The 144,179-nt window shown below is 42.2% G+C and overlaps 1 protein-coding gene and 1 pseudogene across 1 annotated transcript; one reads left to right on the top strand and one right to left on the bottom strand.

Annotated features, from left to right (window-relative positions):
• The first annotated feature begins 34,402 nt into the window (after nt 1–34,402).
• Nucleotides 34,403–115,799, top strand: LOC124619864. Its single transcript, XM_047146483.1, has 4 exons — nt 34,403–34,526; nt 83,975–84,091; nt 104,474–104,580; nt 115,597–115,799. Exons 1-3 carry the CDS (start codon nt 34,403–34,405, stop codon nt 104,569–104,571), a joined length of 339 nt encoding a protein of 112 aa, XP_047002439.1. The 3' UTR covers nt 104,572–104,580; nt 115,597–115,799.
• LOC124620444 lies at nt 44,097–44,214 on the bottom strand (annotated as a pseudogene).
• Nucleotides 115,800–144,179: the final 28,380 nt, after the last annotated feature.

Below are 144,179 nucleotides of genomic sequence, written 5' to 3' on the forward strand. Positions count from 1 at the left end.
GCCTGAAAAGAACTTGAAAGGACTGCCAAAAACTATGTGAAACTGGAAAGACGACAAATTCCGTACAATATTTCTAATAACATTTTTACTCTTTTACGATTCAAAACAAGAGCGGAGCATTTTCGATGGCTTGCGATCGATGAGCAAAGTACTCAGAAAAAATATAAAGAAAACGATTTCCTGTTAACCTTATATTATGCGTACTTATTTTTTTATATGTTTCAAAGTACATAAAATTTGTCGAGGTACATAAATAAATTGCCAAAACTTTACTGATCTATAGAATTCGTTCTATATAAACTGTACACCCTGCTGTAGCCGGGAAAAGAAGGGAACCAGGGAAAAATGCTCTTGTTGGTGCACAAAAAAGACTATGTTCCTCATTAAAAGACTCTAACAGCTGCCTCAGCCATCATTTCTTGATTTGAAGAATTTTAGCATGCGAACACATTCGCTTTATTTGTGCTGAAAGAGAGTAGCAGAGAGACAGTGAAGGTGGAAAAGGGAGGACAGAGTTCCTGTGGGAGAGACAGAGAGAGGAGACATTGATGCAGAGTGGAAGTGGCAGTCAAAGAGAAAGAGAGATGGAAGAAATAATAACAGTGGGAGCCGAAGAGAGAAGAGATATTGTCAGGGAGAGACCTGGCAGTAAAAGAGAAAGGGAGACGGATGGAGAGAGAAGCAGAGAGAGTAAAAAAGAGAGGGGAGACAGTGGAACTGAAAAATAGAGATGAGTTGAGACCATATATAGTCATAGGGGGGTGTGGACCTTCCCAGACAGGCACATTTTCGACCGACATTTTAAATGAGTAGGGGGGAAAAAGTAAGTTGGACAGCAGAATTTTGGAGCTGTTGAGGTGTGATGGAGACAATGGCAGTGGGAAAGAAAAACAAAAGGCGACAGTGCAAGTGAGAGAGGAGACGCTGTTAGCGGGAAAGAAAGACAAAAGGAGACAGTGGGTGAGAGAGAGATGCTGAGTATCACGGCTTAATTAGAGCTTAACATGGAAGAAATGAGGCCCTGGTAGGCCGCTGGAGGGAGTTGGCACCACATCTGCACACTCAAGTCACCTAATACCCGTAAATTCCGGGGAGGTTCAAATGGTTCAAATGGTTCAAATGGCTCTGAGCACTATGGGCTTAACAGCTGTCGTCATCAGTCCCCTAGAACTTAGAACTTCCTAAACCTAACTAACCTAAGGACATCACACACATCCATGCCCGACGCGGGATTCGAACCTGCGACCGTAGCAGTCGCGCGGTTCCGGACTGCGCGCCTAGAACCGCGAGACCACCACCGCCGGCTTCAAATGGTTCAAATGGCTCTGAGCACTATGGGACTTAACATCTGTGGTCATCAGTCCCCTAGAACTTAGAACTACTTAAACCTAACTAACCTAAGGACATCACACACATCCATGCCCGAGGCAGGATTCGAACCTGCGACCGTAGCAGTCGCGCGGTTCCAGACTGAGCGCCTAGAACCGCTAGACCACCGCGGCCGGCTCTTCCGTTAGGAGTGCGGCTTATATACGATGACGGCTTTCTGTTGGGCTAATACAACATGTCGGTTATTGTTAAGTATTCTCGGGCACCAGCTCCACAATGGAGGTAGACATGTTCGACAGAACCAAACACGTCCGAAAAATTCTTGGGGAGCAATGAAAACACCTCTGTTAACGTCTGGAATAGCTAGCAATAGAACAGTTTTACATCTTGATACACGGCCGTTAAGTTGGGCATTGTTCTTGTGTTGTAGAGTGGCGGCGTCTAAACCTTTTTTTACTGTTCCAATGTGTATCTCACCGACGTGACTTACTGGAGGTTGCGGCATGAGGCCTCACTGGTTGGACAATGACTACTCACCCATGTCGCAGGACGATGAATTCGACTGAATTATCAAAAGCGTCCTTCATGGCTATAGTTTCGCCTCAAATAATGTAAGGTTCGGAAGAATACATAGTATCTGCAGCTATGTGTTAACTCCTTCCACACGGTGTGTTGTGTGTGTTTGCGTGCGTGTGTGTGTGTGTGTGTGTGTGTGTGTGTGTGTGCTATCGACGCCGAAAATCCAAATGATTAGACGAAGATATCTCTTGCACTTACGTTCGGTCCTATCAGGGACGTTACAAGAGAAGAGGCTTTCGGCCCTGACTCACGGACGAAACAGCGGGTGATGCAGACAATAGAAATCCACCTCCGCATTCTTCCCGAGTTATTTGTGTGAGAGGCTATTGATCTTCGCTTTCAACACCTTCTGTTATCGAAGACACTTCGACACAACCGCAGAACCACCGCCTCCTTAAGATTGACGAAACCAAACGGAGAGATTACCAAAACTGAAATGCCAGCACGTCATTTACAGCTGATCTGAGTAACAGAAGAACGAAACCAAGAGGCGCCGTACTTCCGGAAAACACGCATTAACCCTCTGACTACCAAAGGGGCATATGTGTCCCGTGATAGGAACACCAGTTTGAGTGGGAGCGTGCAAGGGATTAGTCCCTGCAGGCGCACTATCCTCTACGCCCTCGGTGGCTCAGATGGATAGAGCGTCTGCCATGTAAGCAAGAGATCCCGGGGTTGAGTCCCGGTCGGGGCACACATTTTAAACATGTCCTCAGTGATGTATATCAACGCCTGTTTGCAGCTAGGGTGTCGATTTAATTATCATTTCATACAGATTTGAGTTGGCTGCATGTTATTGCTCTGTACCAATGTTAAAGGAAAGCTTACTATTGCTTAGCATAATTCTTATAATTACAGATTGTGCTGTCCTCAAATTTCGTTGTTAACCCTCTTCTCCGTATTGTCACATCGAATTAGTTCCCACCTGCAGATAGGTAACTCAATTACCAGATGCACAAAACGGGCAGCTTCGAGACCTCCTGGACACATTGCGTCAACGTCTTGGACCTACGAACTGACACTTGCCACGTCACAAACGAAGTTCATATTTAGAATCTCTAGTGTGAATTACAAACCTGAATAGATGCCTGATCCACTGACGTATGACTGTTTTCAGTGTGTCTGGTACGTTTTGCGCAGACTTTTTCTGAAACGCTGGAGGTACTTATGAATTATTCTGCATGTCCCAATCCCCTTGGAAAACCAAACAGCGAGAAATATTCTTTTCGTATTGTTACTTCTGATTAAGACGTTAATTAAAATAACCACTCATTAATGCCTTTGAAATTGTAACAAAAGCATGTGACTTAGATAGAACACCAACAGACTTTGATCTAGTGCTGCCTCACACCTAGGCACACAATAATTATTGTCAGCATTGTCTCCAAGTACTTTTCAGGAGAGCCGCTCGTGTTAGCGCACCGCTTCTGGGATGTGAGGGGCGCATCAACCTCGGATCGAATCCGTCCGGCCGGCCGGTGTGGCCATGCGGTTCTAGGCACTTCAGTCTTGAACCGCGTGACCGCTACGGTCGCAGGTTCGAATCCTCCCTCGGGCATGGATGTGTGTGATGTCCTTAGGTTAGTTAGGTTTAAGTAGTTCTAAGTTCTAGGGGACTGATGACCTTAGATGTTAAGTTCCATAGTGCTCAGAGCCATTTGAACCACGACACGACACACAGCACCTTCGGCTTGGTTTTGCGCTCTCAGCACTATCCAGCGGCAGATGTTGGATTTATTTGGCTCCCAAACCACACAGTTTGTTCACGAAAGTGGACGCGCTTAGAAGTTCCACGTTATCTCTATTGAAAAGCACATTTCCTTTATTTACAATTTGCTAGTCGTCTTGTTCTGTCTATGGTGTACATAAATAAAACCATAAACATCCCGGATCGCGTAATAAGACAAAACTGAAGATACGTGACCATTCAGGAAGGACACCACTTTCAAAAAGTTTACCGAATCGAACAAACTCACCCCTGTCAGAGAGCGCACTTATATTTACGTAACATCAAATATTAAAGAAATTAATTCCGTTAATTTCATAGGAAACTCCCACAACCTCTCAGAAAACGCGAAGCTGGAAAAAAATTAGGATACAGTCGGACGCAAACTCACTACCAGTCCATTGCGCAATTCTAATGATCGGCCTTAATTCTTCTCGGTTCTTACATTACAGTGCTCTAAAAGCTTCAACTGCCTAAATGTTATTGATATTTAATTGTAACAAATCCCGGTGAGAATGAAACGTTTCCATGAAACTTTCTTCAATGATTCGTTGCCTTAAGACGGTTCTCTCTCACTACACGCGAGTTATAACGCGAAAATAAGTAAATACGAAAATTCTTCAACAACCAATGTGACGTTCCTCATTTTTTTTACAAGAAATCATACGGATAACGATTCGTTGTCGAGACATTTCATGGGCTGTTGATTAGAAACATCATATATTCATAGGGTTTAACATATAACATAAAACCCACCGAATGTGGGTTTCTACTGAACACGAAAAATGTAGTTTGGCGCCTTGCTTTCTGCTTGTGACGTAGAGAGGGTTCTCTCTTTCTACTGCTTCTACTTAGGGTGGCACGTTTCCGAAATATCGCAGAACTTATTTTGTGTTTCAGGTGACGAAATGGCTCCTCAACGAAAAATAGTAGGAAGTGACGTCAAAAAACTCGCGAAGCGCCACATCGGCGTTAGCTAACTCGTTCCGTGTGCCGACGGCTTAAGGCCAGCTTTTGGAAAAAGCTGTCTACAAGTCTTCATCCCTCTCTCAACTGTTGGAACCGAATAAAAATTATTTAAAAAAACGGAGTTGTGTCTGTTGTAGTGCCCATCAAGTTTGCTTAGCCACGCGGAGTGGCCGCGCGGTTGAAGGCGCCACGTCACGGATTGCGCGGCCCCTCCCGCCAGAGGTTCGATCCCTCCCTCTTGTTCCTAGCATAAGTTAGTTAAAGTAGTGTGTAAGTATAGAGACCGATGACTTCAGCAGTTTGGCCCCTTAGGAATTCACACTCATTTGAACACTTGGAGAGTGTTGACCCGTAAAACATTGCATTTGTTTGTAGTCAATGTGTAAAGATTATCAGCTTTAAGTTTTCCATGAAGGCTGGTATGCCGACCAGCCTCGGTATGCCTTTTAGGTGGCTTCCCACATCCCATTTAGTGATTAGTGGACTCGTACCCATGCTACAAATCCTTCTTTCGACCAATGCTTGAATATTGCTAATGAGTCTCGGTTTCGTAATGGATAATGTCGATGGAGGAAATATGGAAGACCTTTGAAGTGTGTTTCCTTACAGGTTCATTTAGTAAGCGAAAATGAGTCACGGAGATGCTCAGCCAACGTCACTACCAGACACTGCAAGAGAATCATCTACTCGTTCTCTCAGCGACCACACCGCCGCCGAAACGGAAGATAACAGAGAGAAGGCCGAAATACTGAATTCGGTCTTCCGAAGTTGTATCACCGCGGAAGATTAACACTGCCCCTTCTTCCAATCGTCGTACGAACGTCGAAATGGCAGATATTGAGATAACCGATCGCGGAATTCGAAAGCAGCTACAATCGCTTAGTGTCGAAAGGCGTCAGGACCATCTACTTCTAAATCTAAATGGATACTCTGCAAATCACATTTAAGTGCCTGGCAAAGGGTTCGTCGAACCACTTTCACAATTCTCTATTATTGCAATCTCGTATAGCGCGCGGAAGGAATGAACACCTATATCTTTCCGTACGAGGTCTAATTTCCCTTATTTTATCGTGGTCATCGTTCCTCCGTATGTAGGTCGGTGTCAACAAAATATTTTCGCATTCGGAGGAGAAAGTTGGTGATTGGAATTTCGTGAGAAGATTCCGTCGCAACGAAAAACGCCTTTCTTTAATGATGTCCAGCCCAAATCCTGTATCATTTCTGTGACACTCTCTCCCATATTTCACGATAATACAAAACATGCTGCCCTTCTTTGAACATTTTCGATATACTCCGTCAGTCCTATCTGGTAAGAATCCCACACCGCGCAGCAGTATTCTAAAAGACGATGGACAAGCGTAGTGTAGGCAGTCTCCTTAGTGGGTCTGTTACATTTTTTAAGTGCTTTGCCAATAAAACGCAGTCTTTAGTTAGCCTTCCTCACAACATCTTCTATGCGTTCCTTCCAATTTAAGTTGTTCGTAGTTGTAATACCTAGGCATTTAGTTGAATTTACGTCTTTTAGATTAGACTGATTTATCGTGTAACCGAAGTTTAACGAGTTCCTTTTAGCTCTCATGTGGATCACCTCACACTTTTCGTTATTTAGGGTCAACTGCCACTTTTCTCACCATTCAGATATTTTTTTCTAAATCGTTTTGCAGTTTTGTTTTGTTTTGTATTCTGATGATTTCATTAGTCGATAAACGACAGCGTCATCTGCAAACAACCGAAGACGGCTGCTCAGATTGTCTCCCAAATCGTTTATATAGGTAAGAAACAGCAAAGGGCCTATAACACTACCTTGGGGATCGCCAGAAATCACTTCTGTTTTACTCGATGACTTTCCATCAATTACTACGAACTGTGACCTCTCTGACAGGAAATCAAAAAACAGTCACATAACTGAGACGATATTCCATAAGCACGCAAATTCACTACGAACCGCTTGTGTGGTACAGAGTCAAATGCCTTCTGGAAATCCAGGAATACGGAATCGATCTGAAACCCCTTGTCAATAGCACTCAGCACTTCATATGAATAAAGAGCTGGTTGTGTTTCTCAGGAACGATGTTTTCTAAACCCATGTTGACTGTGTGTCAATAGACCGTTTCCTTCGAGGTAATTCATAAGGTTCGAACACAATATATGTTCTAAAATCCCGCTGCATATCGACGTTAACGATATGGGCCTGTAATTTAGTGGATTACTCCTACTACCTTCCTTTATACCTATAAGATTCTGTAAAGATTATGCGAAAGAACTGGCTCCCCTTCTAGCAGTAGTTTATCGTAGATCGCTTGAGCAACGAAAGGTATCTAACTACTGGAAAAAAGGGCAGGTCATTCCCGTTTTTAAGAAAGGCTGTAACACAGATCCAGACAATTATAAATCAATATCGTTGACGTCAATCTGTTGTAGAATTATGGATTATGTTTTATGCTCAAGAATTATGACGTTTCTATAAAATGAACATCTCCTCTATAAAAATCACCATGGATTCCGCAAACAGAGATGCTGTGAAACTCAGCTCGCTGTGTTCCTCCATGAGATCCACAGCGCAGTGGACAACGGCACTGAGGTTGATGCCGTATTCCTTGACTTCAGTAAGGCATTTGACACCGTCCCGCATTGTCGTTTAATGAAGAAAATACGAGCTCACGGAGTATCGGAGCAGACTTGCGATTGGACTGAAGACTTTCTTGCACGTAGTACTCAACACGTTCCTCTTAACGGAACAAAACCGACAGATGTAAAGGCAATATCCGGAGTACCACAGGGTAGTGTGATAGGACGGTTGGTGTTTACAATATACACTCCTGGAAATGGAAAAAAGAACACATTGACACCGGTGTGTCAGACCCACCATACTTGCTCCGGACACTGCGAGAGGGCTGTACAAGCAATGATCACACGCACGGCACAGCGGACACACCAGGAACCGCGGTGATGGGCGTCGAATGGCGCTAGCTGCGCAGCATTTGTGCACCGCCGCCGTCAGTGTCAGCCAGTTTTCCGTGGCATACGGAGCTCCATCGCAGTCTTTAACACTGGTAGCATGCCGCGACAGCGTGGACGTGAACCGTATGTGCAGTTGACGGACTTTGAGCGAGGGCGTATAGTGGGCATGCGGGAGGCCGGGTGGACGTACCGCCGAATTGCTCAACACGTGGGGCGTGAGGTCTCCACAGTACATCGATGTTGTCGCCAGTGGTCGGCGGAAGGTGCACGTGCCCGTCGACCTGGGACCGGACCGCAGCGACGCACGGATGCACGCCAAGACCGTAGGATCCTACGCAGTGCCGTAGGGGACCGCACCGCCACTTCCCAGCAAATTAGGGACACTGTTGCTCCTGGGGTATCGGCGAGGACCATTCGCAACCGTCTCCATGAATCTGGGCTACGGTCCCGCACACCGTTAGGCCGTCTTCCGCTCACGCCCCAACATCGTGCAGCCCGCCTCCAGTGGTGTCGCGACAGGCGTGAATGGAGGGACGAATGGAGACGTGTCGCCTTCAGCGATGAGAGTCGCTTCTGCCTTGGTGCCAATGATGGTCGTATGCGTGTTTGGCGCCGTGCAGGTGAGCGCCACAATCAGGACTGCATACGACCGAGGCACACAGGGCCAACACCCGGCATCATGGTGTGGGGAGCGATCTCCTACACTGGCCGTACACCACTAGTGATCGTCGAGGGGACACTGAATAATGCACGGTACATCCAAACCGTCATCGAACCCATCGTTCTACCATTCCTAGACCGGCAAGGGAACTTGCTGTTCCAACAGGACAATGCACGTCCGCATGTATCCCGTGCCACCCAACGTGCTCTAGAAGGTGTAAGTCAATTACCCTGGCCAGCAAGATCTCCGGATCTGTCCCCCATTGAGCATGTTTGGGACTGGATGAAGCGTCGTCTCACGCGGTCTGCACGTCCAGCACGAACGCTGGTCCAACTGAGGCGCCAGGTGGAAATGGCATGGCAAGCCGTTCCACAGGACTACATCCAGCATCTCTACGATCGTCTCCATGGGAGAATAGCAGCCTGCATTGCTGCGAAAGGTGGATATACACTGTACTAGTGCCGACATTGTACATGCTCTGTTGCCTGTGTCTATGTGCCTGTGGTTCTGTCAGTGTGATCATGTGATGTATCTGACCCCAGGAATGTGTCAATTAAGTTTCCCCTTCCTGGGACAATGAATTCACGGTGTTCTTATTTCAATTTCCAGGAGTGTATATAAATGATCCAGTAGAAAGCGTCGGATGCTCTTTAAGGCTATTCGCAGATGATTCAGTTGTCTACAACAAAGTAGCAACGCCAGAAGACAGTAAGAATTTGTAGAACAACCTGCACAGAATTGATGAATGGTGCCGGGTCTGGGTGTTGACCCCGAACGTAAATATATGTAACATATTGTGCATACATAGGAAAAGAAATCCACTACTGTACAGCTACGCTATTGATGACAAACAGCTGGAGACAGCATCTGCCGTAAAATATCTACGCGTAACAAAACAGATAGTGGGAAAAACAGACACCAGACTCAGATTCATCGGAAGAATCTTAAGGAAATGTAACTCATCCACGAAAGAAGTGGTTTATAAGGCGCTTGTTCGCCAGATTATTGAGTATTGTTAATCTATCTGGGATCCTTATCAGGTAGGACTATTAGAATAGATAGAGAAGATCCAACGAAGAGCGGCGCGTTTCGTCACGGGATCAGTTAACTGGCGAGAGAGCGTAACAGAGATGCTAAACGAATTCCACTGGCAGACGTTTCAAGAGAGGGGTTGTGCATCGCGGAGAGATTTACTATTGAAATTTCGGGACAGAACTTTTCAGGAGGAGTCTGACAGCATATTATTTAAAAAAAAAATGTGTGTGATATCTTATGGGACTTAACTGCTACGGCCATCAGTCCCTATGCTTACACACTACTTAACGTAAATTATCCTAAGGACAAACACACACACCCATACCCGAGGGAGGACTCGAACCTCCATCTGGACCAACATATTAATTCACCCCACATACATCTCGCGTATCTACCAAGAGAAGAAAATCCGAGAAATTTGAGCCAATACAGAGGCTTACCGACAACCATTCCCTCCACGCACTATTCGCGAGCGGAACAGAGTTGGAGAGATCGGATAGTGGTACCGAAAGTACCCTCCTCCAAACACCATTAGGTGGCTTGCGGAGTATGATTTGGATGTAGATGTAGAAGCATCACTGTGTGGTTTTCTATTAAAATTCCAAGAGAGTATGTTTCTAGAAAAGACAACAAATTTATTGATTGCTTATTCCTACGTATATCTCACGAACAGACCATGAAGGTCTAACCAGAGAGATTCAGGTCCACACGGAAGCTCACCATCAATCGTTCTTCCCGCGAACCATTCGCGACAGGAGTAGGGAAACGGCGAAGAAAAACTGGTACACAAAGTACCCTTCGCCACACACCGTAAGATTGCTTGACGACTTAAGATGTAGATGTACAACACGTATTTTAGAAAGGAGTAGCTAATGGGACATATTTTAAGTTAGTTTTCACTTTCTGAAGATTCCTACTCTGTCTGAGGTCTATCTCTACATACTCTGTGGACCACTTTTGGTGCGTGGTGGCGGGTACGTTGTGTCGCTACAAGTCATTTCCTTTATTGTTCCACTAGCAAACAGAGAGAGGGAGAAACGACTGTCTCTGCGCCTTCCTAAGAGCCCTAACTTCTCGTATCTCATCTGCACGGTCCTTACTCGAAATGTATCTTGGCGGCAGCAGAATCGTTGTAAAGTCAGGTCTGTGGGATATAACACTATACTTTATGATTATTTCCTTTGTAATACTCCGTACGTTTTCAAGGAACGTGGGTAGCGGTAATAACTCATGTAGGCGGTATGGCTTCCTTCATTTCAGTACGCTGGCTAAACGCTCAGATAACAACGGATGGATGTCACGTAGGTGTATCCACTAACAAGCGAGGGGCCCCAACAAGTGTTCCTGCAGCTTATCTCCAAGAAAACACACTCTGAAACACAGACCGCTTGCTTAATTCTCCACATGGGCATATCCAGGATCGCTACAGCAGATTCTTTTGATAGTTTTACTATGCCTAGTGGTTACATAAATACGGTCTCTCACTTCGATTCGCTAATTCAAGGTAGACGCTATGAATTAGATCACCTGTGGAAGTTGCGATAAGAATTCTTGTTCTGAGCACTGATGAAGTGGAAATTGTTACACCATGAAAATCTGGACCAAAGTTCTTTTTTTTTATCAGTCTTCTGACTGGTTTGAAGAGACCCGCCACGAATTCCTCTCCTGCGCCTAGCTCTTCATCTCAGAGTAGCTCTTGCAACTTACTTCCTCAGTTATTTGCTGGATGAATTCCAATCTCGGTCTCCGTTACTTTTTTACGCTCTACAGTTCCCTCTAGTACAATGGACGTTATTGCCAGTTCTATGTACTGACTTGGCAGAAAATCCTAAGAAATTTTGGTCTTATGTCAAAGCGGTAGGTGGATCAAAACAAAATGTCCAGACACTCTGTGACCAAAATGGTACTGAAACAGAGGATGACAAACTAAAGGCCGAAATACTAAATGTCTTTTTCCAAAGCTGTTTCACAGAGGAAGACTGCACTGTAGTTCCTTCTCTAGATTGTCGCACAGATGACAAAATGGTAGATATCTAAATAGACGACAGAGGGATAGACAAACAATTAAAATCGCTCAAAAGAGGAAAGGCCGCTGTACCTGATGGGATACCACTTCGATTTTACACAGAGTACGCGAAGGAACTTGCCCCCCTTCTTGCAGAGGTTTACCGTAGGTATCTAGAAGAGCGTAGCGTTCCAAAGGATTGGAAGAGGGCACAGGTCATTCCCTTTTTTAAGAAGGGACGTCGAACAGATGTGCAGAACTATAGACCTATATCTCTAACGTCGATCAATTGTAGAATTTTGGAACACGTATTATGTTCGAGTATAATGACTTTTCTGGAGACTAGAAATCTACTCTGTAGGAATCAGCATGGGTTTCGAAAAAGACGATCGTGTGAAACCCAGCTCGCGCTATTCGTCCACGAGACTCAGAGTGCCATAGACACGGGTTCCCAGGTAGATGCCGTGTTTCTTGACTTCCGCAAGGCGTTCGATACAGTTCCCCACAGTCGTTTAATGGACAAAGTAAGAGCATACGGACTATCACACCAATTGTGTGATTGGATTGAAGAGTTCCTAGATAACAGAACTCAGTATGTCATTCTGAATGGAGAGAAGTCTTCCGAAGTAAGAGTGATTTCAGGTGTGCCGCAGGGAACTGTTGTAGGACCGTTGCTGATCACAATATACATAAATGACCTTGTGGATGACATCGGAAGTTCACTGAGGCTTTTTGCGGATGATGCTGTGGTATATCGAGAGGTTGTAACAATGGAAAATCGTACTGAAATGCAGGAGGATCTGCAGCGAATTGACGCATGGTGCAGGGAATGGCAATTGAATCTCAATATAGACAAGTGTAATGTGGTGCGAATACATAGAAAGAAAGATCCCTTATCATTTAGCTACAATATAGCAGGTCAGCAACTGGTAGCAATTAATTCCATAAACTATCTGGGAGTACGCATTAGGAGTGATTTAAAATGGAATGATCATATAAAGTTGCTCGTCGGTAGAGCAGATGCCAGACTGAGATTCATTGGAAGAATCCTAAGCAAATGCAATCCGAAAACAAAGGATGTAGGTTACAGTACGCTTGTTCGCCCACTGCTAGAATACTGCTCAGCAGTGTGGGATCCGTAACAGATAGGGTTGATGGAAGAGATAGAGAAGATCCAACGGAGAGCAACGCGCTTCGTTACAGGATCATTTAGTAATCGTGAAAGCGTTACGAAGATGATAGATAAACTCCAGTGGAAGACTCTGCAGGAGAGACGCTCTGTAGCTCGGTACGGGCTTTTGTTGAAGTTTCAAGAACATACCTTCACCGAGGAGTCAAGCAGTATATTGCTCCCTCCTATGTATACCTCGCGAAGAAACCATGAGGATAAAATCAGAGAGATTTGAACCCACACAGAGGCATACCGACAATCCTTCTTTCCACGAACAATACGAGACTGGAATAGAAGAGAGAACCGATAGAGGTACTCAAGGTACCCTCCGCCACACACCGTCAGGTGGCTTGCGGAGTATGGATGTAGATATTGATGTAGATGTAGATGCCGTAACAGATGCCTTTCATCCTGACCCTTCAGTGTTTTCCATACGTTCCCTTCTTGGTCGATTCTGTGGAGACCAATCTCATTCCTTATCAGTCAATGTAACATTTGATATTCTTCCGTAGCACCCCATCTTAAATGCCTCGATTCTCTTCTATTCCGGTCTTCCCACAGTCCATGTTTCACTCCACACAATGCTGTGCTCCAAACGTGTATTCTCAGAAATTTCTTCCTCAAACTAAAACCTATATTTGACACTAGTAGACTTCTCTTGACCAGGAATGTCCTTTTCGCCGGTGCTAGTCTGCTTTTTATGTGCACCTCGCTTCGTCCGTCATTAGTTAATTTGCTTCAAAGGTAGCAGGATTAGTTAATTTTGGCTACGTCATGACTACCAGTTTCGATGTTAAGTTTCTCGCTGTTCTCATTTCTGCTACTTCTCACTACTTCTGTATTTTTCCAGTTTACCTTCAGACCTAATCCTGTAATTAGACTTTTCATCCCAGTCAACAGATCCTGTAATTCTTCTTCATTTTTTGTGAGGACAGCAACGTCATTAGTGAATCTTATCATTGATATCCTTTCACCTTAAATTTGCATCCAACTCTTGAACATTCCTTTTATATCCGCCATTCCTTCTTCGATGTATAGATTGACTAGGACGAGCGACACAAGTGTCTTACCCCCTTTTTAATCAGAACGCATCCTTCTTAATAGTCCAGTCTTCTTTTTCCGTCGTACATACTGTATATAACCCCTATTTTTCCCAGTGTTTCGAACATTTTGCACCATTTTACATCTTCGAATGCTTTTCCTAGGTCGAAAAATCTTATTAGCATGTCCTGATTTTTCTTCAGCCTTTCCTTCATTACCAAGCGCGTCAGAGCTGCCTCTCTGTGCCTTTACGTTTCCTAAAGCCAAATTGATCGTCATCTAACTGATCCTCAGTTTTCTTTTCCATTCTTCCGTGTATCATTCATGTCAGCAGCTTGTCTGCATGAGTTTTTAAGATGAATATGCGGTAGTTACTCGCACTTACTTGCCGTTTCTACGTCCGTAATTGGGTGGACGATATTTTTCGGAACGTCTGAAGGTATGTCAACAGACTCATGGATTCTGCACACCAACTTGAATAATTCTATGGTTGCCACTAGCCCCATTGATTTGGGGATTCCGATGGAATTTTATCCATCCCTTCTGCCTTATTTAACGTCAAGTGTTCCAGAGCTCATTGAAATTCTGACTCCAATACTACACCCAAAGTTACAGAACTGATACTCCAGTATTTGCAGGCCTGTGGCACACGCTAAATAAAATTTCATCCTTATGCTAGCTTATTTTCAGTTAGGAAAAATAATGAATGGTGTGACTGCATGATTGCAAGTGTCTAACGTTAGTGATACTCTTCACGTGAACATCGCGGTACAGTATGTCCAGACGTTCACGTCCAGCTTATCGCCATCTTTTGGACTTCGAGAGAAGTCGAATCGTCAGCATGACGGACGTGGGAGCGTCACACCGAGAGATCACAAAGACAATTCGCTGTAACGCAAGTAGTGGAAAAAATGCTTCTATCGTTTCACAGAAAGGCGAATAGCCTCCTGTTTTAGAGAGTTTGACTGAAAAGTGGGGTTCCAGCTGCCTCAGTCTACCTTCATCAGCACCTTTCAGAACTTTCCCAAATATTTTGGCATGCGAACATAATCGCGCTCCCTTTAACATGAAATTCACTCTCGCTCCCACAAGCTCCCTTAACCGTAACTCGGTCACACCTACTAGTCCATAACTGAAAGTCGCTCATACCCATCCATTCCCACTTGTCCATTCTCACTCATTCTTTCGGCCGAAACCATTATTATCTCCCCCCCCCCCCCGCACCTCCCAGCCCCCTGTCGGAGGTTCGAGTCCTCCCCCGAGCATGGGTGTGTGTGTTGGCCATAGTGTGTAGGCTTAGGGACCGATGACCTCTGCCGTTTGGTACCATAAGACCTTACCACAAATTTTGAATTTCCAAATTATTATCTCTTTGTGTCTATCTAATAGTCACTGTCTTCGTCCAACAGCCACAGTCTCCTTCGTTCTGTCCTGCTAATACTGTCTCCCCTCACTGTGTCTCATTATTTCTCCCTCTTTCTACTATCTCATTCATTCCTTTCCACTGCCATTCTCACTGTCACTATCTCTCTCTTCGTCGTTGTCATTGGCATACATTCTGTCTCTCATTATCACTGACTCTCACTCACTTCCTCTCTCTCCTCTTTATTCCTCTCCCATTGCTACTGCACCCTTCACTCTTCGCCTAGCAGTGTTCTGTCTCTGTCAATTGTGCTCCACTGCCACTACGTTTGTCTCCTTCTGTCACAGTACCATTGCCTCCTTCGCTCTTTCTATACCACAGCCACTGTCTACTTTCCCAGTACATAATACACGACATTTGGTACATAAGACATGCATAACTGAGCGACATGAGAATTAATTTAGAGAGATCCTCTTCAGCTGTACTAGTATTTACTGAAACCACGACCTGTTTCGGAATTTTGAAATCACATTGTCAGGTATATGAAGTTGTTGTATTTAGTAACACATAACATGCAGTCGGGCTGGTCATTGCAAGAGCTCCGACCTCTGCACGTTGGCGAAAACTTTCCATCTCCGGGCAGCCGCGTGTTTGGAGCGCCAACCACTATTGATGCAGGTTGCAGCACTCTCCGAATTGTAAAGTCTAACGTTGTGATTTGTAACGTAACTACACTGCAGCGCCAAAGAAACGGGTATACCAATGCGTATTCAAATACAGAGATCTGTAAACAGTCTGAAGATGGCGCTGCGGTCGGCAACGCCTATATAAGACAACAAGTGTCTGGCTGGGCTGTTAGATCTGTTGCTGCTGCTACAATGGCATGTTTTCAAGATTTAAGTGAGTTCGAACGGGTGTTATAGTCGGCGCACGAGCGATGGGATACAGCATCTCTGAGGTAGCGATGAAGTGGGGATTTTAATGTACGACCATTGTACGAGTGTACCGTGAATGAAGCAGGCAAAAAGGAATACAAACGTCTCAAAAATGAGATCTACAGGAAGTGCAAAATGGCTAAGCAGGGATGGCTAGAGGACAAATGTAAGGATGTAGAGGCTTATCTCACTAGGGGTAAGATAGATACTGCCTACAGGAAAATTAAAGAGACCTTTGGAGATAAGAGAACCACTTATATGAATATCAAGAGCTCAGATGGAAACCCAGTTCTAAGCAAAGAAGGGAAAGCAGAAAGGTGGAAGGGGTATATAGAGGGTCTATACAAGGGCGATGTACTTGAGGACAATATTATGGAAATGGAAGAGGATGTAGATGAAGATGAAGTGGGAGATACGATACTGCGTGAAGAGTTTGACAGAGCACTGAAAGACCTGAGTCGAAACAAGGCCCCCGGAGTAGACAACATTCCATTGGAACTACTGACGGCCTTGGGAGAGCCAGTCCTGACAAAACTCTACCATCTGGTGAGCAAGATGTATGAGACAGGCGAAATACCCTCAGACTTCAAGAAGAATATAATAATTCCAATCCCAAAGAAAGCAGGTGTTGACAGATGTGAAAATTACCGAACAGTCAGTTTAATAAGCCACAGCTGCAAAATGCTAACACGAATTCTTTACATACGAATGGAAAAACTAGTAGAAGCCGACCTCGGGGAAGATCAGTTTGGATTCCGTAGAAATGTTGGAACACGTGAGGCAATACTGACCTTACGACTTATCTTAGAAGAAAGATTAAGGAAAGGCAAACCTATGTTTCTAGCATTTGTAGACTTAGAGAAAGCTTTTGAAAATGTTGACTGGAATACTCTCTTTCAGATTCTGAAGGTGGCAGGGGTAAAATACAGGGAGCGAAAGGCTATTTATAATTTGTACAGAAACCAGATGGCAGTTATAAGATTCGAGGGACATGAAAGGGAAGCAGTTGTTGGGAAGGGAGTAAGACAGGGTAGTAGCCTCTCCCCGATGTTATTCAATCTGTATATTGAGCAAGCAGTAAAGGAAACAAAAGAAAAATTTGGAGTAGGTATTAAAATCCATGGAGGAGAATAAAAACTTTGGGGTTCGCCGATGACATTGTAATTCTGTCAGAGACAGCAAAGGACTTGGAAGAGCAGTTGAACGGAATGGATAGTGTGTTGAAAGGAGGATACAAGATGAACATCAACAAAAGCAAAACGAGGATAATGGAATGTAGTCGAATTAAGTCGGGTGATTCTGAGGGAATTAGATTAGGGAATGAGACACTTAAAGTAGTAAAGGAGTTTTGCTATTTGGGGAGCAAAATAACTGACGATGGTCGAAGTAGAGAGGATATAAACTGTAGACTGGCAATGGCAAGGAAAACGTTTCTGAAGAAGAGAAATTTGTTAACATCGAGTATAGATTTAAGTGTCAGGAAGTATTTTCTGAAAGTATTTGTATGGAGTGCAGCCATGTATGGAAGTGAACATGGACGATAAATAGTTTGGACAAGAAGAGAATAGAAGCTTTCGAAATGTGGTGTTACAGAAGAATGCTGAAGATTAGATGGGTAGACCACATAACTAATGAGGAAGTATTGAATAGAATTGGGGAGAAGAGGAGTTTGTGAAACAACTTGACTAGAAGAAGGGATCGGTTGGTAGGACATGTTCTGAGGCATCAAGGGATCACCAATTTAGTATTGGAGGGCAGCGTGGAGGGTAAAAATCGTAGAGGGAGACCAAGAGATGAATACACTAAGCAGATTCAGAAGGATGTAGGTTGCAGTAGGTACTGGGAGATGAAGAAGCTTGCACAGGATAGAGTAGCATGGAGAGCTGCATCAAACCAGTCTCAGGACTAAAGACCACAACAACAACCGTGAATATCAGGAATCCTGTAAATCATCAAATGTCCGACATTGCTGCGTTCGCAAAAAGGTCCTGCAAGAACGCGACCAACAACGATTGAAGAGAATCGTTCAAAGTGGCACAAGTGCAAACATTTCGAAAATTGCTGCAGATTTCAGTGCTCGGCCATCAACAAATGTCAGCGTGTGAACCGTTTAACGAAACATCATCCATACGGGTTTTCGGAGCCGAAAGTCCAGTCGTGTACCCTTGATGACTGCACGACACAAATACTTACGCCTTACCTTGGTCCGTCAACACTGACATTGGACTGCTGATGACTGGAAACATGTTGTCTGGTCGGAGGAGTCTCGTTTCAAATTGTATCGAGCGGACGGACGTGTACGGGTATGGAAACAACCTCATGAATCCATGGACGCTGCCTATCAGCAGGGGACTGTTCTAGTTGATGGAGGCTCTGTAATGGTGTAGGGCGAGTGCAGTTGGAGTGATATGGGACCCCTGATACGCCTAGATACGACTCTAGGTGACACTTGCAAGCATCCTGCCTGACCATCTGCATCCATTCATGTCCATTGTGCATTCCGACGAACTAGGGCAATTCCAGCAGGACAATGCGACACCCCACACTTCCAGAATTGCTACAGAGCGGCTCCAGGAACACGTTTATGAGTTTAAACATTTCCGCTGCCCACCAAACTTCCCAGATATGAACATTATTGAACATATCTGAGATGCCTTGCTACGTGCTGTTCAGAAGAGAACTCCATTCCCTCTTACTCTTACGGATTTATGGACAGTCCTGCAGGATTCGTGGTGTCAATTCCCTCCAGCACTACTTCAGACATTAGTCGAGTGCATGCCACGTCGTGTTGGGCTACTTTTGCGTGCTCGCGGGGGTCCTACACAATATTATCCAGGTGCATCAGTTTCTTTGGCTCTTCAGTGTACATCGATGTGTGAGAACAAGAGTTCGAAGAGTTCGTCCATACATGGAGCATCATCTCCTTCAACATGGAAATGGCAGACCACACACGAGCGCTGCGACATCTGCAACAATCCGACGTGTTTGCTTAACCGTCATCGATCACCCTCGATACAGTCCCGACGTGGCCCCATCCGATTTTCATCTGTTTCCAAAACTTAAAGAACACCTTCGAGGACTTCACATTCACAGTGAGGAAGCGGTGCAAGCGGAGGTGAGGATTTGGCACCGTCAACTAAGCCAAATATTGTACAGTGACGTTGTCAACAAGCTGCTCTCTCGTTAGCAGAAGCTGTTCGTCGCCAGGGCGATTACGATGAGAAATAAATATGTAGACATGAGGAATAAAGATGTAAAATGTTAATAAAGTTTGTTTTACGCAAAGACCTTTAAGAGTTTTCACATCGGAAATTCGGAGGTATTACTTTTCAGCACGTCCTCGTATCTGTACAAAAATTCAAGCATAATGAAATTCGCAAAGAACCTATGAACAAATAAATCTTATATTACTTTATGTTCAAAGATGAAAAGTGTTAGAACGTAGAGGCCAAAAACGGTACACATGTGAGTAATGGCACAATCTACTGGGTTATTTGGACAAAATAATTGGTGAATGTGATAAACAGGCACTAAGGGTGGGGGTGACAGAGGGGAGGAATGAGGTAATGGAATGTGGGTGGGGAACACTTACACAATTCACAACAAGCACGTAATCTTATGGCGAGAAAAAGTTAACTGGTTGCTGCTGCTTTAGCAAAGGTAAATAATGGAACTGTATTTGATCATTAAGGATTCAGTCAGGACTGTTTGGGTGGTGTTCACTGACAGCCAGAATTTCAACTAGTGTTAGTTTTCTGCCTTTAGTTTCTTTATGATGAACGTCACATTTAATATCACAAGAATGACATTCATTTACAGCATCTTCAGCAAAGATAGAATCTTTCTTTTACCGTCTTCGACTCCTTTCATGTCCAGTCAAGCTGATAGTTATAACCCTACCTGATTGACCTACATTTAATTTGCCACACAAACTGCAAAAAAATCGTATAATTTCCAGTCTGCTCTAAACGTCGAATCTTGTTTTTACTGTTAGACAGAATCTGGACAATAGTATTCCTAGTATAGAGAGCTGATGTATATACCTTGGATTTTAGTTTGCTGTCAAATAACGGTGAAGTCCTTCCTACACACAACGTGAGGATCCATTTATTGTCAATGTGATTTAGTGTCGTCTGAAGAGAGTACAGAAGTACTATTACCCTCTGTTGCTTCTTCCTGCTAAATATATTATCAATTGCCTTTTGAATATAACCCTTACAGTATGGAGTTTCTTTAATCATTTTAATTCATTTTCAAAATCTGATTTGGGTTGTGGTATAGACAGAAGGTGGAGCACTATGGAGTGTAACGCCGCACGTTTGTGTGTTGCAGGATGCTGGGAATTAGCAAGCATTACCGAGTGTATAGAAGTTAGTTTCTTTATACACAAATGAAATGCTTTTGACTGCAAATGTCAATTGAACGGTCTAGTCTAAGAAGTTGAATGAGTTTCCTCTCAGTTCCATTGTAAAGTTAATTTTATTGTAGTGTTAATTAAATTTTGGAAAAATTTATTTAATTGTCTGGTGGTGCGATGTGTTCCGAAACAAATATGCTTGCACAAGCATTGTACTCAGTAGGGATTCATGCAAAATTTTACCAGTTTGCTACAATATTACAAAGATAAACAGATTGTGTTTCACTATGTCATCATGATAGGCAGAACATAACATTGTTGCAATATTGGCCTTACCCAACGCACTGAGATAAATTATGTTGTTATATGTTTATGATTCCTGCTATATGTTTTTTATTACCGCATAATATGTCCATGATCTTCCACTCCTTCTGTATCCTACGCATCACTGTTAATAACAAACATGGAAAAAAAAGTGCATTGCAAAATCACACCTGCAGATCCAACTCTTTTCATACTCTTTCATACTAAAGTTCCTCATATGCTCACTTTTTCTAGCACCACCTATAGCCTTTGACTTACTAGGATAGTAATCGTAACTAAATTGAATGTATTAATGTTATGCGTATAAATTGAACTGCTTAAATAAATTTACATTTTTTAACTGACAGTTTAACAATGAAAAGAACTATGGCAGCAGCAGGAATCGACCCTGAGCTGACGTACTGCCAGTCTCTAAGCTAGCCCAATACTTTATACGCATTTTCAAAGAAAAGGAAATGGGTCGCTTCAGGCTGACTCAGATCGAAAGGAGATATAGCGACCACGTAAAAACGAACATGCCGTTAGAAAAAAATACAAAAAAAAGGTCACGAACTTCGTATGCGTATCTGACCTGCAATACACTCATCTTATTGCCTGTAAAGATATATTCGGTAGGGAGTAGCGGCGCAGTTTGAAAGCAGCTGCTGTGCAGCATTGCAAATACAGTACTGCCCAAACATTGTATCGTGTTTAATACAGATGGAGACTGCAGCTTGTGTAGACAAATTATACAAACCACAAGCAATTCTCACTCATATCCGTTCTTTCTTACAAATCGACGTTCCAGTTCTCATAATTAAAAATGGAACGTAGCTAGAAATTCTAAGGCTGTATGGAAACAACCGAATATGTTTGGAAGGAAAGCGTGGGAATTAGTAATTAGGTGTGCTAGATCAATCTTTTAGATGCTGGACAGCATCGCTCGGGGTCTTAATTCAGCGTTTGTGCTTTCTAATAGAGTAATCGGTAACAGATCTTGTAGCTAGTTTGGCTGAACCTCTTCAACGAAGCGATTTTATGTGAGATATGTCAGAGACATTTAGTAATGCGTCTCCTTCAGTAATGTCATCTGCATCTACGTGATTACTCTGCTATTCACAATAAAGTGCCTGGCAGAGGGTTCAATGAACCACCTTCAAGCCGTCTCTCTACCGTTCCACTCTCGAACGGCGCGCGGGAAAAACGAGCACTTACATTTTCCTGTGCGAGCCCTGATTTCTCTTGTTTTATCATGATGGTCATTTCTCCCTATGTAGGTGGGTGCAAACAGAATGTTTTCGCAATCGTAGGAGAAAACTGGTAATTGAAATTTCATTAGAAGATCCCGTCGCAACGTAAAACGCCTTTGCTTTAGTGATTGCCACTCCAATTCACGTATCATGTCTGTGGCACTATCTTCCCTACTTCGCGATAATACAAAACGAGCTGCCCTTCTTCGTACCTTTTCGATGACATCCGTCATGCCGATCCCACACTGCACAGCAATACTCCAGAATGGGGCGGATAAGCGTGGTGTAAGCAGTCTCTTTAGTAGACCTGTTGCACCTTCTAAGTATTCTGCCAATGAATCGCAGTCTTTGGTTGGCTCTAACCACAACCTAATCTATGTGATCGTTCTAATTTAGGGTATTTGCAATTTTAATCCCAAAGTATTTAGTTGAATTTACAGCCTTAAGATTTGTGTGATTTATCGCGTAATCGAAATATAGCGGATTTCTTTTACTACTCATGTGAATAACCTCACACTTTTCTTTATTCAGAGTCAATTGCCACTTTTCACACTATACAGATATCTTATGTAAATCATTTTGCAATTCGTTTTGGTCATCTGATGACTTTAAAAGACGGTAAATTACAGCATCATCTGCAAACAATCTGAGACGGCTTATGAGATTGTCTCCTATGTCGTCAATATAGATCAGGAACAACAGAGGGCCTATAACACTTCCTTGGGGGACGCCGGATATTATTTCTGTTTTACTCTATGACTTTCGGTCTATTACTACGAACTGTGGCCTTTCTGACAGGAAATCACGAATCCAGTCGGACAACTGAGGCGATATTCCAAAGGCACACAGATTGGTTAGAAGATGCTTGTGAGGAACGGTGTCAAGACCAAAATTTCCTATTCGCTTTTGAAACGTTAACAGAGCTTGAAAAAAAAAATCCGAGTACGAATTACAGAGAAGAACATGGTTTAATCTATAAACTGATTGGAACATTAAAGTAAGATAGAAAAGGAACTTTGTACCCTGGAACGGTCGAACACTTTACCACTATACTAAAATAAATGATTCGACACCACTCCATTTCACCGTGACGACACTTCGAAATGTTCACAGTGCTCATAATACGCATGAAAAATACAATATATTTATTAATAATACCCTCACCTTATTGGAAAACTGTTTTTTTTTATGGAGTTCAGCTTAGGCAGAAAACTTGTTGATCAAGAAATGAAAGTATCTTGCTGGACAAAAATGCGAGTAACAGTTCTAATTTTGATACTACTTACAGGAAATACTAGAGAATACTGAAAAAATAGGTCAGGCTCAGAGTAAAATACATTGAGAGAAGGTAACGGCCGTATTAGTCAACAACGTAGAGACAATGTGAAATTTAGTGAAGGTGATTAAGAGGCGCATACAGCTTTAACAGGGATGTTACTTTGCTAACAGGTGTGTGCAGTCTCACAAAGTTATATAAAAAGCACTCCACGTCGGTAACCGATATAATGGTGTTGTCACGCACAGTAAACGCTACCCTGGCATATCAGAGATCACAATTTCCAAATAAATTCACTGAAATGAATCAGAGCCTCACTACACCAGGAGAAGAAATAGCTACCAAAACACCTTTCAAATAGAAAAATTCCACTACTTACGATAAATTTTTAGCAAAGCTAACTAAAGAGTGTTCTCCTCAGTTTAGTAACATCTTGAGTAATTTGTGTAATCAATTATTTACTTTAACAACATTTCTCAATAAGACGAAAAATGATGAAAAGAAGCCACTGTTATATGTAAAGATGTAAAGGAATAATATCAAACTTAGCCCAATTTCAGTTTAGCTATCATCGCCAAAAATTGCAGAAAAGATAACAAATAAACAACGTATTAGCGATCGGACTGTAAATAACATATTGTCGAAGTCACAGTTGGTTTTTCTAACGAGTTCTGATACTGAGAAGCATACTTACACATTGTTGTTGTTGTTGTTGTTGTTGTTTTGGTCTTCAGTTCGAAGACTGGTTTGATGTTGCGCTCTGTGCTACTCTGTCCTGTGGAAGCTGCTCATCTCCGAATAGCTTCTGGAACCTACCTCCTTCTGAATCTGTTTACCGTATTCAACTCTTAGTCTCCCTCTGTAATTTTTACCCCCCCCCCCCCCCAATACTTCGTTCCAGTACTAAATTGATGATACCTTTATGTCTCGGAATGTCTCCCATCAACCGATCTCTTCTTTCATTCAAGTTATGCCACAAAGTTCCATTCTCCTCAGTTCGATTGGGTATCTGCTTACTAGTTACGTGATCTAACCATCTAATCTTCAGCATTCTTCTGCAACACCACATCTCAAAAACTTATATTCTCTTCTTCTGTGAACTGATTATCGTCCAGTTGTCACTTCTGTCCAAGCTACACTCCAGACAAACGTCTTCAGAAAAGTCTTCCTAACACTTAAGTTTATATTGCATCTTAAAAAATTCTCCTTCTAAGAAATGGTTTGCTTGCCGTTGCCAGTCTACATATTATATCCTCTCCACTTCGTCTGTCGTAAGCTATTTCACTGCCCAAATAGGAAAAGGCATCTACTGCTTTTAGTGTGTCATTTCCATTCTAATTCACTAATTTAATTCTGCTACGTTCCATTATCATTGCTTTGCTTTTGTTGATGTTCCTCTTATAACCTCCTTTCAAGACCGACTGTCCATACCATTCAACTGCATTCCCAAGTCCTTTGCAGTGTGTAACAGAATTACAATGTCATCGGCAAACCTCAAAGTTTTTACTTCTCTTCCATGAAATTTAATTCTCTTTCCAAATTTCTACTTGCTTACTTTCACAGCTTAATCAATATAGATTAAATAACGCTGCGTACAGGCTACAACCCTGTCTCACTCCCTTCTCAACCACTGCTTCCCTTTCATGCCCCTCGACTCTTATAACTGCCGTCAGGCCTCTGTACAGGTTGTAAATAAGCTTTCACTCCCTGTATTTTGCCACTGCTACCTTCATAAATTTAAAGGGTGTATTTCCTGAACATTGTCAAAAACTTACTCCAATCTACAAATTCTATAAACATCGGTAATATTCACACATTTGAAATTGGAAACACTTCGTGGTTCTTGAGGTCGAGGATACCTGCCCTATCTCATAGTCTTGCACATCAAACGGAATCGTTCAGTCATTGCTGCCTCTCCCAACGATGCCTGTAGTACTCAGGGAATGTCGTCTACTTCATAGACCTTGTTTAAGTTTAGGGTTTTTCAGTACATTGTCAAATTCTACTCGCAGTATCATATCGCCCATCTCATCTTCATCTACTTCCTCTTCCCTTTCCATACTTTCGTCTTCAGTTTCGTTTCCCTTGTATAACCCCTAAATACAGTGTGTTAGGGGTATAAGTGCAAATATTTCTATGGATGACTGAAGACGGTTTACTAAACAAAATACGTTAGTATTTACTTCTTTTTCAGTCTAATAATTGTAGCTATTAAGAACAGTATCTTTTTAGATTGGATAGTGCCCGCAAGTACACATGGCACACGCAAGCCAATAATGTTTATTTTCCTCTGGACAGCAGATCACGTATAGACGTGCGGATTAGAGTTGCGCCCTACCAAAACTACGGCTCTGTAATTTTGATAAACTACGTAAATGACGTAGCAAATGGTAGGATTACCGACAATATTGGTAGTACTTGTAGGGAAAGAAACGTGTAAGATAGAAAAATGGGACCCGACGATTTCTCTTTGTTTTTTTGTCTGCTTGGTTGTTTGATTTGCAAGCAATTACGACCGCACTTCAGCGTGTACTGCATCTTACAAGCAATAAAATTAGTTGATTGCGTAACTTCTGCACTTTTATGTAGCCAAAGAAATTACTTTTGATGTAAGTACAGTTTACATCCACAAACATAATTGTTGGTCTTTTGTACTTAATAAACGTTCTTTATCGTGATCAAAGGCAAGAGTTTCATTTATTACTCATAAATGTGAAAGTTGTTTACGAATAATAGAAACATGTTTTATATATGTTCGACGAGGTATTGAAGAGATGTTTGATATATTTTTTTGCTTTTTTTCTTTTTAATTTTGCCTTTTTGTTGAGCAAATTGCGTTTCCTACGGCAATGTGATAAATTTTTGTTTTCTTTATTTTTACTACAACATCCCTCTGTTTCACCATACAAAATCAACAAGTTTCGAATACAACCTGAATGAAATTCGGCAATTTCAGTTGTGTTGTAAATACTATTTGTTCTTACGTAACAGCCAAGATGATAACTATGTATAACAAAAATGATCCGTAAGTTACCCGCCTCTTTATACAGAGTGTTTCACAATTCATGTTACACACTTCTAGAGGTTTTAAGATGGACTTTGTAGCCCCAGTTTTAAACAGGAACCCATGTGCGGAAACATCATCCAACAACGCTACAAAGCATCGAAGTTACAGAGTCCGGGGCTTCAAAAAATATGTATATACAGGGTGATACCGTGATTCTGTTACAAACCTTGGGGACGATGGAGAAGTATAAATGTATCAAATTGAGGTAAGACTCCTTGTGCCGGAAACGAACTAGTCGAAAGTTATAAGTGAAAACTGTTCTGAAAGCTCTGGCTGTGGAATACACGTACTGGAACTGTTGTTGCTAAGAGCGTAGGGAAGGCAACCTTCAGATGTGGTAATATGGATCAAAACATGGAAAAATGTGCAATAAACATCTCCTCTAAAATGCATACTTGAGGGGATATAAGCACTTGTTCATCTTCGCCGTTGTGAAATACACGTGCTCTATTGAACAAGTGGTCATAGCTCTTAAGGTATGCGTCTTAGAGCCCATGTTTACTAGACTGTTTATCTTGTTTTGGAGCGCACCTCTGAAAGTTTCCTACCCTACACTCTTAGCAACAACAGCACCAGCTAATGTCTCCCACTGTCGCAGTGGCCAGAACGGTTTTAGCTTATGACTGTCGACTCTTTCTTTTCCGATACAGGAACCCTCACCTGAAACTCGTGCATTTATCCTTCTCCATCATCCTATAAAGTTTGTAGTATCATCAAGGAGTCACCCTGTATATACACACATTTACAAGCGCCGGCGCTTATAACTTTGATGCTGTGTACCGTCGCTGGATGACGTTTCCGGACGTGGGTTCCTATGTAGAACTTGATCTACTAAGTCTTCTCTGAAACCTCTACAAGTATGTAACATGAATTGCGAAACACCCTGTATATCCCCACACAGTTTCTAGATGGCCCACCGATTCCGTTTTTGAGGGGAATCTAATAAGACAATGATCACATACAAAAGAAAAGATCATTATGAGGTAACGCCCAATATGTATGCAACACTACCAACGTAGAGGTAATGCAGGTATAAACTTAATTGACCAAAGTTACTAGGAAAACTACCCTAGTCTACATCTACATATGGGAGTCTACGGTAGCCTACAGTAGTTATACGACTCTAGTGAGGACGTGCTGACACAAAACAGATAGTCTATACTGACATGCTAGTCCACATTGTGAAGCAGTTACTAACTTGCAGAAAACATCAGGTAGTAAATTATGAGGTGTGCTTGCAGGAGTTAGATCACTAAGGCACTGAAGTAAGTGCATCTTAAGGTACCAATTACTACAATATGTGATCTTACATGTCTAACACCCTATATACTCCTTCCACCTTTCAGCTTTCCCATCTTTCCTTAGTATTGGTTTTCCATCTAAGCTCTTGATATTCATACATCTGCTTCTCTTTCCTCCAAAGCCCTCATTAATTTTCCTGTAGGCAGTACCTATCTTTCCCTTAGCTACACTTGCTTCTATAGACTTACATTTGTCCTCTAGCAACTTCTGTTTAACCATCTTGCACTTACTGTCAATTCCATTTGTAGAAGTCTCTGTTCCCTTATGGCTGCTTTGTTTGATGCATTCTCATATTTTCTCCTTTCATCAATTAAATTTAATACCTCTTGTGATATCCAAGGAATTCTACTAGACCTTGTTTTTTCACCTCTTTGATCTGTTGTTGATTTCACTATTTCATCTCTTGAAGCTATGATTTGTTTTCTACTGTCTTCCTTTTCCCCTGTTTAATTCATTACTTGTCTCATGCTCTCTTTGAAACTCGCAACAACCTCTGGTCCTTTCAAGTCATTCAGGTCCCATCTCCTTAATTTCCAGTCTTTTTCCAATTTCTTCAGTTTTAATCTACAGTTCATAAGCAGTTATTTATGGTTAGAGTCCACGTCTGCCACTGGAAAAGTCTTACAGTTTAAAATCTTGTGCAATCTCTGTCTTGCCATTATATAATCAATCTGAAAACTTCCTGTGTTCCCATATCTCTTCCACGTATACAACCTTCTTTCAGTATTCTTAGACTATCGGTTAACGGTGATTAAATTATGCTCTGTGCAAAATTCTACCAGGCCACTTTCTGTCTCATTCGTTTCCCCTAGTCCATATTCACATGTCATTTTTCGTTCTCTTCTTTTTCCTACTATTTAACTCCACTCCTACATCCTCCCTTAACGATCTCAACAATTTATTTTATCTCCTCATACATTGTTCAATCGCTTCATCATCTGTGGAGCTAGCTGGCACATAAACTTGTACTAGAGTTATCTTTGCTATGATTTTCCTTTGCTACGATAATCCATTCACTACGTGGTTCATTGTAGCATACCCAATCCCTGTTTTCTTATTGATTATTAGAGCTACATCTGCATTACCCCTGTTTGATTTTGTATTTAAAACGTTGTACTCACTTGGCCAAAAGGCTTGCTCATTCTGCCTTCGAACTTCACTAATTCCAACAGTATCTAACTTCAACCTATCCATTTTCCTTTTCAAATTTTCTAACCTATCTGTCCAATTAAGGGATCTAATATTCCACTCTCCAACCTGTAGAATACCAGATGTGTTTCTCCTGATGACGACATCCTCCTGAGTACTTCCACCGCTGAGATCCGAAAGGGGGACTACTTTAATTCCCGAATATTTTACCCAAGAGGATGCCATAATCATTGAACCATACACATACTGTACAATGAGAATATACTGATATCATTAGACAATAAATTACAGGGTATCTGTGTATTCCGTAATCTTTTAAAGGAATTTGAGAGTGTAAACCACATCATCACAGGAAATTCAGTGAAATTATTAAGTATTCTTACAAGACAGGAAAGAAAAAGGATGTCAACAGGAAATAGTCGTACACTGATTTATCAGTCTTCACCTGAATTGGAGCTAATTGCTAGCGGTGATCCACATTGTTTAATCTTTAAAACGTTTCTTTTCCTTGCGTGAATGAATGAGCTTTTCACAGTGATGTTACCAGAAGCTAAATTTCTTTTGTTTGCAGATGACACAGACATTGGGATGCGTAGAAAACCAAATGTAGTTTTAGGAAGAGGTGGTAATAAAAATTTCATGAACATTAATAAACGGTTTTTATCCAGTATTCATAGGCATTAGTAAGTTGTTTTCTAGGCAATTCACTGACGTTAAACCTTGCAAAAGCTCGCTATATGCTGTTCAGAAAATGGAAGAAGTTTCCCTCCAACACATACATAAAATATGACGACTTTCAGAGAGAAGTTGACAATATTAAATTCTGGGCAGCAAAATTTCATAATATTTTGAGGGGGTGGGGAGGAATAATACAATAGAGTAGTTGAAATGTTTAAATAAAATTTTATTTAGATGGAAATGTTGTCAGATATAGAAGTTGAATCCTCGTTAGCCGCTTCTTGTCGTCTCATTGTATCTGTAAAGCTGTACCATGGGAAGCAAGGAGAAGATATTGGTTGGTGGCCTGTATCCTTGTTCTATAACACAAACTGCATGTAATTAATAACTGGGTTCCTTATTCATTAACAAAGAGCTACTTAAGCTTCCATGTGCTGTGGTACAAGTTCTCCTATATAGTCCAGTTTAGCCTCACTGCTGTTGAAGTACAAAGCACGTTATGAACACTATTACGTTCGCTACGTGCTGCCTGATTCTAAACTAGAGGCTGCGACTGCGGCTCCGTCTCAGTGACATGCTGAAACTCACATGGCGTACAGACTCGAACTAACTGAACTAACTCGCCATAACAGGCTCGAACTAACTGAACTAACTAACTGGCCCTCCGGTCCGCAGCGGCGATTCTAAATACTGGCGGCCGAGAGGGCGTTGGCGGCGCGTTTCCGGCGAGTCTGTCATTGGTCTCCATCGATACTCTCGTAACCTCTATGCCGCATGATGAGATGGCACCAGTGTATGACAGGACAATAGATGACTTAGAAAATAAAGTTCCATAATGTATTACAGTATCAAACAGTGGGGGTAACTCATCAAGTTAAGTTTATCAAACCCAAAAGTGTGTAATATGCATTATTTGTGGTGTGAATTCAAGAACGTCTTGCACAACACTATATGATCAAAAGCATCTGGACACCCCATGTACTGTGAAATTGATCAGTAGATCTCACAAGAGATGGAACCGCCAGTATAAAAGGAGGTGGGGGTATTGTGTCGTTGGCAGAGAAACAGTAACAGCTCAATGGGGGCATCAGGAGAGCTCGGTTTCTTAAAACATGGAGTAGTTACTGGATCTGATCTGAGAAACAAACCCACCGGGGCATTTCAGCCATTCTTAAGCTGCCTAAGTCGACTGTTGGTGAGTTGATTGTGAAATGGGGACGTGAATGAATAACCACAGCTGAACAAGACCAGGCAGACCTCATGTACTGATGGACAGGCTGTAACCTCCCCCTCACTTATCGACCTTAATGACAGTGAAAAATTAAACCGTGTGTACCTAATGGAAATTTGGGAAAAGCAATCGTCACCAAAGTTAATCTGTCGGTAAAGAGGGAGGAAAGGGTTACATCTAAATGAAAGGAAAAATGCAAATGAAATTTAATCTGTCGGTAAAGAGGGAGGAAAGGGTTACATCTAAATGAAAGGAAAAATGCAAATGAAATTGGAGGGGTAAAGTTAATGAAGAAAGTAAATGTGCGGTCATTACATTAACAATTAACTGGCGTTAATTGGATATTTGAGATTTGGTGAAAATTATGGTCGCCAGTCCTATGGACAACTACTATAATAACTGAAAAAGAAAGGTTAATGCACATACAATTAGCACTAAAAGCGTGGCAACTGAAAGTTGATACGTGTTGTGTGAAAACTGAATGTTTTTTAGAAGTAATAAATTTCGCTACACTCTGACTTCGTTTAGAAAAAGAATTAATAAAACTGGAAAATTGAAAGTTAATTTAGTGACTGAAGCACTACGAAATTAAATAAAATAAGGTTAGTCTTGGGCTACCTCAACAATTATCTCAAAAGCCACCTGAAGCTAAGCAATTTAGAATAAGAGATTTAAGTCTGAACTTGAATTAAATGATTTGGAGCAATTAACAATAGTAAAATTTAGTATATACCAAGCTAAGCTGCAGCCACAGGTAAGCTAAAATATGGTAACAAAACTCGCACTCTTAATTTGTGCTTTTGTAATCTAAATATTGTAGCCAGCTATGAATACTTCAACTGAACTTTGAAATTAAAGCAGTGAAATGGAATGATATTACTTTAGTGCTGGCGTTTGAATTTCAGCGACACTCGGGTTCATTTCGGAAAAGGAACGGACCCTGCTTGATAATGCAATTGGGACAATGAGCAACAAAAGTTCATGCTAAGTTGCTGTATTTTAGTGATGCAAATGGAACGGTTTGAAAAGCTGAGGTCTGCCATACAGTTCTAAAACTTTACTTGCTTTCAGTCTTCCTTGTTGGTTGATTGAAGGTTTGAAGTCGTCGGTCGAGGAGGCGCCGACATTCACTTATTGTCGGCAATAGCTGTTGCAGAAGCTGGATGTTGGCGCGCCTTTTTCTCGACAGTCACCAGGCGAAACGGCCTCTTGATGTGTGCCAGCTTATGTTTCCCGTCCGCGACACTGTGCCAAAAACTATCATAGCAAGTCGAGCGCAACTGCATGCTGCTAAACCCCGAAAGCGCGGCAACTCGTGGGAGCGTCACTCAGCACACCTGCTCCACTGCCCTACTCCAGCCAGACTCTGCTCTGCCCGCGCTCCACGCGGCAGAACCAACACTACCAAAGATCCTAAATACTTTGGGTCTCCACACGACCTATCGACGTAATCGTTAGATAGCATAGTTTTCCCTAGGCAAGACCCAGCTTATAAATAAAAATAGTATTTACAAAACAAACCAATTATACATCGACATAAATATATAAGCATATATATACAAATTGTAAAACAATTACAATATATAAAGACACAGAAATAACATATCTTCAGGTAACAAAATAAGGAAAAAATTTATAGTACAATAGATGGAAATAGGAGGATATTCATTTACGGCGTTACAAGGTACCATTGAGTATTGTGGAGTATGGTTGTAAGAAATTGGATTAAATGTTTGGAAGGAATCATTCTTGTGTTGCAAAGTGCTACCAGCAGTCCAGGTAGGAAAATGACTGTGTGTAGGGAGTTAAAAACAATGGGGTAAAATGGTCGAGGAACCCCTCATAAGCCACACATTCCTGCTGGCAGGGCTAAGTGTTGCTTGAGATGGTGTAACAATAACGCCAGTGGACAGCGGATGACTGGAAATAGTGATTTGTAGTGATGAATCTCGCTATTTTGTGGCAATGCGATAAAAGGGTTAGGGTTCGGCGAATGCCTGGACAACGTTAGTTACCATCATGGATAGTGCCAACAGTGTACTACAAAAGAGGTGGTGTTGCAGTATTGGGGTGTTACTCGTGGTTTTGGTGTGGTCCCTTATTGAGCGTAATGTGGAAGTATACGAATACATTTTACAGCATTGTGTACTCAGGCACGTAGACAGGATTTTGTCAAAAGCGTAAGGGACGAGGTCCGATTTATTGAAGAGGATGTTGTAAAGGCTTATGTTGCTCACTTTATTCTGGAAACACTTTTATTTAATTATTAATTTTAATTCGCCTTCTGGAAGCTGTTATACAAATACTATTGGGTCCAAAATATTAAGCAAGAAAATGTTCTCCTAAATAACATATATCCTCAATACCAAAAAGCTCAATTAAATATTTCTGTATTTAGCAGTATGATGACGTCACTCTACTGCCAAACGAATTGAAATTTGATTATAATGTATTGCTTCTATGCTAACGAAGCACAACTCAGTCTTCTATTACAAGGTTCACTATCGCAGAGCAGAACAATCTTAACGTTAGGCTGAATAATTTATAAAGTTAAACGGGTTTAAATCTCTTTTGAAAATGGCCATCTTTCTCCTACTTCAATCTTGTATTTAAAATTACGAGTGACTCGAAATCAAATCATAATTTCTGCACAAATCAAAGCGTCCTAAATTCCTCAATTCAGACCCAAATTTTGATAACGTATCTTTCATTTCATTAAAATTCTTCAGTTTCTTTAAGGGGGGTAGGACGTCAAATGGACCGACTTGGAGCAGGAGAGGCACCACAGGACATTTTAAATTCCACTGTCGATACTTTTACAAATAAATTCATAAAACTTTGTCAGCATGACCATGAAGGATTCAGGATTCACACTAGTAGCAGTAAAAGCTCAAAAACATAAGGAAATAATTTTTTTTACGTGTGAAATTTCATAATTTTTTCACTTACTATTGGCTTCATTTGTTGCTATAAGTACACTTTTCTTCATAAGTAAGAGAGATTCTTCGATGAATTTTGCACAGCATACAAATCGTATTTACAGGTGTATGAAACTCTAGAATTTGTTTAATTTATGGAAAAATGAATGAGCTGTTACATTTTAAACTTCATTTTTACGAGAAATTCAAATTTTATAATTATTTATCTCAACTTTTACCACAGATTTTAATAGATTTTGGAAAATTCTAGAGTTTTGCATTAAGGAGTTTGTGTTTAACAAGCAGTGCAAAATCCGTGGAAGAATCTCGTTTACTTATGAAGAAAAGTGTGCCTATAGAAACAAATGAAGCCAATAGTAAGTGAAAAAAGTATGAAATTCCACAGGTAAAAAAAAATTATTTCCTTATGTTTTTGAGCTTTTACTGCTACGAGTATGAATCCTGAATCCTTCCCGGTCATGCTGACAAAATTTTATGAATTTATTTGTGAAAGTATACACAGTGGAAATTAAAATGCCCTGTGGTGCCTCTCCTGCTCCAAGTTGACCCGTTTGACGTCCTGCCCCCGTTAAATGATCAGGAACTTTTTTAAAAAAACATTATTATTGATAGATCGCGCTTCTTCCTCATTCTGCAGTCGGAGAGCACGCTCACTGATAATAGACGCACATTGCGTGTGTCTGACCAGCAGTCATTCCTCGTCAGGTGACGCTGCTATCTCCTGGATCGGACCATATCGATAGTAGATCGATGCCATAATGTTCTGGCCGATCAGTGTATCCTCTAAGGGAAGTACCTTCAGAATACGCTCATACAGTCTCTTTCCCACTCTTAGCCGATCGCTTCCTTCCGAAATCCCGAGGCACAAGTCGCTTCCTCTTCCGTACAGTGAAAATGAGCCACCAGGGTGACATTTGCGTGGCGCGATCTGTCCGCCCGGCGGCGGCGGCGGCGGCGGCAGCTGGCGGGCTCCAGGCGCCGCGGATGTCGCAAGGCGTCGCTGACGGCGGGCCGCCTTATCGCTGCCGGGCCTTATATACCGGCGTCGGAGCGCGCGGGCGCACAGTAGCTCACGATGCTTCGCCCAGCTCGCCTCTGCGCCTGCCTGCTGCCTCTGCTGCTGCTCTGGCCAGCGGGAGCGCAGCCGCCGTCTCCCCAGCCGCCGCAGGACGCCGGCGAGCCAGCCCGCCACGGCAGGTGTCAGTACCACACGGCTCCATTCTAGCTCCTCTTTTAGCTCTCTCCGTCATACAAAAAAATGGTTCAAATGCCTCTGAGCACTATGGGACTTAACTTCTAAGGTCATCAGTCCCCTAGAACTTAGAACTACTTAAACCTAACTAACCGTAGGACATCACACACATCCATACCCGAGGCAGGATTCGAACCTGCGACCATAGCGGTCGCGGGGTTCCAGACCGTAGCGCCTAGAACCGCTCGGCCACCCCGGCCGGTTCCATCATACACCAGGCACACTTCGCTCTACGAGGTGTGATGAAAAAGTAACGGAAATTTTTGTTTTTCTTAAAGATTCTTTAGTTCCCCATCGGTATCAACTTGGCCCCTTTCAGCCACTTCTGCCAGCGCTTTTTCCAATCTTGGAAGCACTTCTAGAACTCGCTTTTCGTTATGATGCTCAGCTCCTTCAGCGATTCTGTTTGCCGGCCGCTGTGGCCGAGCGGTTCTAGGCGCTACAGTCCGGAACCTCACTGCTGTTACGGTCGCAGGTTCGAATCCTGCTTCAGGTGTGGATGTGTGTGATGTCCGTAGGTTAGTTAGGTTTAAGTAGTTCTAAGTCTAGGGGACTGATGACCTCAGATGTTAAGTCCGATAGTGCTTAGAGCCATTTGAACCATTTGATTCTGTTTTTATCTCATCGGTGGTGGCAAAACGACGTCCTTTCGTGGTTCTCTTCAGCCTCGGGAATAGAAAGAAGTAGAAGCGGTCCATGTCCGACGAATACGGAAGCTGAGGCACCGTAACGGTTTTTTTTTTTTTTTTTTTTTTTTTGCCAAAATATCACGAACAAGCATTGAGGTGTGAGCGGGTGCGTCGTCTTGTTGCAATTTCCACGAGTGGTTTTACCTTCTGGTGGATTTCTTCGGATTGCTTGATGTAAACGGCACATAACTTCCAGCTAGTATTCCTTATGCACTGTACGACCACAAGGCAGTAATTCGGGATGCACTACCTTTCCTTTTCTAAAGTAAAAATTCGCCGATCACTCGACACACGTACAAGCTTTTTGACTGTCAACAATAAACAAAATATCCAAAAAAGATAAAAATGCCAACATACATCAGGAACATGTGTACCAACAAGAAAAAGTTGGACAATCGGATCTTTGAAGCTCGCAAAATTGCCGTTACTTTTTTATCATACCTCGTATGTTGTTCTTCTCTCTTTGTTTTCATTATCCCCTGCCCTCATTCTTTCCTACTCATACCAGCGAAAAAATGTTCGTATCGGAGCAGGAAAAAGGCGAATAAGCTCCTGTTTAAAAGACTCTGACTGAAAAGTGGGACTTCAACTGCCTCATATATTATCTTCCTCAGCACCTTTAAAATTTTGGCGTGCGAACATACCCTGAGGTGACCAGACTAATGGGATACTTCATAATGTCACGTCATTCTTTTCTTTTTTTTATTGCCCGGCATAGTGCAGCAGCTCGACGTGGCATGACTCAACAAGTCGTTGGAAGTCCCCTGAAGAAATACTGAACCATTCTGCCTCTATAGGCGTCCACAATTGCCAAAGTGTTGCCGGATTTTGTGCATGAACTGATCTCTCGATTATGTCCCATAAATGAGCGATTTGTCCAAAATATTCTCCAAACCAATCGCGAACAACTGTGGGCTCGTGACTGGTCGCATTGTCATCCATCAAAATTCCATCGGTGTTTTGGAATACGAAGTCCATGAATGGCTACAGATGGTCTCCAAGTAGGCGAACATAACCATTTCCAGTCAATGATCGGTTCAGTTGGAACAAAGAACCCACCCTATTCCATGCAGACAACCCATGCCATTACGGATCCACCACGAGCCTGCACAGTGGCTTGTTGCCAACTTGGGTCCATGGCTTCTTGGGGTCTGCGCCACAGTGAAACATTACCATCAGCTCTTACCGACTGAAATCAGGACTTACCTGATCAGACGAAGGTTTTCCAGGCGTCTAGGGTCCAGCGGTATGGTCACGAGCCCAGGGGAGGTGCTGCAGGCTGCGTCGTGCTGTTAACAAAGGCATTCGCGTCGGTCGTCTGCTACGATAGCCCATTAACGCCAAATTTTGCAGCCCTGTCGTAATGGATACGTTCGTCGTACGCTCTTCGTTGATTTCTGAAGTTATCTCACGAAGTGTTGCTTGCATGTTATCACTGACAATTCAATTCAAACACTTCTGCTCTCGGTCGTTAAGTGAAGGCCGACGGCCACTGTTTTTTCCGTGGTGAGAGATAGTGCCTGAAATTTGGTATTCTCGGCACAGTCTTGACACTATGGTTCTCAGAATATTAAATGCCGTAACGATTTCCGAAATGGAATGCCCCATGCGTCTAGCTGCAACTACCATTCCGCCCTCAATGTCTATTACTTCCTGTCGTGCGACCATAACCACTGCTGTCACCATTTCACACGAATGATCTGAATGCAAAAGGCAGCTCCGCCAATGCGCTTCCCTTTTATATCTCGTGCATGCCATATTATCGCCCTCTATACATGTGCATATCGCTATCCTATGACTTTTGTCACCTCGGTTTACTGGCGTCCTTTTCAAAAAATGGTTCAAATGGCTCTGAGCACTATGGGACTTAACATCTGAGCTCATCAGTCCCCTAGAACTTAGAACTACTTAAACCTAACTAACCTAAGGACATCACACACATCCATGCCCGAGGCAGGATTCGAACGTGCGACCGTAGCGGTCGCGCGGTTCCGAACTGGAGCGCCTAAAACCGCTTGGCCACCGCGGCCGGCGCGTCCTTTTCAACATGCGACTCACCTCTCACTGTCACAAGCTCCTCTAACTGTAACTCACTCACACAGCCTAGTCCACCGCCGTACGTCGCTCATACCCGTCAGCTCCCACTTGTCCATTCTCACTCGCTCATTCAGCCCAGTTCATTATCTCTTTGTATCTCTCTGCCACTGTCTCCTGTCTCCCAGCCACAGTCTCCATCGTTCTGTCCTTCTATTACTGTCTCTTCTCACTGTCACTGTCTTCCTCTTGCTCTCTCTTACTGCTCCTGTCTCATTCATTCCTTCCCAATGCTGCTTTTCCTTCTCAATTCACATCTCTCTCTTCCTCACTGTCATTGTGATAGGCCCTCTTATTATCACTTGCTTCCGCTTTCTTCTTCTCTCTGCCCTTCCTCCCCTTTCACTGTCTCCCTCACTCCTTCCCTAGCAATGTTCTGTCACTCTCAACTGTGTTCCACTCCCACTACGTTCCCCTCTTTCTCTCTCATTTGCAGAATTTACTACTTACCGTCTTTTTGGCACTGTCAGTGTCTTCTTCTCTCTCAGCATAAGAAACTGCGAATACATTTACAAGCCAAAAGTTGTTTAGAAAATTCTGAAAGGTGCCGAGGAACGTAGAATGAGATACCCGTTCCGTGCTCTGACAGGAACATTTTCCGCTGTTCCCTTCTTTCTCCTGCTACGCAAGACATGTCAATCATACGAAAATAACTTTATGGCTCAGTAAAATTTTGGTAGTTTACTTACGTGGAATTGAAATAAGGCAAAAACGATGTAATTTTATATCTCAGACCCGATTTTACGTACACAAAAGTTTTGCATGTGCTTCATTACTACAACATGGGTTTTTCAGAAACCTCCAGATGATAACGCAGACGCTTTACAGCATAATTATTTGTGCTATGTCACTTTATAAACTACATTTTCTCTACAGACTGGATTTTACGTGCGTATTTTAAGTGTACAAATAGGGAACTTTGATCTCTGTATCTCGGAAACGGATAAAGATATCACGAAAATTTTCAAGGTTGTTGAAGATCCGAATCTAAGGAACACATCGTAAAAATTACAGTCATTTGCTGTGCTATTCGTCTGGAATCCACGACTCAATTATGGTACCCAAAAACCATGTTTCTCGATAACGAATAAATATTTTTGCAAACGGGGAGACGACAGTTCTAGATAAATGCCTAGATAACTTACCGTTAAAATTTGAGCAATTTCCTGCAGTTAGTTATTTAGATACTATCCGCTGATGACGCCGAAAAAACGGTGAAAAACGCTTTTTTCGAGTTTTCTCAGGGAGCGCCCAAGAAATAAAATATGTCTTCACAAGCCACTTTAGGAGCACCGTAAATCACGTGTAATGCAAAGAGGACCAACCCATATGCTCCGTTTACCTCAGCTGGAGGAAGTGTGTAGTATTCAAACTTTGTCCCTGTGGTGTAGGATAGTGACAGTAAGACGATCCTCCTTTTGGGTGTACAAATGGCCCCTACGCCAGAGGCTATCTGAAACACTTGACCCTACCAACAACAGAATCGCGGGAAAGGCCCCGAAAAAAATCTGTTTTTATGCGCGTCGTTTTGGAACGTATTTGTGGTGCATGCTGTCCCATGCGTACTGATACACCAACATCTATACTCCGTAAGCCATCTTCCGAAAGGTAATTGTGTACCATTGTCACTATCCCCATCACTGTTCCAGTGGCGAATCGCGCGTGAGAAAAACGATTGCTGGTAAGACTCCGTGTGGGCTCGAATCTCTCTGATTCTGTGTTCATGTACTTTTTCGCGAGATATGCGTAGGAGTTTTGGTTGACTCTTCTAGTACCGCATACCCTCCCTACTTTAACAGTGATGCACAATGCCTCTCTTCCAGCGTCTGCTGCCGGAGTTTACTGAGCATATCCGTGCTTCTTTTTTGCTTACTACACAAATCTGTGATGAAATTTTTTTAAGTATTCTCTGTTTCGTCTACCAGTCCTATCTAGTACGGATCCCACAATGACGAACAGAATTCAAGTAACTGGCGAAGGTTAGTTTTTTGCAGGCTATCTCATTCGTGGGTGGACTACACTTACCGAGGATTCTTCCAATCTTAGTGCGACATCTGTCCTGCCTTACCAGCGATTAATTTATGCGTTCCTTATACGTTAAATCGGTTCTTACACGTATTTCCATACGTTTAATGGAAGTAGATGCTTCCAGTACCATTAGGCCTACTTGCTTTGCTGTCATGTCAAAATAAAATAACAAGTCTTTCCAGTTGATAATGAACAATAAGTTACATTTGTTTATGTTAAGGCTCAGCTGCTTATCCCTGCGCCTCTGCAGGTCTTCCAGCATTTCGCAACAGTTTTCTAGTATCGCGAAGTCTTTGTGTACAACAACATCAATCGCGAAGGACCTTATGCGGCTTCCGGAATTCTCCACTATTTCATTTATACAGGGTGATTGAGCTGCCCTACCGTTTTAAGCTAACCGTAATGCTATACCTAGCCTGCAATCATCTGGGGTGAGATTTTTGCATTCTCTCGCTCGCTAAGCGCTCACTATTACTCCTACAGAAAAAAATGTTCATGATCCTTTTGTAGGAAATTTAATGTAGTTAAATTTTGTTGCGGGATACGTTTTCGCTACAGGCCGTAGTTTTCGTGTTATTCAAGAAAAACCTACAGAAGTGACTTTCGATCGCACCTCCACTCCCACAGTCAGCCCCCAATGGCCAGGTTTCCTAGTAGTTCATGGCACTCTCTCCTACCACAGTACAAAAATTTCCTACTACACGAAGTGTTCCCAATATTCGGCCTTTTTTATCTCTGTTGATTGTGTTATTGCACCACCAGCATAGTCGGCTATTTCGTTAACACTATTAATTTAAACGTGTCGGAGAGGGTAACGAAAGAAAAATGACTTTTCGGAACGTTACGCTAAAGTTAATTACGTTGACAATTCTTAGAAGCGCAGTAGTTTCGTATTTAGAACACCAGACGAATACAGCAATGTAACTGTTTATTTTATGCTCTTAAAATTTACTAAATTGTTACGTAAAAGTTGCGCAAACGTCAAATTTACAATTTGTAAGTGCTCAACGAAACCGGCGGCGTAATAAGGCCAGTCAGTGAAGACGAAAAAAGGTCGAACGTGGGAAATAATCTGTGGAGTCGTAAATTTTTTTACAGTGGTAGGAGGGCGTGACATAAACTAAAGATATCCCAGTACAAAATTTAACTACATTAAGTTTCCTACAAAAAGATCGTGCTCATTTTTTTCATTTTTTCTCTAGGGCAAAGAATCTACGCGTAGAGAATGAGAGTATGAAAATCTCGCCCGTGGTTTTCGAAGGTCAGACGTAACACTGCGGGTTGTATAAAATGACATCCGAAGGGGCAGGTAAGCTACCCTGTAGACAGGGCTTTTACACTAAAGCGCCAAAGAAACTGGTATAGGTATCCGTATTCGAATACAGAGATATGTAAACAGGCAGAATACGGCGCTGCGGGCAGAAACGCCTATGTAACACAACAAGTGTCTGACGCACAGATCGGTTACTGCTGCTACAATGGCGGGTTGTCAACATTTATGTGAGGTTGAAGATGGTGTTACAATCGGCACACGAGCGATGGGACACAGTATCTCCGAAGTAGCGACGAACTGGGGATTTTCCCGTACGACAATTTCACGAGTGTACCGTGAATACCAGGAATCCGGGAAAACATCAAATCTCCGACATCGCTGTGGCCGGAAAAAGATCGTGCAAGAACGGGACCAACGACGCCTGAAGAGGATCGTTCAACGTGAGAGAAGTGCAACCCTTCCGCAAACAGCTGCAGAGTTCAATGCTGGGCTATCAACGAGTGTCAGCGTGCAAACCATTCAGCGAAACGTCATCGATATGGGCTTTCGGAGCCGAAGGCTCACTTGTCTGCCCTTGATGACTGCACGACAGAAAGCTTTACGCCTTGCCTGGGCCCATCAACACCGACAATGTACTATTGATGTCTGAAGACATGTTGCCTGATCGGACGAGTCTCCTTCCGAATTGTATCGAGTGGATGGACGTGTACGGGTATGGAGACAGCCTCATGAATCCATGGACCCTGCATGCCAGCATGGGAGTATTCACACTGGTTGAGGCTCTGAAATGGTGTGGGGCATGTGCAGTTGGAGTGATTTGGGACCCCTGATACGCCTAGATACGACTCTTTCAGGTGACACGTACGTAAGCATCCTGTCTGATCACCTGCATCCATTCATAACCATTGTGCATTTCGACGGACTTGAGAAATTCCAGGGGCACAATGCGACTCCTCATAACTCCAGAATTGCTACAGAGGGGCACCAGGAACACTCTTATGAGTTTAAACACTTCTACTGGGCACCAAACTCCCCAGACATTAACATTATTGAGCATGTCTGGGGTGCCTTCCAACGTGCTGTTCAGAAGAGTCCTCCACCCCGTCGTACTCTTACGGATTTATGGACAGCCCACCAGGATTCGTGGTGTCAGTTCCCACCAGCAGTACTTCAGACATTAGTCGAGTCCATGCCACGTCGTGTTGCGGTACTTCTGCGTGCTCACGGGGGTCCTACACAATATTAGGTAAGTGTACCAGCTTCTTTGGCTTTTCACTCTATTATCGAGAAGCAGAGGAGAGTACGGCTCTAAGCACTATGGGACTTAACATCAGAGATCATCAGTCCCCTAGAACTTAGAACTAGTTAAACCTAACTAACTTAAGGATATCACACAGATCCATGCCCGAGGCAGGATTCGAACCTGCGACCGTAGCAGTCGCGCAGTTCCAGACTGAAGCGCCTAGAATCGCTCGGCCACCGAGGCCGGCGGAGAGTGTGTCACGGATATGGTAAGAAAAGACGTTTTTCCGTTGCTGCGATATCTTTTCCCAAAATTCCAATCACCAACTTTCTCCTCCAAAGGCGAAAATGTAGGGAGAGATGACCATCGTGAAAGAATATGAGAAATCAGAGCTCGTGCCGAAAGATTTGGGCGTTCATTTTTCCAGCGTGCTGTTTGAACCAGCAACGGTCGTGAAATAGCCTGAAAATGGTTCTGTGATCCCTATGCCAAACTGTTAAGTGTGAATTGGAGATTAGTCATGGCGATACGGATGTAAATGCCAGAGATAAAAAATGTGGTATGTGACAGAAAAAAATCTTAAGACTGGCTGGGGATCACATTCTGGGACTTTTTTTTTTTTTAAGGGCTCCAGCCTCCACTTATATCTTTTGCTTTCGCTCTCCGTTTCGTGACCATCTGAAACAACGAGCCAAGCTACTGTTTTACACAAAATTGTAAGTCAACAGATAATGCTATTTGCAGAATGGTTCTGTTTATACAGCTTTTTAAAGTAGTCCTGATGTGGGTTTTTCGATCAAATGGGTACACTAAAATACAACATTCTCATTAAAATTGTTTTAGACTACGAGGGCACTTCAGAAACTAAATTACACATTATTATGGCAGCCTAAGTAACTTTTATTGAATGCTGTACTTCACATTAAAGTGACCCAGATACAAGACACTGTTTTTCAACATAGTCATCAAGTCTCGGCAAACAGCGGTTGGAACGTCCTGCAAATTGCTTAGTTTCTCGACGATAGAAATCCACTCGTTGGTCACGGAGCCAGCCGAGACCTGCTGTGTGAATGCCCTTATCGTCGGAAAATCTGCGATTACTGCGAATCAGTACCCCTATTGCCTATACACTCTCGTCTGTGGTCGATGTCGATAGGCCTCCTTCCCGATCATTGCCACTCACGTCTGTGTGGCCCTGGTCATATTGTTGGCAGCATTTCACTGCGGCTGGGGGCGACACTGCATTTGGCCCATACACCGCCAGCAGTTCACATTGAATCTAGTACTGTAAAAATTTTACTCTCCAGCGTACTTCAACTTCGAAGCACGTTCCCATTTGCTGCCCTATTTCACTTCCACACTACGTATGATCGACCTGTCATCCGTACCGCAACACAACTGTGTGTGCAAGAAACCCAGAACAAGTACCCTCTTCTGACAATATGAAACTCATGTTGCACAATAGTCTTAGCATTGGACGACATGTGACACTAACTGTTGTGAATTCGCCTTGTATTTATTGCCAATAGGGATCGATCTTACGTTTTTCAAAGTTTATGCATTGTTCGCTCTTTTTCAACAGTTAGGAAATAGTCAGCAAAATTCCTAAGTGGCCACATGTTGTGAATGTGGTAACTAAATACTGCTACTAATTCAGCCGAAACATCCACAGTAACAGAAAAATGTCCCCCCTGCTGTGATTCCTTACCATTGGCTGATTTGTTTGATAAGATGGCATTATAACAAGGATGTGACAGCACAGTAAGAAATAAGAAATAACATTTATTAAGAGTATATTACAAAATGGTGCTTTAATTGACACAGTGTGATGCGTGGCACTTGACGTCCCAATCTTAATACAGTAGTAAGTAAATAATTTTGTCACTCGGCAGTCTGTTGGATTGCAAGTATCATTAATAGTAAAGTTCACAGACGGTCTGTTACTGATTTTAGTTCTCTTTAAATGAACTGAACTGAGGTGAACTCCTTCCGAACAGGCCATGAAGGCCCAACGGTACCGATCGGCCGCCGTGTCATCCTCAGCCTACAGGCGTCACTGGATGTGGATAAAAGAAGCATGTGGTCAGCACACCGCTCTCCCGGCCGTATGTCAGTTTCCGTGACCGAAGCCTCTACTTCTCAATCAAGTAGCTCCTCAGTTTGCCTCACAAGGGCTGAGTGCACCCTGCTTGCCAACAGCGCTCGGCAGACTGGATGGTCACCCATCCAAGTGCTAGCCCAGCCCAACAGCGCTTAATTTTGGTGATCTGACGGGAACCGGTATTACCACTGCGGCAAGGCCGTTGGCAGTTCTCTGTAAATAGCGACTGATAAGTCAGAGGGTAGTTTCCAGAGTACTGTACTGAGCTGAGGCAGGCCGTGCACTGAACTGTCTGACGCTGGTTTGTAACTGTCTGATTGCTAATGCGAAACTCAGTGCCACCGGCATGTTGTGTTTTGGTACCTGTTGGCTGAAAGATTTGCATGAACGGCAGTACAAGGCGGAAGCAAAGTATTCTGCTGCTGGCAGCATTTACAAACGTAGCCGGCCGAAGTGGCCGTGCGGTTAAAGGCGCTGCAGTCTGGAACTGCAAGACCGCTACGGTCGCAGGTTCGAATCCTGCCTAGGGCATGGATGTTTGTGATGTCCTTAGGTTAGTTAGGTTTAACTAGTTCTAAGTTCTAGGGGACTAATGACCCATAGTGCTCAGAGCCATTTGAACCATTTTAAAAACGTACCTGTACAGAGACAAACTGTGACGAGAGTCTTAGGAGCTAGCAGGCAGGCAACCCCTTGAAACCGCTCCTATTCCACATGGCTGCTATTAGGTGCAAGAGCATCAGCGTAGCAAGCCTACATGAGCCTAGGAATCTGGCCTACAGGTGCAGGTACATTTTTAATGGGCTTAAATAAAGCAGACATGTGGCACCAGGGGTGTTGCCGAACAAGATGGTCTCAGACGGATCTTTTGCCATTTTATTCACGCATGTGTCTTCACTGCACCTCCTCATGATCACACCACAGGAGGGAGCGGAACAGGAGCGCTGAAGAAGTATAAACACCCTTTGTTGCTACGTATCATTTTTCATATTTCGTCAAATGGTTTTGAACGGATCCTAGTGGCTGAAAATAATACACGAGAGCAAAAATTATGGACGTACTGCACTGCAAAGGGGTGCTATCACGTTCAATGGCGTTGCTTGCTCACGATGTCCTTTGGGAAGAGTTGAACTGTCTAGAGGAGGGGGAGGTCAGCAGTGCCAAAGGCTGTCAACGACATCGTCCTATCAGTAATCAGGCAGAGAACTGTCGTTCTCGATTGCTTACTGTGTTGAATCAATGTACCAAAGAAAGGAGAGGTTTAACTGACGCTCATTACGCCACAAAAAAAAAGTTCAAATGTATATGAAATCTTGTGGGACTTAACTGCTAAGCTCATCAGTCCCTAAGCTTACACACTACTTAAGCTAAATTATCCTAAGGACAAGCGCACACACCCATCCCCGAGGGAGGACTCGAACCTCCGCCGGGACCAGCCGCACAGTCCATGACTGCAGCGCCTAAGACCGCTCGGTTAATAACGCGCGTTTACGCCACCCCCGAAGGCCTTCTCGTGTTGATTCTCAGCGGAGGCGTGTTTGACAAGTTTTACTCAGCCACCCGTAAGAAAATCGCACGATTTCAACGCTGGAGGCGACTGTTCCGACCTTTGTAGAGACTTCAGAAGAAGGGCTAAAATGAAATTACAATGAAATGAATTCCCTTAGCTGCATACAGACATTGATACAAGTCAACGGGGACAGTTGAAAATGTGTGCCCCGACTAGGACTGGAACCCGGGATCTCCTGCTTACATGGCAGACGCTCTATCCATCTTCTTTTTTTAGTTATTACAATGTCCATATGTTGACAAATAGTGGCTAATTAGAAAATTAATTAATTGAGGAAATGAATAAAAACTGAAAATGCCCAAATGAAAAACATGAAGACATTGCGGATAGTACAAATACAAAAGAAACATGCTCCTGTAGCAATGAAGTGAAATTCGTGTCGGGGGCGACACTTGCTCACGACCCGACGTTCGATAGAGCAAGAGGGTCATCTATCGACTCGTTCTCCAGACGTTGGTGTAAGACTGGGTCGTCTTCTCGAAATTAACTAAGGGTCCGTAAGTGTGATCGATGTCTATCTCGGCTTCTTCGTCTATCTCATCTCTCACCCGTCACACCCCATCTGGCCGGCGGGTCGGTAAATGTGAGTCGTAAGTAATTAGCGACGTCTTGCCCATATTTCTTATGCTGTTGCAGCTTCGTGTGTCCATCCAGGAGAAAATGCCAAAAATCAGTTTTGTCCTTTTCCGATTCGTTGTACACGTAGCCCACCACCATTCCCCGTACCCATGACACTGCATTGGTTTTTTGGACCGGAAAATAAGAGTCTTGGGGGAAAAAAAGTGTGTCTGATGAAATTGTGTGAGGGGCGGAGCGTAACAGGAACGCCAATATCTGTTGTGCCAAGAGCCACACTGGAGCCGTCCCACTACATGCTAAACGATGTTCATTAGTGACCACTGTTGCGCAGCCTAAACATAGTGGAGTGTCTGCCAAATGAATCGCGTGCCGCCGTAGATTCGCTGCGAACTTCCTATTTACCACCACATACCATGTTGAGCGTACCGACGTTGGGAGGTAAACGTTCCGTATAACGCGCCATATCTGTCGCCAGTTCTTGTCTGGGTACTTCTTTTCCAGGGTATTCCTGGGGCACCGGCGCAGTAAGAGTTGGTATACATCTCGCGTCGTCGGTAGTCGTGTTGTTGGGAAGTAATCTCTGACATAGCTAAGCTCCAAAAAGAAAGACTTGAAATGTGACAGCTTCGGTGAAATATGGCCCACATTGACTGGGGGCTGCATTGAAGTGGGCGCTAGTACATCGGCCAACGCACCCGAAAAATTGCGAAATTGACCGCGCCACTGTCGGAAAATCGTACTGACGAATAACGCCCGTGCCTTTTCATATACGTTCACTAGACCAAGTCCGCCCTCTCCAGGTGGTAGCGTAAGCGTTGTGTATCGGATCTTAAACAGGTGTCCCACACTCACGTAGGTTCCGAAAGTTACTTGTATCCGTGATGCCATTGTGCGCTTTAAAGGCAGGACATACGCTACGTGAGTGAGTCTCGGTGCTAGGTATACGTTAACATAGGTCACCCTCTGAATCATATCCAACGCTCTTAATATCTGTAACAGCACCATTGTCCGCATCAGCTTCAATATGCGTCGGTAGTTATCCGCTGCTGTCCTCTGCACATCCGTGTGGAACGTAACACCTAGACATTTTATGGTCCTAACTAACATGAGCGGGCCTTCCTCCCCCGGTTGTAATCCTCGACCGACATTCATGCAGCGTGATTTCTGTAGATTAAGCACGCTTCCTGCCCCCATCCCGTATCGCTGTATCCATGCCAACGCCGTACGCACTTCGTCGCCTGTCCATGCCACCAGCATCACATCGTATCCATCTGAGCCACCGAGGACACACAGGATAGTGCGACTGCAGGGACTTATCTCTGGCACGCCTCCCGTGAGACTGACATTCCCAACTTAATGTCCCGCACTATATTCATAGTGCCCCTGCCCATCATACTCATTACTCGCGGCTTTACTGCGATTCCCGTAAGAGTTCGGGCACTGTCTGTGCATCCGCACATAAGAAGATGGCCAAATGGCAGGTGAGCCTCAACTCTATATATATATATATATATATATATATATATATATATATATATCAAGATGGTATCTGTTCCTTCGGACATGTTCGAAAGAACAGATACCATCTTCTTATATATAAAGGGCTGAAATGCTGGTAAAAGTGTGCGAGACGACCTTCCCATTGCGTGATACGTCTCACGGGCATAATTGTGGTAAAATTTAGTGCCAATGTGACACTATTAATGCAACTTACACCTCACATGACCTTCTGAACTATGGGCTTTTTTTCGCTCCTGTCGACGCCTTGAACTGTTACCAAATTCGAGGGTGACGTCACAGGACGCCACACTTTTGCATCAGTACAGAGGATGTACGCACTTTTGAGCAAAACATGAAACTTCTACGTCACAATGGGAAACAATTACGGAGTTTCGAAAAAGTGAAAAAATATTCAAATGTGTGTGAATTCCTAATGGACCAAACTGCTGAGGTCATCGGTCCCTAGACTTACACACTACTTAAGCTAACTTATGCTAAGAACAATACACACACCCACGCCCAAGGGAGACCCGAACCTCCGGCGGGAGGGGCGCAATCCGTGACGTGGCGCCTCAAACCGCGCGGCCACTCAGCGCCGGCGAGAAAGTGACTCTGTAATTGTGCAGTGCAGTCTAGTTATGCTCATATGAAGAGACTTGCACAGGATAGATTAACGTGGAGAGCTGCAGTCTTCAGACCAAAGAGAACAACAATAACAGTCTACCAATTTTAGCTTCCTCCATAGCTTCTTAGCATGACGGGCGCGACAAAATGAATCTCCAAAGTGTTCTCATGCTGGCCACAAGGCTGATAAAGGGGTTCTTGTGGTACGCCATTCCACTTCGCCAGCAGTGCGGTTGACAACTGTACACACGTAGACGATTTAAGTAGGAACAAGGCGCAGGCCAGTCCATTCGCCGGATATCCTCTCGTTCCAAGAACTCCACCAACTGCTCTATTTGATGCGGTCGCGTGTTGTCATTCTTAAAAATGAAGTCATGGTCGAAAGCAACCCCCAAAAGGCGCACATGGGAAAGGAGTAAGTTGACCGGTGAGTGTAACGTGTTCAAAGATTTGGAGTTGAGTGCGTCCATGCAACATTATGCCTCCCCACACCATAACGATGGTGTTCGGCAATCTTGGTACGCGTTCCTACCTCTCGCCATATGAGGGTTCGTCCAGAATCACTACTCGGGCTGATTCTCCTCTCCTCCGACAAGAGCACGAGATCCCACTCTTCTTTGGTCCAATCCCTGCCCTCTTGGCAGCATTGCAAACGTTGCCGTCTATGTGTCAACTAAACATAACGTACTGCAAAGTGACCACTCCCGTGTAGTCACTGTACAACTGTGAAGCGTGATATTACGTGCCTTGCAGTCTTGTTAAACGTGGTTGCAATTGTACCCGCTGTTTGACGTGGGTCCCATCTCGCCTGCTCCCAGGGCTGGTTCGAGAAAATTTTTCCTCATATGTGACTTAGCATTTCCCATGGAAACCTTCCACCCGTGCCAGTTTTCGCAAAGAACTGTGATACGTACAGTACACAAATCTTGCTCTTGGCTCCCCTCTCAGCCTGGTGCTCCAAGCAGCCAGCTACTAATTGTGGTAGGTCCTGTTTAGAAATCTTGCATTTGTGGCATCTCTGCCGCCCCATTCAGCTTGACGCCCAAAACAGCGGCTTGTGTCATTTGTGCCTTAAACCGGTCCTGCTTGGCGCACAAAGTAGCTGTCATCTGCTGCTATACTCCACCATGGTCGATCACGTCCTCTCCTCCGGGAAACAGTGTCTGTAATGCGGAATGTTCTCTATGCACATGAAACAATGCTGTGAGCAATACCAAACTCCTCGGCTACATTCGTCACTCTTTCTTGTCATCTTCCATTTTCCCGATATTCTTCCCTCATTTCGAGTAAAGTCGTCCAAATGTATTCTCCGGTTCACTTTGTAATGAAGAACATTGACAAACACTGTTTTCTCCCACTTCTTCAGCTGCCTCATGTTGCAGGGCCAGCCCCATTTGGAGATATTGTCACGTTGGGCTCATGCCATATAACGTACAGCATGTTAAGGGGAGCCGGACGTGCCTATGCTGCCCATGTTAAAATCACTAGGTTTGAGGAACATTTATGAATAAACTACCAAATAGAAAAATTTGAATTTTTTTTTTACATATAGAGTGGTTTAGTATTTCAGTTATGACAGAGGGATTTTGGAGTATCTTTTCTAGTTTCCTTCCAATTATTTTTTTTATTAATGACCCAATTTTTTTTACAAATAATTGCTTTATAATTAAACTGAAATGAAAATACTGAACATATTGCCAAATGGCTGTGTTACAATGGAAGTTTGACCACTAGGAGTGCTGTATAAAAATTTCATCTCTCTAGCTTGAGTGGATTTTGAGAAAATGTTGCTTATATTCGAAAAATTCTAATTTACGGGAAATGGCTATCAAAGTTTCTCAATACATTCCTGCACTATAGGATGGATTATCAGGCTCTTCTTCTTCATCCTCCAAAAGCTTCCTCTTCTGTCTTCTTTTCTGGCCTGTTGTTCCATCATACTTCATATGCCTTTCTCTTCTTTCTGCTTCTCTTATCCTTTCTCTCTCAATATTTCTTACTGCTCGTACAGTGTTCACCCCAGCTGTAAATCCTAATGCCTTTAGAACTTCACACTTCACACTGTTCCCTTGGTTGTAGGTTGCTATTTCATCACAAATGCCAAAGTGCAGTGTTTTTATGCTTATAAACACCCTTTATGAATCACTTTCCAAATCAAATTGTTTAGGCTTTCATTAGGATTCTGCGTCTTTCCATGTAGACATTTGTGTAACAATTCTGGCTGTGCTAAGTCATGAAAAATTGGTTTTATTGTTCCCTCCTGATTCTTGTACATACTGCATATTACCCGCTTTACACAAGAAGTATAGGGCTAATACTACCAACAACAGGCGCAACACTGAACTAATTCGAAACGGTAAACAGCAAAGAGACGATGTTCCGCGCTCTTATACATTGTGGTATCGCAACTTGGTATTAGTGTTAATTTTCTTTTCCCTACGTTCTTCCTCATCTTATATACACGGTTATTAAAACGTGGCATCATAACCAGAACAAGAGTGTACGACAATATTAAATGGAGCAAGATGTTCGAAATTCTGAGGAAAATAGGAGTAAGCTGTAAGGAAATACGGTTAATATTTGTCACAGAATACAATGTAGCCAACCGTTGCACACTCGCTGTATGCGTAACATAAGGCGCTGTATGCGTAACAGGCCGAGAAAATCCCAAGCAGTTCGCCAGGAAGTCACGAGAGGGTGTTAGATGCATTCAGCGGCAGCCCATTTCCTCTGCAGGCGTGGGGGGAAAATGGTAACAACTCCACTTCTAGGGCGAGTAGAACAATAATTCAAAGCTTACATTAAAGAGGAATGTTCCAATTAATTTTCGGTAGCAAAAAAAAATCGTAATTTTTTGGATTTGACCACTTCCGGCTCCCCTTAAGGATTGTATAAGGGACAGTCAAATGACAACCCAGCACTCGACACAATGGGACGACGTAATGGTTCCATTCAAAAGTAATCACTACAGGCGTTAAGACATTTGTCGCACTGGGGGCCTGGACGACCAATTCCTGTTTCGTAGACCGCGGTCGGTCGCTGACGAATCCAAAATCACTCTCAATTCTTGCACTTTCTTATCTGACTGAATCAGATGTTCACGCATGTCTTTCTTCGGGGATCCAGAGAAGTGAGAATCACACAGTGTACGATCCGCACTGTACGGAGGATGTCGCAGGTTTCCCAACAAAATCACTGAAGCGTAGCCTTCATACTGTTGTCAGCGAGAGGACGGGTGTTATCGTGTAACAGGACGAGTCCGTCGGACAGCGTTCCTAGGCGTTTTGCCTTAAGGTGCTTCGCAGTATCTGCTAAGTGTCTTCATAGTGTTGCACCTTACTTGGTGCCACCATTTCGCGCGGTTCCGGACTGTAGCGCCTAGAACTGCTCGGCCACCGCGGCCGCCGTCCGGTAAGGTCACGATGACCTTCTTCGACTGAAAGAGCCGTCTATTCGTAGAGTTCCTCGAGTGTAGAACCACAATCAGTGCGCAGCACTTTGAAGACACTTTGCAGATACTACAACGCACCCGAAAGTCGAAACGCCCAAGAATGCTGTCGGACAGAATTATTCTGTTGCACGATGATGTCCGCCTCCACGCTGCCAATCGGATGAAGCCTACGCTTCAGCGACTTGTTTGGGAAACACACAACACCCTCCGCGCAGCCCGTATCGTTCAACATACGATTTTCACATCTATGGCGATCTGAAGAAAGACAACGTTGGTTTCAGTCAGACGAGAAAGTGCAAGAGCGGGCACATTTGTGGAGTCTCTACCGGCCCATCACTGTTTACGAAACATCATTTCATCGTCTCGTTTCCCAGTGGGACAAATGTCTTGACGCATGTGGTGATTACTTTTGAATGGAACCAATCCACGGCTCCGTTGTGGCCGGTGTTCGGTTTTCAGTTTAGTGCCCCTCATAGTAGGGAAGACGAATGGTCGACTTCGGTTTTTTTGGGGAATTTTTAGGAAAGTGTGGGCCATCTGTAAAGGACACCGCGTATAGGACACTAGTGCGATCCATTCTTGAATACTGCACCAGGTCGGATTAAAGGAAGGCATTGAAGCATTTCAGAGGCGGGCTGCTAGAATTGTTACCGGTAGGTTCGGACCACACGCAAGTACTGAGGAGATGCTTCGGAAACTCAACTGAGTATTCCTGAAGGGAAGGCGACGTTCTTTCGAGAAACACTATAGAGAAAATTTAGAGAACTGGCATTTCATTCATTTTCACTGAGTTGTGTTATGTTAGTTTGTCTGTCTCGTCCTCAGGTTTCGATCAAAAATATGTCTAAAATAAACTGCAGTGGGACCTTGCTATAACAAAATTCAAAGGACCTTGAAATTTATGTTAGTATAAACGAGTGTCGTTGTAACCGAGAGCCGCGCGGAGTGGCCACGCGGTTTAAGGCACCACGTCACGCACGGATTACGCGGCCTCTCCCGCCGGAGGTTAGAGTCCTCCCTAGCGCATGGGTGTGTGTGTGTGTGTGTTTTGTTCTTACAAGGGAACCTCCCCATCGCACCCCCCTCAGATTTAGTTATAAGTTGGCACAGTGGATAGGCCTTGAAAAACTGAACATAGGTCAATCGAGAAAACAGGAAGAAGTTGTGTGGAACTATGAAAAAAATAAGCAAAATATACAAACTCAGTAATCCATGTGCAAGATATGCAACATCAAGGAGAGTGTGAGCTCAGGAGCGCCGTGGTCCCGTGGTTAGCGTGAGCAGCTGCGGAGCAAGAGATCCTTGGTTCAAGTCTTCCCTCGAGTGAAAAGTTTATTTTTTTATTTTCAGACAATTATTACCTGTCCGACCGTCCGTCCGATGCGAGGTAACTGCGTCGTAGTATGGGGACACATAATCAACTTACCTCTCCAAAATTCCCGGACATGTTCAGATTTGCTTGGACATATGCAGGATTTGACGGTCTACACACGGAAAAATTTGAAAACGTTAAAAACATATGTTTTGACAGAGCACAGGGAAAACTGTGCGACTGTGAAACTGTTGCATTCATTCGTTGCAGTTTATGTGACGAACTCTTATGTTTTCTTCACTTTTTTGGAAGTGATTATCGCATCCACAAGAAAACCTAAATCGGGCAAGGTAGAAGAATATTTTTATCCATTCGCCAAGTGTACAAGTTAGGTGGGTCGACAACATATTCCTGTCATTTTACGCACATGCCGTCACCATTGTCGTATAGAATATATCAGACGTGTTTTCCTGTGGAGGAATCGGTTGACCTATGACCTTGCAATCAAATGTTTTCTGTTCCCATTGGAGAGGCACGTCCATTCGTCTACTAATCGCACGGTTTTGCGGTGCGGTCGCAAAACACACACACTAAACTTATTACAATGAACAGAGACGTCAATGAACGAACGGACAGATCATAACTTTGCGAAAATAAAGAAAGCAAACTTTTTTCTCGAGGGAATACTTGAATCAAGGACCTCCCATTCCATAACTGCTCACGCTAACCACGGGACCACGGCGCGCCTGAACTCACACTCTCCTTGATGTTGCATATCCTGCACATGGACTACTCAGTTTGTACATTTTGCTTATTTTTTTCATAGTTCCACCCAGCTTCTTCCTGTTTTCTCGATTGATCCGTGTTCCGTTTTTCAAGGCCTATCCACAGTGCCAACTCATAACTAAGTCTGAGGGGGGTGCGATGGGGACGTTCCCTCGTTAGCATAAGCTAGATTAAGTAGTGTGTAGGGACCGATGACCTCATCAGTTTGGTCCCTTAGGAATTCACACACATTTGAACATTTTTGTAACCGAGATTCGTATTTTCAGTCTGTTGTGATGGCGCACGGAAAAGAACAAATTTAGTCAGTCTTGTTTTGTTTTACATACAGTATTCACTCTTAAGCTTACATGAATACAGTATATACAGCAGTATGTCGAGAACTCACCAGACTTCTTTACTTAGGAGTGAAGTAATGTCATTTTACTCTGTTGTCCGTTTGCCCAATACACACTTTTTAAATTGTGCTCCATGTTCATTATTTCATTAGCAATTTCACTGCTCTCTCTCCTAGTTTCATAGAACATGTTCACAGTTCTAACGGCTTCTAAAGTGTCACTCACAGTTGGGGTAGGCACTTTATTTATTTCTTCTTCCTCTTGTTCTTCGTCTCCCCCTTTCGCTTCAACGTCATTGTGGCCCTGTGTCTTCACTTCATTTGCAATTTCGTCTTCAGTTTGCGCTTCGTTTGTAACAAGGCCATCATATATTGTTGCATACATTTCATAGTCGCACTGATTGAGAATATCACAGTCGATTGCTGGCAGCGGCAAATCATCAGTGTCACTCAACGTGTCTTCAGTTTCAACGGCATTTATTCCTTTAGTTGTGATCCCAACATGATGGAAACAGTTCTTGATGACCTGGCTCCGAGCTTCGATAATACACCTGATCGCATCCATCAGAGTAATAGAATAATCCTGCTTTTTTTTCCAATACTTTGCATTATTTTCAGTAATGCGAGCTTGCGATAGTGGCATGTCAGACTCCTAATTACTCCTTCGTACATGGTCTCCAATAGGCCTGCCGTATTTGCAGAAAGATAAACAAGCTTGATATTCTCAAGACCAGAGAGTACGGGATGTGCTGGACAGTTGTCAACAAGAACCAGTATCTCCCTTTTCTGACTTCTAAGCTCCAATTCTAAAGCCTTATTTCAGTTTCAAAGGTCATCCAGGACTTTTTATGAGCATTGTAGTGCACAGGCAGATTTTTTTATATACTTAAAACACCAAGAATTTTTTGGTTTACGTATTACGAGCATTTTTTCTTCCCAGTTCCATCTGCCGCTTAGCACAGGCCAGAACTGTTATTCGTTCTCTAGGTAAATCGCACCAAAACATTTTTCGCCCTTGAATTTCAGAGTTTTGTCAGGTCTCGCCTGCATTACAGATGTCACAGTTTGCATATCCTCACGAATTGTAGACCACATAGTAGTGAGCCATTGTTGGATTGTTTCAGTATTCACACTGCTGCCTTCACCGCTTGTTATCTCCCCCCTCCTTCCTAATCCCAGCTATTGGCCACAATAAGTAAAGTCTTTTATGTAAAATGTGATAGGAGCGAAGATTACAATAAACTTTCCAGTTTTTACTTAGCTTTTCGTGCAGAGTTGGATCCAGTTCTTCTGGTCTAGGGGTCTGATTCTTGAAGCTGACATTCTCACGCTTTTAGGTCCTCGTGGTTGAATTGATTTAAATAAATCTGAAGATTGTTGTTGCAGAATTTTTGTTCTTACGTTAATATATTTTGCCACATTTTATTATATCGTACAGTCTTTTGAATTTTCATATTAACAAAGCCGAAATTATATTGTTCACCCAAAACACAGAAATATGTCTAATCACACCAGAGGCATGCTTACTACTACTTCACTCTGCGGTAATAACCATATTCCAAAGGGTTTCCAGTTTCCCTTGATAAATGATTTTCTATTAATTTCGATTATTATTTCATAAATGAATCCAGAAATAAGCGTAGTAAACAGTACTAGATTGCATAATAATAATACAATTTTAAGTGTGTCAAATAATTTATAATTTCAAATGTTTCTAAAAAAGATAATTTTAACTGTACATTCGGAACTAGTACTCAAATGGAAAAAAGCGTTTGGCGTCATTGGCCTGGAGGCCCCTTGCGGGGCAGGTCCGGCCGCCTTGGTGCAGGTCTTATTACTTTCGACGCCACATTGGGCGACCTGCGCGCCGGATGGGGATGAAATGATGATGAAGACAGCACAATACCCAGTCCCTGAGTGGAGAAAATCCCCGACCCAGCCGGGAATCGAACCCGGGCCCGTAGCGTGGCAATCCGTCACGGTGACCACTTTTTTTAATCTCATTTTGTTCGTTTTCGTTCGTTGCGTCTGCTCGGGGCAGATGTCGCAAGACACCCGTTTCAGTTCGTCGTTGATCCATTAACTCAGTTTTTTTATTACAGAGGGCAACCCCTCTGACCGAACACGCTGAGCTACCGTGCCGGCGTCCACTCAGCTATCTTTTTTTTATCTCATTTTCTTCATCTTCGTTCTTTGTATGTGCTCGGGGCGGACGTCGCAAGACACCCCTTTCAGTTCGTCGTTGATCCATTAACTCAGTTTCTTTCTTTTTTTTTTTTTTTTTTTTTTATTACAGAGGGCGGCTAACCCTCTGACCGAACACGCTGCGTTACCGTGTCGGCGTTATCGGGGCGGAAGGAGCTAGGAGTTATCGATTGTAACATCGAAAAATGAAGTAATTCCTTTTCGTAAATTTTTAGCTTGAAATATAAGATACGAACCGCACAATAAGCCTGAAAGAGTGGTTCAGTGTGGCGCGGCGGAGGGATGAAGTTGACTGCGGTAGTTCAAATGGTTCAAATGGCTCTGAGCACTATGGGACTTAACTGCTGAGGTCATGAGTTCCCTAGAACTTAGAACTACTTAAGCCTAACTTAAGGACATCACACACATCCAAGCCCGAGGCAGGATTCGAACCTGCGACCGTTCCGGTCGTGCGGTTCCAGACTGTAGTGCCTAGAGCCGCTCGGCCACTCCGGCCGGCGACTGCGGTAGTCGTCGTGGGGTTGTAGACCACTGCGGCTGTGACGGGGACGGAGCCTCTCCGTCGTTTCTAGGCCCCTGTTTAACATACAATACAATACAAATAATGCAACAATATTTTTCTCCGGCAATTTCGGTTGAATAAATGCAGCATTTGTTGGGGAACATCGTGGAATGTTCCCACATCAGCTGTTATTGCTTCATGAACTTCCGTTGGTGACGGCACTGTAAGTAGCCTTCAAAATGGCGTCTGTAACGGAGGTGCTTTCCAAGCAGGGAGCTGTCATTGAGTTAGTTTTGGCTGGAAACCAGAGCATCGTAGATATTCAGAGGCGCTTGCGGAATGTCTAGAGAACTGGCAGTGAACAAAAGCACGGTGAGCCGCTGGGCAAGGCGTCTGCTATCATCTCAACAAGGTCGCACAAACCAGTCCAAACTGTCCGCGTGCTGCCTACTCCCAAGAAGTTGAAGAAACGGCTTCAGCCTTTATGTTGCCACAGAAATGCAAACGAACTTCTTCCTTTTCATGGCAACACAAGGCCCCTCACAAGTCTACGCACCCGAAAGGAGCTCACAAAACTTCATTGGACTGTTCTTACTCATCAACCTAACAGCTCGGACATTGCGCCTACCGCCTTGCATCTGCTTAGGCCGCTGAAGGATGCGCAAACAAAACGTAAACAAAACGCAGTCTTTGGTTAGCCTTCCCCACAACATTTTCTATGTGTTCCTTCCAGTTTCAGTTGTTCGTAATTGAAATACCTAGGTATTTGGTTGAATTTCCGGCTTTTAGATTAGACTTATTTATCATGCAACCGAAGTTTAACTAATTCATTTTAGCACTCAAGTGGATGACCTCACACTTTTCGTTGTTTAGGGTCAATTGCCAATTTTCACACCATTCAGATATCTTAATATAAATCGTTCTGCAATTTTTTTTGATCTTCTGATGACTTTATTAGTCGATAACTACGGCGTCCTCTGCAAACAACCTAAGACGGCTGCTCAGATTGTCTCCCAAATCGTTTACACAGATAAGGAACAGCAAAGGGCCTATAACACTACCTTGGGGAACGCCAGAAATCACTTCTGTTTTACTCAATGACTTCCCGTCAATTACTACAAACTCTGACCTCTCTGACAGGAAATCACAAATCCAGTCACATAATGGAGACGATATTCCATAAGCACGCAATTTCATTACAAGCCTCTTCTGTTGTACAGTGTCAAAAGCATTCCGGAAATCCAGAAATACGGAATCAATCTGAAATTCCTCGTCAATAACACTCAAGACTTCATGTGAATACAGAGCTATTGTGTTTCACAGGAACATTGTTTTCTAAACCCATGTTGACTGTGTGTCAAAGGACAGTTTTCTTCGAGGTAATTCACAATGTTTGAACACAATATATGTTCTAAAATCCTGCTGCATATCGACGTTAACGATATAGGCCTGTAATTTAGTGGATTACTCCTACTACCGTTCTTGAATATTGGTGTGACCTGTGCAATTTTCCAGTCTTTGGGTACGGGTCTTTCGTCGAGCGAACGGTTGTATATGATTGTCAAGTATGGAGCTAATTCATCAGCTTACTCCGAAAGGAACCTAATTGGTATACAGTCTGGACCAGAAGACATGCTTTCATTAAGTGATTGAAGTTCCTTCTCTACTCCGAGGATGTTTACTTCCACGTCACTCATGTTGGGAACTGTTATCGATTCGAATTCTGGAATATTTACTTCCTCTTCTTTTGTGAAGGCATTTCGTAAGGTTGTGTTTAGTAACTCTGCTATGGCAGCACTGTCTTCGATAGTATCTCCATTGCTATCGCGCAGAGAAGGCGTTGATTGTTTCTTGCCGCTAACATACTTCACATACGACCAGAATCTCTTTGGATTTTCTGCCAGGTTTCGAGACAAAGTTTCGTTGTGGAAACTGTTATAAGCGTCTCGCATTGAAGTCCGCGCTAAATTTCGAGCTTCTGTAAAGGATCACCAAACTTCGGGATTTTGCGTCTGTTTAAATTTGGCATGTTTGTTTCGTTGTTTCTGCAACAGTGTTCTAACCCGTTTTGTGTACCAAGGAGGATCAGCTCCGTCGTTTGTTAATTTGTTTGCTGTAAATCTCTCAATTGCTGCCGACAATATATCTTTGAATTCAAGCCACATCTGGTCTACACTTATATTATTAATTTGGAATGAGTGGAGATTGTGTCTCACGAAGGCGTCAAGTGAATTTTTATCTGCTTTTTTGAATAGGTATATTTTTCGCTTGTTTTTGGAGGATTTGGGAATTACAATATTCAAGACCATAGGGGTCCTCCCAGTAGGTTGGCGTAAGGCCGTCGCATTGAACAGAGACTACGTTGAAAAATAGAATTTTGCAGCCAAAAGAATGGGGAATAATACGATGTACTGGAATCCTCAATAAAATCAACTTGCTTTCAGAAACAAAAGGTGTTTCATTACTTACTGCACGCCCCTCGTATTCAGTCTGGCATCAGCCTTTCCTACGATTAGTTTTGTATCGTTGGTGAGTTGGCTGATTTGTTGATTAAAGGGACTAAACTGCAAGGTTATCAATCCCTTTTTGCCCTGTCATTCTACTTTAAATTGCTCCAGACCCACACTCCAAGATAAATGATGAATACGTCTGTTCCCTGTGATTGATCAGAAATCGTGTGATCAAACAATAATAACTGGTATTTCCGTCTTTTTGTGCGCAATAAGCTACATTCGTTTACAGTGAGTGTCAATTGTCCATTCCTGTACCAAACGTCGATCCTCTGCAGGTCTTCCTGCGTGTGGATACAATTTGCTAGCGTCGCGACAACAGCATTATCCGTGAACAGCCTAATTTAGATTCTGACGTCCACCAGATCATTTATACATAATCAGTGATGAGAAAGTATGGTTACAGGAATACAGCACTCTGAAAGAATGTAAGAATGCGTGTTCTTTGTGCACAGAAAGTAATAAGGCTAATGTCACTCCACCTTTACATTGTGGTTTATCATGAACCTCTAACGAGTCGCACAAAAACCTCATTACACAAGGCTGTAGAAATAATAGGCCGTTTGCGGGAAGTACCCTATAATTAACCATCTTATTCTGTTATCCGCCAACCTTGACACACTTTCCTAGGTGTAACCTCTTCAATAATTGCTAGTGAGACAAAAAAACGCTTTCGCTACAGCAGCGTGAAAAAAGAAAACCCATACAGCAACAAAAATTCACTACGTACATCCACAACGAGTAGAGTCTACCGAGTAATCCAGTTTTAAAGACTTTATCAGACAGTTGTCCACTCTGATGCCTTACACGCAGCAGAAAGACTGAACTTCGTAAGAACAGTTTTAGGTAGGAGGATAGAATTTGTGGCCGGCCGCGGTGGCCGAGCGGTTCTAGGCGCTACGGTCTGGAACCGCGCGACCGCGACGGTCGCAGGTTCGATCCTACCTCGGGCATGGGTGTGTGTGATGTCCTTAGGTTAGTTAGGTTTAAGTAGTTCTAAGTTCTAGGGGACTGATGACCTCAGAAGTTAAGTCTCACAGTGCTCAGAGCCATTTGAACCATTTTTAGAATTCGCGGAACAAAGAATTTCAGAGGGATATTGGGACCTCGAAGAACAGATGACGGTCAGTACGGAAGATGAAGGAATCAAGAAATGTGCACCCAGATAGAGATGATTCTGGGCACCGTTACGAAAATAAAGACCATGTTCTTCGATCACATCCTAAGAATGAAGCAATCGGGGTTGGTAAATCAGATAAAACTGTTTCTTGTGAGGAAAGAACCGAAGTACGCTGGCCCAAAGGGGTACAAAGGAATCTGGATGAAATAGTAATACAGAAAACGGAGATATACAACTGCACAACTTTTAAATTTTAAAAAAATCAGTCCTCCGTAGATTTCTATGACAGAATTAGACTTAAGACAAAAACATCATAGACAGAAGTGCGAAGAAGATTGCAAAATATGAGACTGAAAGAATACTGGACAACGATAAAGACCAGAAGAAACGAAGCTGATCAGTATAAATATGGTCCTAAAACGGCCAAAACGCAAACAAGAAGTTCTTCTGCGGAATCTCACGCACTGGGAGAAGTAGAAAACGTCTCGACCTGCGCAGGAATAGTGCTGACACAGTAAATAAGCTGAGTCGGTGCATCTTACACGATAATACAAACATGAAAAAAAGTTTTGCATCACACCCGTTGCCAGAACTCATGAAGATGGACGTTGACTGTGGATATTGTACCACAGACACAGTCCCTTTGACTGTTCAGATATGTCACTAAACACCCCCAAAGATGTAAACATGAGCAGCGCCTATTGGACGTAAGGGGACCGACAGCCGATCAGCTCTAGTCATTCCACCAAGAAGGAGCTACACGGCTCCTGTTGTCTGTAGTTCAACCATTCCTAGACGGTCAATAACGTGGTTCGATCGCGTCCGCATTGTTATTTTGTGCCAGAAAGGGCTCTCAACGAGGGAAGTGTCCAGGCGTCTCGGAGTGAACCAAAGTAATGTTGTTTGGACATGGACGAGATTCAGAGAGACGGGAACTGTTGATGAAATGCCTCGCTCAGGCCGCCCAACGGCTACTACTGCAGTGGATGACCGCTACCTACGAATTATGGCTCGGAGGAACAATGACAGCAACGCCACCATGTTGAATAATGCTTTTCGTGCAGCCACAGGACGTCGTATTACGACCAAAACTGTGCGCAATACGATGCATGATGAGCAACTTCACTCCCGACGTTCATGGCGAGGTCCATCTTTGCAACCACGACACCATGCAGTGCGGTACAGATGGGCCCAACAACATGCCGAATGGATCGCTCAGGATTGGCATCACATTCTCTTCACCGATGGGTGTCTCATATGCCTTCAACCAGACAATCGTCGGAGACGTGTTTGGAGACAACCCAGTCAGGCTGAACGCCTTAGACACACTGTCCAGCACGTGCAGCAAGCCGGCCGGAGTGGCCGAGCGGTTAAAGGCGCTACAGTCTGGAACCGCACGACCGCTACGGTCGCAGGTTCGAATCCTGCCTCGGGCATGGCTGTGTGTGATGTCCTTAGGTTAGTTAAGTTTAAGTAGTTCTAAGTTCTAGGGGACTTATGACCACAGCAGTTGAGTCCCATAGTGCTCAGAGCCATTTCAACCATTTCAACGTGCAGCAAGGTGGAGGTTCCCTGCTGTTTTGGGATGGCATTAAGTGGGGCCGACGTACGCCGCTGGTGGTCATGGAAGGCGCCGTAATGGCTGTAGGATACGTGAATGCCATCTTCCAATCGATAGTGCAACCATATCAGCAGCTTATTGGCGAGGCACTCGTCTTCATGGACGACAAGTGCCCCCATCGAGCACATCTTGTGAATGACTTCCTTCAGGATAACGACATCGTTCGACTAGAGTGGCCAGGATGTTCTCCAGACATGAATCCTGTCGAAAATGCCTGGGATAGACCGAAAGAGGCTGTTTATGGACGACGTGACCCACCAGCCACTCTGAGGTATCTACGCCGAATCGCCGTTGAGTAGTAGAACAATCTGGACCAACAGTGCCTTGATGAACTTGTGAATAGTATGCCACGACGAATACAGGCATGCATCAATGCAAAAGGACGTGCTACTGGGTATTAAAGGTACCGTTGTGTACAGCAATTTGGACCACCACCTCCGAAGGTCTCGCTGTATGGTGGTACAACATGCAATGTTTTTATTTCGTTGTGTATAGCAATTTGGACCACCACCTCCGAAGGTCTCGCTGTATGATGGTACAACATGCAATGTTTGGATTTCATGACCAATAAAAAGGGCGGAAAGGATGTTTATGTTGATCTCTATTCCAGTTTTCTGTACAGTTTACGGAACTCTCGGAACCGAGGTGATGCACAGCATTTTTGATGTGTGTATTACTATTTGGCGTCTTTCTGTAATATGAGTGGAGCGTTGCGTCGTCACCAGGAGCAAGCGCGGGAAAATATTTTAGAGCAGCTTCTGAATGGGTCCGATGGCAATGCATCTTAACTGTTTTCCCCAGTTTAATTTGGACCACCACCTCCGAAGGTCTCGCTGTATGGTGGTACAACATGCAATGTTTTTATTTCGTTGTGTATAGCAATTTGGACCACCACCTCCGAAGGTCTCGCTGTATGATGGTACAACATGCAATGTTTGGATTTCATGACCAATAAAAAGGGCGGAAAGGATGTTTATGTTGATCTCTATTCCAGTTTTCTGTACAGTTTTCGGAACTCTCTGAACCAAGGTGATACACAGCATTTTTGATGTGTGTATTACTATTTGGCGGCTTTCTGTAATATGAGTGGAGCGTTGCGTCGTCACCAGGAGCAAGCGCGGGAAAATATTTTAGAGTAGCTTCTGAATGGGTCCGATGGCAATGCATCTTAACTGTTTTCCCCAGTTTAATTTGGACCACCACCTCCGAAGGTCTCGCTGTATGGTGGTACAACATGCAATGTTTTTATTTCGTTGTGTATAGCAATTTGGACCACCACCTCCGAAGGTCTCGCTGTATGATGGTACAACATGCAATGTTTGGATTTCATGACCAATAAAAGGGGCGGAAAGGATGTTTATGTTGATCTCTATTCCAGTTTTCTGTACAGTTTTCGGAACTCCGAAAGTCTCGCTGTATGGTGGTACAACATGCAATGTTTTTATTTCGTTGTGTATAGCAATTTGGACCACCACCTTCGAAGGTCTCGCTGTATGATGGTACAACATGCAATGTTTGGATTTCATGACCAATAAAAAGGGCGGAAAGGATGTTTATGTTGATCTCTATTCCAGTTTTCTGTACAGTTTACGGAACTCTCGGAACCGAGGTGATGCACTGCATTTTTGATGTGTGTATTACTATTTGGCGGCTTTCTGTAATATGAGTGGAGCGTTGCGTCGTCACCAGGAGCAAGCGCGGGAAAATATTTTAGAGCAGCTTCTGAATGGGTCCGATGGCAATGCATCTTAACTGTTTTCCGCAGTTTAATTTGGACCACCACCTCCGAAGGTCTCGCTGTATGGTGGTACAACATGCAATGTTTCGATTTCATGACCAATAAAAGGGGCGGAAAGGATGTTTATGTTGATCTCTATTCCAGTTTTCTGTACAGTTCTCGGAACTCCGAAGGTCTCGCTGTATGGTGGTACAACATGCAATGTTTTTATTTCGTTGTGTATAGCAATTTGGACCACCACCTCCGAAGGTCTCGCTGTATGATGGTACAACATGCAATGTTTGGATTTCATGACCAATAAAGGGGGCGGACCACCACCTCCGAAGGTCTCGCTGTATGATGGTACAACATGCAACGTTTGGATTTCATGACCAATAAAGGGGGCGAAAGGGATGTTTATGTTGATCTCTATTCCAGTTTTCTGTACAGTTTTCGGAACTCTCGGAACCGAGGTGATGCACAGCATTTTTGATGTGGGTATTACTATTTGGCGGCTTTCTGTAATATGAGTGGAGCGTTGCGTCGTCGCCAGGAGCAAGCGCGGGAAAATATTTTAGAGCAGCTTCTGAATGGGTCCGAAGGCAATGCATCTTAACTGTTTTCCCCAGTTTGTAATTGAGTCCGAAAAGCTGGCAACTTGTTAATGATCAAGTCAGCGACTGGGGGTCTGGGGCCAGTAGCTGTCAAATATTATGTTAATCTTACGGATCAACTGCGAGAAGCGCTCGGTATGGGTGAAGAGGTCTAGATTTCTTTTTCCAATCACCTTTCATCAGCGACTTGCCGCGGGGGTAGCCACGGTCTTAGTCGTCCTGTACGGTTCGCGCGGCTGCCATAGTCGGAGGTTCGAGTCCTCTCTCGGGCATGGGTGTGTGTGTTGTCCTTAGTGTAAGTCAGTTTAAATTACATTATGTAGCGTGTAAGCTTACGGACCGATGACCTCAGCAGTTTGGTCCCATAAGATCTTACCACAAATTTCCAAATTTCCAATTTCATCAGCAACATCCACTCGCCTACAAACAAGCTTTCGTAACTGGAAAACTACCTGTTGTGAAGTACAAATCTGTATCTACATGACTACACTGCAATTCACATTTAAGTGTCTGATAGAGGGTTCACTAACCACCTTCAGACTGTTTCTCTAGCGTCCAGTCTCGAACATTACATGGGAAAAACGAACACTTAGAAATTTTCTTGTGAGCTCTGATGTGTCTTATTTTATTATAATAATCATTCCTCCCTGTGTAGGTGGGCGTCAACAAAATATTTTCCCATTCGGAGGACAAAGTTTGTGACTGAAATTTCGTGAAAGGATCTCGCCGCAACGAAAAACGCCTTTGTTTTAATGACTGATACCCCAGCTCGCCGTGGCTCGTTCTCCCCTATTTCCCGATAATACTAACGAGCTGCATTTCTTTAAAATTTTCGATGTCCTCTGACAGTACTGTCTGGTAAGGATCCCATACCGCACAGCAATACTATAGCAGACGACGGACAAGCGTCGGGTAGACAGTCTCTTTAGTGGATTTGTGTCCGCCCCCGGTACCTGAGTGGTCAGCGCGACAGACTGTCAATCCTAAGGGCCCGGGTTCGATTCCTGGCTGGGTCGGGGATTTTCTCCTCTCAGGGACTGGACGTTGCGTTGTCCTGATCATCATCATTTCATCCCCATCGACGCGCAAGTCGCCGAAGTGGCGTCAAATCGAAAGACTTGCACCAGGCGAGCGGTCTACCCGACGGGAGGCCCTCGTCACACGCCATTATTATAGTGGATTTGTTGGATCTTGTATATGTACTGCCAATAAAACCCAATGTTTTGTTCGCCTTCCCTTACATTTTCAAAGTGAATCTTCCATTTTAAGCTGTTCGTAACTGTAAGTCCTAGGTATTTAGTTTAATTGACAGTCTTTAAATTTGTGTGATTTATCATGTAACCGGTATTCAACGGCTTTCTTTTACTACTCCTGTGAATGACACTTTTCATTACTTAAGGTCAATTTTCACTTTTCGCGCCATACAGACATCTAATCTAAATCATTTTCAATTGGTTTTGATGACTTTACTAGACGGCAAATGAGAGCATAATCTGTAAACGATGTAAGATGGTTGCTCAGATTGTCACCTAAATCATTTATACAAATTAGAAACAGCAGGGGCTGTATAACACTTCCTTGGAAAACGACAGATATCAACTGCAACATCCGCCTTGTGCACCGGATTTGGCACAATCACACTTCCACCTATACGTACATATAAACAACTTTCCGACTGGTAAACGTTTGAAGTCCAACCAAGATGTTATGCCAGCAGTAGACGGGTATTTTTCAAGCTCTTGCAGAATCAAATGTGCGCACTGGGAGAATTTTGGAGTACACTGGGGAGAAAGGGGGACGAAAGGAAGCAGTCCTTGACTGCTAGTGTAAGAATTTTCCTCCTCGACCACGTGAAAACAATACAGCTTCGAAAATGAGGCGTCTGTTTGTGTGGCCTGTGAACAGACGTTCTCCGAGCACAGTGCGACGCTAACACCTGGAGGACGCAGTTGTGTTTGCGCTATCGCCAATTGCGCCCTCGTTGTGCGGCCTGGTTTCCGCCAAGGCTGCTCAGCTACGGACGTTTATGGCAGCGGAACTATCAGGTGTGACTTCGCTAGGGCTTTTCTGTGCTGGTGCTGCGGTTCGCAACGGGACTCGCCGTCGGCAGGTGCGGACTTCCAATCCCGTGCAGCCAACCAGGTAGGGGCTTCAGGTGGTTTCCTTAAATCGATTCACGCGAATACTGGGATGGTTCTAGTGAAAAAGACATTAATTATGTACCAAATTCTTGCCCAGCCCTATCTCGTGAGTCGTGTCTAGCTGAAAGCTATCCACTGCTTTTTGCTTATGTGAAAACCATCATTACTGGGTCGAACTTTGGCCCTATGCCGGCCTCGGTGGCCGAGTGGTTCTAGGCGCTTCAGTCCGGAACCGCGCGACTGCTACGGTCGCAGGTTCGAATCCTGCCTCGGGCATGGATGTGTGTGATGTTCTTAGGTTAGTTAGGTTTAAGTAGGTCTAAGTCAAGGGGATTGATGACCTCAGATGTTAAGTCCCATAGTGCCCAGAGCCATTTGAACCATTTCGCCCTATGTAGGAAACTTTTCGTAGCCACGAACTTCTTATTCAGCAGTTATATTGTCTTACTGACCCTGAGTGCCAAATCGTATGAATTTCCATAAATATTGGGTGAATTATAGCCCTAGTTTCTGTTTCAAGGGAAAAGAAATTGCAACAGAAATCTACGAGTAGCTACTGAGATTCTGATTGAGCGATGCTGGTATGCACATGGTGGCGAAGTTTAACGAACTAAATAGCTGCAGGAAAAACATTTATTCACAAAGATCCAGTGTACTAATCAACTGCATTTAGCATGTAAAACATATAAAAACCTTATACTGTGGTTCCTTACAAACAAACTGTAAAAACTTAACTATAGCAAAGACTGGGTTGGCTATGCAACGCAGCATGGACGCGCATTTCTCACACACAAAGATTGAAACTCACAGAGTGATTCAATGCAAAGTTCACTATATTTGAGTAATGAGTGAATCGTCAAAGCCGACTTGTGACTCGAACCGAAAGAATCATGGAAGTTAACTGGGAATACTATGCAGGAAGTGAGTCGCGAACGATTAAAGAACAAGTTCGGTTCCTATACAATCAGGATGTCCCAGAAAAACACCGACAAACATCAGGGACAGGTTTCTTATGCAGAAAGAAATAAAATTTGTCTAGTAACCATGGGCTTAAGTGGTATGAGGATTTCTTAACGTTCGATACTATGAAACAGATCTCTTCTGCTGCAAGGTCTTTGCTTTCCATATTTTCGGAGGAGAATTGACCAAAAAAAAGAAAAAGAGCCTAGTAGACACGGGTTCCAAAATGCGTACCTCAAGAGCAATGAGTACTTATTCTTCTACTGAAGGTATGCATCTTAGAGCCCATGTTTATGGGAATTCTCTTCTTGGTTTGGTCCATACTACTACCTCCCAAAACACGAAAAGCACAGAGCTTACAGTAGAAGAGATGTGTTCCATAGTAGCGAAGATGAACAATTGGTGATATCTCTTAACGTATACGATTTAGAACCCTTGTTTGCTACACATTGTTTTCTTGTGTTGGTGTAAGGAACGTATCCGTAAGATCGTCGGAGTTTTCTTTTGAGGCACCCTGTATACATGTGGTCTCTGTTCTTTCGGACATCAATGGCAGCAGGTGAAAGAGGTGAAAATTTATGCCGAACCGGGACTCCCACTTAACACGAGCGGTTGCCTTAACCGTCCCGGCCATCCGAAATACACAGCCTGCACACTACTAACATTGCGTCACCTACCCATGAACCTCTTACTCGCATTCGGGAGGACGACGGTTCAATCCCGCGTCCGGCCATCCTGATTTAGGTTCTCCGTGATTTCCCTAAATCGCTTCAGGCAAATGCCGGGATGGTTCCTTTGAAAGGGCGTAGCCGACTTCCTTCCCCGTCCTCCCCTAATCCGATGAGACCGATGACCTCGCTGTCTGGTCTCCTTCCCCAAACAACCCAAGCTAAACCCCTCTTACTCGCCATTTCAGTTTCTACAAGAGACTCGGGCTTGGTGTGAATATGCTCTGAAAGAGCATATATATGTATATATATATTGTCGGAAAAAATCGCAGCACCAAAAAAAATAATTCATGTTCAAATGGTTCAAATGGCTCTGAGCACTATGGGACCTAACTTCTGAGGTCATCAGTCCCCTAGAACTTAGAACTACTTAAACCTAACTAACCTAAGGACAGCACACACATCCATGCCCGAGGCAGGATTCGAACCTGCGACCGTAGCAGTCGCGCGGTTCCGGACTGAGCGCCTTAACCGCGAGACCACCGCGGCCGGCCTATAATTCATGTAAAGTAATGAAATTTCGGGAATACATTTGTCTAGATAACATATTTAAGTGATTAACATTGCAAGATCACAGGTTAATGTAAGCGTGAGACAAGCCATTGCAAATGTGAAATGCTAGTACATTAATAACAGGTATAACCGCCAGAATGTTGCATACAAGCATGCAGACGTGCGTGCATTGTGTTGTTCAGGTGCCAGATGTCAGTTTATACGATGAAGTTGCACTTGCTCAGTCAGTACAGGGACGGTTAATGCTGTTTGTGGATGACGCTGGAGTTGTCGTACCATGATGTCCCGTATGTGCTCGATTAGAGAACAGATCTGATGACTCAGTAGGCCGAGGCAACATATCGATACTCTGTAGAATATGTTGCGTTACAATAGCGGTATATGGACGAGCGTCATCCTGTTGGAAAACCCCCTAGAGTGCTGTTCATGAATGGCAGCACAATGGGTCGAATCGCACGATTGACCTACAAATTTGTAGTCAGGATGCGTGGGATAACCATGAGAGTGCACCTGCTGCCACGCACACCATAACTCCAGGTGTAGGTCCCGTGTGTTTAGCACGCAAACAGGTTTGTTGCAGGCTCTCAATTGGCCTCCGTGTACCCAACACATGGCCATCATTGGCACCGAGGCAGAACCAGCTTTGATAAGAAAGCACAACTGCCCTCTGCTCCACCCTCCAATGAGCTCTCACTTGACACAAGGCGGAAAAATTTTGAATGATCTGAATAACCGAACACCACCCATTGGGATTTTTTGTGATCTCTCAAAGGCTTTTGATTGTGTAAATCATGAAATTCTGCTAGACAAGCTCAAGTATTGTGGCATGAGTGGGACAGTGCACAAATGGTTTAATTCGTACCTAACTGGAAGAGTGCAGAAAGTTGAAATAAGTAGTTCTCGTAACATGCAAAGATCAGCACATTCCTCAAACTGGGGAACTATCAAGAATGGGGTTCCACAAGGGTCAGTCTTGGGTCCTTTGTTGTTCTTATTATATATTAATGACTTGCCATTCTATATTCATGAAGAGGCAAAGTTAGTTCTCTTTGCTGATGATACAAGTATAGTAATCACGCCTGACAAACAAGAATTAACTGATGAAATTGTCAATACTGTCTTTCAGAAAATTACTAAGTGGTTCCTTGTAAACGGACTCTCACTGAATTTTGATAAGACACAGTACATACAGTTCCGTACAGTGAATGGTATGACGCCATTAATAAATATAGACCTTAATCAGAAGCATATAGCTAAGGTAGAATATTCCAAATTTTTAGGTATGTCCATTGATGAGAGATTAAATTGGAAGAAACACATTGATGATCTGCTGAAACGTTTGAGTTCAGCTACTTATGCAATAAGGGTCATTGCAAATTTTGGTGATAAACATCTTAGTAAATTAGCTTACTACGCCTATTTTCACTCATTGCTTTCATATGGCATCATATTTTGGGGTAATTCATCACTGAGGAATAAAGTATTTATTGCACAAAAGCGTGTAATCAGAATAATAGCTGGAGTCCACCCAAGATCATCCTGCAGACATTTATTTAAGGATCTAGGGATATTCACAGTAGCTTCTCAGTATATATACTCTCTTATGAAATTTGTTATTAACAACCAAACCCAATTCAAAAGTAATAGCAGTGTGCATAACTACAATACTAGGAGAAAGGACAATCTTCACTATTCAAGATTAAATCTAACTTTGGCACAGAAAGGGGTGAATTATACTGGCACTAAAGTCTTTGGTCACTTACCAAATAGTATCAAAAGTCTGACAGATAACCAACAAGTATTTCAGAAGAAATTAAAAGAATTTCTGAATGACAACTCCTTCTACTCCATAGAGGAATTTTTAGATATAAATTTAAAAAAAAAATAAAAAATAAAGAAAAACAAAAAAACACAAAAAAATAAAGTTGTTATATTAACTTAAGTATGTTGTTAAATTAACCTAATTATGTCATGTATTGGAAAATTCGACTCGTTCCACATCATTACGAAATATCGTATTCATGATCCATGGAACTAGTATTAATCTAATCTAATCTAATCTAATCTAATCTGGTGGCGGTTTGGAGTCCGTCGAATACACGCTACGAGGCATGTGGCTAGGAGCTGTCCTTGTACTAACCGATTTATAACCGTTCCTTGTGCGCTGTGTCACGAACTACTGCTGAAATTACTGTTGCTTATACAATACGATGCGCCAGAGCCGTACCCCGAACACGATGGTCTTCCCTCTCGACAGTGCGACGTGGTCGCCCGGAGCCCAGGTCTTCTTGTGATGGTACATTCTCGTGGCCACCGCTGATAGCTATCATGTACAGCGGCTGCATTCCTGCCAAGTCTTTCTGAAATATTGTAGAAGGAACACCCTGTTTCTCGCAGTCCTATTCCACGACCTCGTTCAAATTCAGTAAGGTACTGATAATGCCGTCTTTGGCGTCTTAAGACCATTTTTGACTAGCATCAGTTCACCACGTCCCATCTCAAAGATAACTAACGCTCACGACCATTACAACGTCTATTTAAAGCAAACCTGATTTGCATCCTCATAGTGGCGCTGCTACCGCCACTCTTATGCGACTGGTGCGAAATTCGAATAGACATCTTTCAGATGTAGAAACACGCCTACCAACTTTCTTTTATGTTGCACAGCTACTTCTTGATGTGGCGGTTTTTTCTCTGTCAAAGTATATTAACTTTTTACAGTTTGTCTCTGAGCAGTTCTGAAGTGTTCGGTTCCATCTGAGGAGTGGAACACGGCAAGTGGCATAACCCGATTTGCCTGGAAGGGTTCAAATAAGTGAACACGCGTTTTGGCTTATTTGTAGATGCTCGACCGTTTCCGAAAAACACGACAGTCAAAGTTTTGCGGCGTTTTCCAAGTAGTTTATATGCCTTTTACCGCATGCTGTCCACAGACGAAATGGTGACACGGTGTTTAGCGTCACGGCTATTTTTTTTTTAATTTTGCGCCCCATGTTCGAAACCCGATTATTCCTTTTATTTTCATTTATATACCAGTATCCGTAGAAGATTTCAACACAAATGTTTTCTAGTGTATATTGACATAACTTTTTCTTTTTGCGAAGCGGAGTAGCCGCGCGGTCTCAGTCAACTTGTCTCGGTCCGCGCGGCTTCTCCCGTCGGAGGTTCGAGTCCTCCCTCGGGCATGGGTGTGTGTGTCGTGTGTCGTCCTTAGCATAAGTTAGTTTAAGTTAGGTTAAGTAGCGCGTAAGCTTACGGACCGATGAGAGAGACAGAACAAACTGACATTTGACTTTGTATTACTGTATTTATCTTCCGTACTATCCACATGTCTTTATTAAGTACAACGCTAAAAGTTCTTAGACCATAAACGCGTCATATCTACACACATCAAAAAAAGTTTTACATCACCTCGGTTCCGAGAGTTCCGGAACCTGTACAGATAATTGGAATAGAGATCAACATGAACATCATTTCCGCCGTTTTTTAAAACGAGACGAAAGCCTATATCGAAAACGTTTCGTTGAATTGTTCATATGCTGACACTTGTTGATGGCCCAGCATTGAAATCTGCAGTAATTTGCGGAAGGGTTGCATTTCTGTCACACTGAACGATTCTCTTCAGTCGTCGTTGGTCCCGTTCTTGTAGCATTTTTTTGCGGCCGCAGCGATGTCGGAGATTTTATGTTTTACCGGACTGCTGATATTCACTGTACACTCGTGAAATCGTCGCACAGAAAAATCCCCACTTCATCACTACCTCGGAGGTGGTGTGTCCCATTGCTCGTGCGCCGACTATAACACCACGTTGAAAGTAACTTCAATCTTCATAACCTGCCATTGCAGTAGCGGTAACCGATCTAACAACTGCGCCAAACCTGTATTACCGACTGCAGCGCCGTATTGTGTCTGTTTACATATCTCTGTTTGAAAAAGCATGTCTATAACAGTCTTTGGCGCTTCAGTGTATGTTACCATAGTTTCCAGGCAACGGTTGGACGACGAAGAGATTACAGAACGGTAACCCTAGTGTCGTTATTAATATTTTCGTAAAAGGCAAAGGAAAGTTTTAGACTGAGAACTCAAAAACCGTTCTATGAGCTTGCGGGAAAATATATGAATGTCGTCATTGCTTCATCAAAATGTGTAAAACTTACACCAACCTTACGCAAAAAAAATTTGACTGATGTGATGAAGCCCTACGTGCAAGGGAACAGATTTATTCTGTTAGTCGACTTGTGGGAACACAAACAAATCGACTGTTATACAACAGATGCATTCCTGTAATTCTCGCCGAATGCATTCCAGTCGTGAAACCGTGCGGTGTTTATTTTTATCGTCAGGTAAAAAAGTTGATCAAAAAGTTTCAAAGCTGCTCATCCTTCGTAGAGAGAGAAAAAGAAATCACATCCGGAGAAGACTGCATCAGAATACTCCCCATTGTAATTCACCAGCTACCCTCGGCAATTTTTGGCGAAATGATGCGATTCTTGTGGTTTACTACCAAACTGCGCGATGAGAGAGAACCTTTTATGAATGTAAAACAAATCTGTTTTTCTACAGAAATTTTAAAAAGACGAAGTAATTGTAAAAATGTGGTGTTTTAATGTGTATAAGATGCCTATAAAATTACTGCTTCCCCTAATTTTATTATGAGTATCATCCCAGCATAAGTAAACCATCAACCGTAAAACAATAAAAGGATGTATTTTTTAAGTATGAAGTTCTTGTAGACGTCTTATAATCCCTTCCTCGAAAATTATTTGCATTTCCAAATTTTTCTTTACCTTTTCTTTTCATGCTTTTTTATGAAAATATTAAGAAATACTATAAATGGAGCTTTATTTGCAGTGTAACACAAAAACTGAAAATAAAAAAATCTGCATTTTGACTCGACCCACCAGCCATCGGATTACCACTATGTTTCCTTTCCACTGCGCCAACCGCAGCAAGGCAACTATGGCAACGTGAAGTGACTGAAGTCTCGGCCGATCCTCGCCGAAAATGCTGTTTTTTGCAAACACTTAGCCATTTGGAGCTCCCCCTTCTGTTAGTTTCATTTCTGGAAAAGCCCTACGTATACCATAAATTTGGACTAAATCGGTGATTGCTAGAATTCGTGACCCCTTTGTAAGTAACGTCCAATTTTGATGATCTTATGCCCATTGTAATTGTTCTGGGCATTCCGGCACCTCCCAGGGACTTTTTTTTTATATCTCACTGTAACAAGTCGGCGCCGAGAATTAAAATAGTGCACGTGTATTAAATCGCACCGTAACTATTGGTATTCTTGCCATTGGATGCTTACTATTATGTTCGAAAACGTCGCGCATAAAACGGGTCTTTTACGGTGCTCGTACCTCAGGCTGTCATTATCTCTTTGTGTCTCTCTCTGTCATTGACTCCTGTGTCAAAGCCACAGCCTCATTCGTTCTGTTCTACTATTACAGTTCCCTCTCACTGTCACAGCCTCCATCCTGCTCTCTCTTAATGCTAATATCTCACTCATTCCATCCTTCCTACTGCTGCTGTCTCTTTTCACTGTCACTATCTCTCTTTTCCTCGTTGTCACTGTCATATACTCTGTCTCTAATTATCTCCTCTCTTTCTTTCGCACTGTCATAGCCCCCTTCACTCTTTCTATAACACAACCACTCTCTACTATCTTCCAGTGTTTATTATTTTTCCTTCTCTTCGCCACTGCTTTTGTCTTCTTCTCTCTCAGCATAAAAGAGCACGAATATGTTCACATGCCAATATTTTTGTGAAAATTTTTAGAGGTGCTGAGGAAGGTAGAATGAGGCAGCTGTACCCCAGTTTTCAGTCAGCCTTTGAAATAGACAGGAATATGATCCTATTTTTTTGCTCTAATTAGAGCATTTTTCCGCTGTTTCCTTCTATATGTAACCCTATGAAAAGGAATGTATTGGTCAGTAGAATTTAGATTGTAGTTACGTGAAACACTGGAAGATAGTAGAGAGTGGTTGTGTTATAGAAAGAGTGAAGGGGGCTATGGCAGTGCGAAAAAAAATTAGAGACAGAGTATATGACAGTGACAACGAGGAAAAGAGAGATAGTGACAGTGAAAAGAGATAGCAGCAGTAGGAAGGATGGAATGAGTGAGATATTAGCATTAAGAGAGAGCAGGATGGAGGCTGTGACAGTGAGAGGGAACTGTAATAGTAGAACAGAACGAATGAGGCTGTGGCTTTGACACAGGAGTCAATGACAGAGAGAGACACAAAGAGATAATGACAGTGAGTCCAGCTGAATGAACGAGTGAGAATAGGCAAGTAGGAATGGATGGGTATGAGGGACTTACTGTGATGGACTAGTTGGTGTGAGTGAGTTAGAGTTAGGAGAGCTAATGGGAGTTTGAGGTGAGTTGCATGATAAAAGAGGCGCGAATACTTTCACATGTCAAAACTTTTAGGAACATTTTTAATGGTGCTGAGGAAGGCAGCAGCTGGTGACCTACGAGTTAAGAGTCTTTTAAATAAGCAGGTACATATTTGCATATTTTGTGCTGTGAGAGGAGCATTTTTCCGCTGATAATTTATCACCTGAAGCTGTGATCGTCAAATATCGGTAACCTATGTGCTGACTATCTTTTGGTTACGTTTGCCACCAACCTCAGAGATCTACTATATAACCAAGATTGTATTGTAGGGGCGTTCGTGCTCAGATGTGTTGCTTATCTGAAGTAATGAATATGAACTTTAATTAACCCAGTTGCAAAATAACTCAATGAGCAGAAGGCAAATGATACTTAAAGCATTTACTAAACATCTAATTCCATGTCTCGAGCCACATTGTGAATTGCTCGTAACTCTTCGGAGAAGTCAGAATTGTATGTGACCCCGATGGGCCCGGAATATCTGCATCGATATTTATTGCTAAATGCTGAATTAATTAATACTTGACACACATTCATCGAGCAGCAACAGTGCAACTGTTGGAAAGTTGCTGCGGGCAGAAGTTGAAAACATGACATCACTGTCACGAAGGCTGTCGACTTGTGCCAATATGTATCCAGCAGAACCATAGTCTGGACTGCGTAAGAGAATCTCGGATAGCTCGCAGCGCTGTTGCCAGCTTTCAACTGCGAAGCGCTAACAGCTGCAGGCGAAAACAGTAGCCGTTGGCAGAGTTGTGACAACACTGAGGCGTTGCCGTAGAGACATTCACAAAATCGCGTTACATTGGTAGTTGAGGAAGGTTAGTTAGTTGGTTTGGAGAGGGACCAAACAGCAAGACCATTGGTCCCTTCGGATTGAGAAAGGAAGTCGGTCGTGCCCGTCCCAGCATTTGTCTGAAGCGATTTAGGGAAGGCACAGAAAATCTAAATCAAGATGCCCAGACACGGGTTTGAACCGTCGTCCTCCCAGATGTGAGTCCAGTGTGCTAAGCACTGTGCCAGCTCGTTCGGTGTTGAAAAAGGCCCGTGAAGCTGCCGTGTCCAGCCCACTGCAGCTGTCAGGGATCAACTCAATGGTGACTCAACTACAGGGAGCAATGGTGCACTGCTACGAGGACTGGCCATAGCACTGTGGACGTCCAGTACCTTGCCACCTACTCATGGTTTCACTGTCTCCCAATAATTTTCAGTACATGATCGCGACAGTAGCAAGCTGAGAGCTGATCAGTTTCGCCATTTCCTTGATTCTCGTTCCCTGGCGCCGGTCATAACAATCCGTCCTTTGCTTAAGTCGCTTATGTCAGCGGATTTCCCAATTTGTGGCTCGTATTATCGCTAGATTGATTCCTCATTGTTTCTTTTCTTTATTGTTATTTAAATTTCGCATGATTTGGGGCAGGCTAACAATGGCTAAAAACTGCTCTTCAACCAAAGGTTACATAAATTGTATTTAAAAAAGTGCTTAAAATATGTAAAAAGACAACAACAGAGTGAACGATATTTACCATATTTACATAAAAACAAATGACGAAAAACGAGGATTTTATAAAATACATATTGGTCGAAAATACTGATGGTTTTTAAAACTTGTTTGACAGTTTTATGTTACAGTTAAAATATAGTCACTGATGAATGTTAATGATGCCATGGTGTAATGGTGATGCTACGTGATACATGAAAATTCAGTGATGAATACGACTGCGGAGCCTTGTAGAACTGTAGGTAGCGACTGGAAGTCGGCAAGGCGGATGAAGGGGGAAGAAGAAAATGGTGTGAGGTGGAGCATTGTGATTAGGTTTGGAAAGAGGGATATATCTCAGGACGGATTTCATTGTCTCGTCTCGTTTTATGTTGTTCAAATGTGTGTGAATTCCTAAGGGACCAAATTGCTTAGGTCATCCCTAGACTTACACACTACTTAAACTAACTTAAACTAAATTATGCTAAGAACAACACACACATCCATGCCCAAGGGAGGACTCGAACCTCCGGCAGGAGTGGCCGCGCAGACTGTGACATGACGTCTCAAACCACACGGCCATTCTACGTGGCTTTGAAATTGTATCTAGCGGATGGATGTGTACGGGTATAGAGATAACCTCATGAATCCATGGACCCTCCATTTTGGCAGGGGACTGTTCAAGCTGATGGAGGCTCTGTAATGGTGTAGGTCGTGTGCAGTTGGAGTGATATGGGACCCCTAAAATGGAAATGTCGTGTAGCTAGGGCCTCCCGTCGGGTAGACCGTTCGCCTGGTGCAGGTCTTTCGATTTGACGCCACTTCGGCGACCTGCGCGTCGATGGGGATGAAATGATGATGATTAGGACAACACAACACCCAGTCCCTGAGCGGAGAAAATCTCCGACCCAGCCGGGAATCGAACCCGGGCCCTTGGGATTGACAGTCTGTCACGCTGACCACTCAGCTACCGGGGCGGACCATGGGACCCCTGATACATTTAGATATGGCTCTGACGGGTGACACATACGTAAGTATCCTGTCTGATCACCTCCATCCATTCATATCCATTGTACATTCCGACGGACTTGGGCAATTCCAACAGGACAGTGTGACACCCCACGCGTCCAGAATTGCTACAGAGTGGCTCCAGGAATACTCTTCCGAGTTTAAATACTTCCGATGGGCGCCAAACTCCTCAGACATGAACGTCACTGAGCATATCTGGGATGCCTTGCAACATGGTGTTCAGAAGAATCTCCACCCCCTCGTACTCATACGGATTTATGGACAGCCCTGCAGGATTCGTGGTGTCAGTTCCATCCAGCACTACTTCAGACATTAGTTGAGTCCATGCCACATTGTGTTGGAGCACTTCTGCATGCTCGAGGAGGCCCTACACGATATTAGGCAGGCGTACCAGTTTCTTTGGCTCTCCAGTGTAAATTGCTCATGACTCGCCTGATCCACGCTAAAAATGCTAATTTTCGAAAACGCTTGTCTATTTGGTGCTCTCACTTCTGCACTTTCATTCCTGGCCAAGTCCTGCTTATACTATAAATATGAATGGGGTGATGGTAACGAGTAGGCGAGGTCCTCTTGTTAGAACAGTAAAGACACGTCGATTTCCGGTGAAATGCGTTTCTTGTTACTCCCAGATACGCCATCAATGGCTGCATCACACTACGGGTGCAGACCAGTGGTGGCAGTGCTATGTTATGGGAGACATTCAGCTAGGCGTCCTTGGGACCAGTGGTAGTAATCGAAGGCATCACTACAGCTGTGGACAACGTGAACATTGTTGTGGACCTACTGTGTCCCTTCATGCTTGATGTCATCTCCGACAGCAGTGACTACATTCAAACAGAATAATGGCCTGTGTCTCATGGCCAGAATCGAACTTCAGTTGCTTCAGGAGCATGATGCTCAGCTCAGGATGATGTCTTGGCCACCAAATCCGCACGATCTGACCTTGACAGAACGTTTCTGGCACGCTATCGGACGTCAGCTCTGTGTCTATAAAGTACTGGCGCATATTTAACCAGAACTGACCCATGCACAGATATCTGGTGCCACATACCTCACGAAAACTACCCAGGACTTGTCGAATCAACGCCATGCGGAATTGCTGCTGTATTGCGTTCCAAAAGGTGGACCAACGCGCCAACAGCCAGTTGCTGACAATGTTTTAGCTCGTCACTATGTGTCATGAACCACACCAGAATGCCAAATGCTACACTGGACACTTCTCTGGGAGCTTCTTTTACTTCTGACAGTGCCTCTCCGCTAGGAATGGTATATTGAGTTCTTTCTGCTAGGAAGCCTTCAATTCAGCTGAATATCTGATCAGGTATTCCATATGTACTCGTTGTATACACTGGGCGACGGAGGGTACTGTTTTTCTTAGGCATTCTGAGAATTAAGAAACACGACATCAGTATGAATACTGCTATTGATTGCTTTTTCGATCTCATGAATGAGCACGTCAAGCTGGGTGTCACACAAGTGAGTGCTTGTAGAAACATTATCAGTTCTGATAATAAAATCGTCCAGTCTCCAGAAAAGTCATCACAATGGAGACCAAAATACACATGAAGACAAAAAAGAAAAACGACGGACCATGAAGAAATTATCGGTAAAGGACGGAAATCACTAGATGGTATGTACATGTATCGACTAATAAACGAATACAACTTCAGAAAAATTACACTACTGGCCATTAAAATTGCTACACCAAGAATAAATGCATATGATAAACTGGTATTCATTGGACAAATATATTATACTAGAACTGACATGTGATTACATTTTCACGCAATTTGGGTGCATTGATCCTGAGAAATCAGTACCCAGAACAACCACCTCTGGCCATAATAACGGCCTTGATACGCCTGGGCATTGAGTCAAACAGAGCTTAGATGGCGTGTACAGGTACAGCTGCCCATGCAGCTTCAACACGATACCACAGTTCAAAAGAGTAGTGACTGGCGTATTGTGACAATAGTTGCTCGGCACCATTGCCCAGACGTTTTCAATTGGTGAGAGATCTGGAGAATGTGGTGGCTAGGGCAGCAGTCGAACATATTCTGTATCCAGAAAGGCCCGTACAGTACCTGCAACATGCGGTCGTGCATTATCCTGCTGAAATGTAGGATTTCGCAGGGATCGAATGAAAGGTAGAGCTACAGGTCGTAACACATGTGAAATGTAACGTCCACTGTGCAAAGTGACGTCAATGCGAACAAGAGGTGACCGAGACGTGTAACCAATGGCACCCCATACCATCACGCCGGGTGATATGCCAGTATGGCAATGATGAATACACGCTTCCAATATGCATTCACCACAGTATCGCCAAATATGGATGCAACCATCATGATGCTGTAAACAGAATCTGGATTCATCCGAAAAAATGACGTTTTGCCATCCGTGCACCCAGGTTTGTCGTTGAGTATGCCATCGCATACGCTCCTGTCTGTGATGCAGCGTCAAGGGTAACCGCAGCCTTGGTCTCTGAGCTGATAGTCCATGCTGCTGCAAACGTCGTCGAACTGTTGGTGCAGATGGTTGTTGTCTTGCAAACGTCCCTGTCTGTTGACTCAAGGATCGAGATGTGGCTGCACGATCTGTTACAGCCATGCAGATAAGATGCCTGTCATCTCGACTGCTAGTGATACTAGGCCATTGGGATCCAGCACGGCGTTCCGTATTACCGTCCTGAACCCACCGATTCCATATTCTGCTTACAGTCATTGGATCTCGACCAACGCGAGCAGCAATGTCGCGATACGATAAACCGCAATCGTGATAGGCTACAATTCGACCTTTATCAAAGTCGGAAACGTGATGGTACGCATTTCTCCTCCTTACACGAGGCATCATAGCAACGTTTCACCAGGCAACGCCAGTCAACTGCTGTTTGTGTATGGAAACTTTCCTCATGTCAGCACGTTGTAGGTGTCGCCACCGGCGCCATTCTTGGGTGAATGCTCTGAAAAGCTAATCATTTGCATATCACAGCATCTTCTTCCTGTCGGTTAAATTTTGCATCTGTAGCATGTCATCTTCATGGTGTAGCAATTTTAATGGCCAGTAGTGTAGTTGATTTATGGAAGAGAAACAGATTCACAAATAGAGCAAGTCTGTAACGCACTGGTGCACCTCTGGACGTGATTCAAGCAGTTATTTGGCTTGGCATTGATGGTTAGGATTGTTCAATGTCCTCCTGAGGGACATTGTGCCAAATACTGTCCAACTGCGTGTTAGATCGTCAAAACCCCAAGCTTGCTGGAGGGTCCTACCCATAAACCCCCAAACGTTCTCAGTGTGGAAGAGATCCATTGACTTAGATGGCTAAGTTAGGATTTGGCAAGCATGGAGACAAATAGTAGAAACTCTCACTAAGTAAATGTAAGCCCAGGATGATTTGCCATGAAAGACAACAAAACAGGGTGTAGAATATTGTCAACATACCGCTGTGTTGTAAGGGTGCCATGGATAACTACCAAAGGGATTCTGTTACAATGTTTAATGGCACCCCAGGCCATCACTCCTGGTTGTCGGTCCATGTGGCAGGTGACAATCTGGTTGGTGTCCCAATGCTGTCCAGGTCATCTCCAGACATATCTTCAGCCTGTAATCTCACTGACTGGAGTAGAATTGTCTTTGGTGATAAGTAGTCCTGGCCAGTGGTGAGTTACAAGCCTGACTGTTGCCTGCTATACAGCCTGGCGACCAGCAGGGATGGTCTGCAGTGCTATTTCTTTTCATAGCAGAACACTTGGTTGTCATATGTGCCACCTTTATAGGACAGCAGTATGTTAATGATATTCTACGTCTCATTTTGTTGCTCTCATGGCAAGCATTCCTAGGCTTACATTTCAGCAAGATAATGCCTGCCTGAACACAGTGAAAGTTTCTACTCCTTGTCCTCATGCTTGACAATCCATAAATTGGTCAGCAGTGATGCCAGAGCTCTTCTCAGTTGCGAATGCCTGCAGCATTATGGGCAGGGCCCTCCAACCAACTCGCTGTTTTTAATAGCTAATGTGCAATTGGACAGTTGGACAAAATCTGGAATGAAATCCCTCAGGAGGATATCCAACAACTCTATCAACCAACACCAAGCTTTATAACTGCATGCATAATGGCCAGAGATGGACCAATGCTTTATTGACATGCTCAATTTGCAAAGCTATCTCTCTTGAATAAACCATCCAATTTTTCTGAAATTGTAATCACTTGTTTGTCTGTACATGCAAATCACATCTACCAATTTCCATTGCATTTGGTCAATTCCTTCATAGGGCATCATCATGTTTTTTTTTTAGTTTACAGCATAATTCTACCGTACAGCGAAATAGTCAACAATTCTACTCCACAGATATACAACATATTGAAGTGAGATAGGTCTACAGTTAGGCAATTTTCTTTGTTGGAACTGTGCCGTTTTCCAGTCATGCAGCATAAATCATTGTTCCAGAGACCTACTGTGAGGTCCATTCAGTAATTAAAGAGACAAATTGATGTAGAAAAATAACTGTGTATTATTTTTTCAAACTGAGACTTTTATTACTCTTCAACATAACTCCCACTTGTCCCAATGATGAACTAGATCTTTTCTTTTCTCTTCTTAACAAATGATGCAAGGAGGTCTTTGTCTTGTTGTTTGCAAACTCTTTGACTGTCTCGTTGTTGCTGAACTTTTGTCCACATACTGCCTCCTTGAATGGACCAAAAAAAAAAAAAAAAAAAAAAAAAAAACTGAAAATCCAAGGGAGCCAATTCTGGACCATAGGGAGAACAGCTAGAATCTCCGAGTCTGTTTTTCAATGATTTCTAGGTAATCTGGGCAGTGTGAAGGCTAGCGTTGTTGCGAAACAGTATCAGTTTTATTTGAGATCCATGATGCTTTTCTCTGCTTGCTGGGTTTACTTTGTTCAGTGGCATGTTTGAGCAGTAAGCACTGTTTGTTATAAGTTGATCTTCCAAACAATCAATAAAGACGTCACTTTGGGCATCCCAAAAGATGGTCAACATTACTTTACCTATTATTTATCCATCAGCAGGGAAGGAGGGGTGGCACCACTCACTGCCCCACACCCCAGTTCAAAGTTTGGGTGGAGGGCAAGATATGGTTTCATTTTGTGATCTTATCAAGATCTGACCTGAATATCTGTGCACTCTTTTTCAGACATTATGTGACGTTCGTCTGCTTTATTTCTTCATTGATTGCCATCAGTGTCAATGTACTGTGTTGTAACTAGTAACAGCTAGAATAAATTGGACACTCAGTTGGATACATAAAACTAAGCACAAATTTAGGTCTGGTGTAATATTCTTAAAAACTGAGGGCCAACCTTTCTCTTTTATGGAAAAATCATATTACATTCACATATGTTAATAGTAATTAGTCAAAATTGAAAAAAAAATGAATTTTGAGAAGGCAGATGGCAAAACAAGATGGGAAGTGAAAATATTCCAGCTTTCTTCATCACAATTACTTCTTAAATATATCATCTGCAAAAGTTTGAAGTTATTTGTAATATTGTCTGATGTATTCTTAATATAAAGCATCAACAGAAAGGATTCCAAAACACTTCACTGGGACGCAATTGATGTTATTTCTAATCTGTCAATGACACCACCCGATGGCCTCTATTTTGTATGGAGCACATTGTGCTCACGTGGGAGCGATCTATATACTTGTAAAACAATAAACTGGTAGCCAAGATCGCAGGAAGTCTTTATGTTCCATGATAACTGGTTTTTGCAAACTAAAGCCAGCATCGTCGTATCTTAGGACACATACAGGTTGCCTTGATGTTGTAACCTGTGTGTGTCCTCAGATCCGATGATGGCGGCTTTCGTTTCACCAAAAATGGCAATCATAGAATAAAAAGAATTCCTGCGATCTTGGCTACCAGTTTATTGTTTTATGCTGGCATCTATGCATCGCTTTCAGGATGTCATGTGAGAAAAGTGTAGCTTGGGTTTTGCATGCCCATTGTTATCAGTCAGTCAAGTGTTTGACAGTACCTGGGTTCAGGTAGTTCAATCATGTGAAAGTAAGTTCAGCTTATATAACAACCTGTAAGTGATCTTTACTATGAATACATGATTAAGTAGCTCCAAATAAATACTGGTAGTAATAAAAAGTTATAAAACATGTTGCACAAATTATAAGAAGTTTTTTAATTTCATAACTGTGGATAAAAGTGGCTTATTATTTGTAAATCATTTATTGATAATCTAAATTTTAACTACAAACAAAAATTTTATTCAGTAGATTTCTGTGTTACAGTTTTGTGGGACTGGATTGTTGGAAGGCCACCTTGCCTAGCAAAATGCCCAATCCATGTGTGTGAAATTGATCCTGCTGTCGTGCATGGTTACTGCTGTGGCTGTGCCAGGTTGTTTGGTAAGTAACTCGTCTGTTCACTAATAATGTTTGTGTGTGTGTGTGTGTGTGTGTGTGTGTGTGTGTGTGTGTGTGTGTGTGCGCGCGCGCATGTGGATGTGACAATGTGTGTGCCTGTCTGCATGCATGTTTTGTGCGTACTAACTCCATTCTTTATACTCCACCATAGATTTTATGGTATTGTACTGAAAATCAAAATGAAATTGATACACTGTATTCCATGCACAGGTTATATTTTACTTTATTTTTATTTACATAAATTTCATCTACATCTATATTCTGTAAATCACTGTGATGTGAGTGGCAAACAGGGTATGTCCAACTGTACCACATATTGTTCCATTCACGTATGGAGCAGAGGAAGAACGTTTGTTTAAATGCCTTTGTGCATGCTGTAATTGATCTAATCTTGTACTCCTGATCCCTATGAGAGTGATACTAGGGGATTGTAGTATATTTCTAGACTCATGATTTAAAGCTGGTTCTTGAAACTTTGTAAGAAGGCTTTCTCAAGATAGTCTATATCTGTCATCAAGAGTCACCCAGTTCAGTTTCTCAGTGACACTCTCACAGATCAAACACACCTATGACCATTTGTGCTGCCCTTTTGTGTATAAATTCAATATCTCCTGTTAGTCCTATCTGATATGATCCCACACACTTGAGCAATGTTCAAATGTTCAAATGTGTGTGAAATCTTATGGGACTTATCTGCTAAGGTCATCAGTCCCTAAGCTTACACACTACTTAACCTAAATTATCCTAAGGACAAACACACTCGAGCAAATGTTCTAGGATGTGTCACACAAGTGATTTCTAAGTAATCTCCTCCGTTGACTGACTGCATTTCCCCAGTATCCTAATAATAATCAAAGTCTGCCACCTGCTTTACCCATCACTGAGCTATGTGATCATCCATTCCTTATCCCTACAGTGCATTACATGCAGGTATTTGTATGAACTGACTGATTCTAACTGTCACTCATTGATATTATAGACATAGGATGCTACTCTTTTTTTGCTTTTTGAAGTGCACAGTTTTACTTTTATGAATGTTTTAGAGCAAGTTAACAATCTTTGCACCACTTTGAAATCTTCTCAAGGCCTGACAGAATATCTTTGCAGCTTCTTTTAGACAGTGCTTCATTGAAGGTAACTGCATCATCTGCAAAAAGTCTGAGATTACTGTTAATGTTGTCTGCAAGGCCATTAATATACAACATGAACAGCAACAGTCCCAATATACTTCTCTCAGCCACACCAGAAGTTAGTCCTTCATTTGTTGATAACCCTCCATCCAAGATAATCTGCTGTATCATCTCTAGCATAAGTCCTCAATCCAGTCACAAATTTTGATTAATAACCATGTGATTGTACTTGTGGTAGTAAGTATAGGTATGGCACTGAATCAAATGCTTTGCCAAAATAAAAATAAAAAATCTGCATCTACCTTAGAGCCTTGATCCAGAGCTTCAGTATATAATGGGAGAAACGTGTGAATTGATTTTCACATGACATTTCACATGGCATATAGAGTCTAAGGTTTGAGTTCAAAATATGTTCTAAGTTCCTCCAACAAATCGATGTCAAGGGTATTGGATAGTAATTTTGTGAATTGCTTCTACCACCCCTTTTGTAAATGTGTGTGACCTGTGCTTTCTTCCAACTTCTGCGCAGCTTTTTGTTTGAGAGATCTACAATATATTATAGTTAAAAGAGGGGCTAACTCATTCACAAATTCGGTATGGAATCTGGTAGGGATTCCATCAGCCCTGGAGTTTTGTTCAGCTTTGGTGGTTTCAGTTATTTTCTGAACACCACTGACACTAACATTTACTTCAATCATGTTTTCCGTGGTATGAGGATTAAATTTGGGGCAATTTCCCTGGGTTATAATTTGTAAAGGAACATTTAAAATGGAATTAGACCTTTCTGCTTTTACTTTCCTAGCGGCAGTGTCAGTTCCTGTCCACTTGCAAGTGGCTGGACACTAATTTTGATTTTGCTAACAGCCTTTACACACCACAAGAATTTCTGTGGGTTGGGGAAAGAGAATTCAACAAAATTCTACTAACAGTTGTTATATACACAGATTAACACCCATGTGCGAACAAAAATTTTTATTAGGTGGAGCAAGGCCACCGCTTAATCTTACAAAAAGATAAACTTTCTTCGATAACAAAAAGCTTCTTGTCCTACCAAAATTTTATAACAAGTCAAAGAATATGCCACGTTATTGAATTGAAATACTAGCAACTGAACTGAATTTACATTCCTTTGTTGGGTTTTCTCTCTATGCTTTCTGGCAGATGCCGAGGAAGTAGACGGGCACAGAGTCCGGGGTCAATGGCCGGCGTAGCGAAGGTGTGGTACCTGTACGTTCCGGCTGCATCAAAGTATCTTCCAGGCAGCAGTCCGCGGCGGGTCAAAATACGCCTGTTTCTATTTAACATGGCGGCTCCAGTGTTCCTCCGCTGATTCCGAAGTGATGATTGGCGGCTGTTGGCGATCCCTGACTGGTGGATGGTGATATCACAGTGTGACCATCCGTGCCAGAAAAAGGCTTGTAAGGCTCATGTGCATGCATAGTTCGTGGCTGATTGAATGTTTGGCGGGAACACCTCTAGCGCCAGCTGGCGGAACATGCCTGCACTAAGTTGCAGGTGCCGCTTAACTCTGCCGTGGTAGCCGACCGTTGCGTTTGTGTGGCTGTGCGCGCCATGGCAACAGTAGTCACTGAAGTTTCCAGAATGAAACTTTCACTATGCACCAGAGTCAGAATCAAAGCTGTGAGGATGGGTCATGAGTCATGCTTGGGTGGCTCAGTTGGTAGAGCACTTGCCTGCGAAAGGCAAAGGTCCCGAGTTTGAGTCTCGGTCCGGCACACAGTTTTAATCTGAAAGGAAGTTTCAGTCACTTAAGTCTTCACACATTGCTCTCTTGTTGGCCAAATGCATTTTATTCAGTACCTCTCTATCCATAGCCCTATGTTTTGTTTTAAATCTGTTATGCAGTTGTCTTTGTTTCATTACAGTGACTAATACCATGGAGCATCCCCCCACTCCCCAAAATTATGAACACTTCTACTGGGTTCATATCTATCCAGCACAAGGTCAAACATTCTTTTGAACTTGAGGCATAGATCCTCTACATGCACCTGTCCTGTGCTAAAAATTTCAGTTTTGTTATTGAGATATGGCATTACTTCATTTGGATCCAGTATACTGAACATATGTCTCCTTCTACTCATTTTAAGTGCCCTTTGTACTTTGGTAATCACTGATACTGGTATTGTTGTGGATGTCATCAAAGAGGATGGGTCTATTTGTTGTCATTATATCTAAAATATTTCCATCATGAGTGGGATTCCAGACCATCTGTTCAAGGAAATTTTCAGAGAAGGCATTTAGTAATGTTTCACAGGATGTCTTGTCATGCTCATCATTAACAATACTGTAATTTTCTCAATTGATTACTGGATGATTAAACTAACCACAGATGATTTAAGTATGATTGAAGAACTTAAGTAAAAGTGAACTGACGTTTTCTTGAAAGTTTTCACTTGCATCCATAGATGAGTCTAGTGTTCGATATGCTTACCCTTGATACTGAGTCTTGCTCAAACAATCTCTCACACAGCTTCAATTTCTGTTTCAGGGGATTAGAGTGTCTTGTCTATTGTGACAAATACACCAACTCTATTCACATTAGCCCTTCCTTTCAGTATGTGCTTAAATTTTCTCCAAAAATCTCACTGTTATCAACTTTAGGTTTTTACCAGCTTCCTGTACCCAATGTTAGGCAAGCTTCACAACTTTTCATGAGTGCCTCAATGTCTGGAACATTGTTGTGAATGCTTCAGTAGTTAATTCCATGGATTACAAGGATTACTTGTATGCACCTCATATACATTCATCTACATGGGTAGCATCCTCTGATGTGTGGTGCACACTTGACTCAACCCTGTTGTACAAGTACAGGAAGTTGTAGCCTAGCTTGTCACAGAAGCTTTGATGTTTTTGTTCAATCCTTCAATTCAACTCAGAACCACAGAGCCACAATCACTTCTGAGGAAACTGCTGCAAATTGTGAGCTTCATTGAAATGCCATGCACTAGTCTGATCTACTCAATCTTTTTGCCAATTGCTGGAATGATCAAAATATGGCCTCAGAACCCAGACAACAGGCATAGTTTGTTCTGACATGTACTGCAATCTGCAGTTGTGTGCACTTCTCAATGGCTGCCTCTTCACCATGTTGAATGAAACTCATAGGCATTCACACTGAGCTTACCTGGTATTCCTTCATGTCCCTTGCTGCCATTTCCCTATTTGCCATACGTCTGAACTGCTAACAATTAATAGACCCTATCCTTTTGTGTATGCCTCCTCTTGACACAGAACAAAGCAGGTTTCCCAAAAGGTGAAGTAAATCACACTGGCTGAGTTTTAGTTTCAGTGAAAAAGAGCACCTCAAACCTGTTAGTTATGCAGATCAGTGTAACATCCGAGTCCTCATTGCTGCCTGTCTAACCTGTTAGAGGATGCTTAGACCTACAGCTTACACGCCACTTACAGGCAAGCAGGTGAGCACTGACAGATCCTGTACTACCTGCAGAGGAGACAGGATCCACAGGAGAAGTTAGTAATTGAGGTATTTCTGGTACACAACTCTTGGGAGCTCTCTCAACACACCCATTCCTAGCAGCTACCAATCACTTGACATTTGTCAGGGTGATTTCCAGCTGCTTACAAATGTCATATAACTCATCCTGTGTTCAAGAAAAACAATTGCAGTGAGCCTGCATTGTGGCTGGTGCAATTTTTGTACAGGACAGTGAATAAATATCTTTAAACTAAGCCTGCTGACTACCTTTTTATCTGAAGAGCTAGTTTCCTTTAAGGACTGAAGCAATTAGTCCACAGAATGAGATAGTCAACAGAAGGAGCAGTTGTGAAAATTCATAGTTCCCTAAAACATATTGATTTTATGGTTGCTAACAAATTTGAAAATAGCCCTAATTTATGATAAATGTAGATAATATACACTCCCTTCAAATGGAAAAATAGATGTAATATGATATGTTGGGTGTAACACTATCTGTGCTACAGTAACTAAATCAGAAACATTGATTTACTATGAAATAGCTTAACTGCATGACAATGGTAACTTCTGAACATTCTCAAAAATTTGAACTTACTTGCATTGATATACTCTGAAATTCAGAGTGAACTATTCTTTGGCAGTAGCTGTAAATCACAGATGCTCATTTGCTATGAAATAAGTTATCCACAACATTTGCAAGTTGCAAAAATTTTCAAAAATATGCTTTCATAAACATCCAAAAATTCTCAAAATTAACCAATGGGGACTTCACCAATGATATCGGCAGTGGAGGCGATGACGTTGTGACCAGTGTGGCAGCAGCTGTGAGTGGAATATCTTGACAAGAGAGCAGTATGCTCTGAGTTTTATGCCTGTACAGATGTGTATTGAGTTGTACCACTAGAAATAATAAAATCCAGTTTATCTGCAACTATGCCATTATTAATCAATGGCTTTATTCTTTCCCAGGGTAAAGATCCACAAACCTATTTCTCACATAATTATGCAATGAAGTTAGGGAACAACTGTTTTTGAGTGAGGACAGGTATCTGTTCTCAAAACTTCCTAAAAGAGCAATATTTAAGTTTAAGCCTACAAGTGATGATAATAGTAAGAGTCTGTGGCAACCTAGCAACAATCAAGTTTTCCATGAGGAAATTCTTTGTGCAGAGCTGCAGCTACAATGTAGCAATGATTTCTGATTCAGCTTGCTCTAAACTTGTCTTGTGTATGCATGGTTTGTATCTCTCTCCAGTGAAAAAGAGCACCTCAAACCTGTAGGTTATGCAGATCAGTGTAACACCCTGATATACCCATTGATATTAACTACCTTGTTCATTCCACCTGGAATACTATACTGGTGACCCCCCATCAAACTATGCTACTATCTACAAGCTATGTTATGTTATTTAACCCATCTTTCTCACAACAATAGTGGAGCCATCACATGACTTAGTGGCTGAAGGCCAGCAATTACAAGACTTTGACTTATTGAATTCAGTGCTTTTCAACAACAGCAACAGATCTTGCCTATGGTTAAACTTGAAAGTGACATTCTCTTACACAATGCTAGGGTGCCAACAATGACATTCTTGTACCTGAAGGAACTGTTCCAATTATTTATCTTCTGTTAACTTCTGATATGAATGCCAGCCTTCCGCAACCAAACTAGATACTTTTCAACAAATGACCATGAACAGACAGGGACTGATGTTTGGTCATGTTGAGACTTCCGCGTCATGTACAATGTTTCTGAACATGCTTGCATTGTGATACACAATCTATTTGGTAAGGCCAAGCATGGTCAATCTCCTGGATTTTACTTTCATGCTGTAACCTCCTCATGAGAGCTCATCCACTATCACTCTCCACCCAATTACAGTGCTACATGGATCTCAGAATTTTCACAGCAAACCTATGTGGCTTAATTCACTTCCCAAACTGCCATCCCTCCACCCTGAACAACCAAATATGTGGTTCACTGTCATCAAGTTCATTTTCACAATCATGCCATTTCCAATGACAGTTTTTAGTCCTCATTAGTGAAGTTATATTGTCACCCTCATCGATCAACAAATACAATGTGGTGAAGACTGCACTCATTCAACATCTCGCCTGAACACTACAATAGCAGTTATGTCATGTAATCTATGAGAAATATGTAAGCACATAAGTGCCTTCTCAGCTCTGGAGGCACCTCCAGCATTTAACTGACCCAGTGCTCATGCCAGATCACACTTTGTGGACACTATTGATTGTGAAGTTACTTATTCCCCTACAATTAGCAATGATCTTGCATGAGGTTGAACTATTGGAGAGAAGGTTAATTTTAGCAGACTGACTTCTTGCAACATTGCATCATCACCACTGGATTAATTCATTGGACAACTACGACCGACCGTGACTTAGCCAGGGTACGGACTGTGACTCATGACAGCATGCAGCTGAACGGTCTGAGTGCTCACAGATAAGTCCAAAGACAATATCACTCCTAGCCACTCAGGTGACAACCTTCACTCAGCCAAAACAGACAGACAGACAGCTGTCAACAACACTCTGTCTGTTGACAAAATGATGTCTCTGCTGCTTTCAAGCACATTTTGGTGATAAAGGTTGTAATTGCAAGGCAACTCATGATTACTCAAAGCCACGCAGGATTAGCCGAGCGATCTAACGCGCTACAGTCATGGACTGTGGGGCTGGTCCCAGCGGAGGTTCGAGTCCTCCCTCGGGCATGGGTGTGTGTGTTTGTCCTTAGGATAATTTAGGTTAAGTAGAGTGTAAGCTTAGGGACTGATGACCTTAGCAGTTAAGTCCCATAAGATTTCACACACATTTGAACATTCTGATTACCCAAATGGGAAGAATGATCATGCCACCAATTCAAGTCACTTACTGCCTTGACATATGAGACAACATCACTGCACAGCATTTGAACTGCACTTCCAACTAATACTTTCGTGTTGACCCAGTGTCTGAAGTGAGTATTATTCCATGTGATCTACCACAAACAGAAAAAAAAACTTTATACGCCTTTTAACTTCAGGTGGCGAAAGATTCACACATCACAATGTATGGAACCACACCTAGAATGCTCGACTTTGGTTTAGAAGACAAGTTCTCTCTGGAATTTCTCACTGCTGATGTCAATGAACTAGTATTGGAGGCTGTTTTTCTAAGGCATTTTCACTTCTGCCCCCACCAGTTTGGAACTCTTTTTCTTCACAGCATCAAACATTTTGTCACTGGAATTATCTGCACTCCACCATCCGTCACACAACCAGTGACTACGGATTGCAGCTCGCAAACTGTCAATGCAGTTGGCAAATACAAACACTATCAACAGATACCTCAAACCTGCCTGTCATCAGCACTGTAAATACAATGTAGAACACAGGAACACTGTAAAAGACAAAAGGAAATGCAACCTTTCCATAAGTGACATAATTTACATGGCAGAAAACAAGCTCACTACTGTACATACATATCTGGAACAGCTCATTTGGGAGCAGTTTATCTTTCAACTTCTCTCATCATGAATGAGTTGGCTGATGTGGGACAGACAGCAGACAGCAGACACTCACACAACCTTGGATCAGCCTGTAACAGCATCATTAGCACCTGTACAGGTCAGTAAAATGTGTTGTTCTTCTGGTGCCAGTGCCACTGTCATGTGTGTTATTCCCACCTAATCTGCAAGTGCAATTCAAACTGCATGCTATCAGTAACTGTACAATTCATAAAATAAAAACCACACTGAATCCACTAGTCTAACACAGAGCATGTAGACTGGCTTCTGATAGACTCTCTGGGGTTAAGTTGGTTATACAGGGTGTTACAAAAAGGTATGGCCAGACTTTCAGGAAACATTCCTCACACACAAATAAAGAAAAGATGTTATGTGGACATGTGTCCAGAAACACTTAATTTCCATGTTAGAGCTCATTTTAGTTTCGTCCACCTATGCTCAATGGAGCACGTTATCATGATTTCATACAGGATACTCTACCTGCGCTGCTAGAACATGTGCCTTTACAACACAACATGTGGTTCATGCACGATGGAGCTCCTGCACATTTCAGTCAAAGTGTTCTTACGCTTCTCAACAACAGATTCGGTGACCAGTGGATTGGTAGAGGCGGACCAATTCCATGGCCTCCAGCTGTCCTGACCTCAACCCTCTTGACTTTCATTTATGGGGGCATTTGAAAGCTCTTGTCTATGCAACACCGGTACCAAATGTAGAGACTCTTTGTGCTCGTGTTGTGGACGGCTGTGATACAACACGCCATTCTCCAGGGCTGCATCAGCGTATCAGGGATTCCATGCGACGGAGGGTGGATGCATGTATCCTCGCTAACGGAGGACATTTTGAACATTTCCTGTGTTTGAAGTCACGCTGTATGTTCTGTTGCTGTGTGTTTCCATTCCATGATTAATGTGATTTGAAGAGAAGTAATAAAATGAGCTCTAACATGGAAAGTAAGTGTTTCCAGACACATGTGCACATAACATATTTTTTTTCTTTGTGTGTGAGGAATGTTTCCTGAAAGTTTGGCCATACCTTTTTGTAACACCCTGTAGAAGAGTTATTGCAAGCCAAGATTCTTGGACAGTTCAGTAGTCTTTGGGCCTCACACATTTGGTTGGTTGGTTGGTTGTGGGGATTAAAGGGACCAGACTGCTACAGTCATCGGTCCCTTCACACATTTGGCTCCTACTTGTGAAGATCAGCACTTTTAGACTATTTGGTGACTATCATGCTCTCAGCTCCTCCACAATAACAGACAGTTACCCAATCCCGAATATTCTGGACTTTGCACAGTATTTGGCAGATGCCTTAGTTTTCAGAGTGTTGGTTTATAAGAAAGCATATTTATAGTTTACTATGAACCCTGAGGACATTCCAGAGACAGTTGTCATCAACCCTTTCAGACTATATGAATTTCTTCACATGCCACATGAACTTAAAAGCACAGCACAAACATGACAAAGATTTATAAAAAGTGCTCTTTTTACATTCCCTTTCTGCTTTTTTGGATGACCTGTTGGTTTTCTCAACTTTCCATGAGGAACATGAAGAGCATTTCAGAATAGTTTTTGACACTCTACACAAACTTGGTGTCATCATCAACAGTGATAAATCTCAATTGAGACAGTGTCAAGTTACCTTCCTTTGTTTCCCACAGTGACACATGGCCTACATCTCAACATGCCAAATTCGTTTGTTATTTGTGATGGTCACAGGCCTTTCATGGCTTACAATGATTCCTTGGCATGATAAATTTTTATTGTAGAAATCTACCTAATGCAGCCACCACACAGACACCTCTTACAGGTGTGTTAGAAGGCAAGTACACCTCAAGCAAAGGGACTGTTGACAGGACTCCACAGATGCAACAAACATTTCACAAAAGCAAAGACTACCTTTCCTAGACTATAATCCTGGCTCCCACACTACCTGCTGCCCAACTTGCTGTCACCATGAATGTGAGTGTTTTTGTGATTGGTGCTGTCCTCCAACAGTCAATAGGAAGCATGAAGCAACCACTGCATTTCTTTTCCAAAAAGCTAATGTACTCATCGTGTAAGTGGTCAGTCTACGACAGAGAACTGTTGTCAATGTAAAAAGCAATATTTCACTTTTAAAAATGACACTGAGAGCAGACCTTTGGCAGTTTATACAGATCATCACCCACTTGTGGATTCTATTTGAAATCCTGCAAAAGGTTGTCCTCAGCACCTCTGCTACTTGGAGTTCATTGCACAATTCATATCAGATGTCTAACATCAGCATGGCATGGACAATATTGTAGCTGATTTCCTTTCATGCATAAATGCTCTTTCAATAGATAATGATTTTGATAAACTTGCTACAGTGTAATTAGAGGACCCACAGTTACAGGAACTTCTGCTTGACAACACAATGGGATTGTGCATCAAAAGCCATTACATCCCCTGTTGTTCAAAACAAGTTCTATGTGATGTCTCCCAAAACTACATTCATCCACTTGTACAATGCACCATGAGGTGAGCCATTTTCAAGAAACTGCACAGACTTAAATACCCTGGATCTGTCCAACAACAAAGCTTGTTACTGACCACTTTTTCTGGCCAAATTTCAATAAAGACTGTAAATATTTGATACAAGCATGTGCTGCCTGCCAGCATTCCAAAATAGGATAGCATACACAGTTATGACTTGGCCATTATGCTACTTCTAAGGGCCATTTTCAGCACATACGTTTAGATCTCATTGAGCCCCTTTCCAATTCAAATGGGCTTAGTCTATTCTTTCACTGATTGACAGAGTAATTTACTGGGTTGAGGCTAAACCAATTCCAGATGATACTGATGAAACAACTGCAAAACTATTTTTCAGCTAATGGATTTTTTTGTTTTTGTTTTGGTTGCCCTGCCACAATAATAATAGACCTAGACAAGAATTCAAGTCAGCAGTTTTTGCCGAATTCTGTCATGTGTGCGGTGTCAAACACTTTTGAACAATAGCTTACCATTCACAAAGTAATGATCTCATAGAATGCTGGCACCTCACTGTAAAAACTGCTCTCTTGTACCATTTAGGGGAATGGACAGCCACCCCTCCATGCTTTCTTCTAGGTGTGCATGTGCATCTCTCATGGAACTGTTTTATGGAGAAACCCTCTCTCTTCTGGTAGGTTTTGCAGAACCTTCACAACTGGCTACAGACAAAGAACTGTTGCAGACTGTCTGCAGAGTCAAACAAGATATTGCACATCTAAAGATACCACACGTGCATAGACCCCAGGACATGTTCATCCACAAAACTCTACAGGACAGTAACCACATAATGATTCATGATGATACTATCTGACCTGCATAACACCCACCCTAATCAAGACATCATGAAGTAATTAAAAGAGGTAACAGTACCTATGACATTTTGCTGCATGGTAAACTGACCACTGTTATGGTCAACATTCTGTACTTAAATGGCATTGACCCTGCATGATGCCATCAATACACCTCAGAGTATCAGTAATCTCACAGATGATATTTTGTATGTTTACCTAGATGACAGAGTAATGAGAAGATCTCATTAAAACTTATCAGTGACACTCTTGTTGTGGAAGAACAACAAGATGAGCAATGCATCTACAATGAGACACCACCAGAAGCATTCTCCTGACAGTATCATCTCTTATTGGAAGTTGATCCATATTCCATCACTTCCACATATTCTGCAGATGGGTTTCTCAGTCACAGCTGCTAAAAGATGCCCCCAACCCCAACTTCGGTCATCCTCAAAACAAGACACATCTACTGCATTTGCCCCATTGCCTCCCCCCACCCCCCTTGAGTACCACTTCTTTTGTCTGCTACTGGTCATACCAGCTCCACCTTTCCATTGCAGCAAGAAATGGTCCACCTATGCCTCGCCGCACATGCAACCAGCCAGGGCATTGGTGTTTGCATACACCTGTGTGAAGTTAGCAGGAGCATCCTCCCCCCCCCCCCCCCCTCATTCCCCGTGCTCCACACTCCCCCGAGGACAGGAGGTGGACTGGGAGGTGGGGTGGGGAGGGAATGGGAGTGTGGGGAGTGCGGCTCTGTGATGACCTAGCAGTGATCAAGGTTTCTAGTGAGAAAATTCTTTGGACAGGTGTAGCATAAGTCCATGACTCATTTGGCTCTAGACTTGTGTTTGTATGCATGCATGTGTTTTGTATGTGTCTTCATCAGTTAATAAAGCATAGATATTTGGTATTTACTCCTTCATTTCATATGGAATATCTCTGCCCACATCTACACAAAAAGTGTATTGTAACACATGCGAATGTTTGAAATTTCACAATGCTTCATGATACACCCAAGTACTAACACAATCAATTAAAGCTTATGTAGAAGTGACATGAACAGTAAAATATTAGAATATAGAATTTTCAATCAGCAAATTAATCTGTTATGAACTGTCTCACTCAAAGGCAATTTCAGAAGTCAGCTTTTATATGTAAATAAATGTGTGGATTTCATGGAGTTTTTTTATGTAGCTGATTCTGTAACAACTTCATCACTGGTGTGCCAAGGATGATCACTACTTTATCTCAGCCCAAATTTCAAAAATTTTGGAGGAGCAACAATACACATCTTTTGCTTGGAGTAGCTAAAGATGTTAATAATTCCTTACTGTAAACTATTATAGCAATGAGTTATTTTCTTCCCACATCTGGTACACATTTTCTACTTACCTGCTATTGAAAGAGCTAACTTAAGTGATCAGTCTTTAATGCCACCCTTGATCTATAGAAAAAGTCTTTTCTACTCGTAGACCTTAAGCTTATAGATGGTCTTGTGCAGTGTGCAGCAAGTTAAATATGACAAAATTACATCAAACACAAAGAGTTAACAACAGAATCACAGTTACAAAGATGAAATGTTGTTCAAGGAGGAGGAGGAGAATAGTGTTTAACGTCCCATCGACAACGAGGTCATTAGAGACGGAGCACAAGCTCGGGTTAGGGAAGGATGGGGAAGGAAATCGGCCGTGCCCTTTCAAAGGAACCATCCCGGCATTTGCCTGAAGTGATATAGGGAAATCACAGAAATCCTAAATCAGGATGGCTAGACGCGGGATTGAACCGTCATCCTTCCGAACGCGAGTCCAGTGTGCTAACCACTGCGCCACCTCGCTCGGTATGTTGTTCAAAATTGACTCACAACACAAAAGAAAATTCTTACTTATATAAATGCAAATATGGTCTAATTAAGCAGCTATTCCATCACATGTCTTCTGTTGCCTTAATGGTATAAAGAATTTGTCTACAAACATGGTTAGACATACAAGCAATACATGCAATTTAATCAAGAAACCAAAAATGAAGAAAATAACATTACACTGGGATGACGAAAGTCCCAAGATACCTCCTAATATCATATTGGATGTCATTTCACCCAGTGTAGTGAAGCTCCTCAATGTACCATAGACTCAGCAAATTGTTGGAAGTCTCCTGCAGAAATACTGAGCCATGCTGCCTCTGCAGTTGTCCAAAAGTGCAAAAGTGTTTCCAGTGCAGAATTTGGTGCATGAACTGACCCCTCAATTATGCCCCATCAATGTTCAGTGGGATTCATGTCAGGCAATCTGGGTGGCCAAACTATTTGCCTGAATTGTCCAGAATGTTCTTCAACCAATCATGAGCAATTGTGGCCTGGTGATGATCCCATCATTGTTTGGGTACTTCAAGTCCATGAATAGCTGCAAATGATCTCCAAGTAGTTGAACATAACTATATAAAGTTAATGATCAGTTCAGTTGGACCATAGGACCCAGTCCATTCCATGTAAACACAGCCCACACCATTATGGAGCCACTTCCAGCTTTCCTTCTTGATAACTTGGGTGCATGGTTTCGTGTGGTCTGCGCCACACTCATACCCTACCACCAGCCCCTACCAACTGAAATTGGGACTCATCTTACCACAGCATGGTTTTCCAGTTGTCCAGGGTCCAACCAATATTGTCAAAAGCCCAGTAGAGGTACTGCAGACAATTTCATGCTGTTAGCAAAGGCACTTGCATCAGTTGTCTGTTGCCATAGGCCCTAACACCAAATTTTGCCACACTGTCCTAATGCCTATGTTAATTGTACATCCCACATTGATTTCTGTGGTTATTTCGCACAGAGCTGCTAGTATTAGCACTGACATTGTGACGTTTCCCTGCTTTATTCCTTTGTAGATGGTCCTCAGTGTCGACATACTGCGTTGTGATACTGACTGAAAAATTGGAGGTGGAATTTCAACACTGACTACTGCAAATAATGTAGCAGACAGGTGCACAGTTGCGTTTCACAGTTCTTTACTTTCACTGTCCACCCCATCCCCCCCCCCCCCTTCGCCCCCCCCCCCCCAGTATACACAGTTAATGTGGCCAGTGCACTATTTTTTAACTTTTGATAAGCCACATTAATAGTTTTGGGGCATACATCAGCATACGGCTATAATAGTTTACTGTTAAATATCTGTGAGCAGTAAAAACTGAACCACACAGTTCACAGTTCTTGCCATGTAATACAGTATGTACTGAACAGGCACTGTCCTTGTTTTAACATATGGCCTATTTGTGTCACACTTATTTCACAGGTAAGTTGTTGATCTAACCAATACGAGTTCATCATCTGAAAATCTGACTGTCTTGGCACCAAAAATTGGGCCCTTATATATCATCACAATAAAAGGCACTGAAACTACACATTGTTTTACCGTATCTTCCTTCGCCGTCGGCGTTGTCGTGGTTACCGTGAGACACCGTTATACCAAGAGGAAAGGCGTGTCGATCTTAGAGCATGAGATATGATGACCTTAAGCCATAGACAACACACAACGGTCACGGTAGCACCTGATTCCAGAATAGCTGCAGTAGTTAAGATCTACGAACTATCCCCTGTTGACCAGGTCCCCAAAACTTAACTCGTAACGAGATCCCTTCAAAGCAAATTGTCATAACGATCGTCTATAAAGGTTTCGTACAACGAGAATAAATGTTACGGTTTATGGAATAATAACAGATACGACCAAACTGTCTTGTCTCTTCTGCTTTATTTAATATAACTTCGTTCACAGTTTCATTTCGCATTCACCACTCATTCACCGAAACCCTTTGATGAACAGTTTTGGTTGCTTAACACCAACAGTCAATGATAATGATACAGCTTTTCTCCTTTTTATAAATTGAAGCCTGCTCTCCGTGATATAATAAAAAAAAACCGGTCTCAATACCGCGTGCCTCGTGAGACGCGAATAGACTTATCCTGGAATTGACCGCCCTGTAGGTGTACTCAATTTAATGACCACACTTCACTGTCGGCTATTTCGCGTAACTGAATGTCCATTTGTTAATCTGATTATACACTGTAGCTATTTAAAATTCGCCCCTTTATTTTTCACAATGCACAATTAGCACTTCGTTACTTGTTTTCTTTTTTTTTCTTCTTCTAAGAGTAAACGGAAAAAAAAAGACGCCGTATCATCGGCTTAGTCGATATAAAGCAAAACACCTTAATATGCCCAATTTTACCTCTTCTTATAGGATCGGCTACCTTACTCATTAATTTATTACATATTATTTCCAATAACGCTAAACAGGTATCGCCGTTATATTTTAATTGTATTCAAAAGCATGTTACTACTATTATGACCGACCAAATCATAACAAATCGCGCGGCGTGCGTTTTTAACGATAACTTTACGCTATTCAAGTTCCGTTACAGCTGTCTTGACTCGTAATGTTACAATATCATCACAATAAAAGGCACTGAAACTACACATTGTTTAATGTTTAATTTCCAGAAATTGCACAGACACCATGCTTCAGTTGTTAAGTGAAGGCTATATGTCATAGTGTTGTCTGTGATGAGAGGTAATGCCTGAAATTTAGTATTCTTGGTACACTCACAGAATATTAAATTCTCTAACAATTTCTGAAATGGAATGTTCCATGCATCTAGCTCCAACTAACATTCTGCATTCAAAAACTGTTAATTCACATTGTGTGGCCATAAACCCATTAAAAAGCCATTTCACATGAATCGCCTGAGTACAGTCCACCTTCGTAGCGCAGCAGTAGCATTACCACCTACCACGTGAGGGGGCCCAGGTTTGATTCCCGGCAGGGGCTGGGTGTTGTATGACCTTCATCATCATTTTCATCGTCACTGACACACAACTGAAAATACTTGCAATATGGCAGCCAAATTCTGAAGGAGATATCCTGGCCAATAAATGCCATATGATCATTTCGTTTACTTGAGTACAAATGACAGCTCTACCATATCACTGCCCTTTTATACCTCATGTACATAATATTAATGCCATCTTTATACATGCATATCACTATCCCATGACTTCTGTCACCTCTGTGTAAGTCTGGCGAACACTTGATGCACTTGTAGGTGTAATTTAAACTGAGAAAGCTCACAGGACATTTCTGAAATCAGAATAATGATGCATTTCAGCTGCCAGAGACATGTACAGTTTGGTCAATATAATATGGATAGATAAAAAACGGATAGATAAAAAATGTACTCATCAAGTGGCAGTTGTGGATATGTACAAGCTTTTGGAGCCAGTGGCTCCTTCATTTGGCAGAAGTGTTGAGAGGCAAGTGAGAGAGACGAAGGAAAAATGCTGTTGAGTTGTAGGAAATGGGAAAGGTTACTAAGAACCCCAGGTCAGGAGAGACTTATTGGATGGGATGAGAGACAAAGACTGATTGTTGGTATCTGCACCAAGAGTGGGAAATCTGAGAACTTAAAGGTGGAAGATAAAGTAATAAGCAAAACAGACTTTACTGAAAAAACATAGTGAAAGAGTCACTAAGAGAAGAACATTATACTTGGTAGACTAGAGGAGGGTGAGTGGGGAGGGTGTATAAACAGGTCAGAAAATAAAAAATATAGAAAATTAAAAGGGAGCAGAGAGAAAGAATAGTTACTGAAAAGAAATGCTAAAGCCACATAAATTAAAGTAAATTTAATTTATGTGACAATAAAGTGACAGTGAGTACCAAGCATGTGTTATAAAGTCAGCTGTCACCTGTGGACTTCTGAGACATTGACATCAGGGGAGAATCCAGATTGCACATGTGGTAAAACAGGCACCAAAGACATTCCTGTCATGTTGTAGAGTGTTTGTTTTCAGTATTCACCCTCTGTTTACACTCATTCATGTGAAATGATAACTCGCACAAAAGCAGAAGGCCAAACAGTGTTTCTATTTTTTTAGTATGTGTTTCACTAGTTACAAGGCTTGTGCAGATGGTGTTAGGATGGTGTATTGGGCAAGTCTTCAGGGGGCCAGTCACAGTGGTAGGAACCATAGTGTAGGAAAATAGGTGCATAAGGAGCATAAGGTCTGACCATGAAAATGCGATGACTCAGAAAGGGAGGGGACGACGAAAAGTCATTCTAGACAGGGTGGGTAAAATATTGGACAGAATGGACCTCATTTCAGAGCACAGTTTGAGGAAGTCATAGCCCTTTCAAAGTAGCTGATTAATACACACATACATTCAATACCAGGATAGTACTGAGTGACAATAAGGTGTACTCCTAAGTTATTTTGTGGATGGATGACCAGTACCAGGATTGCATGTGATGGCCCAGGAAATCTGCTCTTGAACTAGACTGGTGGGATAATTATGTACAGTGACGGCTAAGGTGAAAGTGGTGGTGTAATGGTGTAAAGTGTCTGCAGCTGAACAAATACACTGGTGTCCAAAATTAAAGCAACAAGTGGAAATTTTGCAAGGTTGCATTTATTTTGCCACAAAACAGGTTAAACAGGTGATAGCAAAGTAGAAACAATGTAAAAAAATACAGAACATAAACAACTGCAACATGCATAAGAGTAGACGAAAATGTTCTTCATTTTTTCCAACTTAACAGATTTGCACACACATTCTGACAACTGGTTAATGCACTCACTGTGGGTTGGGACCACATGTGGCAGCAATATATGCCTGACAACAATGGAGCATGCTGTGAATAATGTAATCAATGTCATGTTGAGGCAATAATGCCCATTCTTCCTGTGGAGCTGCTCGCAAGTCTTGGAGAGTGGTTGGTGGATGCTGACGTGATGAAACCTGTCTCCCTATTGCATTCCAGCCATGCAGTATGGGATTCATATTGGGAGAGTGAGCAGTCCATGCCATGCATGTAGTATCTTCTGTTTCCAAGAAAACATCAACCACTCATGCTCTATGACGTCAAACATTATCGTCTATCAGTATGAAGCTTGGGCACACAGCATCATGCAACAAATGTACATTAGGTCCCAAGACCCTGTCATGATGCCTGACAGCAGTTAAACCTTTCTGATTCACCCTAAAATTTCATGAAGAGGTTATTAGAGTGGTCAACATAATCCTTGCTCACACCATTCCTCCTCCATATAAGTCTCTTTCCACAATGTTTGGGTCTCAAAATTGTGTTTCACATTCCCTTAAGATGCAAATCCATCAAGAATCACTCTCTAGAGCAAATTGAGACTCATCTGTGAAAAGAATATTGGCCCACTCTTTGATCATCCAGGTGACATGTTGACGAATCTGCTCTAAACATTCCCTCTGTGAAGATGCATCAGAGGCACACATACAACATGTCTCTGACAATAAAGGCAACTCTGTCAAAGCCTTCTCTACACTGTTTGCCTCGATAAAACATGTCCAGTGGAAGCTGCGAGGTCCAATGCCAGTTGCTACGCAGTACTAAGGTGGTATGGTTATGCCTTTACAGCCAAATAACAGTTCTCTCTTTCTGATATCACAGGTGGCCGGCCCTTATCTGGTCTCTGTGGTACAGTTTTGGTCTCTATAAACTGTCGCCACTTCTGGGAAACAACAGAACAATTCACATTAAGCCATCAGGCCATATGAGTTTGCAACTGAAGGGCATCCATTCTTCCTATGGCCTCCCATTGCAGAGAGTGTGGTAGGTCTCTCCCCTGTGCCATGCTGTACCATCTGTGACTGTGTACACAGATACTGTGAATGTGGGACTACCCGACAAGCACTACTCCGTTTGATAGATGCCATGACGTCACTGTTGGCATGGTTTTCTGTTGATCAAAATGCGATCTTCTGTGCAGAACATAATCATACAGACATCCATTGGCAGTTTGTATGAGTATATTATGAATTAAACAGAGGTTGGGGAAACAGCAGTTTTTGTCTTAATTGTCTTAATTTTGGACACCAGAGTATGTTTGCCTTGAATGCCAGGGCTGAATGGTAGGGAATGTTTGACATGAAAGGATGGCAACTGTCAAAATGTAATTACAATTTATTTTTTTTGCAGGTTTGATATGAACAGAAGTGTATAGATGGCCCACAGTGAGGATGAGGTCAACATCAAGAAAAGTGGCATGAGATTGGAATAGGAATATGTGAAATTTAATTGAAAGAATGTATTTAGAGGCTCCAAAAATTTCAGTAGGTTAGCCTTACTATGAGTCCATATGGCAAAGTGTATCTGTGGGCTGAAGGCTTATGTTTCCCAGGAATCCCCATCCATGTGACACACAAAAACATTGGCAAAGAAAGGAGGCATCCTGGTTCCCATGGCCATACCCCTGATAATGCTCTACAATATGACAGTTGTGACCTTGGCTGCTGTTTCACCACATGTACCATCTGGATTCTCCCTCTTGGCACCAATTTCTCAGAACTCTGTAGGTGGGCTCTACCATGCATAACACACTTAGCTTTCCACTCTTGTTGATACTTTCACAATCTTTTGTTCAGTAATTTACTTCTTGCTTATTATGCTATCTTCCATATTTAACTTCTCAGGTTTTCCAGTTCAGGCCAGTGCAGGTACCAAGAATCAATCCTATGTCCGCACCCATCCATTAAGTCTCCCCTGACCTGGAATCCTAAGTAACTCTTCTATAACTCTTCATATTTCCTAAACTTCTCAATCATTTTTCTTCCTATCTCTTCCATTCCCTTCTATCCTTCTGCCAGGTGAAGGAGCCATTGCTGTGAAAGCTTGTGTTTATCTATGTATTTTAAGTGTTTTTTTTCCTGCTGCCACTAGCTGAGCAGATTTTTCCTCTATCCACAAACATGTTCTTTATAAACTGAGGACACCGTGAGTCTCTCACTACCGGCAAATATTTTCTTCTTCGAGTAAAGTCTGTGCACTGTTCTGGTTACATTTTGACTGGATACAAATATATAACACAATTTTATAATGAATTTCACTGGGTATGTAAATAACATAATTTTTTTCAGATCGAGTTCCATTCTCATGTCCTGGCAGCCTGACTTGTCCACTTGACAAAACACAACTGTGCCGAGACTACGACTTCATGATGGACTGTTGCTGCTGATATATACAGGTAAGTAATTTACCATCAGTTTTGTTCAAGGAAGGAGGGAAGATTGAACAGCTTGTGGAGGATAAAGTCATTAGAGAGCTTTCACAAGCTCATACTGAACAAAGATGGAGAAAGCAATCAACTATATTCTTTTCAAAGAAATTACCATGCAATTGATCTCCATCTTCAATCCCTGTGTCACGGATGGTGTGTGGAGGAGAATAAACAGTATACCTACATCATCTCTGTTCCCTCTACCAAAATTCCTATTTTACTAATGAATGACACATGGAAAACAGGCTGTTGTACCTATCTCTATGTAACTGGATTTCTTTGACTTTAGCATCATGGATATCATTTTGGGTGTATATAGAAGATAATAATAAGTCTCTTGCCTGATTCTGGAATATGGACTGTCAGCAATTTGTGAGTGTGGCTGGTTCATAAGACATATCATTCTTACAGTGTCTCTCACTCTGTTGAACATCTCTGTGCCACTGTTACGCTGACTCAACAAATGCGTGATGAATGATGCAACCTTTCTTTGAACTTCTTTTGTTTCTTCCATTAATCCACCTAGGTAATGAGCTGTCAGACCAATGAGCAAATTTTTACATGTTGGGTTTCATGAGCAATCTGTTTTGTGCATAAATTACATTACCTTAGAGGTTCATTAATTAAAACTTCCAGGCTGAGAGGCCATGATCAAACAGTAGAAATTCTTCCACCTAATGTTTCATTGCCAACTGGAGGCAACATCATCCAAGGGGAGCCAATGACTGCCTCCTTGGCCGTGGAGATCCCATTTGTATAGAGTGCTTAGGGAGCACCACCATTCATCATGTACTGCCAACAGTGAAACTATCTCTGATTAATATCATTACTCCCAATCAAAGGTAATCGATTGCCTTTGATCGAGAGTAATGCCATTAGTCAGAGATAGTTTCACTGTAAACAGCATATGACAACTGCTGGTGCCCTTTATGCACTCTATATAAACGGGACTTCCATGGTCTAGCACCCAGTCATTGGCTCACCTTCAAAGATGTTGTCTGCAGTTGGCAATGAAATGTTGGGAGAAAGAATGTCTACTGTTTCACCATGGCCTCTTAGCCTGGCAGTTTTAATTAATGAAGATGCCAGCCATGAAACCCTGCATGTTATTCTTAGCAATTGTTCCAGCAATGTTAATTTGGCTATCTGCCTTCCACATCGCTGGATTTATATGATCATTCCACCTCAAACTGCTTCAGACAGATAATTTCTCTTAAATGATTTGGAAAGACCACAGAATTCCTAAATCAGGATGGCTGAAAGGGGATTTGAACTTTGCACCTCCTAAATGAAATCCAGTATCCTAACCTCTGCACCACTTTGCTTAGTAGTGTTATTTGGCAGTACAGAATATGTAAAAGGGGTAGACCACTTCTCACCAAATATAAGAGTCATTGGGCAATACAGGTCCATAAAAAAATTAAAAATTGATTAGACACGCATGCATATTTTCTATTTGTCAGGAACTTAGTATTATATACCCTCAATTTACCATTTGAAACCAAATTATCTGTGATTACTTGTTTGTGTTTGGTGTCTCATCAGTGGAAGTTTATCAAATTGCTGTAAACTGATCTTATGGTAAATGCTCTAAATTGTGGATTTATTTTCAAAAAATAATCTTAAGAATTTATTCTAATTACTAGCAATTCATCAAGAACATTAACACATTTAATCACACTATGTAAACATGGAAGTAGTTGTCAGGGAGTAATTGATGAAATCATAAGCAATTTGCTTTTAACAAATGGGAATTTTATTCACTTTAATTAAAAAAAAAAAAAAAGTTTTAACTGTATGAGCTTTCGGGCTGAGAACCTTGCCGCTCCCTTTTGACATGGCCGAAGTTATGACCGCTCGCAACAGCCTCTGAAAGACTACACTGGTGCAAATCTGCAACACACCAGATTACTTTAAAGTAAAAGTTTTAACAATTCACGCAAGCACTCAAACTATGCACCCTGTAGGAGGGATGGAAATGGTACAAAACACTAAAATTAAAAGATTAACTTGCCATCGAAGGTGCAACTTGATTTTCACTTCTAAGAAAAGTCTTATGGTGAAAGGGTGGCAACTTTATATACTAAAATGATCATTTAAATAAAAGCCCATGAAATGCAATCTTATATAAAATTCTACAGGATTGGCCAAACAAGTTCAGATGCTCTACAGTACACAGATACTGCCTCTCAAGATGATAGGCAAGATCAAAACATGTTTCAGGAATTATGCCATTACACTTCAAGCAATAAATTTGTTAACACACCAAATCTGTCAAACATGACAGAGGCAGCTCCGAACAACAGACAGACACTAACTGCCTAACAAATGCGGACGAGAGACAGATGAGCAAGCTAGGAACGAGAGACTGACCTAGAAGACAAGTGGAATTTAATAAGAGTAAATCACACAACATATCACCAATCACTTAACTTTTGATAAACTGCAATTTCTCAAGAAGAGCTGGCACAGCACCCCCAAATTGCTCTCACAAACCATCCATTGCCAGCCACTTCAACGGATGCAGGAAGGCACACTGATCTCCCATCCTTCCTGGTCCGCACCAACCGACTGACTGCCTGCTGCTCCATGCGTGACTGCTGCTCCATCGTGACTGCACTGCTGATAAGTCTCCCACTCACTTCCAGACACACAATGGCAGAAATACTGGCTCAGACCCAACCATGCAGAGGAAACATGCCCATTGGCAAAACAATATCCCTGCAGCAGGACGGCGTCGCAGCTTGCACTGGCCAGACGGATGTCGTGGGTTGACTCCTGTTGCTCTCGTGTCGACTGCGAAGCCAGTACCCCTTGCTATATGGTACGGCCCACTGGACTCACGTGGCAACCTCACATGTGCCGTCACTCAAGGCAGACAAGTCATCTTGTGCCTCAGTGCGTGACCGACCAACTGATCGATCCAACCGCCATTGACCATTGCCTGAGCAACTCGAGCAGACTGGCAGCCTAACGTGCAGACTCAGATGCAGGAACTAAGCCCAGATCAGGCAACCACTTGCTGAGTTCTGCTACTGGCGGATCTGAACAACAGACATGCTAGCACTCTGAACGACACTTCGTACAAGAGACAGACACTAATTTCTCCTCACAAATGCAGAAGAGAGACAGACTAGCAAGCTGGGGATGAGAGACTGACCCAGACTGACCATACTGACTGATTGGTGAGCTCATAGCCCCCTTAAATGCACGTGAACAGGCAACCTTTTTCCCTTTCCCACCAGAGGGAGACACCAAAGCAGTGATTGCCACAGCGGCGCCACCACCAGAAACGGAGGGCAACTGCTTCACACTATGTGCTGTGGCGCACTCTTCAAAACAGCAATTTTTACCATGGCTCATGCTCCAATAATTTACATGACACAGCAGTTAATTAATTTGACTTACTTTTACATTTATTGTCATTAATGACAACATGATGAGCAGTTTCAGATTTCACATATAGGGTTGTTCGCAGGCAGGCACTGTCAACATTCTACTAATCGGTATGATAGTGGTAAATTATCCATAGTGCACTTTCACAATCAAGTTCTGACAGAGTAACATCACAACATTGGTTTTAATTCATACTGTCAGTCAACATACCTGATTTCCTGATATAAGATACAGATATGCAGATGTCCATGATGTTGACACAAAGATGGGACTGGAATGAATTTTACCCACAGGCTGTTTCCAAGAACATAACTACTTAGGCTTTCATGGCTGGTGCTATGATTAAAATTATTCTGGGTGTTGTACCATGTCGTAGTACAAAATACTTTGATTATAAACTTAAAACCAACATTTTGATCATATTACAATGGCCTTCTGCAGGGCAAGACAGTCTTGCCTTGAGGAAGGCAGTTGTAATACAGGTGAAACATTGCTTTTAAGTTCATAATCAAAGTATCTTATACTATGATTGGCTACAACAAGCAGAAGAATTTTAATCATGACTCAAAGTTAATCAGAAATAACAAGAGCTACTACATTATGTTAACGATAGAGAGTGATATCGAGATGTTAGTAGTGTATTAGCTCTACTGGGACTTGTCATGCATAGGTCTTACCTGCATGAATGCTGGACTCAAACTCAATATTTTTCAGTTGGAAGAGTTATTTATAAACTTGCAATTGCAGGGTGAAAATTTAGTAATGAAAATGACCTATTGGTTCTTGTAATGATTTGGTTTAACTAAAAGATAGTTAGCTGGAAAACTATAAAAGTTCTCAAGTATTAGTTGATTAGCACACTATATGCCTCCATGGTGAAGTACCTGTTTACCAGTAAAGTTGCCATATTTGAAATTATGTCAATTTATTCAGTTGTTTCATTAAGGGTTTAATTGCATAAGGAAAGGTGTTAACAAGTTCAGAAAAATTAGAGTAAAAATATTATAAAATCAAGTCCTAGAATCTAACAGGTCTAATGCCTCAAATGCAAAAAGTAATTTTAGGTGGATTCAAACTTGCTAGCTTTTTAATAAGTGGTTTCAATATTATAAAATCCACAGCTTAACTCCTTCATATATCTCCAGTACATATTGTACTAACAATTTCAGTTATCATTTATTCTTCACTAAACTGATTCCTGGCAAAACTAAATAATTATTACCATCAAAAGACAGAAAACTGTCATCTGAATAGTAAATTAAGCAGGGACACTATTTGTACAAATCTTGGTAATTTCAAATGTATGTAGTGTACCCACACTATGTTTAGTCATACACAGTTGAAGTATAAATGGGAAAAAATTAATTACTTGGTAGGAGTAGCATATTAGTAAGTGGCACAAGTTGCAGTTTCCTTTGTTTCACACTGATGTTTGATTGAGTACCTATTTTAGTATCTGAACAGGTGTCACAATGCCACTGCACTACACTGTTGGTGTGGATACTTCACAGGCTGATGGTGTCTCTGTAATAACCAGGAGAGGAACCTGTGAGAGGAAATGAAACCCACCATGCCAGTCAATATATGGGAAGCAGAGAGTCTAAAGCCATAGAGACATACACAGGAATAAACTCAGCATGTGACTGTTCTCAACAATTAATGACTGAGCACTTGGCAACAACACTTGGCATGAAGTGCAAGGTGAGGTCCATGGTGGTTGAACTAAGCATATGCGGTGATCCCCTTGGCTTACTGCCACCTGCAGGTAAACACTTCTGTCAGTGGGTCTGCCCATACTAAACACTGGAAGCATCCTCCATGGCTTTTTTCCACACTATGCTGCTGCACTATCCACGCAAGCTCATCTACAGCCATTGTGATGTTCACTGGTGGGGATACTACATCCCTTCCCCTTAAAAAGTCAGTGGACTGAAACTGGGCAGGCTTGGGCTGTGACCTCCTGTGTAGAACCAAAGATGGCACCGAATACCTGGCAATGGACTGACTATCAAATGAGGCAACAATAATGCCACTGGTTCCATCAAAAGGGCGGAAGAACATAGAGGCTGAGGCAATGGCAGGTTCACTGGCAGCACCAGGGATGAGATCACTTCCATCGGTGAAGAAGAGGAGGATTTGGACGGGATGAGGGCAGGTCGAAACCCATATGCTCCATATTAACAGGTGCAAGCGCAAGCCTCACTAGAGTCTGAGACTGCCAGTTAAGGGAGGAAGGCAGAGGCCACAGAGGGGGTTGCAATGGGGAGTTGTTCTGCTGTAAGTTAGAGCCTGCCCCTGGAACAGCATCAGGACCAACCCTGCTGCTCAGATGCCTGGAAGGCACAATGGTGATGCCCCAATAGAGTGTGGGTGCAACTGATTTGCATTTACTGAAATGTGGGGAAAGTGATACAATAGAAGACAGATGGATAGCTGTGAGAGATAAGGTAGTGAAGGCAGCAGAGGATCATACAAGCAAAAAGACAAAACCCAATACTTTTGTAAGATGAAATATTGGATCTCACTGATGAAAGCTGAAAATATAAAAATGTTTCAGACAAAGCAGGCAAAAGGGATTATAGCTGCCTAAAGAACAAGACTGGCAGAAAGTGCAGATTTGCAAAGCAGGAATGGCTAGAGGACACATGCAAAGCCGTAGAAGCTTACATGACTGTGGGAAAGATACATGCTGCTTTTAGGAGAATTTAGGAAACCTTCAGACAAAAGAGAAGTAGCTGTATGAATATCAAGAGCTCAGATGGCAAGCCACTATTCACAAAGAAAGGAATGCTGAAAGATGGAATAAATATAAATGAAGCAATATTTAATCCTTGACCCATGAGATGTGATCTCTCAGACCACACGAGAATTTTTGAACTCACTTCCTAAGATCAGTTCTGGTAGCATACTTCTATTCTCACATCCCCCCCCCCTCCTCCTCTCATAGCCTCCTCAAACAGCCAGCCTTACAATATTTTATTGTTGATTACATTGTCACCTTATTTGATCTTTGTTGAGAGGTGCTGTTCACTGATTTTGGGGTTTCCTAGATCATACCTAGTGAACTATGTACTTGTTTCTTTCAGTACGATAAAATGGGGTGCATAGAAACAGTTTAAAGCTTTAAAAGGAAAAAAAAATGATAATTTAAAAGGAATATGAAAATCAAAATTGTATATGATTATAGTCTTGCGCCTAAATTTTAGATTTGGGACCTAGTTCATGCTTTTATTACATAAAAGGATCTTGCTGTTCCTCTTCACCTTGCAGAGGAAGATGAATTGAAACAGAAGTATTGATTTTATCATTTCTTTTTATTAGTTTTTGGAGTGAATAGGGACATTTCAAAATCTGCTATGGACCTAGGATAATAAGAAACAAAATTTATCTGGTTCAAAATAGTTTTATTCAATACAAAAACTATAAATATCAGATGAATTGTGATTTTGTTCTATTTTCCAAGTAAAAAATTGTAATTCCACTAATTACTTTATTGTGACATTAAATCTGATCACCTCCTTGACTAAAAAGTAGCTCCTCATCTGTTAAAATCAGTGGGTTCAAATGTCCTTGTGGTCTTTTTCTTTTTCTTTTTTCTTTTTTCTTTTTTTTTTTAAAAAAAACACCTCAACACAACCTTTGCCTTCTAAATAACAAATTTTTGAAGCATTCAATCTAAATGACACCTTACTGTTTTATATTTATTTTAATAACAGCATTAACTCCTAGGGTAAGAACGGTGCCAACTGATTCTTCATTTCCATTGAATTCTGGTTCTTCTTATAAATAAATGCTGATAATTACTATTTTTATTCACCCTGCAAATTATGAAAACACAATACAATGTTTTCAGTTAACCAAAAGAAAAGTCAGGGTAAAGTATGCTTCAAAGCTAAACTTTTTCTTAATGAAAGCGGACTGCAAATTTGCTTACCATGCACTTAAATTAAAACAACTCAATTCAGATTGGAGCTTACAAATAACATTCAAAGTAAGCAAATTCAGCTCCACATCCCATATTTGCCCCAGAGTGAACAAAACATCATCTGTCTCACCAACATTGAAATTCAGAATTTCCCTGCTAGACTGGTTCACTACAAACATAGGAAAACAAATCTTTGAATGATATGCCCATTTCCCTTCTGACACAATATCATAGAACTGTTCACCCCATTGTTCCTGTTCATCCCTTCTTATGGTGTAGTACCAAATATGTTCACAGGAATGTGTCAACTAAAAAAAATTGTTAATTGGTGATGAAGGAAGATATCATTAATATAGATCAAGAAACAGATGAAAAATAGATGAAAAAAGTGATGATTCTGCAACAGCCAGTGACCACAATTCTACTAGTAAATAAGAGGACCATTCATTGAAAAAACTTGAGGACAATGGTGATGGGCACCTTTCTGTTTCTCCAAAAAAATACTAGTGTTAGTTAAAATCAAATGTGTTCTCAGTGGTGGTGAAGATAAATATAATTCACAGCATTGATTGTCCCTTTTACTGACTTCCTTTTTGTACCTACAGAGTGCAGTTTCTATGTGCAAGATGAAGCCTTGGAATTTAATTTTGTGTGATAGCTTACTTGACAGAGATACTATTTTTCTGAATGTAAAATTCGGTTCTTTAAGAGTTTGTTTATGAGTACTATTTAAAAAACATATAAGAGTATGTGATTTTGTTTGATTAAAAATAAAATATTGCACTGGACTGGAGTAGGTGGTGTAGAGAGGATGTATGGGACAGGCATTGCATCCAGGCCTATTGCAGGGATATGAGTCATTAGGCAAGGAGTTAGGAGCAGGGGTGGAGTACAGATGGACAAGGATACTGCACAGGTCCAGTGGATCATGGAATACCACTGTGGGAGAAGTGAGGAGGATAGTGAGTAGGATATTCCTTATCTCAGGTCATGGTGAGAGGTAGCCAAAACCATGGCAGAGAATGTGATTCAGTTGCTTCAGTCCTGTGTGGTACTGAGGCATGAGAGGAGTGTTCCATTGTAGCCAGGTGGTGTATGTGTAGGAGGTGGTAGGTGACTGGAGAGACAAGGCAAGGGAAATCAGTTCCTTTAAAAGATTGAGAGGGTAATTGCAGTCTGTGAAAGCCTCAGTAAGAACTTTGGTATACAGGGTGTCTCAGAAATGTTGTGACAAACTTCTAGGGGAGATGAGACACATAAGAAGGACTGAGAATTGCATAGCAACCCATGGCCTCAAACATTAGGGGTAAATGGTATCAGAGGTCAAGGATTGGAAATTAACATGAGAGTGATTCATTTGGAAGATTTATTGGACGTAATGAGTACACATGGTGTACGGCATGAATAAAACTCTATTATTACAACATGATGGGAGGCCTGCTCATTTTGGACTGGCTGTTTGTAGGTGTGTGAACAGGTCATTCTTGCATCAGTGGATTGGGCGTGGTGGACTGATTCTCTGGCACCCATGCTCACCAGATTTATCAAGCCTTCATTCATTTCTGTGAGGAGCTACAAACTTTCTCAAATATCACAATCATGTGGAGTCTGAAATGGATCTTGTCACGAGAGTCATCTGTGCCACTGCTACAATAAAAGAAACACCTGGTGTGTTCGAGTGTGTCGGCAGTCAATGCCCTATCAGTATCAGCCATGCATGGTGTCTGATGGTGCAAACTTCAAGCATCTATTGTAACATTAGACCTGTATTTATGCTATGCACCATGTGTACCCATTATGTCCAATAAATGTTTAATATGAATCACTCACTTGTTTCCTTTCTGATCTTCAGCCTCTGCTGCCAGTTACCCCAGACATTTTTGGCCATTGGTTGCTATGCAATTCTCAATCCTTTTGATGTGTCTCACTTTCCTTAGAAGTTTGTTGCAACATTTCTGTCACTACAGGTGTGGCTGGGCTGTATGGAAGGGAGTTCTTGGTATGGAATGTGGCAGCTTTTGAAATGGAGGTATTAATGGTGGTCAGTAGCTTTGAAGTGAAAGGAGGTACTGATATAGCCAACCTTGAGGTGGAGATCAACATCAAGGAAAGTGACTTGCTGGGTTCAGGAGGACCATTTGAAATTAATGCTGGAGAAGGTGTTGAGGTTATTGGGAAATGTGGATAGGGTGTCCTCACCCTTGATCCAGATACAAAAAGTTCATCAGTGAATCTGAACCAGGTGAGAGATTTGGGATTCTGAATGGTTAGGAATGATTCATCTTCATGGCCCATGAATAGGAAAGTGTAGGGTGGTGCCATGTAGGTGCCTGTTTCTGTGCCATGGATTTGTTTCTGTGTGATGCCTTCAAAGGAGAAGTAATTTGGGTGAGGATATAGTTGGTCATGATGGCTGGGAAGGAGGTTATAGGTTTAGAGTGAGTCGCATGTCTGGAAAGGTAGTGTTCAATAGCTGCAAGGCCATGGGCATTGGGGATGTTAGTGTAGAGAGAGGTAGCATTGACAGTGGTGAGCAGGGTGCCATGTTTTAAAGGAACAGAACATCTGAACAGTTGACAAAGGAAATGGTTGGTGTTTTTTACATAGGAGGGTAGATTATGGACAATAGGTGCAATATGTTTGTCCATGAGAGCACAGATTGTCTCCATGGTGGCGCAATGACCAGCCACAATGGGGCATCATGGTCAGTTGGGTTTATGGACTTAGAAAGCATGTAGAAGTTAGGAGTATGGGGATTGGTAGAGAGAGAGAGAGAGAGAGAGAGAGAGAGAGAGAGAGTAAGGGGAAAGCTTCTGGGAAGTGTCTAAGGATTTGAGGAGTGACTGGATATCCTGTTGGGTTTCTGGAATGGGATCACTATGGCATGGTTTGTAGAATATGACAGCTAGCAGAGTCCTTCTTCCAGGTAATTCCTGCAGTCCAGAAACAGATTGGTGGAGCCTTTGTCAGCAAGTAGGATTATAAGATCAGGATCAGTTTGTAGGTGTTAGTTTCAACATTGAGGGATTTGAGGAATAATGATAAGGCATGGTTAGAGGGTAAGAAATTCTGGAATATTAATGGGGCCTATTTGGGGGCAGAGTGGATAATATCATGATTGGATGGAGGAGTGAGGTATGTGAGGCAGGATTCAGTAATAGTTTTAGGTTTGGTCTGGTTGATAGGGTTGCTAACAAAAAAATGTTTCACTGTAGAGACTGGAAGAAGGAAACGAGGTCTTCAACAAGTCCATCATGATTGAATTTTAGGGTGAGAGAAAAGTTGAGGCCTTTGGTAAGGACAGATACTTCTGCAAGGTTAAAGCTTCTGGGGGAAAGGTTCATGACTGTGTTTTGGGTCTGTTTAGGTTCTGTATTCTGTATGGTGGTGCGACGAAATTTTTGAGTAGTAGGTCTGCAAGGCAGGGTTTGTTGGCTATGAGGGGATATGGTGTTGATTTGGAGGCTCTCATAGAGATGGTGAATAGTGGTAGTCCAAGGAGAAAGTAGGAGGTAAACAGTTCGAAGAATTTTTTAGAGGTGGTGTTGTACATGCTGTTCTAGGTTTTGGAGGGTAAGAGGTTTGCATCATACATAAATGTTTTTCTAATGAAAGCTGTACTTGATAATAATACAGATTTTTATTGTGAATTAAAATTTCAGGTTGTCTGCAGAAGAGCTGACATCACTTTTTAATACCAAGAGTCCACCAAAGTAAATGGTACAGCTGATGAACGATTCTTTTGGTGATGAACTGTAAACAGCTATCATATTTTGGAGATATGTACAAATTGTAAATCTCTTCATATTTTTGAGGAAATCATTAATCGTACTCACATTATAAATATAAAACATTACAAACATGACTTTATTCTTTTTTCTCATATTTTTACCCTCTTAATTGAATAAAAGACGAATTATTGTCTTATTCTATTAAAAAAGCACACAGTATATCAATGATATGAAATGGATTATTATATAAGAGAGATGTACACAATCAAATCTGTAACCTATGGGAGACTGTAGATAAAATACTGGAAAGGTTAAAGCAAATTTGTAAGAAAAATCATAGAACCATGCCCTTCTAGTAGCTTTTTTATGCAGTCAGTATTATGTTGGTCCTGGTTATCTAGCCATAAAGTGTCGGCCTGGAAACTGAGATGTCACGGGATTGATTCTCGGCTGGACAATGGATTTTTCAGTCTTCATATTAACCTATCCTTCACCTCTCAACAATGTGAGGAGTCACCAGGGGTGGTACATGATTTGGATTTCACATTAAACTGTAGGTCCACTTTTCCCAGTTAGATAACTGGGGAAGGTTAGGGACATGCATGCCATCAGAGTGGTGTCCAATAAAAAGAACTGCACTGGGCCACTGAGCCAGGTGAAATAATTATTACTTTATTTAGATTCAAGCATTTGTCACAATGTTTTTCAAGCACTTTGGAGCCATGGATCTCTTGACCTGAACATAAACACCTGCAGCTCCTTTGGTACATCACATCCAATTCAAAGTGAGGGATGAATAAATGTAGCCAGCTTCAAAACAAATTCACTGCCCAGGAACTTCTCAAAATTCAAATGTTCCTCTTGAACAAGATAAGAGTAAATTTCAATCTGAAGTTCATATACTTTCTTCAAGACATTTTCTCATGAAAACCAATGAGAGTTAATGTAATAAATGAGGGATATGTTCTCAGTCCTCATATCAGTGCACATTTGTTGAAAAATCTGGATTTAAGTGGCTAAGTTTTAACAAAGTCTACCACATCTGTTACTGACTCAAGAACTTCATGAAGGACAAGGCTCAGCCTGTTTTATGAAAGTGCTTCTTGGTTAATAAATCAGTGTGCCCAAGAGCACAAGGACCCTCTTTATGAATAAGGGCTTCCAATCCAGCACGAGAGCTAGCCATATTACTAGCTCCATCCATACATGAACCTACACAGTTTTTCCAACTAATGTTGTTTTCCTCTACAATAAAGTGTAGTATTTCAAAGAGTTGTGTTGATTCTTCTACAAGAGCTATTTTTCTGCAGAAAACAAGATCTTAATGAAATTTCTTTTAATGTGAAAACCGCACATAACAAATTAGATGTGCCTCATTGCACTTGGCTGCAGCATAATCCAATGGAATAGTAATATCATTGTTACCTTTCAGTTTTCCTACTAACTGATCATTATGGTTGTCTGCCAAATTTAGTATTCACTGTGTTGCCCGACACAAGAAAACTTGCCAGTTGCTTGGCAGCTGATTCACCTATCATAGTAGATACCATGTCCAGAATGGCTGATAAAATAAGGTCTTCCATTATGGTGTGAGGTTTCTTGCCTGTTGCTTCACAGTAGGCAACATTGTAAGATGAAACAAGAGCCTTTGAAGGGATCATAGCTAGTTTCTTTTGGTTCTTTGAACTTTTGGGAACTTTTGGTTTGTTTATCAAACTACTATGATTCAACTCCAAATGTTGTTTTACTTTATTAGGAAGCCTGCTTTCAAACAAGTGATTGGTCATTCTTCTTTTCCAACAGTAGTAAACATATAACAGAAATTCAAGCAAGTGTCTTCATATGTCTTTTATTTTTGCCTATTAGGTGTTTTGAACTATACAATACATTTGAAATATCATATTTTATACTTGCATTTAAAGCATTTTTGCCCACAGTGGCAGAGAACCACAAATCACAGATGACAAACAATGTTTAAAAATGATCTGCATTGAAAAAATGTAAGCTTCAAACTGACTGTTACAGAATAAAAACAAATGAATCTCATAGGATGATTTGACTACCACCCATCATGCTGCCATAGTTTAATACTTAGTTGACATCATGTTAGATATCACTACTAGTGCATGTGGTATTTCTTTACTCAGTAAGCACATAAACCAAATTATTATTTTTATAAAACCACCATGATGGCCCTATTGTATGGCTACAATGCCCTTAGGAGCAATGAAGCACAATCTACAAACCTCAATTTACAATGACTTTTACTGATTTGACAATTTTCCTCTACATAGAAGTGTGCTATCTGAGACTATACTTAGCCAGTGACAATGTCTAGAACCTCTTTATCAGAGATTAAGCACTGTTAACCAGACCACTTTTCTAAGTGCAATAAGACGCAGGTCTCTGAAATTTGAGATACTGTTAAATACTAAGACCAAAATTAAAATCTGTCCAAACATGTTATGAAGGCCCAATGGTACTGACCAGCCGCCATGTCATCCTAAGCCTACAGGCATCACTGGATGTGGATATGGAGGGGCATGAGGTCAGCACATAGCTCTCCCGACCATATGTCAGTTTATAAGACCAGAGCCATTACTTCTCAGTCAAGTAGCTCATCAATGTGCCTCACAAGGGCTGAGTGTATCCCACTTGGCAACAGCACTCGGCAGACTGAATGGTCACCCATCCAAGTGCTAGCCCAGCCCGACAGCACTTAACTTCAGTGAACTGGTTGGAACCAGTGTTACCACTGTCGCAAGGCCATTGGCCATTGTGAAATACTGGTTTTTACAAATTTTTCATCAACTTTCTACAGCATTGATTACATATGGATGGCTAATTTTGTCACTGTAATGAACAGATGACTTTCCACTCTTAAACAAATGATACATTAACTCACAACACTTTCATTCATCACATTTGGTCAATATACAGCACAAATTTCATAGTAAATATCCACAACTTTGATATTTTTTTCCCCAGTAATATCCTGTATTGTTGAATGTATTTCACATTTGGCAGAATTTTTAATAGCAGTGCTCACTCTGTTCAGCTTCTGTAGTCAAACAATGAGTAATGTGGCAAATCTTACCCTCATAGTTCCAGTGAGGGGATGAGTCACTGTGTGGTCTGTCAGCCCCCTCACCCTTGTATGCCATCTGGACGTCTCTCAGCTAGGAGCACTTGCAGCATATTATTGTGACTAGTAGTGAATCCAAGTAGAGTTTGACTCTGTTTATGAGGCCATAATAGTCCTAATTTTGATGGCTTCCTTTATTACGCCACCCCAAAATCCACTGGCTCTATGCTGGACTTTTGTCCATTCAAAATCAAAAATATGACTGCCTCCCAAACTGTGCTTAGCAACTATCAGATTGTCTTTCTGTCTCAGGTGAATGTACCTGATGAGCTCTGAGCAGAGCTGCTCAGTTCATGGTTGTATCTGCTTGATGATGTACTGCAACCTACTCTAATATTTTACCATAAATGATTATGTTCTTGCTAACCATTTAAGCTCATCAGAATTTAAGGGTGGAGTAGTATCAATATTTGTTAAAGGAACTGAGAATTGTGGTAGTGGCATCAATTATACATACAAAAATTTGCCAAAAATTAAAAATTAAAATAAAAGAATAAAATAACAAAATAGCAAAAAAAAAACGGAAGTTTGAACTCACAAAAAGAAGATAAAAATAGAGAAACAGATATTGACTGTTCAGTCAACACGACACCAATGTTTTTAACGTGACGTTGAGAAAAGAACAGTGGGCAGACACTCCTCAAGCCCACGGAATATATGAAAAATGAAATGATTTTCAAGAAACCTCAACACATTATTTCAATACAGCATTTCCAAAAACCAACAGGAAAAGAAAAATCCTCCAAAACAAGCAGCAGATCACTAAAGAAATGATATAACTGAAGGCTACATTAAAAGTAATGAAATGAAGCATTGAAACCCACAAATACCACAAAAAATAGAGACAGTTGATAATACATATATGTTGACATAGCGACTATTTATTGTCTCTTGTTGTAAATATCATAATCACTGCCCAGTTCAGCAGGCAACAGTAACATCCTCGGCTCTGAATATCAGTTTGCTCTGGTACCTGTGACCTGACTGTCATGGTGTATTGTCTACTCTGCTAATAAAGTATCAAATTGTCTACTCATTACTAGCATATATTATTCTGTATATGCACCTACCAGTAGTGCATTTCCTACACTGGTGACCCTGTCAACATGCCAGCCACACCATGCACTTTTGGGCTCTTTTACCCCACCCACAGAACTGGGGTGCATCTGTTGGATCAACTGTACACATCCCTTCCACTCCTGCTGTGTCACTTCTTGAACCACATCCCACTGTGCTTGTGTGACTGATACAACAATACAATCTGTTGCCCAAGATCTGTACTCAATGTGATGCAACATCTATCCTACCCATGTTGTGCATCTTTATATTCCCAACAGACATGCACTTCCATGAGACACAGTAACTACATACTACATGCTCCACTGTTACCATGTCAGCTGCACCAGTTAATGCCACACTCTGGCCAACAATGTGTGCACAGCCCATCAACAGTCATAACACTGCACAGCTATTTTAAACTACCCCCATCCCATATTGATTACTGCCAGTATGGTTCAATTTATGTAAGTGCAAGGTGTCAACCCACAGCATATAAACAAGGAGGGTTAGATTTGTGATTTTACTCAGCCATCTCAGTGATGACTCGGACATAACCAGTGACCTCTTTTTGGCAGCACCCATTCACAGTAAGTACAAGATGGCCAGAGTCCTGTTGCTCCAATGCCTTTCACACTTCAAAGAGCAGCAGCTACACTTGGTTATAAATGAAGAAGCTCTCAGAGACAGATTGCCTTCTTCGCTCTGATAGCACCTCCGGACACAGTTCGATCCTATGCTGAAGCTTGACCGAATGCTCTGAACACTGTGGCTTCTTAAACTTTGCACACACATCCAGACTCCAATGCTGTCACATGAGGAGCAGTCCCTTAACACTAGACTCTGCCTTGTGGACTGGATCTGCACTCTGGCTCAGCATCGTCATCTCATTAACAGCCAGTCTGATGTCATCAAGGCCATCGCCTTGCTCAGTTGCAGTGTGACCAAAGACAGCTGACTCCTGCCAACCTGGCCTGAGCTCCCACCCATGCTATTGGACATCATCACTGCCTTCACTCTACGCAGAGGCAAAATGACCGATGACAGCTGATTCTTCCGAACTGACCCCAGCTCCCACTCGACACTTCCCCATGTGACCTTCACAGTGTAGACAGCCAACAAATGTCAAAAGCATTGAAAATACACTCCCTCCCAGCCTGCCCTCCCTTCAGTACTGTTTACAGACAAGCACCATGACAGAAAACAGTGCCCCCCCCCCCCCCCCCCTTGCTCTCAGCAGCTGACCAATGCTGTTGGTTCCATAGCAGAATTGGACAGGAAGCACGTAATGCAGGACACTCTGTGCTTACCCAGACACATACAGCAATTGCTGTGGGTGCATCAGGTCACTCTGCAACCACAAGACACCATAACCAACTACACTGGCACAGCTCTGCCACCTCATGTCAGCCGTCCAATAGCTTACGCTCGTTCTTTTACCCATTCTCTCACCATCATCCCTTCAGTTACATGCCACAAATGACACCATCATAGCTGTCACTGTTGCTGGCACCACATTGATTATCTTAGACTAGGGGGCACAAAACCACATGCCTTGGACCTTCCTCATTGGTGAGACCATTGAGCCAGTCCTGAGAGCAGACTATCTACATCATTATCAGCTACTTCCTGGCCTCACCCATGGTGGAATTGTTGGCGATGCTCTCCCTGAACATCTACCACCACATGCCTCATTATCACTGGGAGATACGCCACTAGATAGATATTCTACTTAAGTTTTGTGCACTCTTCAGTGAGCTTTGCTCTCTCATTTTCGATTACTCCTTGCTATTCACCGCAAATGATATCACATGATGTGAAAACATAGACCTCCAGCAGTGCACTGCAGACACTTCCACCACACTACACATAACCAAGCAACATCTCGCTGCTCTACAACATCCACAATAGCTGCACCATTTGTCCACTACCTCAAGGACACTTACACATTTCCGGATCCAGTCTGCAGGGACTCTGAACAGGCTAGTGAAATGTTGTATATGACTGTAGTGTGCAATTTTGCCAGTGTACCAGTTGCCCCACACAGTGATTCCTCTCTACAATACACTATGCTCTCAGCACCTGATATGCTCCCCACTGATAGACCACACACTCTTTGTGTCGTTCGTGATGGTACTGTCCATTGCATCACTACTACACATCCAATGTAGACCTCGACACCTACCCCTCCAAAAAGTTGAGCATGATGAAGGCTTTCGTTCACAAACTATTAGAAGTGGGAATCATTCACCTGTCAAACTGTGCTTGGGCATCACCTATTAGACTAGTTTTAAGGAAAAGACAGATCATGGTGCTTCTGCAACAACTACTGAGTGCCCAATGCTTCTGAACCAACAGTACTTCTCACACATACTAGTAGATGCCACAATTCTCAGAGTAGTAGACTGGAAAAACATATATCTCCAAATTCACATGGAAGTAGAGGACATACCAAAGACAGTAATCAATACATCTTTCAGTTTTTGTACACACTTTACAGTTTAAAAAATGCCACACCAATGTGGCAACATTTTATCAGTAGTGCCTTGTTTAGTTTATCATTCTGTTATGCCAATTGATACAAGATAATTATATTCTCTCCTTCACAGGAAGAGCATAATTGACATCAACAAGTTCTCGATAGACTAGCCACCCATAGTGTTTCATTAATGAAGACAAATTTCAATTACTAAAAACTTGCGTGGCATTTTTCGGCCAGTATGTAGATGCTTCAGGCATCTGCATGATACCTGAAAAGACCAAACACGAATGACTTTTGCCACCACCCACTAAATATCAAGAATTATGCAGGTTATTAGGTGTCATTAACTTCTACAGAAGGCACATCTCTCCTTCCCTTGACTCAAGTTCTGTGTAGGAAAAATACATCAGGTAAATATCACCTCAGGTGGATACAATCCATGGAAACTGCCTTTGAGATGATTGAGGATGATTTACTGAATGTGGCTGCACTGACTCATCTGTCTCCCAATGCACACCTTACCATAACATTGGACACTAAAGACCACACTATTGGCGCCATTTTACAGCAAGAGGTAGCTGACATCACTCTGCCTCTGTGGTTTTTCTCATGTTAACTCTCAAACATGCAGCATAAGCCATCAACCTTTAGCCAAGAACTCACCATCTATGAATCTGTATGTTACTTCCAAGATGATATAGAAGTCAGACCTCTTACAATTTACACAGACCACTGCCCTTTGGCAGATGTGATGCAGAACCCATCCATGGACTCTGACTCCAGGTGGTTTCAACGCCTTTATTTTATCTCACTACATCAAGGTCGTAGACTACCTGTCATGCATCGCCTCTATTGCTGCCTTGTTCAGTTATGACCAAATCGCTGAGGCAAAGATGTGGACAAGGACTTACAGAACCTACTTCATGACCCAGACGCAGGGCTTATACTAGAATAATGTACCTTCCCTGGCTTCACCAGGGATGTGGTGTGTTCTGCATATCAGGTCTGACCTGCTGTACCAGAATCTTTCCTCAAACTGATTTTTGATTCAGTCCACAATCTTACACATTCTTGTGTATAACCATATCCCCATTTAGTCATGGAATGCTTCATGTGGCTCCACATGCAAAAATACTGCACAACATGGACCAGAATGTGTGTCCTCTGCCAGCAGAATAAAACAGGCCAACATGCACAGCCCCACTTCACAAATTCTCAGTTCCCAAGGGGAGGTTCCAACATGGGCAATTGGCATAATTGGACCATTTCCTGATTTCATGATTCAGGAGGATGTCATTACATCATCTCAATGTTTGATCAAGTCACACGCTGGGTTGATGCAACTCCTACTGCCGACATCACCACCAAGACTTTCATCAAAGTCTTTCTTAATAGCTAAGTTTTATGCTTTGGCTATCCTTCATTGTCCATCTCAAACAAGGACAGACATTTCGAATCCTCATTATTCAATGAGCTGCGCCATCTTTGCACCTGCCACTGCTTCCATACCATTGAGTATCATGTGCAGTCGGATGGACTAGTGGAAAGATGGCACCAGACATTAAAAGCGGCACTAATGAGCCATTCAAAATGATGGAAGAGGCCCTTCCCTGGGTCATGCTTGGCGTACATACCACCCATAATGAAGATCTTGATGCTTCCTTAGCAGAAATCCTCTGAAGTGAGACACTGTCACTTCCTGTTGATTTCATCATGCAGGCCACATCTCTCACTGATCGTGATTGGTCAGATCTCATCGCCCACATTAGATAACACACACAAAACTTGGATGCATCCCTTGCAGCCCATCATTCAGTGCCATGGATCTTCAGACCTTTCCACTTGCTCATTCAGTGCCATGGATCTTCAGACCTTTCCACTTGCTCACATGTAATACTATGCATTGACACAGTGAAAGCCACTCTGCATTCACTGTATACTGCCCTCATAAAAATATGGACTGCGGCACAATCACATTTGATGTTATGATCAGGGGCAAAAGATCAACAGTGTCTGTCGATAGACTGAAGCCTGCATGGACCATCATAGACCCATCTCATCAGCTACCCTCTGGCCCTGCACTTGCTCTGCCCTCTTCTACTCCCTTTGCATCCAAATAAACCTTTCAGACTTCCTCCCTGAATATATATCATTAATACTTGTTGATAAATATCTCGTCATCTCTGCACATTATGATGGCAGGAAATCTGGAGCTAGCACAATTTCACATCACTACCTCCACACCTCTCCTGTACACTTCAACGCTGACACAGCAGAGTTGATGTCCTGCATTACTACCGAGGGCTCTCTCATCATCATCACTGTGGCATGGGGCACAGCTGTTTTGGCAATTGATGTCAATGCTATGCACCATCACCAATGTTGTCACACCAGCACTGTCTACTTCACGTTGTGGGCATGCTCTGTGGGTCCTTGTGAACCTCCAAAACTATGATGTCTCTGACATCACTGCGGTCACAGCACTGCTACTGCTTAACGCCACTACTTCACCACCTCATGTCGTTTTGACTCCTGTCATGCTCTGCACCACAGGGGCGGGGGAGGGCCTCTCTGTGGTGACTATTTAATGACTATTTAACATCTCTCACTATAAATATCAATATCACTGGCCTGAGCAGCAGGCAAGAGCAACGTCTTTGACTCTGATTTCAGTTCGCTCTCTACCTCTGACTTGAGTGTAGCACTGTACACTGTATTGTCTATTCTGCTAATAAAGTATGGAACTGTCTTTTCAGTGCCTGTGCATGTTATTCCATATAAGCGCTACCATTGCCACACTTCCTATATGAGCAAAAGCCAAATCTGTAAATAACATTATCTGAAATTCAATAAATATAATTAAAACAGCCTGGAATATAATTAGCACTGAGAGGGGGGAAAATGCACACTGGAAACAAAAGAAATTGAAAGTATGAAAGTGTAAAGTATTGATACAGGGGAGTAAATGTTGAATATTCATATATCAAGTTATTCATTACTTTGGAGATTCAGACAAATAAACTCTTTGAACACACAGTTAAACCAAAACTATTTATGCCATAGGAACTTATTCTTAGTTGCAAATGAATACAAGCATTTAATTTTTTCTTCCTTCACTTTTCAATCAGATTACCATCTCAACTTCCAACAATAACATCAATTTGATCAACATACTAGCCTCAACAAGAGAAAAAAGTATTTATTCAGAATCATGCTTTTTCTTCTTATTTTCCAAGGAAATCAACAGACCACAAGCACAGATGACAAGCCACTCTACGTTCTTGAAACCACTATCTGAAAAAGAAGTGACAATAATAAAAACTAAAGACAAAGAAGTCTGCTCTATGTGAAGTGTCAAACTACGTACTCAAGCAAGTGGCAGCACAAATAATTACACCACTGTTGGTATTATCAAATGCTCATTCCAAGAAAGAGTATTTCCTGGTCACCTTAAAGTATCTAAAGCAATACCTGTGTACAAAAAGGAAGAGGATGATGATCCTAACAACTACAGACCAATGTCTTTAGCATCAAGCTTTTCAAAAATATTAGCAGTGCTCACACTCAATAGACTAACTGCTTTCCTTGGAAAGCACAATGAAGTAACTCCAGCACAGCATATATACCAGGAACGGAAATCAATGGAAATAGCAACTGAATCTTTAACAGAATTCATTGTACAGGCATGGGTGTCCACAGAAATTCATCCAGCAGGGGGAAAAATTCCGAAAGTTTCATTTTTATACAACTGATTGGTTGAATTTGAGAATGTATCATACCCCTAGAAATAAATTCGATAGGAAGTACACAAAAAAGCTCATTGTATCTGAAACTTTGAAACTTTTCACAGAAAAATTACTGTTTTGCCTTAAAGGTAATCATATTTCATTAGTATATCAAGGCATATCTTTTTATATTATTAATATTAACATGGATGTAGGAAAGCTTCAAAGCAACCATCAAATTGGTCAGTAGAACCAGCTCTTAACAGCCAGGACTCAAGCAAAATGGCCTTTGTCTTTTTGGTTTGGCATGTTATTGTGTAGGCATGGCAACTCAATTACAGAACTGATAAGCTTGTTGCTGGATGTCATTCAGGATTGCACCCTATGTAGTTTAAGAACAATATAAGTAGCTTAAGAAGGTCCATACATCCTTTTGACCTTGATATTTTACAATTTTTTCCTCTCATTGAGTACAGCAATTTTATTTTTTTCGTATTTCAGCCCACAGATGAAGTACAAGTGAATACTTCTACAGTAAAACAAGACTATGTTCTTCACACACTATTACAATCATTCAGTTATCTAAAACTGAACAAAGTCTCAGCAAACCTTGATGGGTCAAAAGCAATCTTACTATTGAGATTAAGATATGCTCAACTGAAGGAGCTGTTCTTGTGAGAAAAGGAGGTGGCTGCTGTTCAGATATAATGAGGCCACGTTCATACTGCACTGGGTTTTGGAGCTGTTCCTTTCTGTAGTTCATTGTGGACTGTACAAGAAAGCAATGGAGAAAAGTTCTCGTACTTTATTTTGGTGACGCTCTTAAAAACTTCAAATCCCCTAGACTGCAAAACAATGCCAAAACTGCTGACTTTACAAGAGAAAGGTACAATTTCCTGTGAACAACCCAACAACCAAACAATGCAGCATTTACTGAGGCCACTGTCTTAACTGCTGAATGCAGTTTAGTAGAATCAGAGACAATCTTTTCTATAAATACATGAGAAATTTCAAATTAATAGTAAGTCTACCACAGAGTCCAGGAGGAGGTATATGCTGCCTTTTGCCCCCATCTTGCAGATGCTTCTGCATAAGGCCTTGGGCAAAAGGATGATAGCATGGAGTTTTTCCTCAATTTATCTAAGGAATTCAACAAACTGCCCAGATAGCTGTGCATGTTAAAGCACCACTTCTGGGCTGCAGAGATGTACCGGCCTTGGATTGAATCTGCCTATGAGGCTTGGTGTGATGGTTTTCAGGTGATTTCTCACATCCCACTGGGTGAACGCTGGGCTAGTAGCTACATCCTGCCTCATTTACAAGATCTGAAAACATGAAAACATTTGGTCACTTTCACATGAATAACACTACAGACAGTTGGGGTAATGTATTGCTGTCCACTGGGGAAGGGAGGAGAGATAACAGAAAACTAACCATGCTGACACTGCACTGAGGAAAGACAAAGGCACAAGAAAATGATGATCTGCAGCATCTAACACAATCATGCAGTCCTGGTAAAGAAACGAAAGAATACTGGTATTCATGGGCATTGAGGGAACGAAGGAAGGCAGATTAGTGTTTAAAGCCCTGTTGACAATGAGCTCATTAGGGATGGAGCACAAGTTCATCTTATGGAAAGATGGGGAAGTAAATCAGTCATGCGCTTTCAAAGGAACTGTCCCAATTCATATATCAGGTCAATCATAACTTTGGAGATTCAGACAAATAAACTCTTTGAACACACAGTTAAACCATTTAGAGCCATTTGGGAAAATCATTATGAACATGCAGCAGACTGGATAATATGATTCTCTCTAGCACAAGGCAGTATGAAACCATTGAAAATGTGTACATATCAGAAGTCCTAAGCTTTAAAGATCTTTAATGGGATCCATCCTGTTTAATTTATTTGTAAATAATGTACAAACATGTGAAAATAAGATACTGTATGCAGATGGTATGACTGTGCTAAATGTTGCAAACAATTCTGAGGCACTTGAGAAAAGCACTTTCATATCAGCCAATAATACAGCACAGTGGCTCATGGAAAATGAGCTAATTATTAATCTGGAAAAATCTATGTACATGTTTTTCAACAATAACGAAAAAGAGGGACCCATGATTGTTGTTTGAATGAGAAAAGGACCAGCAGAAGTAACTCAAATTAAATTTTTAAGAATAACAATAGACACTGAGATAAATTGGAAACAACAGATAAACACTGTTTCTAATAATCTAAGCTCACTGCTGTATGTAATGGCTCAGTATGCAAATCAAGACCTCCTGTGCATTCTCTATCATGGAATTCTTAAGCCAAATATACAATATGGAATTGTGATGATGTTGGCCTGCTTTCTTTATTTCATTTCTTCATTTGTAGTCCTCAGTGTTGATCTACTGAGTTGTGATACTGGCTGAAAACTGGAGTGTAGAAGCACAACACTGACTACTGTAAATAATGTAGCCGACAGGTTCACATTTGTATTCCACAGATGTTTACTTTCACTTTAGACACCTCCCCTCTCTCCCCCCCAATAATACACAGGTTTATGTATGGCCAGTGCACTATTGTTTAAACTTTCCATTAGCCTCATTAACAGGTTGCAGGCAAACATCCACATACTGCTACAATAGTTTCCTGTTGAACTTCTACAAACAGTAAAAACTTAACCACAGATTTCACAGTTCTTGAAGAATAGAAAGGTATGTATGGAGCAGACACTGTCAGTGTTTTAACACATGGCCTATTGGTGTAACACTTATTTCACTGTTAAGTTGATGCATTTTTGTTGTTCTAACCAACACAGGTGGAGGAGGAAGAGATTAGTGTTTAACGTCCCGTCGACAACGAGGTCATTAGAGACGGAGCGCAAGCTCGGGTGAGGGAAGAAAGGGGAAGGAAATCGGCCGTGCCCTTTCAAAAGAACCATCCCGGCATTTGCCTGAAGCAATTTAGGGAAATCACGGAAAACCTAATTCAGGATGGCCGGAGACGGGAGTGAACCGTCGTCCTCCCGAATGCAAGTCCAGTGTGCTAACCACTGCGCCACCTCGCTCGGTACCAACACAGATTCCTCATCTGAAACTCGGCCATGGACTGACTGACTCGTGACCAAAAATCAGGCCCTTATATATCCTCACAATAACCGGTACTGAAACGACACATTGTTCAAAGTTAAATTTACAGAAATTACAATTAAAACTTAATTCATTACATTAACTGAATACATCAAAACATTGGTTCTTTTTAACAGTTTCTTCTACTACAAGAGTTGGGTCTAATTACTTGTTTTCAAATGCATTTACACAAACAATAATTTTGGCAAAACTGTTAATTACTTTGAAATTAATTAAGGGCTGCCTTTGCTAATGTGTTTTAGAATAAAGCCAAATGGATACTTTAAGATTACTAGCATTTTGTCTTCCAAATGTTTACAATTATTACAGAATTTATATTTGTTTATAAGTCAACAATAGAATTTAAGTTACAAAACAGTTACTGATTTCACCCTGTAACAAAAGATACTAACTAGTAATAGTCAAACTAAATTAGAAAATCAATTACATACATAAAATGAAACACAAAATTAGATCTGGTGTTATATTTTTTTAAAATGAGGGCCAACCTTTCTTTATAATGAAAATACAGATTATACTCATGTATGTTAATGGTAATCAGTTAAAATAAAAAAAAATAAAAAAGAGAATTTTAAGGAGACAGATGGCAAAATGAGAGGGGAAGGAAAAACATCCCAGCTTGCTTCATCACATCACTGCCTCATTGGATTGACGAGATAGATATTACAAACAGCTAACTGGGTAATTCAATGACCACAAGTGACGCCAGAAATTGGATTGAAAATCTACATACAAAAAATATTATATAAGAAATCTGTAGTAATTTTTTCATATCTTAAATTTTATTGTTGACATATAAACAAATATAAATTCTGCACTGATTATAAACATTTGAAATATGAAATGCTAGAAATCTTAAAGTATCTATTTGGCTATATTCGAAAACATGTTAGCAAAACCAGCCCTGAATTAATTCCAAAGTAATTAACAATTGCATCAAAAGTATTGTTTGCATAACTATATTTGTTAATGCCATGATTTAAGCAAATAATTTGGCCTAACTCTTGCAGTAGAAGACACTGCTAAGAAGAACCAATGTTTCGATGTATTCAGTTAATTTAATGAGTTAAGTTTTAATTGTAATTTCTGTAAATTTAACTTTGATCAATGTGTAGTTTTAGCACCTATTATTGTGATGATATATAAGTGCCCGATTTTTGATCACGAGGCAGTCAGTCCATAGCCAAGTTTCAGATGAGTAACCTCTGCTGGTTAGAACAACAACAATGCTTAAATTTAACAGTGTAATAAGTGTTCAACAATTAGGTCATGAGCTAAAATAGTGACAGTGTCTGCTCCATACATACCTGATTGTTCTTCAAGAACTGTGAACTTTGTGGTTAGGTTTTAATGCTCGTAGATGTTCAACAAGAAGCTATTGTAGCAGTATGTGGAGTTTTGCCTGCTAACTATTAATGAGGCTTATCAAATGTTACACAATAGTGCACTGTGTATTATTAGGGGGTTGTGAACAGTGAAATTAAAGTACTGTAAAATGTAACTGTTCATCTGTTGGTTATATCATTTAAAGTAGTCAGTGTCAGAATCCACAAACCCCATTTTTCAGCCAGTGTAGCAACGCACTTTGAAGACACTGAGGACAATCAACAAACATCAAACAAACAAAGAAATAAAAGCAGGAGGGACCGCCACAACTGCTTGTACTTTTCACGTAGACTACAGATGTTTGAAACAGGGGCTCAGTACTCGTCTAAGAGAATTACACAACCTCAAAAGTGAGAAGGTTTTCCCTGCAACCCTACAAAATTCTAACAGAGAAAGAATTCTATACTGTGGCTGAGTATATGAGCAGACAGCTAAAGTTCACCCTGTGACTAATAAACTTTATGCACCACATTAACAGAGAATAGTATTAGAAAGCGAACTATAAACAGCAATAAAAAAGCTCCTGTTTGAAGACTGTACAGTCCAGAATTGGTGTGAAAATCAGGCAGATCCACTGTGAGCATTGAGGCAATCATCCCATCTATGCACCAGACTGAAGATATGTGTTTGGTGAACTCCACATCTTGCTGTGTGAAGAAGTTTGTAACTGCCTGCTACACGTCCTCATTTGACTCCATGTCCTGCTGCATGAGGAAGTCTGTAACTGGCTGCTACACATTTTCATTCAACATGAATCATTTTTTATAGGACTGTAGGTATGATAATCACATGACTAGTGGGTAGGTGCTCAAGAATCTCCCACCAGCTTCCATCATCTGCAACAATGCACTCAAACAACATCTTGTGTCATCACCGACAGCATGGAACTTCGCATGTCATTCCACAATGGTGGTTTTTGATAGACACATTGCCACATACACATACTTCATTCTCTGATGGATGTGTACTGGTGTTTGTTCTTTGGTTCTGTTTGGACACATTTGGTAATAGCACGGCCATAGTTTATGTTTCCTCATCTATGTATGCTAGTTTGAAAGAAAACACGCCTCACTAATCCCTTACCTACATTTTGGTGCTTATAGACCCACATTGGAGCTGAGCCATGTTGTAGGCACACTGCAGCAACATATGGAAACTTTTGATCACCCCTAATAGATTATACACTCCTGGAAATTGAAATAAGAACACCGTGAATTCATTGTCCCAGGAAGGGGAAACTTTATTGACACATTCCTGGGGTCAGATACATCACATGATCACACTGACAGAACCACAGGCACATAGACACAGGCAACAGAGCATGCACAATGTCGGCACTAGTACAGTGTATATCCACCTTTCGCAGCAATGCAGGCTGCTATTCTCCCAAGGAGACGATCGTAGAGATGCTGGATGTAGTCCTGTGGAACGGCTTGCCATGCCATTTCCACCTGGCGCCTCAGTTGGACCAGCGTTCGTGCTGGACGTGCAGACCCCGTGAAACGACGCTTCATCCAGTCCCAAACATGCTCAATGGGGGACAGATCCGGAGATCTTGCTGGCCAGGGTAGTTGACTTACACCTTCTAGAGCACGTTGGGTGGCACGGGATACATGCGGACGTGCATTGTCCTGTTGGAACAGCAAGTTCCCTTGCCGATCTAGGAATGATAGAACGATGGGTTCGATGACGGTTTGGATGTACCGTGCACTATTCAGTGTCCCCTCGACGATCACCAGTGGTGTACGGCCAGTGTAGGAGATTGCTCCCCACACCATGATGCCGGGTCTTGGCCCTGTGTGCCTCGGTCGTATGCAGTCCTGATTGTGGCGCTCACCTGCACGGCGCCAAAGACGCATACGACCATCATTGGCACCAAGACAGAAGCGACTCTCATCGCTGAAGACGACACGTCTCCATTCGTCCCTCCATTCACACCTGTCGCGACACCACTGGAGGCGGGCTGCACGATGTTGGGGCGTGAGCGGAAGACGGCCTAACGGTGTGCGGGACCGTAGCCCAGCTTCATGGAGACGGTTGCGAATGGTCCTCGCCGATACCCCAGGAGCAACAGTGTCCCTAATTTGCTGGGAAGTGGCGGTGCGGTCCCCTATGGCACTGCGTAGGATCCTACGGTCTTGGCGTGCATCCGTGCATCGCTGCGGTCCGGTCCCAGGTCGACGGGCATGTGCACCTTCCGCCGACCACTGGCGACAACATCGATGTACTGTGGAGACCTCACGCCCCACGTGTTGAGCAATTCGGCGGTACGTCCACCCGGCCTCCCACATGCCCACTATACGCCCTCGCTCAAAGTCTGTCAACTGCACATACGGTTCACGTCCACGCTGTCGCGGCATGCTACCAGTGTTAAAGACTGCGATGGAGCTCCGTATGCCACGGCAAACTGGCTGACACTGACGGTGGCGGTGCACAAATGCTGCGCAGCTAGCGCCATTCGACGGCCAACACCGCGGTTCCTGGTGTGTCCGCTGTGCCGTGCGTGTGATCATTGCTTGTACAGCCCTCTCGCAGTGTCCGGAGCAAGTATGGTGGGTCTGACACACCGGTGTCAATGTGTTCTTTTTTCCATTTCCAGGAGTGTATTATGTCACAGAACTGTATTTTTTAAACTCTGGTATTGTAAATCATTATGTATTGGGTAGCATTATGTATTAAAAATGACTATTATTAAGTAAATACTGTCTCAGATATTTAATGTATTTACTGCGTAAGCTGTTCTTTGTATACACACATTAATAATGTGATGGTGACACAAACTTTCAGCAATGATGGAGAAGGATGAATGCATCAATATGAGGTAAGGTAAGTTTGGAAACAACTGAGTTGAAAGTTATAAGAGAAAACTATTCTGATACCTGTGACAGTGAGATATGTGTAGCAGTACTGTTGTTGCTAAGATAGTAGCCTCTGACCAAAGAACTCATGTTGCTGTGTGGAATATCTGGGAGGATCCCAAGGAAATCAGTTTTTGTTTATAACCTGGTACTGTGCAGATGTGCAGTATGTGGTAGCATTGAATAGGGAAAGCTACCACACTAATGTCCTGCGACATTTGCATAATGTGATGGGGAGATGCTTTGTTCCATGTCTTGATAATACACAGTAACAGTACAGCTATCTTGCATTGGTTACACATCACCAGTCCCTCAAGACTGTGCCTCAAGGATTGTGCAAGTGTTGTTCATCATCAGTGTCCCAGTGTAATAACTGTCAGCCAATGGTCTAGCATGACACAACAATGGCCACCATCGAACAATCTACTGTTAGATTTTATACAAGATTCAGCATCTGCATAGCCAACACATAAATGCTGTGGACAACAACATTCCATGTAGGGCTAAACTTCATTTGAATGCTGCATGCACTGAACCACTCCAATACACATTGAAAGTACATGACTGTGATGTCACCACCCCCAACCAGTATGGCAACCTCCAGGACACATATTACTACTTTTCTATGCGGCAATGATGAACCAAGCACCACCACCAACTCAAGGTCACTGAATTGTCAGTATCGTACACCATTTGATGACACTGCACAGAACTGCTGGCCTCCTTGCAGCTACTGCAAACTCCCAAACTCCAATCACACACTGCAATAGGTGCACCAGCCCATGAAACTTGACAAGCCACCAATGCCCACAATGCATGGGACAAACGTCCTCAGCATTGCTTCCACCATTTGGATGAGGGTTCTGTGTATTTGGCTGATGCATGTGCAGGTACTTCCTCATTGATATGGGGTCAGACATCACTACAGTACTGAAGGACACAAATGCAACACTATCTGGCATGACATTCCTACAGCTCCTCACCACGAATGACTCGTGCATCACTGTGCACAGTACCGCCAGCAGTACCTTGGAACTATGCTCAGATCAGCAGTTTCCATGGCTCTTCTTTGTTATAAACATGAGTGAACCAGTGGTAAGAATTGACTTCTTATGACACTTTAGGCTTTCATCACGTTTAAAAACAGGAGTGCCACTACATCATGAGACTGGATGAGTCATCCCAGGTCTCTTTTCCCTTGACCAATTGAAACTGCCTCATGCCCTGTTGGGCATCAGAACAATAATGAAACATACTCTAACACACTAAAGGAGTGAATTATGACACCAGAGAACCTAATGATGACACAACAGTTTTATCTGGCCACCCTCAAAGCATTGGATGCACTTTGTTCTTACAACATAGTGCTTCATCAACACATGGCATGTCAGCCCACACTTGTGCTTGAGCAATGCAGGAGCCTTCCACTCATGCATCACACAGCTGATGTTGGCACTACCAACACCACACAAAGTCTGGCTGACCATGCTTTAACATCACTACTACGCATAACTATGCAGCCAATGACCCTGAGCACACTATATCAGCACAGGTCAGTACAGTGCACCCTGTCTCTTCTCTCAGCACACTGAATGAGTATACTATTCCCTCACTCAGACAGTCACAACTGAAAAGTAAACAATGTTGCATCCTTAACAGCAGAGTGCACTGAATTGTCACAATCCTCAGTTCACCAGCCTGCCACAAAGCATGACAGCTGGCATCAGCACACTAACAGGCCACAAAAGCAGCAATCAATGAACTGTTATAATCAGGGATAGTTCATCCTTTGGACAGCCCATGGGGTCCCCAATACAACTTCTAGAGAAAAAGAGTGGTTCGATGCGACTCTGTTTCTGTTACAGAGCTCTCAATGTTCGAATGAGGCACAACCATTATCCAATTCCAAATATTCAAGACTTCACACAGTCTCTAGCAGGCACCACTATTGTCAGCATTACTGATTGCAAGAAAGCTTACCTCCAAATACCTGAACCCATATGACATCTCTACGACTGCAATAAACATACTATTCAGATTTTTTGAGTTCCTGTTCACACATTATGGGTTAAAGAACACATCTCAAACTTGTCAGTGCCTTACTGACAGATTTATCTTCAAGTATTACTTTTGTTGTGATCATACACTCCTGGAAATTGAAATAAGAACACCGTGAATTCATTGTCCCAGCGAAGGGGAAACTTTATCGACACATTCCTGGGGTCAGATACATCACATGATCACACTGACAGAACCACAGGCACATAGACACAGGCAACAGAGCATGCACAATGTCGGCACTAGTACAGTGTATATCCACCTTTCGCAGCAATGCAGGCTGCTATTCTCCCATGGAGACGATCGTAGAGATGCTGGATGTAGTCCTGTGGAACGGCTTGCCATGCCATTTCCACCTGGCGCCTCAGTTGGACCAGCGTTCGTGCTGGACGTGCAGACCACGTGAGACGACGCTTCATCCAGTCCCAAACATGCTCAATGGGGGACAGATCCGGAGATCTTGCTGGCCAGGGTAGTTGACTTACACCTTCTAGAGCACGTTGGGTGGCACGGGATACATGCGGACGTGCATTGTCCTGTTGGAACAGCAAGTTCTCTTACCGGTCTAGGAATGGTAGAACGATGGGTTCGATGACGGTTTGGATGTACCGTGCACCATTCAGTGTCCCCTCGATGATCACCAGTGGTGTACGGCCAGTGTAGGAGATCGCTCCCCACACCATGATGCCGGGTGTTGGCCCTGTGTGCCTCGGTCGTATGCAGTCCTGATTGTGGCGCTCACCTGCACGGCGCCAAACACGCATATGACCATCATTGGCACCAAGGCAGAAGCGACTCTCATCGCTGAAGACGACACGTCTCCATTCGTCCCTCCATTCACGCCTGTCGCGACACCACTGGAGGCCGGCTGCACGATGTTGAGGCGTGAGCGGAAGACGGCCTAACGGTGTGCGGGACCGTAGCCCAGCTTCATGGAGACGGTTGTGAATGGTCCTCGCCGATACCCCAGGAGCAACAGTGTCCCTAATTTGCTGGGAAGTGGCGGTGCGGTCCCCTACGGCACTGCGTAGGATCCTACAGTCTTGGTGTGCATCCGTGCGTCACTGCGGTCCGGTCCCAGGTCGACGGGCACGTGCACCTTCCGCTGACCACTGGCAACAACATCGATGTACTGTGGAGACCTCACGCCCCACGTGTTGAGCAATTCGGCGGTACGTCCACCCGGCCTCCCGCATGCCCACTATACGCCCTCGCTCAAAGTCCGTCAACTGCACATACGGTTAACGTCCACGCTGTCGCGGCATGCTACCAGTGTTAAAGACTGCGATGGAGCTCCGTATGCCATGGCAAACTGGCTGACACTGACGGCGGCGGTGCACAAATGCTGCGCAGCTAGCGCCATTCGACGGCCAACACCGCGGTTCCTGGTGTGTCCGCTGTGCCGTGCGTGTGATCATTGCTTGTAAAGCCCTCTCGCAGTGTCTGGAGCAAGTATGGTGGGTCTGACACACCGGTGTCAATGTGTTCTTTTTTCCATTTCCAGGAGTGTATATTTAAAAACAAAGATGATGTGACTTACCATACGAAAGCGCTGGCAGGTCGATAGAAAAACAAACAAACACATACACACACACAAAATTCTAGCTTTCGCAACCAATGGTTGCTTCGTCAGGAAAGAGGGAAGGAGAGGGAAGGACGAAAGGATGTGGGTTTTAAGGGAGAGGGTAAGGAGTCATTCCAATCCCGGGAGCGGAAAGACTTACCTTAGGGGGAAAAGAGGACAGGTATACACTCGCACACACACACATATCCATCCGCACATACACAGACACAAGCAGACATTTGTAAAGGCAAAGAGTTTGTTGTGATCACATAGACGATATCCTAATATTTTCTGGCGCCCTGCACAATCATGAATGGCATCATTAACTAATTCTTGTTCCCCCCTTGTTACCCTACAGGTCATAAGTGAGGATAAATCATAATTTCGGAAAGCCAATGTCACATTTCTTGGACACACTATATTTCACAGGAATCAAGCCCACCCAGAACCAACAGAACTCATTAAATGGTTAACCCACATCCCCTTCGAAATTGCCGTGACCTACGTTGCCACAAATAGCAGCAATGCAGAACCCCCTTCACTGACACTCTATTTGAAATGGTCCACATTCAAGTGTGAACTACCCATCATCTGCAAAGCACTCAAATATTTTAGAGAAGACATTGAAGGAAGACATGTCATTATCCACATGGATCACAAGGGACCTGCAGATGCCATATAGCACAACTCAAAAGACATTAGTCCTTGTTGTTTCCGTCAACTCATCTCAACCTTATTGTGCGATATAAGACATACGTTCGTCATTTACATGGTGCTGACCTCAATGGCCCTCTTCCAATATTGCAAGGTTACAGATCCTTACTATCAGTTATTGACATAGTTTCTAATTGGGTGGAAGCAGTCCCAATTATAGACATTGCAGAAGAGTCAACAGTTCACAGCTTCTGTAAAGTTTGGAAGGTAGGAGATGAGGTACTGGCAGAAGTAAAGCTGTGAGGATGGGGCATGAGTCGTGCTTGGGTAGCTCAGATGGCAGAGCACTTGCCTGTGAAAGGCAAAGGTCCCGAGTTCAAGTCTCAGTCTGGCATACAGTTTTAATCTACCAGGAAGTTTCAAATCAGTGCACACTCTGCTGCAGAGTGAAAATCTCATTCTGGAAACAGTTCACATGTTTATCAACACTAGGACAGCTCAATTTGGCTGCCCTGAAATGGTAACAACAGACCAGGAAAGACAGTTTAAGTCTGCTCTGTTTGAGGCTCTCTACAACCTCTGTAGCATTATGCATAATCATACAACTGTGTACCACCCTCAGAGTAATGGACTTGGGGAGTGGTGGAAGAGAATCCTACAAGCTACAACCATGTGCTGTGGAGGACTATGGATGGAAGTCTGCCATGGGTGCTACTAGGTATTCATATAGCATTCAAGGAAGACTTATGCCAATCACTAGCTGAAATCTTGTGTGGAGAATCACTCATGCTCCCAACAGAATTCGTACTATTGACTCAACCCCTTCAACTGTCAGACATACCACTGTGGATCCAGTGGGTGAAAGTCACATCAACCACACACAGACACTACCACTTACCTTGCATACTAGCCCAAAAGTTTTCATGCACAAGGCACTTAGTAACCGTGAATTTGTAATGCTATGAGATGATATGACCTGCCCAGTTTTACAGCCACACTACTCTGGCCTGTATAAAGTTTTAAAATGTTACACCCACACATTTGAGATTTTGGTCAACATAAAAGAAAAGATGGTCTCATTAAACTGCCTAAATTCAGTGTGGATTCTGTGTGAATGCACAGCTGAATGTGACATGGACCTTGAATAAATGGACAACGACCAAGTGGTCATTTACCCCTGGACATGCAGTTGGCTAATGTGGATTCTGAGGAGACAATCATCATCAGATTTGACATGAGAGATTTTAATCCAGAGAAGATCCATGTACAACTTGCAGTCAGTGAGGGAGAGACTTTATTCCAGAGAAGATCCAGTAAAACTTGTAGTCAGTGACCTGATAGAAGATGCCTGCCACGACAGTTGTTTGCCTGATAATGGACCCATAGCTCAACACCTCACACACATTTGTCAGTTACCCAACAACATGAACTATGCTGCTACATCTTTGAATTTGTCAGAAGACAGCATACTCACTACTACAGCACTGAGGGAACCACAATGACTGCTGACCTCGTCGACATTTGGCACCATGTCATCTATACAGAACAAGTGCTGTTGGCCAGTCCATTTTGAGATATGGTCCAACTGTGTCCTGATTTGCAGCTAGCCACAGCAAGGTTGCTCATTTGAATCACTTCAGATCAACACTGAGAAACAGTCCACCGCCATGGTGCCTGGTTGGCTGCTGGCAACAACCAGTTATCAAGCTCATCTGTGCATGATCCATCTGCTCTCAACGAGGCCCACAGACCATTGCTCTCCCCAGTGCTCTGCATTACGGATGTGGTTGGGCACTATGTGGGGGCACCAGCTCAAGTAACATGTCTGACCAGAGAACTCATGCAGCTGAGTGGAATATCTGGGAGGACTCCAAGGAAGTTAATTTGCTTTAGAACCAGGTACTGTGTGGATATGTTGTTTGTGGTACTATGTGAATAAAACAGTATCATCACACCAATGATATGATCCCCACCTAATAGGTAAAGCTACCACACATAAAGAAATTTGTTTCACAGTAGTGAATACGAACAAGTGTTCACACACGCGCCAACTCCATGGGGCATGAGGGGCCCAAGCTCCCTCAATAATTCATTTGGGCGGCAGAGCTCCCCACCCCCCAATTATTTAAGAAATTTTTTAGTTATATTGTGCTTTGTAAAATCACAATATTACATTGGATTTTTTATTTTCCTTGTTTGACAATATTACCTTTTAAAATACATTCAGTAATGAGTTAAAACAAATAATTATTACAGTAGTAAGCAGGTTAACTGAAAATGAGTGGTGTGAATCATGATAGTGTTATAGTGCTGCAGGCACACATAGAATTTGTCCCAGTGCTCGATCCTTCAGGTAAAGTCTGGTGCCGGCAGACCAGCACTGTGGCCATGATGACATCAAAAGAACTGGAGCAGAAGCACCTGGAACCCTCCGCCTCACGTCGCCTTGACACTTCAAGACATTACGATGCTGTGGCTATATAAAGCCCACCCTGCTGTTGCAGTCATTCAGTGTGGATAGTTTCGTTCAGTGCATGCTGTAGAGGTGTTTAGTGTTTTGACTTCAGTGTCTAGTGGACTATTTTATATGACTATATTTTATTTGTTTACTTTAGTCTCTTAGTGTATTGTGAATTAAGTTTGCAATGGATAAATTTGTTACCAAAAAAGTTCGCCTGAAGTTGATGATACTGCAAGTCAACCTCCAACAATTATTGTGTCATCAATTGCTTCATCATCTTTGGGCAAGAACCATACACAGCTGAAACCTGGACAATTTGGTAAGGGAAGATCATTTCAGAAGTCTTGGTTGATGAAATATACATGGCTAGAATATGAAGCATCTACCAAAAAAGTTTTTTGTGAAACTTGCAAAGAGGCAGATGCTAAAAATCTATTACAATTTTCTTCAAAAAAAGAAGATGCATTTACTTCTGTGGAGTTTTCTAACTGGAAAAAGGCTTTTGGAAAAATTCTGTCTTCATGAAAATATGTTTACACATAAAGAAGGTGTTCTGAAACTAAATTCTATCACTAACCGAAGTGTGGCCTCCCAATTGAATGAACAGTTAGATAGTGATATGAAGAACGGCCTTTTAACTCTTGAGACAATTTTTACTACTGTGCAATTTCTATGCTGAGAAGAACTAGCAATTAGATGGCACGAAGATGTAAATTCAAATTTTTTTCAATTGCTGGAACTCCGAAAGAATGACATACCTGAGTTTAATGATTTGTTAGGGCATTTGGGGTGTAAGTGGAGGTCCCATGATATTCAAAATGAGATCATTGATCTACTACAAAAGTCTGTGTTGAGAAAGTTATTGGCTTCAATCAAGAAGATTGAACATTTTCTATTATGGTTGATGAAACAAGCGATTCTTCGATTCACAGAAAAGTGTCATTTTGTATTAATACTGCTCATGATTCCTTAATCACTTTATTGGCTTATATGAGACCCCCAACACTGAATCACAAGTTCTGCTTAGTATTTAAAAGACGTTTTTGCTCATCTTGATTTGTCAATGGATAACTTAAGAGGACAGTTCTGTGATGGTGCCTTGAATATGAGAGGTAAGTTCAAAGGACTAAAAAAGTTAGTTTTGGATATACAGCCAAAAACATGTTATGTGCACTGTACTGCTCACAGTTTAGAATTGGCAGTTGTGGACAGTCTACACCATCTTATGTCTATGAGGGATATTATGGCTTTAGCCAAGGACTTAATAAACACCGTAAGGGAAGTCAACAAAAGGATGGGACTTTCAGAAGCATACGCTGTGAGAGTGCCAACGACCAAGCTGGCCTATGACCCCTTTGCCTGACTCGATGGACTATGCAAGCTTCTAGTATCTTGAGAATATTGAAAAACTTTGAAGAACTTCTAGAGTTTCTTGAAACATTTTCTGCAGAGGACAAAACAGAGGCAGGTTACAAATGTGCAGGCTACCTTGAGTCAATGTTACAATTGAAGACTTATTTCTTTTTACGTCTTTAGTGCCATGCAATGAACCCAGTAGAGGATGCCAATGAAAAAATTCAATTCCTTCATCTAAGTGTTGCTGATCTGGAAAAAATATATGAGGGCCTGATTTGTATACTGAATGGAAGGCATGATAACACTTTTGGGAATCGTGTTTAAAAGAAAAACCTTCACAAGTTGATGATCCTTTGCTTCCTCGGAATCAAAGTATACCAAAGAAGTACGAAAACAATGAAGCTAGCTCACCACACACTTTCAAAACCCCAAAGGAATACTACAAAGGTATTTACATTGAAGTTTGTGAAATGGTGCAATCTTGGATTATTGAGCAGTTTGCTTCAACTGGACTCACACGTCATTGCAGTTGAACAAGAGAGCTTGCTTTTACTAAACAGAGGTGAAACAAATTTGGGAAAATCAACTGAGTTTTTCAAAAATGACCTAGACATTGAGAGACTGCACTTACACTTGTATTGCTAATAAAAAACAACTGGTCTTGAAAAACATGCGTGATGTAAGAAAGTACATTACGCAAGAGCCTGCAGTTGGGGAAATGTTATGTGAAGTAGTGAAGTGCATTAAGCTTCTCCAAGTAGTTCCAATCATGACAGCAACAGTAGAACGGTCATTTAGCACCCTTAGATGTCTGAAGTCGTATCTCCGATCAACAATGGGACAGAAGCGATTGAACAGCTTGTCTGTTCTTCATGCCCAACAAGATATTTTGGATGAATTGGGTATCCGACCAGTCATCAATGACTTCATACTCAGTAATCCAGTCAGACAGTCAACAATTGTACCTTTCTAAAGAAGATAATGGCATTTACAGAAATATTAAAAATCTTTATAAGATAGAAAATTAAATACATATATAATGTTAAACTTGCAGTTTCGAGATAGTAGTACTAGTTTAGTACTGTATTACTATAGTACTGTATTAGTTATTTTCAAATACTTAAATATTTTTAGGGTGTAAGATACAGTTAAAACCCACTATTTAAATACTTTTTGACTGAAAATGTTAAACAAACTTTATTAACTGTATTAAAGCATTAACTTTTAGATATTGTTTTTATTTAATGAACCCTGAGCCTGAAATTAGCTATTTCACTTATTAATCAAAGTGCTATTACTCTGTGACAGCAATATTTTATGTTTTATTCTTTTAATGATAGTTAGGAGTTATTTAAATATAATTTCAGTATTTAGAGAGCTGTATATTCACTGCTCTGTAATAGTCTATAAGCATGATTATTACTGTAAATTAAATTAGCTTTTTATGAAAATACCATGCATGTTCATGTTTTATTTCATTTTTCAAAGCCAAAAAATGTGTCAGGTTGTCAAGTTTTCCGGAGTGCTGAGTTATCGAGAGTCCAGTTTTCAGGGCTATAATATTGATCATATGACTCTAAAATGCTTAAAAAAACTTTAAAACTCACTATTTTTCATCTAAAATTTAGAAAATTTCTCAGGGCAAGACACCTAGTATGCCTTCCTAATATAATTCACTCTGCATCACCTGACTTAGTTCCCCTTGTTTTGATTTTGTTAATGTTCATCTTACATCCACCTTTCAAAACACTGTCCATTCAATTCAACTATTCTTCCAACCCCTTTGCTGTCTCTGACAGAATTACGAAGCATTGGCAAACCTCAAAGTTTTTATTTCTTCTCCCTGAATTTTAATTCCTTCTCTGTATTTTTCTTCAGTTTCCCATTATATAATAATAATGTAAAGACTTGTATAAACTGAAATCGGGGGAAATAAGTTTGGTTTCCAGAGAAATGGAAGAACACATGAGGCCATGCAGACTTTATGGCTTATTTAAAGGATGTATTAAGGAATGTCAAACCTATGTTAACAGCTTTTGTGGATTTAGAGGAAAATATTGACAATGTTGATTAGAATATATGCTTTCAAATCCTGAAGGCAGCAAGTATAAAACACAGGGAGTAAATAGTTATCTAAAGCTTTAAGAGAAACCAGACTGCAGCTGTATGACTTGCAGGACATACCAGGAAAACAGTGGTTGAGGAAGGAGTGTGTCAGGGTTGCAGCATATCCCCAATGTCTGCATGGATGTGAAACATGGTCAGTGAACTTTACAGACATAAAAAGGATAGAAGCTTTTAAAATGTGGTGCACCAGAAGAATGCTGAAGATCAGATGAGCAATTCTGATAGTTAGTGAAGAGGTACTGAATAGAGTTATGGAGAAAAAATTTATGCCGCAACTTGACTAAAGTAAGGGCATCAAGGAACAATTCCTACCACATGGCCAGAACTGCTTTGTCCACAGGTCAACCTCCTCAGCATCCGACCACACCCGCGCCCGCCTTGGTTCAGCATCAGCACATGCCTTCCTGCTTCGATACCTCGGCCTGCAACAGGAACAATAGCTTGTTATCTGTGCCTGACCTCCATCTCCATCCTACTGTTATACCTCAGTGTTTTGTGCCATGA

This window comes from Schistocerca americana, chromosome 6 (assembly GCF_021461395.2).
Source record: "Schistocerca americana isolate TAMUIC-IGC-003095 chromosome 6, iqSchAmer2.1, whole genome shotgun sequence".
Lineage (NCBI taxonomy): Eukaryota > Metazoa > Arthropoda > Insecta > Orthoptera > Acrididae > Schistocerca > Schistocerca americana.

Coding starts and splice junctions, on each gene's coding strand:
- LOC124619864 (XM_047146483.1), top strand. CDS start 34,403: ATGCTTCGCCCAGCTCGCCTCTGCGCCTGCCTGCTGCCTCTGCTGCTG. Junction 34,527..83,974: donor GCCAGCCCGCCACGGCAGGT/GTCAGTACCACA, acceptor TCTGTGTTACAG/TTTTGTGGGACTGGATTGTT. Junction 84,092..104,473: donor TGGCTGTGCCAGGTTGTTTG/GTAAGTAACTCG, acceptor AATTTTTTTCAG/ATCGAGTTCCATTCTCATGT.